This window comes from Emys orbicularis, chromosome 1 (assembly GCF_028017835.1).
Source record: "Emys orbicularis isolate rEmyOrb1 chromosome 1, rEmyOrb1.hap1, whole genome shotgun sequence".
Lineage (NCBI taxonomy): Eukaryota > Metazoa > Chordata > Testudines > Emydidae > Emys > Emys orbicularis.
The window spans coordinates 68,388,533-68,532,711 of NC_088683.1; the positions used below are offsets into that span (position 1 = coordinate 68,388,533).

At 42.8% G+C, this 144,179-nt stretch overlaps 3 protein-coding genes across 3 annotated transcripts; all 3 read right to left on the reverse strand.

Annotated features, from left to right (window-relative positions):
- Window positions 1-22,485: 22,485 nt before the first annotated feature.
- Window positions 22,486-29,297, reverse strand: IL26 (interleukin 26). Its single transcript, XM_065401776.1, has 5 exons — window positions 29,127-29,297; window positions 28,607-28,663; window positions 27,413-27,544; window positions 22,658-22,723; window positions 22,486-22,572 (listed from the first exon to the last, which is right to left on the reverse strand). Exons 1-5 carry the CDS (start codon window positions 29,295-29,297, stop codon window positions 22,486-22,488), a joined length of 513 nt encoding a protein of 170 aa, XP_065257848.1.
- Window positions 29,298-48,456: 19,159 nt separating this feature from the next.
- IL22 (interleukin 22) lies at window positions 48,457-51,247 on the reverse strand. The gene is made up of 5 exons (XM_065402511.1): window positions 51,047-51,247; window positions 50,412-50,477; window positions 50,171-50,314; window positions 49,805-49,870; window positions 48,457-48,585 (listed from the first exon to the last, which is right to left on the reverse strand). The coding sequence occupies exons 1-5, from the start codon at window positions 51,245-51,247 to the stop codon at window positions 48,457-48,459; spliced, it is 606 nt and encodes a 201-aa protein (XP_065258583.1).
- A 19,606-nt stretch (window positions 51,248-70,853) lies between these two features.
- Window positions 70,854-102,428, reverse strand: MDM1 (Mdm1 nuclear protein). The gene is made up of 15 exons (XM_065420079.1): window positions 102,411-102,428; window positions 101,088-101,202; window positions 98,182-98,555; window positions 97,589-97,723; window positions 95,980-96,159; window positions 92,805-92,944; window positions 90,880-90,979; window positions 81,975-82,013; window positions 81,413-81,588; window positions 79,254-79,538; window positions 77,682-77,830; window positions 77,463-77,587; window positions 74,759-75,008; window positions 72,769-72,837; window positions 70,854-70,963 (listed from the first exon to the last, which is right to left on the reverse strand). The coding sequence occupies exons 1-15, from the start codon at window positions 102,426-102,428 to the stop codon at window positions 70,854-70,856; spliced, it is 2,265 nt and encodes a 754-aa protein (XP_065276151.1).
- Window positions 102,429-144,179: the final 41,751 nt, after the last annotated feature.

Consider the following 144,179-nt stretch of genomic DNA (forward strand, 5'->3'; position numbering starts at 1 on the left):
TTAAAATACATACTTTAGAAAGAAGTGAACTGCTATATGTCTGTAAAGACATACTGGAGCTTTATCACAATGAAAGTGGATTCATAGTTTTGGAGGCCAAAAGGGATCATTATGATTATATACTTTGATGTCCTGCGTAACACAGGCCATAGAATTTCACCCAGTAATTCCAGCACTGAGCCCAATAACTTGTTGTCAACTTAAGACATATAGAAAGAGATCTGGTCTTAAATTACAGGCTCCAAGTGACAGTGAATTTACCACTTTGCCTGTTGAGCTTTTCTAATGGTTACTCTCACTTAAAAATTTACATTTGATTTCCAGTTGACCTTTGCACCATTGGATCTTGTGCTTTCTTCTGCTTGAGTGAAGAACCCTATAGCATCTTCTCCCTGTGCAGGTAATTATAAAACCATGATTAAATTGCCTCTTCTTAACCCTCTTTTTGAAAGGGCTAAATAGATTGAGTTCCTTTAGTGCAGGGGTGGGCAAACTTTTTGGCCCGAGGGCCACATTGGGATTGCAAAACTGGATGGAGGGCCGGGTAGGGAAGGCTGTGCCTCCCCAAACAGCCTGGCCCCTGCCCCCTATCCGCCCCCTCCCACTTCCCGCCCCCTGACTGCCCCCCTCAGAACCCCTGACCCATCCAACCGCCCCCGCTCCTTGTCCCCTAACTGCCCCCTCCCGGGACCCCCCACCCCTAACCGCCCCCTGGAACCCCATCCCCTATCCAACCCCCCCTGCTCCCAGTCCCCTGACTGCCCCGACCCCATCCACACCCCCGCCCCCTGACAGGCCCCCTGGGACCCCACGCATATCCAACCCCCCTGTTCCCCATCCCCGGACTGTCCCCCCCCCGAACCTCCGCCCCATTCAACCGCCCCCTGCTCCCTGTCCCCTGACTGCCCCCCCGGGGGCCCCCGACCCTTATACAACCCCCCGGCCCCAGCCCTGGCCCACTTACCATGCCGAGCAGAGCATGCAGAGCAGCATGTCTGGCTGCCGTGCCTGCTAGAGCAAGACACGCTGCCGCTCTGCTCGGCAGGAGTGCGCAGCTCCGCCCCCCAGAGTGCTGCCCGCGCAGCGGCATGGCTCTGCAGGGAGGTGGGGACAGCGGGGGACGAGCCAGGGGCTTGCCTCCCCGGCCGGGAGCTCAGGGACAGGACAGGACAGTCCCACGGGCCAGATGTGGCCTGCGGGCCGTAGTTTGCCCACCTCTGCTTTAATGTCTCATTGCAAGGCATGTTTTCCAGACCCCCTCAATTACGCTTATAGCTCATCTCCAAACCCTCTCCAATTTTTTAATATTGTTTTAAAAATGTGAACACCAGCCTACTACTGGAGAATTCATCAGTGCCATATGCTGAGATCATATCAGCTACTTCCTCCTGCTCAGTATTCCCATTTATGCACACAGGAATCATGTTCATCAGGATTTGTGCTTCTTTTACCACAGTATCATACTGGCTTTCAACAGGGATTCCCTAAGACCTTCCCAGAGTCACTCTTTCTACAATGCAGTCCGCCATTCATAAGTGTGGCCTACATTTTTTGGGTGAAATCCTAGCCCCATTGAATTCAATGGCAAAATTCCCATTCACTTCAATGAGGCCATGATGTTGCTTTTTACTCCTTGATATCTGACCTTGCATTTGGCTGTATTAAAACACATATTGTTTGATTGTGCCCAGTTTACCAAGCAATTCAGATCACTCTGTGTTAGCAACTTTCTTCCTCATTATTTACCACCCCACCAGTCAGCTGCAAACTTTATCAGCAAGAATTTTTTTATTTTCTTCCAGATCACTGATGATAATAATGAATAGTGTATAACTGGGAACCAGCCCCTGCAGGCCCCCACTTGTTGACAATTTCCCATTATTAACATAAGAATGGCCCTACTGGGTCAGACCAAAGGTCCATCTAGCCCAGTATCCTGTCTTCCGACAGTGGCCAGTGCCAGGTGCCCCAGAGGGAATGAACAGAACAGGTAATCATCAAGTGATCCATCCCCTGTTGCTTATTCCCAGCTTCTGGCAAACAGAGACTAGGGTCACCATCCCTGCCCATCCTGGCTAATAGCCATTGATGGACCTATCCTCCATGAATTTATCTAGTTCTTTTTTGAAACCTGTTATGGTCTTGGCCTTCACAACATCCTCTGGCAAGGAGTTCCACGGGTTGACTGTGCGTTGTATGAAGAAATACTTCCTTTTATTTGTTTTAAACTTGCTGCCTATTAATTTCATTTGGTGGCCCCTAGTTCTTGTGTTATGAGAAGTAGTAAACAACACTTCCTTATCTACTTTCTCTACACCAGTCATGATTTTATAGGCCTCAATCATATCTCCTCTTAGCCCTCTCATTTCCAAGCTGAAAAGTACCAGTCTTATTAATCTCTCCTCATACGGAAGCCGTTCCATACCCCTAATGATTTTTGTTGCCCTTTTCTGAACCTTTTCCAATTCCAATATAACTTTTTTGATACTGTGTTCAGATGTGGTCGCCCCATGGATTTATATAGAGGCAACATGATATTTTCTGTCCTATTATCTATCCCTTTCTTAATTATTCCCAGCATTCTGTTCGCTTTTTTGACTGCCGCTGCACATTGAGTGGGCTATCCACAATGACTCCAAGATCTCTTTCATGAGTGATGGTAACAGCTAATTTAGACCCCATCATTTTATATGTATAGTTGGGATTATGCTTTCCAGTGTGCATTACTTTGCATTTATCAACATTAAATTTCATCTGCCATTTTGTTGCCTGGTCACCCAGTTTTGAGAGATTCTTTTGTAGCTCTTCGCAATCTGCCTGGGTCTGAACTATCTCTAGTTATTTTGTATCATCTGCAAATTTTGCCATCTCACTGTTTGCCCCTTTTTCCAGATCATTTATGAATATGTTGAATAGGACTGGTCCCAGAACAGACCCTTCGGGGACACCACTATTTACCTCTCTCCATTCTGAAAACTGACCATTTATGCCTACCCTTTGTTTCCTATCTTTTAACCAGTTACCAATCCATGAGAGCACCTTCCCTCTTATCCCATGACTGCTTATTTTGTGTAAGAGCCTTTGGTGAGGGACCTTGTCAAAGGCTTTCTGAAAATCTAAGTACACTATATCCACTGGATCCCCTTGGTCCACATGCTTGTTGACCCCCTCAAAGAATTCTAGTAGATTGTTGAGGCATGATTTCCCTTTACTAAAACCATGTTGACTCTTCCTCAACAAATTATGTTCATCTATATGTCTGACAATGTTGTTCTTTATTATAGTTTCAACCAGTTTGCCTGGTAGTGAAGTCAGGCTTACAGGCCTGTAATTGCCGGGATCACCTCTGGAGCCCTTTTTAAAAATTGGCGTCACACTAGCTATCCTCCAGTTATCTGGTACAGAAGCTGATTTAAATGATAAGTTACAGACTACAGTTAATAGTTCTGCAATTTCACATTTGAGTTCCTTCAGAACTCTTGGGTGAATACCATCTGGTCCTGGTGACTTATTGCTGTTTAATTTATCAGTTTGTTCCAAAACTTCCTCTAATGATACCTCAATCTGGGACAGTTCCTCAGATCTGTCACCTAAAAAGAATGGCTCAGGTTTGGGAATCTCCCTCACATCCTCAGCCGTGAAGACTGATGCAAAAAATTCATTTAGTTTCTCCGCAATGGCCTTATCTTCCTTGAGTGCTCCTTTAGCACCTCAATCATCCAGTGGCCCCACTGGTTGTTTAGCAGGCTTCCTGCTTCTGATGTACTTAAAAAAAAAATTGCTATTATTTTTTTGAGTCTTTGGCTAACTGTTCCTCAAATTCTTTTTTGGCCTTCCTAATTATATTTTTACACTTCCTTTGCCAGAGTTTATGCTCCTTTCTATTTTCCTCACTAGGATTTAACTTCCACTTTTTAAAGGATTTAAACTTCCACTTTTTAAAGGATTTAACTTTCCACTTTTTGCCTCTTACTGCTTCTTCTACTTTGTTGTTTAGCCACGGTGGCTCTTTTTTGGTTCTCATACTATGTTTTTTAATTTGGGGTATACATTTAAGATGAGCCTTTACTATGGTGTCTTTAAAAAGTTTCCACGCAGCTTGTAGAGATTTCTCTTTTGGCACTGTACCCTTTAATTTCTGTTTAACTAACCTCCTCATTTTTGTGTAGTTCCCCTTTCTGAAATTCAATGCTACAGTGTTGGGCTGCTGTGGTGTTTTTCCTGCCACTGGGATATTAAATTTAATTATATTATGGTCACTATTACCAAGAGGTCCAGCTATATTCACCTCTTGAACCAGATCCTGTGCTCCACTTAGGATTAAATCAAGAATTGCCTCTCCTCCGGTGGGTTCCAGGACCAGCTGCTCCAAGAAGCAGTCATTTAAGGTGTCAAGAAACTTTATCTCTGCATCCCATCCTGAGGTGACATGTACCCAGTCAATATGGGGATAATTGAAATCCCCCATTATTATTATTGAGTTTTTTTTATTTTAATAGCCGCTCTAATCTCCCTGAGCATTTCACAGTCACTATCACCATCCTGGTCAGATGGTCGGTAATATATCCCTACCGCTATATTCTTATTATTAAAGCATGGAATTTCTATCCTTAGAGATTCTATGGTACGGTATGATTCATTTATGATTTTTACTTCATTTGATTCTATGCTTTCTTTCACATATAATGCCACTCCCCCACCAGCACGACCTGTTCTGTCCTTCCAATATATTATTAAAGTATTATGGTCAGTCAGTAGTTTAAATATACAGGAGTAGAAAATATATTGCAAATGGTACTACAGATGGGTCAGTAATGTAGAAAAAATAGCATGCAATTGAGAAGCCATATTATGGCCCCGATCATCCTCCATGTTAGAGTTCCACTTGAGGTAGGAGGTAGAACAAAGGTGGCTTTGTAAATGCGGGGGATAAACTTTGTATGTGCACTAAGGTATTTCTTAATTTAAAACTCACGTAGGCTGCTCTTCTCCAGTCATCGTTTTGATCATCCGCTGGTTTGGAATTCACATCTACAATAATTGATTATAGAGAATTTTACGTAAAACAATCTTTCCTCTCATGCAAGGAGAAAAACAAACTGCCTTTTCCACTGACACAGCACACTGTGGTTTCTCATTCACAAATGGTTTTCCTCATATGTAAAGGGTTACACTGCAAATATTATCAAGTGAGTAATTTACCAAGCCTGTGGTTTATCTCTGTAATCTCTTTATCATCTGGAAAGTGCCGCTGGTTATTCCTTAGGTACAGGAACAGAGAAACCCATTAACATTTGACATGATAAAATTTGTCTAGGAAATGTAACTTGGTTCTTCACTCGTGGTTAGGGACCAAGAGCTGTGGTGGTGCGCGCATACCATTGGTTTTTTCAGGGGTGTTGTAAAGAAGGAAATAACGAGCAATGGTATATTAATACTAAATTTGTGCTATTATACATCGTCTTCAACAAAACGCTGACCCTGAATTGTATAACTAAGATTATGTCGTTGATCGGTGGTGACTGAATCACCCAATCATAGTAGTTAGCAACAGAAATGACTTACTACACCCTTATCTGCTGCAACTGAGGTTATTTCCCACTCCCCCCTCCCCCGCCCTGCCCAGTAGAGAACATATCAGACACACTTCTTCCGTAAGTACCAACAAACCTTAAAAGAAAAATGTGGGGGACTCTTAACTATATCAATCAGTTAACATTATTATTAATAATAATAATTAATAATTAATAATAAATGTTGCATTCCTCTAAAAACATGTCTAAAGGCCACTGGAGACCTAACTAAATAGCTAAAAATATGACAATCAACTATAAGGCAGTTTAAAAAAAAATGAAGTTCAGAGGAACACTAACTTTTGGATACCTTGATGAAGTTCTAAATGAAACCTCCAGACCTATTGGTATTCACCCATCATCAGCATATTTTATGGCTACAGTGTTTGTATAATTCAGTTTGTGTGATCTAGAATCTGGCAAAAGTGGTAAACCAAGCAAGTTGGTTCCCAGATTGGTCCCAAGAAATGAGTTAGTATTCTTGGAATTTGAAGTTCCTACAATACACACCTTTAGATACAAAGATCCGGTAATGCTGTTGTGGAAATTCCCATTTAAATTTTTTAATCAGTCTCTGCCAGTTACAGTTGGCAGCTAGATTTTGGAACAATACAATGGGACTGCTAGTCCACTGATTCTACTGATCCTGCAGTAGAAGCTATCAGTTAGAAACCAATAGACACCAACTGAAGATCCAATGGAGTCTACTGGAATTTCCATTAATGCCCCACCACCAGTCTATGGGTATAATCCAACCCACCTTGAAGTCAATGGAAAGACCCCCATTGACATCAGTGAAGTTAAATAAGGCCCTAAGTATCATATGTCTTAGATGCCTAATCCTGCTACCATTGAAATCAATGACACAACTCCCTTTGTCTTCACTAGGAATGGATTAGGATCTTGGGCCCAAGACTACAAAAGGACTTAGACATCTAACTCCCACTTTAGGTGCATAAATCCAAAATTTAAGAGCTACTGAGAACCTCAAACTTCTGCTAAGCTGCAACCATAATTTCCACTATTAGGCATGCCCAAGGCACCTAAGTTTCCATCTCTGGGCATGCGCACTGCTACCTCAGTTCTGATGGACAATGCCTATCTCATGCCCAAGGCCCATTGGGATTCTCAAACCAGGTGTTGCCCCATGAATCTGACCCCTGGGGTCCAATCTGGTAGAAATTTTCAAAGTATTCCTAACACCATACAAAATGGGAGAGACATCCTTGGTTAGAACATTTAGCTCAGTGACTAGAGCACTCACCCAGGAAGTGGGAGACCTAATTTAATTCCTCCCTCTGCCTGATAAGGAAAAGGGATTTGAACATGAGTCTTTTATGAGATATTCTGATCTGGATCTCTGTCAATCTCTCCTGTTGAAGCCATTCCCTAAATAATAAAATAATTAAAAAGGTATTGGGCCAGAGAGAGAGAGTGAGAATGACTCTATGGTCCAGTGGTAGGGCACTCACCTGAGAGGTGGGAAACCTAAGTGCAAATCCTTTCTCCTTTTCAGGTGGGGGGAATTACCATTGAGCTAGAGGGTAAAAGAGGAGAGCCCTGCTCCTCCTCCAGCTGTTTGGTGCGGTGTTAGATGAAAAAATAGTGGGGCATTTGGCACTCCATGTGAGTGGGAGGGAGCAAGAAATTGTGTCTGGTCCTTATACAGGCCACACCAAGGAGGTAGAAAGCTCCTTATGCTCCCCTCCCCACCCACTGTGCACCCATGTAAAGGCTAGGCACACTGTAGCCTCTCGTGTTTATTAAGGAAAATAGGAATAGAAACTGTGCAATTTGGCCCAGTTAATGCTGTAGTTAGAGCTGGTTGAAAGTTCCTGAAATTTCAGTGGAAAAATGTTCCTCATTTTTGATCCATTCTAGTTGTGGTAGAAATGTGAATGTTTGGAATTTCCTGGCTTTTCACTGTTTGGTTTCTCAACCTTAAAAAATAAAAAAAATAAATTAATGGAGATATCCTATCTCCTAGAACTGGAAAGGACCTTGAAAGGTCATTGAGTCCAGCCCCTGCCTTCGCTAGCAGGACCAAGTACTGATTTTGCCCTAGATCCCTAAGTGGCCCCCTCAAGGATTGAACTCACAATCCTGGGTTTAACAGGCCAATGCTCAAACCACTGAGCTATCCCTCCCCCCCTCAACCTTGCTGTCAAATGGATTCTAGTCTTTGAATATAATATCCCTGATGTGTGTGTGTGTGTATTTTAAGTGATAAACAAAAGCCCCAACATCAATGGCTAACAGGCAACAGTCTTCTTCATAAGTGACTTACTAAAATAAAAACAGCTATACTTTTTCATAGTGAAAGATGCCTCTTTTCACTGTCTCATGATGCATTGAATGTTTTAGTTCTCATATGAGTCTATTCTCCACTTAATGTACCACACATAATTCCTAGTTAGCATTGTGCAACCTTTCCATGGCACCAATGGCACTTTCCATGGCACCAATTCAGGAAGCGGAGGTGGATGAGGCATTTCTAGAGCAAATAACAGAAATATCCAAAACACAAGACCCCATAGTAATTAGGGACTTTAATTACTCAGACATCTGTAGGAAAAAATAATATGAGCAAAACGCAAAACTTCCAATAAGTTCTTGGACTATATTTGGACAACTTTTTGCTTCAGGAAGTGGAGGAAGTAACCAGGGGGACAGCCATTGTAGTCTTGATTCTGAGCAACAGTGAGGAATTGGTTGCTAATCTGAAGGTGGAAAACAATTTGAGTGAAAGTGATCATGCAGTGATAGATATGATTCTAAGGAAAGTGAGAGCAGCAGAATAAGGATAATGGATTTCAAAAAACAGACTTTAACAAACTCGGAGAATTGGTAGATTAGGTCCCATGGGAAGAAAATCTAAGGGATAAAGGAGAGTTCAGGAGAGCTGGCAGTTTCTCAAGGAGACAATATTAAAGGCACAACTGAAAACTATCCCAATGTGAAGGACAGATAGGAAGAATAGCAAGAGGCCAATATGATTCCATCAGAAGCTCTTTAATGACTTGCAAATCAAAAAGGAATCCTACAAAAAGTGGAAACATGGACAAATTGCTGAGGAGTACAAACAAAAGCACAAGCGTGTAGGGCCAAAAACAGAAAGGCTAAGGCCCAAAATGAGTTACACCTAGCAAGGGACATCAAAAGAAATAAGAAGAGGTTTTTAAAATACATTAGGAACATGAGAAAGACAAAGGAAAGTGTAGCTCCTCTACTTAGTGGCAAAAGAGAGCTAATAAATGAGGACATAAAGAAGGCTGAGGTGTTCAATACCTATTTTGCTTCAGTCTTCACTGGTGATCAAATAGTCATTGTAATTAATACTAGCAACAAGGAGGAAGGAATGTAAGACAAAATAGGGAAAGAACAGGTTAAAGAATGTTCAGATAAATTACATGTCTTCAAGTTAGCAGGACCTGATCAAATTCATCCGAGGGTACTTAAGGAACTAGCTGAAGTAAGCTCAGAATCATTAGCAATTGTCTTGAAGAATTCATGGAGGATGGGTGAGGTCCCAGAGGACTGGAAAAGGGCAAACATAGTATCTATCTTTTAAAGGGGGAACAAAGAGGACCCAGGTAATTATAGACCAGTCAGCCTAACTTTGATACCAGAAATGATACTGGAACAAATTTTTAAATAATCAGTTTGTAAGCACCTAGAGGATAACAGGGTTAAAAGGAATAACCAGCATAGATTTGTCAAGAACAAATCATGCCACACCAACCTAATTTTCTTTTTTGACAGGGTTACTGGCCTAATGGTGGGGGGAAGCAATGTATATGATATATCTTGATTTTAGTAAGGCTTTTGACACAGTCCCACATGACATTCTCATAAGCAAACTAGGGCAATGTGGTCTAGATGGAATTACTATAAGGTGGGTGCACAGCTAGTTGAAAGACCATATTCAAAGAGTAAAAATAACAGGAGTACTTGTGGCACCTTAGAGACTAACAAATTTATTAGAGCATAAGCTTTCGTGGGCTACAACCCACTTCTTCGGATGCATATAGAGTGAAACATATATTGAGGAGATATATATACACACATACAGAGAGCATGAACAGGTGGGAGTTGTCTTACCAAGTCTGAGAGGCCAATTAAGTAAGAGAAAAAAAACTTTTGAAGTGATAATCAAGATAGCCCAGTACAGACAGTTTGATAAGAAGCAAGTGTGAGAATACTTACAAGGGGAGATAGATTCAATGTTTGTAATGGCTCAGCCATTCCCAATCCCTATTTAGCCCTGAGTTGATTGTGTCTAGTTTGCATATCAATTCCAGCTCAGCAGTCTCTCGTTGGAGTCTGTTTTTGAAGTTTTTCTGTTTTAAGATAGCCACCCGCAGGTCTGTCAAAGAATGGCCAGACAGGTTAAAGTGTTCTCCCACTGGTTTTTGAGTATTATGATTCCTGATGTCAGATTTGTGTCCATTAATTCTTTTGCGTAGAGACTGTCCGGTTTGGCCAATGTACATGGCAGAGGGGCATTGCTGGCACATGATGGCATATATCACATTGGTAGATGTGCAGGTGAACGAGCCCCTGATGGTATGGCTGATGTGATTAGGCCCTATGATGGTGTCACTTGAATAGATATGTGGACAGAGTTGGCATCGGGCTTTGTTACAAGGATAGGTTCCTAGGTCAGTGTTTTTGTTCAGTGATGTGTGGTTGCTGGTGAGTATTTGCTTTAGGTTGGGGGGTTGTCTGTAAGCGAGGACAGGTCTGTCTCCCAAGATCTGTGAGAGTAAAGGATCATCTTTCAGGATAGGTTGTAGATCTCTGATGATACGCTGGAGAGGTTTTAGTTGGGGGCTGAAGGTGACAGCTAGTGGTGTTCTGTTATTTTCTTTGTTGGCCCTGTCTTGTAGGAGGTGACTTCTGGGTACTCGTCTGGCTCTGTCAATCTGTTTTTTCACTTCAGCAGGTGGGTATTGTAGTTTTAAGAATGCTTGATAGAGATCTTGTAGGTGCTTGTCTCTATCTGAGGGATTGGAGCAAATGCGGTTATATCTTAGAGCTTGGCTGTAGACAATGGATCGTGTGGTGTGTCCTGGATGGAAGCTGGAGGCATGTAGGTAAGTGTAGCGGTCAGTAGGTTTCCGGTACAGGGTGGTATTTATGTGACCATCGCTTATTAGCACAGTAGTGTCCAGGAAATGGACCGCTTGTGTGGATTGATCTAGGCTGAGGTTGATGGTGGGATGGAAATTATTGAAATCATGGTGGAATTCCTCAAGGGCTTCTTTTCCATGGGTCCAGATGATGAAGATGTCATCAATGTAGCGCAAGTAGAGTAGGGGCGTTAGGGGACGAGAGCTAAGGAAGCGTTGTTCTAAGTCAGCCATAAAAATGTTGGCATACTGTGGGGCCATGCGGGTACCCATAGCAGTGCCGCTGACTTGAAGGTATATATTGTCCCCAAATGTGAAATAGTTGTGGGTGAGGACAAAGTCACAGAGTTCAGCCACCAGGTTAGCTGTGACATTATCGGGGTATCAAAGAGTAGTTATCAACAGTTTGCTGTCAAACTATGATAACGTATCTGATGGGGTCCCACAGGGTTCAGTCCTGGTTATGGTACTATGCAATATTTTCATTAATGACTTGGAGTGGAGAGTATGCTTATAAAATGTGTAGATGATACTATGCTGGGAGAGGTTGCAAGCACATGGAAGACAGGATTAGAATTGAAAATGACCTTGTTAAATTTAGGAATTGGTCTGAAATCAACAAGATGAAAGTCAGTAAAGATAAGTACAAAGTACTACACTTAGGAAGGAAAAATCAAATGCACAGTTACAAAATAGGGAAAGGATCTGGGGGTTATAGTGGATCACAAATTGAATTTGAGTCAACAATGCGATGCAGCTGTGAAAAAGGCTAATATCATTCTGCGGTGTATTAACAGGAGTATCATATATAAGACCTGGGAGGTAATTGTCCTGTTCTACTTGACACTGGTGAGACCTCAGCTGGAGTACTGTGTCCAGTTCTGGGCACCCCACTTTAGGAAAGATGTGAACAAATTGGAGCCAGTCCAGAAGAGAGCAACAAAAATGATAAAAGGTTTAGAAAACCTGATCTCTGAGGAAAGGTTCAAAAAACTGGGCATGTTTAGTCTTGAGAAAAGACTGAGGTAGGAACCTGATAACAGGCTTTAAATATGTTATCATATTTAAAGAGAGAAAGGTGATAAAGTGTTCTCCACGTCCACTGAAGGCAGGACAAGAGGTAATGGATATTAGGAAAAACTTTCTAACTGTAAGGATAGTTGAGCACTGGAATAGGCTTCCAAGGGAAGTTGCAGTATCCCCATCATTAGGGTTTTTAAAGACAGGTTAAACAAACATCTGTCAGGGATGGTCTAGATTTACTTGGTCCTGTCTCAGTGCAGGAGGCTGGACTTGAAGATTTCTCAAGTTCCATTCCAGCTCTACATTTCTATGATTTTATACAGTGAATTAAAAAGTTCCATAGCTTGGCCTTTTCAACAGCATGTTTTCACTGTTCATTATTAATGCCTTTCAGAGTCACTCTAATACTGCTAACTATGACAAGCTTTTTTGATGTTCCTGGGGTTGAAATAATGGTATTCATAGAATTCCTCTGTAATTTAGCATTACTGTCAACTCACTGTAAAATGTCACCAAGTTTTTTATTACCATGACAGTCTCCAGACTTCAATCTATATTAGAATATTCATTGTCTTTCTTTCCCTTCAAATAATGCTTCTCATGGACCTAGTGTGACTCTCCAAGTTTCCAACTCTCTCTATAATCTTAGAAGGAAACATAGGAAACAGTAAGCCAGGCATTAACTTCAAAGCTAAACACTTAGTTAAAGTAAATAAGTTCCTCACCAGTTATTTGTTAGTGGCTTATGGTCCTCTATCCTCTACACCTATTGTTGCTCTTTATTAGCAGGTGCTACCACAGCAGCTTTACTTTAAAAAGTATCTGGGCTGAAACTGGGGAGATGCACCAGAAAAACAGACTCCTACCTGAGGCCAGGGAGTGACTGCAGAGCCATTCCACAGCTACAGTAGCACCCACTCTCTGAATAGATACGGTGCTACACATATCCTATCTCATACTTCCCATCATGAAATAGGGACTGTGGGATAGGATACGTGTAGCACCTTGTGGTGCCCTGCCCATCCCTGGATGCTGGCCATAATGGAGCTGATCTCTATGCTGCACAATGGTGGGGGCGCGATCCATGTCCCCCACACCCTGCACCATGGAACTGCACAGGTTCTGTTAGCAGGAGACCCCACGGGGCGAATGGAGCTGGATTTTCCCTCTAGTTTAGTTAACTCAAACCTAAAACAAGAAATAAATTAGAAGTCTTAGAAGGAGAGTGGGTCACTTTCAAACACATGGGAAATAAGGAGATGCTGATAAACAGAAGGTGGCCTGAGAGCTCTGAGATAATAAGGGGGGCTTTTTTATTTGTTGTTTTGAAAGGTCACCCTGTGATGGCTGTAGGAGGCAGGACTGGGGAGGCCTCTTGCTAGACCTTAGGACAAGGCATAGTCGTTTCCAATTTGTTCACACATTCTCTTCTGTGATGAAGTGCCAGTTGTTACTTTCTCCGGAGGTTAGTGTGCAGCTGTAACAAATGAAAAACAGTGACCAAATAGCCAACCAAAACCCAGGTTATAATAATCAGTGTCCAAAACTTCATTCCTAGGCACCAGGCAAATGATTTTTCCCTGTAACATATTCTCAGGAAAATTATCATTATTGTTATGTATGATATGCATTATGGTAGTGCCTAGAGTCCCCAGCTGAGATAAGGGTCCCATAGTGCTAGACACTGTATAAAACACATAGTAGGAGACACTCTATGCACTGACAATGAGGAGTACTTGTTGCACCTTAGAGACTAACAAATTTATTTGGGCATAAGCTTTCGTGGGCTAGAACCCACTTCATCAGATGTACATGGCAGAGGGGCATTGCTGGCACATGATGGCATATATCACATTGGTAGATGTGCAGGTGAACGAGCTTCTGATGGTGTGGCTGATGTGGTTAGGTCCTATGATGGTGTCCCTTGAATAGATATGTGGACAGAGATGGCAACGGGGTTTGTTGCAGGGATAGGTTCCTGGGTTAGTGTTTTTGTTATGTGGTGTGTAGTTGCTGGTGAGTATTTGCATCAGGTTGGGGGGCAGTCTGTAAGCAAGGACTGGCGTGTCTCCCAAGGTCTGTGAGAGTGAGGGATCGTCCTTCAGGATAGGTTGTAGATCCTTGATGATGCTCTGGAGAGGTTTTAGTTGGGGGCTGAAGGTGACAGCTAGTGGTGTTCTGTTACTTTCTTTGTTGGGCCTGTCCTGTAGTAGGCGACTTCTGGGTACTCTTCTGACTCTATCAATGTTTCTTCACTTCAGCAGGTGGGTACTGTAGTTTTAAGAATGCTTGATAGAGATCCTGTAGGTGTTTGTCTCTGTCTGAGGGATTGGAGCAAATGCATTGTATCTTAGAGCTTGGCTGTAGACAATAGATTGTATGATGTGGTCTGGATGAAAGCTGGAGTCATGTAGGTAAGTATAGCGGTCAGTAGGTTTCCGGTATAGGCTGGTGTTTATGTGACCATCACTTATTTGCACTGTAGTGTCCAGGAAGTGGATCTGTTGTGTGGACTGATACAGGCTGAGGTTGATGGTTGAATTGTTGAAATCCTGGTGGAATTCTTCAAGAGCCTCTTTCCCATTGGTCCAGATGAAGATGTCATCAATGTAGCACAAGTAGAGTAGGGACATTAGGGGACGAGAGCTGAGGAAGCGTTATTCTAAGTCAGCCATAAAAATGTTGGCATACTGTGGGGCCATGCGGATACCCATAGCAGTGCCGCTGAAGCCATGTACATTGGCGAAACCGGACAGTCTCTATGCAAAAGAATAAATGGACACAAATCAGACGTCAAGAATTATAACATTCAAAAACCAGTCGGAGAACACTTCAACTTCCCTGGACACTCAATAACAGACCTAAAAGTGGCAATTCTTCAACAAAAAAACTTCAAAAACAGAATCCAACGAGAAACTGCAGAACTGGAATTAATTTGCAAACTGGACACCATCAAATTAGGCCTGAACAAAGACTGGGAGTGGATGGGTCATTACAAGAACTAAAAACTAATTTCCCCATGCTAATTTTCCCCTACTGTTACTCACACCTTCTTGTCAACTATTTGAAATGGGCTACCCTGATTACCACTACAAAAGTGATTCTTCCTCCTGTTGATAATATCCCACTTTAATTGAATTGTCTTGTTAGAATTGGTAAGGCAACCCTCATCTTTTCATGTACTATGTATATATATATCTTCCTACTGTATTTTCCACTCCATGCATCTGATGAAGTGGGTTCTAGCCCACGAAAGCTTATGCCCAAATAAATTTGTTAGTCTCTAAGGTGCCACAAGTACTCCTCGTTGTTTTTGCTGATACAGACTAACACGGTTACCCCTCTGAAACCTGTGGCTATGCCCTGAAGAATAACTTACTTTATTTAGAGTGTAATAATTTACACTCTAAATAGACAAGACAAACAAAGAGTGGGGGGAAAGTCAGAAATGCTTCATGCTGGCACATTTACTTCAGAGGAATTTCTCTTAGTATTATTATTATTGTTGTTGTTGTTTTATGTGACTAGTGCCAGAAGTGTATGCAGTGCTGTCATTTTGCACCAGTGCAATATTTCTCAGCTGGTCAGTCATGAGTCCCAGGGAGGTCATGAGGCACTGAAAATTTTATTACAACTTGAAGCAAAGAAAATCTCTTTCCCCATGCACAGCACACCTTTACCCTTCCAGATCTAATATTCTCTGAGAACCTCTCCAAAAACGCACTCACACACACACAACTATATTATATAGGCTTCTTGTTATCACTGATACATTTTTACTCTTACTTTTATAATAAAGGTAAGTCACAAAAAAATTGACTTTGAATAAGGGGTTGCCAATCTGAAAAGATTAAGAAACACTGCAGTAAGGTGAACTGTGCTATGCAAATAAGACCATAGCATGTATATATATGCTAACGGTACTACAACACTTGTATATTGACTTCCATCTGAGGATTTCTGCACACATTGAAAACGGGAATTAATTTCTCCTAATGATAGATACTTAAGCATTATTATTCCCATTTTACAAATGACAAAAGTGAGGTAGAGAAAGAGTCTGTGATGGATCCAGGAATTAATGTCTAGTCCTGGTCCTTCACTATACACCCGTTTTTCCTCCCTTGCAACTTAAATTTCAATTCTCAGCCAGCTTGTGGCAGTTATATAAGAAAGTTTTAAATGCATCACTGGACTCTTCCACCTCAGTGTTACGTTAACAGGAATTACCTGTGAGACAAAGACTAACACTTTCTCCGCTAACACAGGAAGCAAAAGAAAATTGGCACCGGTCTGAGTCTTGTTTTCCAAGAGTGACATCTAGAGTTTTAGCTGAAATATAAAATGGCTTTTTTTTACTTGTATGATGCAAAAATGTAGTGAATTCTTGGCCACGTGTAATATTTTGTAATATCCTTTAATAATTATTTTGCTATGTGTTTTAAAGAATTTTTTATAGAAAATACGCTATTGTTAAGTGACTTGTATATGGCTTGTTTTTGCTGCAATACTCCACTATTAAACAATAATTTCTTTTTTGCAGTTCTGTAATGATATCCTTTTGTTTTACACATGTTGATTCATCAATGAATGAAGCCTTGCACCATGCCCGGCGGTATTATTTCACTCATTTGACAGCTGAGGAGACTGAGAAGCAGTTTGTCACCGAAGTCATGCAGCAAAGCAGTGGACGAGCCAGGAATAGAACCACAGACTTGTGTCTCCTATTGCTGTGCAGTAACTGCTAGAAGCTACCCCCTCCTTCTAGCAGGTAGATTTTAGCAAACACTGTATATGAAAACTATTTTCACTGACAATCTGATTTGCATGTCGCTTTGAAGGAGAGATGGGCCTAAACCAAACCTGGCATCAGAAAACCTCTCAGATCTGGAGAATTTTGGCTCTGGATCCTAGATTTGCCTCTAGGGCTGCATTTACACTAGAGAACAAAATTAGTGGGACAGCGCCAATCTAAATACTAATGGCACAGCCTGCCTACATTAGCCATGCTGTTTTGGCTGCACAGAGTAAATCGTTGTTGAAGATGTGAAAACTGCTAAGTAACTTTGGGCTAGATCCACAAAGGGACTTAGGCCGGGGCGCCAGAACAGGGGAGCCAGGGGGCCAGGGCCCTCTCATTTTTTACTGGCTGTAAGGGCAAGCAATGGGGAGAGGGGCGGAGAGAAATGAGCAGGGGCAGGGCCTCAGGGGAAGAGGTGGTTCAGGGGCAGGGTCTTGGGGGAAGGGGTGGTACAAGGGCAGGGGCTCGGGGAGAAAGGGCGGGGCCTTGGGGAGAATGGGCGGCACAAGGGTGGGGCCTCAGGGAGAAGGGGTGGTGTGGGGACGGGGCCTCAGGGGATGGCGCTGGGGAGAAGGGCAATGGTTCGGGCCCCTGTAGCCCCCCACTTTTAGGGCGCTTCTGCCGCTCCAGACATAGGCATTGCAATGCTCAATGTTCCTACTCCCAACTTTTAGGTGCCTTGCCACCCAGTGGCATCCACAGCCCCCAGTTAGACTCCCTATACAATTATGGGGAGAGATAGGTACCTAAGAATACCTAAGGTACCTAAGCCCCACCTCTCAATAGGATTTAGGCACAGAGGTTTGGCCCAGAGGGTCTCTTCTTGGGATTCTCAGCTGAGCTCTCTTGGAGTTAGGTGCCTAAGTGGTTAGGGCACCTACCTGGGAGGTGGGAGACCCAGATTCCAGCCCCTCTACTCCCATGACTATTGAATGACTTGTACAGAATGGAACAGCTTCAACAGGAAAGACAGAGACCCCCACCACACAGCCAAGTGGCACTGAGTGAGGGGCCTTGCAGCCTATTGTCATGAGTTTTAACAAGTGAGCAAGCAAATGCCTTCTTTAGCAATTACACCGTTCCTAATCCTCAGCAGATACGGTCACACGATTGCTTAGTGTCAACATCCAATTGAAAGATTTATAAAAATATACTAGGGGCCCAATCCTGCCCTGAGGTGGCTTCTCCCATCCTATAACACCCAGATGCCAGGCACCAGCGAAGGAAGCAGGTGCCTGGGGCGGCAATCCGTCCATTGCTGGGGCGGCACGTCCGGGTCTGCGGCAGCAATTCAGCGGGGGGTCCTTCAGTCCCTCTGTTCCTCTTCGGCGGCACGTCAGCGGCAGCTCAAGCGGGTTTGTCTTTTTTTCTTTTCTTTTTTTTTGCCACTTGGGGTGGCAAAAAAGCTGGAGCCGGCCCTGCCCAGATGGCAGCAGGTCAGAATTTCCACAGAGCACTCTGATAGGCAGGAGGCCAGGCTAGCTCCACTGCTTCAGGGGGAGTGGGCCATGGGTTGGTCTGTTCTGTTCAGGTTCTTACACTGCCCTGATCACCGTGGCATCTGAGCATTAATAGCCTGCAGACACGTTCAGGCCAGTGATCTGCCTGGGCACGTAATGTGATTGGCACAACTCTCTAGAATAGGCAGAACTCCTGCCCCTTTCTAAAGCAGTAGTAATTTGTGTCCCCTGTGCATTTCCGCTGCACAGGGGACACAAACAGTGGTTTCATTAGTTCTCTGTTTGCACCTGATTGCCATTCCTTTTCCCGGAAAGGCTCTGTTAGCTGCAATCTATTTATGCAGAATTACGTATTCAAATACAAGAGAGAGAGTTAGGACTATATTTCCCTATTACTAGGGTATATTAGTGAAAGGTATGCAGGAGAGGACCCAATGTGCGTAGGAAGAGGAGATCATTCCAAAAGAGGAAAGATGGAAATCCATTATAAAATAAAGTATAAATCATTTGGAGGAAACATTTGGTTTCGGGGCCCTGAATGCTTTGTCCATAGTTTTCTTTGAAATTATTTTGTACTTAAATATAATTATCAGCTAAAGACACTGATCTTTCTGATAGCACAACCACCTGTGACACCTAAACACAATGGATGAAATCCAACCTGGCCCCATTGAAGTCAATGGCAAAACTCCCATTGACTTCAGTGGGACCAGGATTTAACCCAAAATATTTGGATGAACTACATTATGTGCCTCAAATCATAAATAGAAAGTCCATGTTATTGGGCCACGTGTTTCTTGCTTAATATAGTGCTGTGGCCGCCATAAATATGCTCTGGTTTACCAGGTGCCTGCAAAAGTTACAATCACAATATACAATGCTATTACAGGGTTGCCCCCTAGTGGAATAAGAAGGTATGTGTAAGTCTAACATTTGGTATATTTACTACCCTTGCTGAGCAAGAACTTTTGAGTTTGTGGTGCCAAAATATTGTAAACTGATGTCACTTTTGGTAGGTGATATAATCTCTGTTGATTTTATCAGGAATGATTTTCAGGTATTTCTAATCCACGCTAAACTGAAGTGCTTCCAGCTAAATCAGACAGCTAATTTTATCAAGTTTTTAACAGACATTATGTGACAATTTAAACTCTCAGACGCTAGTAACTTCAGTCTTCTCCTCTTCACCATCCAGCATTTAGCTCCTCCTTTTTTCTCCTATCCTTTTAACCTAGATAATGCATCCTGTCATTGGGTACTTAAAATAATAAGATTTCTCCAGCAGTGTAAGGAAAGAATGAAGTGAAAAGGTTGATATGGATTGAAAAGTAAAGACTGAGCTTTGGGAGGTTTTCAATCATCCATTGACCAATCACAAGAGATACCAAAGGTTTTTTTCCAAAGCTGTTATTTTGTCATGTGAATGCATCTGATTTCCTATCTTTAAAGATATAGAGCAGTTTAAAAAAAGTGTAATTTACCTGCAAATTGTCCATGGTCGTGAAACTGATGCAATTTTTCCTTTACTTATACCTCTCCAGATTCTCTTATTTTCACCAAACCTATGGAATATGTATATAATGTATTATTCTGGATGATGTGGGGGATTGATAAGTGCAAGTCTAGTAAGTATAGATGTCACTGTACATAGCTACAAGACTAACACAACTTTGCTATTTGTCCTGACACGTCTAGTTCAGTTCTTCAGACACTGTGTACCAAATTCCCTGATAGTGCAAATTAACATAGTTCCACTGAAGTCAACAGAGCTGCATCAGTTTATACCAGCAAAGAATTTGAGCCAGTATCGCTGCACTCAGTATAGCTGAACACTGAAATACATTCTGCCACTGAAATTTATTCTGTTATTTCTGTCAAAACACACTATTCAATCAATGCTATTTGTTCAAGAGCAGCAGTCCTTGTAATTTAACAGGGGGGAAAATCCCATATTTCAGTCTGTGGTAAATACTACTGCTGAAAGTTAATTGCCAGAATGCAAAGCTGACGAGCTGATGTTATGACAGTTCATTGCGTGTGCTGAAAGGCTCCTTTCTTCATCTCATCATTCTTCATGTTATACATAAATATAAAGGGATTGTTTTCTGTTCTCCTATGTGAGTGACAGAGTCTGCGATCAGTCATTATAATTAACCCATGGATTGAAAATAATAGCTTGTCATCCGTAAATGCTGCTATGATTTCTGACAGGTTTCCAGAAATCTATCAAAATGTTGGTATCCATTTTTAAAATGAAGTAATTGATGCTAAAGAAAATTAGAGTGCATTGCAAATTGCCACTGCATATTGGTTGGCTTCACATGTCACGGTACATAGATATTTTGTTGATACTGTGTATACGATGAGCAAAATCCTGCTTTTATAATATATAGTAGGGCTGTTTGAGGAGGCAGAGTAGAGCCAGCCATGCAGTGGGTCCCTGAGCCATCCTGACTGTGAAAGACAAAGAAGGTTTTGTGTGGGAGGCAGTATGGACCACATTTGAATGGTCTGCAGTAAAGGGTGAATTGGAACCCTCTGATCCAGCCTCAATAAGGGGTAGCATGCAAGGGCTCCAGGACCTTTGTAGAAGTGGGGGGGAGCCAAAGAGTTAAAATACTGCTTAAATATCTCGGAGAGTACAACTGTAATACACATAACCAGAGTACAAAATGTAGCCACATTATAATATTTAAGGTATGAACAAAAAAATTAAGACAACTTTAGTTCTAAACATCACTGGAGTGGGTGGGGGGAGGGAAGTGATTTCCAGCCTGTTCTCGCCCCGAACTCACAGGTTCTGCAGCAGCCCTCCTTCTGGGCAGGGGTTTAGCAACATCTTCATCCCATCTCACCCCACCCCACCACCAAACTTGGCCCCGATACTGTCCCCAGGGAGCGTGGAGCTGCTCCATCCCCTGGGCTCTGTTCCCAAGGCAGCAGCTATGTGCGGCGCCCTCCCCTGCAGAGCCTCCGCCAGCCAGGTTCCACAGCCACTGAAGCCCCTGCAGTCAGGTTCCCTGGGGCTCCAGTGCACAATGCCCTAAGGCTTAAACCCCTCCCCCCCCCCCCCCCGCCGGAGCCAGAGCCAGAGCCAGGAGCGGGGCCGCAGCTCTGGGAAGGGGGGATGTGGACAGGGATAAGGGGGCTGAGACTGAGGCTGGGGCTACAGCTGGGGGCGAGGGTGGGGCCAGGAGTGGAGCCAAGGCCGGGGGCCAAGGCCGGCAGCCAGGATCCCAGGCACAGGGCCAGGAGCGGAGCCCTGGGCACAGGACCAGCAGCCGGGGCCGGGACCAGGAGTGGAGCTGGATGGCGCTCCCTCCTCCCGCCTCCCCACCCCCATGGGCTTGGCTGCACCCCATCCCTGCATGTTCCTCTGTGCCCCCCTGGGGGGCGCACCCCACACTTTGGGGATCTTTGCCCTTAGAGAAAAAAACACACTGTTGGGTTATGGAGTGTTACTGCACAAGGCAAGTTGTGGCCCTATGTGTCATTGGGTCAGTAAAAGTGATGTGTGAACATTAGTTACTGTGCAGCTTGGTGCTGCAAACTTATACCACCATGTATTTTCAAACACCAACATATATACTCTATACTATGGATTAAAATAATTTTGAATTCCTGATTAGTCTGCAGTGGGAATTTTTTAAAATATGTATAGTCAGTTCTATTTCAGACTAGAGCTCTTTCTTAATTATACAGTATATGAAAGATTCATTGTAAATCCTTAGCCTCATTTTAATAATACTTACACTTAGGCTAAATTTACCTTGCACACCCAATCTCCCAGATCAGTAATTGTATTAATTTATTTATCATCTCTGCATTCCATGCTGTGATATGCTTTCTGCATTGCATCATTTCAGTGATAGTTAGCAGCATCTCAAAGAACACGCATGAGGAATAGGTAGATATTTTGTCATTAACAATGGTATATGTTTTTAGACATCATGAAGTACCTTAAATTAACAGTAATGACAAACACTTAACATGTCTCATTTACATATATAACATTACACACCAGCAGTGTCTACATCTGTAACAAAGCACAAAAGTAAGCCTTAAAGACAAATGCCAGTGAGGTAATTAGAACCACTTGTGCTGAAACTAAAATCACTAGATATAGCGCTTTATCCCAAAGTACAAAGCAATGAGTGAAGTTCTAGCAAGGGCTATGTCATCTGCCAGTGGTACTCTACCAATTTGTTGGTACTGCTACTGGAATGTAAGGTCTTTGGGTGGGACTTTCAAAAGTGCTCCAGGTAGGCCTGAATTTGCTCCCACCATTGACTTCAGTGGGAACAGTTAGACCAACTCTGAGCACTCTTGGAAACCCCAGCCTTGACGACGTTATGGACCAAAACCACTTTTTCAGTGTGATACAATTACTGCCAGGCTGATTGCATAATCCTCTTTCTGATGATTTGCAGTGCTTTTTTGTTTTGATTAGCGTGCACAGTATGGTGGCATTTTCCTTGTGTCACTTTCCTTGACTTCTATTTGATGGTTTCTATGTAAGTCTGAATCCAGGGAAGGAGAATATCAAGTTCACTGATGGCTTTGTAGATGCCCTTTTCTCCAAGCTGTCAGTAAGAGAAAGGTGTTAGAAGCAGAAGTCAGCCATGTTTTCAAACAGTGCAACTTTGAAATCAACTATCAGGGCTTTACCTTATCAAACGTTTTCTTTATTTTTTTGACAGCCGTAGTTACTCTAGTGGTTGGAGCACATGGTAGCTGAAGGGACAAGAAGAAAATCAGAAGAACTTGTGGAGTCTGGTGTAAGCAATTGATAATAAGTAAGAACAGAGCCCGTCATATGGCCTCCTGATACAGATGTGTAAAGGTAGCAACATTTGGGCCATACTTGCTGTTGTAAATGGGTGAGTTTATATAAGCTTTTGGAAGATATGTGAGCACACTTGGGAAAGCTGTAGAACATAAGACAGTGAAACTTGTACAATGGACCACTCACATTGGGAACCTCCTTCTTTTAAGAGACCTCTGCAAAGTAGTGAGTGTAATTCTGTTCCCTTACATGGTTACTTAAAATGGGTTTAAAACTATTTACAAAGTTAATTTACGTTTCCATGTGGAATTTTTAATGATTGTTCTTCCCATTTTTAATGCTAATTAAGGGCCCAATTCTGCAATCTTTAACTGCAAACTTTCAATTCCCATTGAAGTCATTGGGAGTTTTGTCGGAATAAAACCTGACAACCATTTTCTCCTGTAACTAAATCTTGCAAGGAAGCCATAGATGTAAGTGTCAAGTAGTGGTATCCAATCAGCCACATGCGGATATCTGAAACATAGATTTATGTAATCACTAAAGGATCAAAATGAAGCTGGGTGTGGAGGGAAAGGGTTTATTTAGTCTAACCCATACTGTAAAAACTAAAGATTGGAATTCAGTAAGATACTGGTCCAGTACATTGCTTTTATCATTCTGAATGTTTTTTATTTCCCTTCAGCAGCCTACGGTGCCTCCTGCAGTGACCTTCATGGCATCAATCAGCAGATGGGGCCCTAGAGCGCTGGCAGCAACATTAGAGAAAGAAAGCAAACGTAAAGACTTGCTACCTTTGACTCTTCAGGAAAAACTGTCAAAACTGCTCATCTGCTTGAGTTAAAAAGTGGGCCTGCTCCAGGAGTAAGTTACTGCTCAACGTAAGGAGGGCAAAATCAGGAGCTTTATTTAGAAGGACGAAGGGCTGAGCAGCTGATGTCTGAACCTATGGTTCCAGGGAGCCTGTGTGATGCTTAGATCACTGAGCTATCCCTATTGAATTGGCTGTGATTCTTTGATTGAATTGGCATTTAGGGTCAGGGAGTATCCTTTATGCTGTGTCTGCACATCAGCTGGCACAGTGGAACTCCAAACCTCACTGGCACCTCCGAGTGCTACCACAATACAAATAATAAGAAAGTGGACTGATTAAATTGATGGCAAAGTAGGGAGTCCAGGTTTGGAATTTGTGTAGCAGAATAGAAGAGAAACTTAGGGGAGACTCACTCTCCCAAAGAGCGCACACACACAAAAAAGACCCCCGCACAAACATCACAGAGCTGCCAAAGCCAGGAACATGAAGCCATTGACAATGTCTTTTACTAGCAACGTTCATTTTAAAAGAAGTTTTCCAAGTGATTCGAAAATGATTTTAAAAATTGGGACATTCTGACTAAAGATCCCTACTACTCTCAACTCAGGTTAAAATCTTTTGTGATGTCATAGTCCCACTAATTCTCATTCTTTCTAGGAGTTCTCCTGCAAAAGAGAAAGTCAAGATCTGATATTTCTTATTAACAAATCAAGCAAAAAACTACTGAGATCTAGATTGACTTTAATCTTTATCAGAGGTGCCTTGGAAAGTGAAAATGTAAACAAAAGCTACTTTAATGGATAATGCTATAACTTCTCTATACAAAATATTTAAACATTTCTTTTTAGACTTTTTTAGGCAAATTAGTCATGATTCTTTATACTTTTAAACAGTGATACAGTATGCCACTGATCCAATGCATCCAAAAGAGACGACACTAAATTTATTTATTTAAATGACTGTTCATAGATTCATAGATTCCAAGGCCGGAAGGGATCATTGTGATCATCTAATGTGACCCTCTGTGAAATACAGGCCACAGAACTGCCCAAAATAATTTCTAGAGAATAATTCTGCCCCAAGTGTTCATACATATTATACACACTGTTCTTCCCACCTAATGGGAAAGTGAGCTCTCTGTATATTTAGGTGGATTATGTTTGGGCTGCGGTGTAAGATCTGCTAGTGAGTCTGAAATTAAATTGCAACAATTCAAATCATGCAATGAATTTGTTGGACTTGGGTGCACTGTTCAAATGTAGGGTAAAATTTTCAAAAGCTTTTAGTGACATAGGAGCCTAAATCCATTTCCAAAAGAGATTTAGGCACTGGAGAACACGTCTCATTGAAATAAATGGGAATAAGGGTCCTCAGTACCTAAGTCACTTTTCAAAGTGAGATTTGGTCTCTTAAATCACGTAGAGGCTTGTGAAAAATTTTCCCATAGGCTACTGGACAATGACTTGAGCTGATGGTGTAAGAATCAGAATGATAATATAGCGCACATTATTTGGCAATGCCTTTACATCAGAAATATTTGGTAAAAAAATAGAAGTTTTTATATATAGTAAGGAATCCTATGTTAGTGACTGAGTCATAACTATCTTAGCTATATGACTCTTCTGGAGTACATGGGACTATACAAGATGCTTGTTTGATAATGAATTACTATTGCCTTAGTTGTCCAAAGAACTTGATTCCCAGAAGGTGGTACCATCGTTGTGTGCCATCCTCCATAACCGGTATGTTGACATGGAAGAAATTCCTTCTTATGAGCATCTTATACATAAGACATTCTTCCTTTTTATGTTTTATATCTTATCTAAAGGAGACAACAGATGTGCAAATAAGAGGATCATGAGATTGCTAAGCCATTTGGGGATGAAGCGCTATAGCAATCCAGGACTTTGTGTAAAGTATTCATTGGTTTTGTTCTTTGTCCACATTTTATGTTATTCTTATGTATGGTTTTGTATCATTGATTTAAAATCAGTATAGCGTTTATTTTTTAAAGTGCTATCAAAATGACAAAAATGAGAAATCTTGCCCTATAGTAAATTCTGAAAGCTAATATTAAATTTTTTCTCAAATACCTGTTTTTTTCTAGTAAAAGAGAGGGGGGTTTCTCCCTCCTATTAATATTTTTTCAGTACAGTTCCTGTCAATATCCAGAAATCTACACTCTAACATATTTAGATTTTTATCTAGTAAGCACTGGCTCTAAATGTGCAATACAACACAAAACCCAGTGTATCTTGTCTACATAGTTATACAGTACAGGATCCAAGTTATTTGTAGGTTAGAGTGTGAAACAGGTTGCAAAGAGTGCAATTATTTAGTAGTAATTGATATTCATAATTCAGTCATTGCTGGTAGTTTGAGTTTCTTGGAATGTGTTGGTGCCTTTAATGGCATAATTGATTTTCAGAAAAAACAGTGGAATTTCTTTACATTTTAAATACAATATGGCAAACTGCACCTGTGAAAGACATCAAATTATGGCACACTACATAATGGGTGTGCATGCATGTATGTATGAATGTAGTGTATATATATATATATATATAAATGCTATAACATACAAAAACCTAGGGTTTCCTTAACTATAGAGTCTGAGTATTGGTGGAGTTTTTCCCATTGATATTTTAATGTTTTCACATGGTACAAACATGTAGAATGTGTTTTAGTTGAGCTGTAATGCTGCAAAGGCTTCTCTATACCTGATTATTTCGTACTGCAAATATTTGTATGGAACTAACATCTACTTCTTATACATTTATTAATGGATATAATTAGATACATTTTGATTCTATAACTTGTGTCATACATTTCTCCCCTCTTTCATTCCTTATCTGTATATAAACAGCTAGTCATTTCCAGGGGTGCTGGAACAATTTGTACAGTGGGGGGTGCTGAGAGCCATTGAACCAAACTGTAAACCCTGTATATGATGGAAACCATGTCAAGCCTGGGGGTGCAGCAGCACCCCCTGCACACCTAGTTCCAGCACCTATGGTCACTTATAATCAGAATCCTCTATTTGTGACACCTGACTGGCAATCTTGGAAGAGTTTATGACATGGCAAGGGATTGTGATTTCAAATGAGAGAAATGCAAGTGGAGGGGATGAATTTCTAAGGACCAACAGTCCTGTTTTCATACAAATAAAACTCAGGAAAGTAAATAACAGAAGTTTCATGATACAGTCAAAATTGTTTCAAAATACTTTGGGATTCTTGTCTTATTTTTCATGAAACACGTGCAGCTGTTTCAAATGGAAATATTATTTTTTTTTGCTGCATTAAAGAAGTGGGGGTAAGAATTAGGCACTCATTAAAGGTACTTTGCTGAAGTAGGAACACATAGAAGGTATTATGCTGTGTGAGCATCTCTAGTTATTATGAAGGTCAGTGGAGTTAGGAGTCTTCTGTGAGGGGAAAAAACCCTGTCTTCAGGCTTCCCTCACACAGAGTGTTTTCTGTGTCGGCACAAGAAAACCTCCAGCTAATCTCCAGGAGATTGTGCCCTGCTGTGCTGGGGCATTGGCTAGAGTTCAGAGTCCCCCTCTTCCAGCCCTACCCTGTCCAACTGCAGCCTCAGTACTCAGGTTGTAGCTGCACCCTGGAAGCAGTAGATGGAGAGTGAGCAGCGCTAGCTTTAGGCATATGCTAAATGAGTGTAGTAAAATTTTCCCCCGCACAACTGGGAAGCCCCGGGAACGCACTCTGTGACTCTGAATCACCCCGCCTGCTAGAAGGATGATCTAGCTCTTTTCTGGTGCTCGGGATAGCCTGGCTCACTTCGCTTCAAAGAAGATACTCACACAGTTGCTTAGGTTCTCCTGCAGGGTCTGAAAGGCACTAACTATGTACACCTTGTCACTTCCAATACCAAGGCCTCCAAAAACATTTTTCACGTAGAATGAGAGAAGCTGATCTCGAACGCTGCAATTTTTCTGAAAACAAAATAAATCAGACATTAATTTAGTGTGAAACTGTCACGTCAAATTTGGCCTAAAATTTAAGTTTTATCAAATTCAGCATTTATAAAACGCACAGGCAATAGGAATCCTTTCGTCAATTTCTTTATCATCCCAATGGACAGCCATTTGCTTTTATTTTTGTGAACAAATAAACATTACCCCAGGGGGGTTTGCAACCCAGACAGTGCAATATCGTGCTAACCCGAAAGCAAAATACACCAGAGACTGATCATTAACAAAAGTACAATCAATGAATCTATTATTTTCTGTCCTAAAATGCAAAACATAGACATGTAGCAAATATAGTGAACCCTGTATTACATTATTTGGGCCAAATTATAGGTGTCCTTATGTGGATTCTCTGGGAGGCAGGAGTCCAATTCTCCTTTCCAGTGCAATAAGGGGGGTGGGGCGGGATAAGGAATTCAACGCAGCTGTTCGGGATTCCTGAGTGCTATGTGGGGCCACTAGCCTTCCTGTCATAATACACACCCGTAACAGGCTGTATGTGGGCAGGTTGGGGGCATAACTGTGGTCTTGGCCCTCAGGTGAACTAGCTATCCCCTGGAAAGTACAACTGGGGAAGAGCACCTGCTATACTGTTTTCACTGGTGTAGCAAGTGCCTCTTTGAGCATGTGCTTCCCCCCGGCCCAAGCACCACTACTGGTCTTCCCAATTATCCTCCCAAATCCTATTCCAGCCTCTACCTTACACAGGGACAAAGTGCCTCCAACTGCTCCCACCTGGCACTTCAGTCACTCAGCCCTTCCCTTTCCCATTCCCTCCCCCTACACCCCAGTGCTCTGTGGCCTGTAAGAGAATCTTTTTCAGTGTTAATAGGCCAATGTGTTATTCGTACCCTCAGAAGGGAGTTTTTCAATCTATAGTTCTCAGTCTAATATTGTCCCTCGGAATTAAACACAATCACCAAATTCTCTATCAGAAACCATTCCTTTTGATCAGCCACTCCCACCTCATTCAGAATGAAATATGATCAAAGTAAAGAAGTGGAAAACAAAGAATCCAGATCTTACCATAAACAACTTTTTGGTTGTCTTTTTTAACAATCTTCTGTTCTTGATGAGATCTTTCTATAAAGAATAATGAATTAATATTAATTTAGATTAATATACATCTAACCTTCTCCTCCAGACCAGAAGGAGGAAAGATGGACTTTTTATTCAGTGTTTTTATAGCACCTAACACAATGGGGTCCTGGGCCATGGCTGGGGCTCCTAGGTGCTATGGTAATACAAATAAATTATTATAATAATAATTAATACGTAGGACTAGAAGTCAGGAGATCTGAGTTCTGTTCCCAACTCTGCCACACACACTTCCTCCTGGACCTTAGGAAAGTCACTTAACCCGTCTGTGCCCCCTCGTTTTACCCATCTTTAAAACTGGGATAACAATACTGTCCGATCTCATGGCAGTGTAGTGAGGATTAATTTATTAAAATTGCCAGGTGCTCAGATACTCTGATGCCACAGAAACATCTGTAAATAAGTAAAAATGAACATATAATCTTTCCAACCAATGGGATTAACTTACTGGAATAGATGCTTTGAAAGTAGTTGCCTTGACATATAGGTTCTCTGTCACTTTGGAGATCATTCCTTTTCGACAGCTGTTCTTGCCTGAGGATGCCTTTTTGCCTTCAGCAATGAAAAGACACAGTAGAACTAAAAGAAGACCAGACCTGAAAAGAGAATACAGTCTCATTCTCACCACTCCTTCCTGCCTCTGGTATAGTCACAGCAGCCTGTGGGATATAGCAAGACTGGTTAGATGACAAAGGTTAACCTAATTCTGTTAACCCTCAAAGCAGCTTCTGTCTGAGATGTTCATATAGATAATTTATTGCTGATGTGTTGGTAGATCACTTTTGTTGCTCTATTTTTATACATCTTGCTCCACTTTCAGCTAGTTTGACCACACCATCTGTGACGTTTGTAAAAGACATCTCCATATTTACTGGCAATAAGAGCTAGGTTTCCAAGAAAGAAGAGCTTCGCTCTCACATTGAAAGGCTTCTTTCTTTTTCTTCAGTGGCCTACTGAAGAGAAAATGGTTAAATTGGTTAGCTTCATTTTGTGACAAAAGCTAGTGGGTTTCTGAATATTTTCTCAAGTGTAAAGGATTTCTGCAAAGCGTGATGGTAGCTTTTTCCAAAACACATGCCATAGTTTTAAACTATTCTAAAAGCATTAGAAATCTAGTTATTCCCAAGGAAATGGACTAAGCTGGCATCACCCCTGTGATCTTGTATTTTAAGGATTCTGTTTGAGCTAATGAATTCTTGCTGTAAGTACATTATGAAATAACCTATGTCATAATAGAGAAAACACCATTTATTTTAATTTTGAAGGTGTCGCTTTTTTGAAAATATGAAGGAGTGACAATGAACCACCATGAAAGATGTTGTTGTGGTGGGAGTCACATCATGGTGCTGTTCTGTGTAGTTTTCCCAGTTCTTTTTCTTAGCATGTGAGCACTGGTCAGTCGTTAAAAAAAAGTTTGTATTTTTTTGGGGAGCTGTGGTAGGTAGCATGGGAGTTTGTGCTCTGCCTTAATCTCTCTAATTAGAGTCACTTATCAAAAGCAGAATTGCTCCCTGGGAACCAAGCACTGGTGTTTGGATTGAGGTCCCAAAAAGATGGGATTGCCGATGTACTGTTTGTGACCACCTCGGTTCAAGGACTGGTGCTTGTAGAGTGAAGTAAAAAAGTTGCATTAAGAATATACCCAGAGGCTGTTGAACGAGAAATCTATTTGTAAGGTCTCAGAATCTGCTATAACTTGGCAGAGGGGTGACAGAATTGAAAGCATGATGGGTAAGATAGTTACTTCTACACAAAGAGCCAAATGGAGCGATGCCGATTTACACTAGCTTTGGATCTGGCCCAGAAACTTTAGGGTTTAGAACTGTCAGGTTCTGAGATGAAATTGGAACAATGGACCAAACTCATCTCTAGTGTAACTCCATTAACTTTAATAAAGTTATAACAAGGATAAATTTAGCACTGCATTAAAGTAAATAGAGTTAAACCAAAGATGAGAAGTTGTTATGCCTGGGCTGAATTTGCCCCAGTAGTCCAGCTCCCCGATCTGGCTGAGCTGTGCTCAGTGTAAGGTCATGTGCCAGGAGAAAGTAACTTTCAGCCACTTTTATAGACGCTTGGGCCAGTTCAGTCCCTACTGGAAGTTAGAATAGTCTCTACAACTACCCAACTGGGAGATCTTATCATTTTCTATCCCCATTTATGCTACTGGAGTGCCCCAAAGGGGTCTAAGCAGGCCAGAGAAAATGACTTAAAGTATATATGAGACCACTAAGGGCTTGTGTATGCTTAAAATGCTACAATGGCATAGCTGTACCACTGCAGGGCTTCAGTGTAGACACTACCTATGCTGATGGGAGGGAGTTTCCTGTTGGCTTAGGTAATCCATCTCCCTGAGAGGCGGTGTCTAGGTCAATGGAAGAATTCTTCCGTCAACCTAGCCCTGTCTACATGGGGACTTAGGTCACCTTAACTACACTGCTTGAGGTGTGAATTTTTCACACCCCTGACTGACATAATTAAACTGACCTAATTTTCTAGCATAGACCAAGTCTTAGAGAGGCCACAGATTCCAGTATCCTCTGTAAATCTGAATGTCATCAGTGTACTTTTTTGTTCTCAACTTTACATTCTGATGTAGCTATCACCAGAATGTCCCAGGGTCTGGAAGAAATAAACCGAGGGATGACAAGTTGCTTCAAGTTTAACACACACAGAGCAGACATGCTGCTGGTAGGAAGAAGTAAACAGTGAAAGGAGCTGGCAAATAGACTCACCGGAATCTACACTGAGGGAATCTGACTACCCAATTAATAAGGTAACGCGCAGCCTCTGAGTCAAGATGGACTCATCTCTGCTTCTCGTCACCCCAGCTGTAACAGTGATGAGGAATGTATTCAGGGAGAGTAATTCCATGCTCTAATAATAAGAATATAGGAGTAAGGATATATTACCAACCAACTGACCAGGATGGCGATAGTGACTGTGAAATGCTCAGGGAGATTAGAGAGACTATTAAAATAAAAAACTCAATAATAATAATGGGGGATTTCAACTATCCCTATATAGACTGGATACATGTCAACTCAGGATGGAATGCAGAGATAAAGTTTCTTGACACCTTAAATGACTGCTTCTTGGAGCAGCTAGTCCTGGAACCCACAAGAGGAGAGGCAATTCTTGATTTAGTCCTAAGTGGAGCACAGGATCTGGTCCAAGAGGTGAATATAGTTGGACCTCTTGGTAATAGTGACCACAATATAAGTGACCATAATATAATTAAATTTATCATCACCGTGGTGGGGAAAACACCACAGCAGCCCAACACTGTAGCATTTAATTTCACAAAGGGAAACTACACAAAAATGAGGAGGTTAGTTAAACAGAAATTAAAAGGTACAGCGCCAAAAGTGAAATCCCTGCAAGCTGTATGGAAACATTTTAAAGACACATAAAGGCTCAACTTAAATGTATACCCCAAATTAAAAAACATAGTAAGAGAACTAAAACAGTGCCACCGTGGCTAAACAACAAAGTAAAAGAAGCAGTGAGAGGCAAAAAGGCATCCTTTAAAAAGTGGAAGTTAAATTCTAGTGAGGAAAATAGAAAGGAGCATAAACTCTGGCAAATGAAGTGTAAAAATATAATTAGGAAGGCCAAAAAAGAATTTGAAGAACAGCTAGCCAAAGACTCAAAAAGTAATAGCAAAAAAAAATTTAAGTACATCAGAAGCAGGAAGCCTGCTAAACAACCAGTGGGGCCACTGGACGATCGAGATGCTAAAGGAGCACTCAAGAACGATAAGGCCATTGCGGAGAAACTAAATTAATTCTTTGCATCGATCTTCATGGCTGAGAATGTGAGGGAGATTCCCAAACCTGACCCATTCTTTTTTAGATGACAAATCTGAGGGATTGTCCTAGACTGAGGTGTCATTAGAGGAGGTTTTGGAACAAATTGATAAATTAAACAGTAATAAGTCACCAGGACCAGATGGTATTCACCCAATAGTTCGGAAGGAACTCAAATGTGAAATTGCAGAACTACTAACTGTAGTCTGTAACCTGTCATTTAAATCAGCTTCTGTACCAAATGACTGGAGGATAGCTAATGTGAGGCCAATTTTTTAAAAGGGCTCCAGAGGTGATCTCGGCAATTACAGGCCAATAAGCCTGACTTCACTACCAGGCAAACTGGTTGAAACTATAGTGAAGAACAAAATTTTCGGACACATAGATGAACATAATTTGTTGGGGAAAAGTCAACATGGTTTTTGTAAAGGGAAATCATGCCGCACCAATCTACTAGAATTCTTTGAGGGGGTCAATAAGCATGTGCACAAGGGGGAACCAGTGAATATAGTGTTATTAGATGTTCAGAAAGCCTTTGACAAGGTCCCTCCCCAAAGGCTCTTAAGCAAAGTAAGCTGTCATGGAATAAGAGGAAAGATCCTCTCATGGATTGGTAACTGGTTAAAAGATAGGAAACAAAGGATAGGAATAAATGGTCACTTTTAAGAATGGAAAGAGGTAAATAGTGGTATCCCCCAGGGGTCTGTACTGGGACCAGTCCTATTCAACATATTCATAAATGATCTGGAAAAAGGGGTAAACAGTGAGGTGGCAAAATTTAATGTTGATAAATGCAAAGTAATGCATATTGGAAAACCTAATCACAGTGATAACTCAGTGGTTTGAGCATTGACCTGCTAAACTCAGGGTTGTGAGTTCAATCCTTGAGGGGGCCATTTAGGGATCTGGGGCAAAAATCTGTGAGGGATGGTACTTGGTCCTGCTATGAAGGCAGGGGACTGAACTCAATGATGTTTCAAGGTCCCTTCCAGTTCTATGAGATAGGTATATCTCCATATTATCTTATCTTTAACTATACATGTAAAATGATGGGGTCTAAATTAGCTGTTACCACCACTCAAGAAAAAAGATCTTGCAGACATTGTAGATAGTTCTCTGAAAACATCCGCTCAATGTGCTGCGGCAGTCAAAAAGGTGAACAGCATGTTGGGAATCATTAAGAAAGGGATAGATAATAAGGCAGAAAATATCATATTGCCTCTATGTAAATCCATGGGACACCCAGATCTTGAATACTGTATGCAGATGTCATTGCCCCGTCTCAAAAAAGGTATAGTAGAATTGGAAAAAGTTCAGAAAAGGGCAACAAAAATTATTAGGGGTGTGGAACGGCTTCCGTATGAGAAGAGATTAATAAGACTGGTACTTTTCAGCTTGGAAAAGAGATGACTAAGGGGGGATATGATTGAATATAAAATCATGACTGGTTCGGAGAAAGTAAATAAGGAAGTGTTATTTACTCCTTCTCATAACACAAGAACTAGGGGCCACCAAATGAAATTAATAGGCAGTAGGTTTAAAACAAACAAAAGGAAGTATTTCTTCACCAACACATAATCAATCTGTGGAACTCCTTGCCAGAGGATGTTGTGAAGGCCAAGACTATAACAGGGTTCAAAAAAGAACTAGATAAGTTCATGGAGGATAGGTCCATCAATGGCTATTAGCCAGGATGGGCAGGGATGGTGTCCCTAGCCTCTGTTTGCCAGAAGCTGGTAATGAGTGACATGGAATGAATCACTTGATGATTTACCTGTTCATTCCCTCTGGGGCACCTGGCATTGGCCACTGTTGAAAGACAGGATACTGGGCTAGATGGACCTTTGGTCTGACCCAGTATGGTCGTTCTTATGTTCTTATGTTCTTCAATGGGATTACTCATGTGCTTAAAGTTACACACATGCTGAAGCACTTTATGGGATCAGGGCCTAGGAGAGTTTTTTAAAAAGGAGAGAGACAAAGAGGAGGTAGTAATGGGGATCACTTAACATTTTGGGCTTATGGAAGGGGAGTAGAGCTAAGGGCCCTTGGGTGTGTTTAGTGCTACCTTAAGCTTTGAGTTCTGTGTTTACTGTTTGAATACCATAAAACATGACAGATCAGATGTAGTGAACTTTGCGACAATACTGTAGTTTAAAATAGCTTTAAGCATTATAGCAGCTGTCTCCTTGTTTGTGCCTGGAAGTGGATTTCAGGGTGCATGTAGCAGGGTTGACACCTGCTCCTCCTGGAAGGGCCTGAGATAGCCCAGGGAGCAGGCAGAGTGAAGGCTGAGTTGATTGGGGGAAGTGGCTGCAGCTGGGGCCACGCCCCAATCAGGCCTCAGCAGGCCCTATAAAGGCAGGGAGCCAGGAACTCAGGACAGAGAGAGACTCTCTGTCTTCAGAGAGAGAGAGAGAAGGGCCTGGCTGCAGGGAGCTAGACAAAGAGTACCTGAGTGGAGCAGGGCTGGGGAAAGGCTGAGGAGCTGGGGAGCTCTAGCCTGGAAAGCCCCAGGCTGCGGCCGAGCGGAAGGCCAAGGGGTACTGGGGGTTGCAGAGGGCAGCCCAGGGCTAGGCCAAGGCAGCAGGTCCAACCCCCCCTTGCCAGTGATGAGTGGCCTATACTGCAGTCTGCCCCAGGGGCTAGTTGGTGACTGGCAGTGGCCTAGTGCTGAGGCAAGGTGGGGATAGTGGGTGGGGGTTCCCCAGGGAGGGGAGACCCAGATCTGTGGGGTACTGCCAGGGGGCAGCATCCCAGTAATAGGGGCACTGGGTCCTGGGAGGGACACGGGCGCCAAAAGAGGACAGGCGGATCACCAGCCTGCAGAGGGCGATCCAGAGGCTGGTGAGCTGATTCCCTGGAGTAACCAGCAGGAGGCGCCGCAGGGGTGAGTCCGGACCTTTACAGTGCAGGAGTAATATATTCAACATGCCATACTCTGCTGCAAGTTTCATGGCTGCATCGTCTCCCCGACCTGCAGTTTCAGGAGAGTTCCAGTTATAAATGGGCCACGTAGCCCAGCAGTGATGGGCTTTCACAAGAAGTCTGATGATTGTCTGCACCACTGAAACTTCAGACTTGGTTGAAAAGCTCTTCGGTCCAGAAGTTTCATTTTCCACTTTCTGCATGCTCCTGCCACAGAATGAGATGGCACTAGTGACTTCAGTCTACTGGGCTTCTCCACCTCTGCAGAGCTCCCCACATGACTCAGCAAGCCAGAAAGCAGTCTTTTTGTGGCCATGGAACTAGCATTTGAATCCAGTTCAGACCTAGATTAGCTGGTGCAGAAGGTTGGCATGCCAATAATAAAAAGAACTAAAGAAAATGGGGCTCCCTCGTATAAAAGCTTTATAGTTCAATATAATGAAGATTTTAGGGCTTAATTCTAATCGTAGATGGGTACCATCTTATAGCACACCTTGGAACATCAGCTGCAGTGCTAACATCCTATTGAAATGCTGACTAAGCTACTGGCCCATTTAAAGTCGAGCTAAAAGTTGGCGTACTTGCTTAGTTTGTAAACTGTTTGGAGCAAAGACTATCTTCGTAATAAGGGTTGATACAGTCAGGGCCATAGCAACAAAGAACGTGGCCCCCTCCGAACATATGTCTGGGCGGGGCCCCTTACAATGCAGAAACTGTAATGCAGTATTTATTTTGCCACTTTTAGGGGCCCCCTTCCTTGCGGGACCCCCTCCGGTAGGAGGGTACGGAGGGAGCTCGCTACGCCTCTGGATACAGTGCCCAGTACTATGGTAGCTCAGTGCTTGATTGGGGCTCTTAGACAATCCCATAACACAAATAATAAATATTTATAGTACTCTTGGTACTGAATACTGAAGCTATTCAGTACTTTAAATGTTTGTGGTTCAACTGAGAAAAAATTCAGTTCACCAACTTTTTAGCATAATGCCTGCACTTCTAACAGTCCGTGCTAAGGAGAGCTACAAAGATTCATATAGACATCAGTGCTCAAATCTCCAGAGCCAGTTTGAAGACACTTGCAAGACCCAAAATGACACAGTGCTGCAATCTTAGGTCTCAGCAAGATTATCTGAAGTGATGGATTCTTGTGGGATTTTGTAGATGGCAGCACCCCTGTTGGCTTTGGGACTGAAAGAAGCGAGGGGCCCTAGTGACTACCCTTCTTGAAGAGAAGTTTGGAAAGGAATAGCTCCCAGCGTCCAAAGCTGGCTCTACAAGCTTCTTAACATAGTTAGGGGAAGTGTTTCAGTTCAATACATAAGTAGAGTGGTATAGATACATTAAATAGGTGCTATATACTATTATATTTATATACTGCTCCCTTTATCCTTCAGCTACCATCTGACGTTTATGAACTATTACTAGCCATTTGAGTTAATGTTTTTATAATTTTTATAATTACTAAACATTATGAGCCAAGTTTTCAGACATGGATGCCTAAATTATGCATACGCACTTTGCACCTGGGCATGTGATGATTCAGTGCAAGGACCTTTATATAATATACATAAATGAAGTGTTTTAGTTGACCACTAGGTGTTCACAATTATACATATGCAGTTATGAGTGTAAAAATGCACATTACTAAATCTGGGATTACATAAATACCACATCCAGAATATTTTAGGTGGTTGTCAGAAGAGAAACTTCAGAACACTCCAAAGGCATTAGATAAAGTAGAATTAAAACTTAAACTTGGGGAAAGAAAACAAAATATTGTTACTTTTATGCTGGAGATTCATCTCTGTTTGTAGTATGTAAATAACACCATGTCAGTGGTATAGAATGTGAATTGTTTTAAAACATTCTGGTTATCTTCTCTCCTCCTTTGGAAGCCTGTAATGATTCAGTTGGTCAGAGAGTCTAATCTTTTTAACCTTAATCAACTGATCTGTTTTCATTTGCCTTTTAGTAAAACAGCTGATTGTCAACAGATTTCTTTCAAATTACTGTAAATTTTACCTCAATCATCTGATCAGAATATCTCTGATCAATAAGACTTCTTAGAGTCAGTCTACATGTTATATTCAGATTCCAGTTTGAAATCTCCAATGCACAAACATTAAAACTTTCCTATTGTGCATCTGTTAGTCTCCTTCCCTTTCACAATCATACAAAGATAAAAACTTAAATTTTCAAAAGTGACTAGTAATTTTTAGTGTCCAATTCTGGATGCCTGAGAAGGGTCTACATTTCAGAAGCTGGAGCTCAGCGCTTTTTGAAAATCGGGCCCCTTTAAAATATTTAAAGTTGCACATCGAAAAACTGAGGCATCCAAAATCACTAGTCACTTTTGAAAATTAAGTTCCTTGATACAGGCTAAGAACTACACCCACTTATACTGATTTTACTGTCCATACTCTTGACAGCTGCTGAATAAATGTTTATTTAGGTAAATCAATTAGGGCACAGGAAATATAGTATTCAAGTGTTGGCATGCTAGTCTCCTCATCAACTCAATTAATTGCAATGATTCTAAACTCCTCATGGAGCATTATTATTTTTCTGCCACCAAATTCTTATTTACAAAAGCCCAAAGCAGAGTTACTCTGTGTGAATACCCTGCAACCGAAGACATCAATATTGAACTTCCACCAATAGACATAATACTATTCCTAGCTCTTATTTTCTTACTAAATGAATGGATGTTCATCACTAGCTCCAATCTGTGAAGCTTTTTTCTCTTGTAATCTCAGGAGGGTTTTCAAAAAGTTTATTACAGTTAATAAAGAGCTAAATGGAAGTCTGGGTATGTATCAGTGATAGAAGAATCCCTACAGTAGCTAGAAGTAAGATGATAAACACTACCTATTTTTTATTAGAAATGTTCTCTTTCTGCCTCCCCCTCTTTGCCCCATTTTTCACAATGTTTATCTGAATTTGTTTTCCACTCTGCCCACTCTCTGCTCTATTTTTTTCATCCATTTCTTAATCTGACTTTTTTTTTCCACTTCGCTCCCTCGTCCAAGGTTGCACCAGGAAACCTTCCAAGCTCCAGCAGGGGATCCATAGGAGGGGTACTGGCTGAGGTGAACCGAGAGATGAGCTAAAAAACTGACCTTCCAGTGACTAAAGCCTCAATCCTGCAAAGACTTCAGGGGATGGAGAAAACAACATTACAGTGGTGAGTAGGATAGACTTAATTTTTAGAAAAGACAGTATCATTCTTAATACAAACTTTATCAAGGAAGAAATTTTGCAATATAATTTCTGAAACAATAAATCTAATTTCTGGAAAATCTCCTGAAACTACAGTGATACTTTATTATATATATAGGGAAACTTGAGAGACATAGCCAGATAGTAGAGAGAGTGCTGGAACTGATATACTGGGCAGGTGAAAAACAGATCTCAGAAACTGCCCTGAGAAAAATCATTACAGTTGGTAGACTTTTTTGTTTGGTTGAAATGTTTTTTCAACGCAGAATGGCTTTTTTCAATCAAACAGAAATTGCTATGGGAAATGTTCATTTTCATTAAAAAAAATCAACAATCTGAAGCCAACCAAAAATCGCTTTCTGGTTGCTGACAACCAAAACAACTTTTGGTTAGTTTTGTATTTTGGATTGAAATGTGTCTGGTTTTGGTTGCTGAAAACAAACATTTTTAGTGTGCTTCCAGCACCTACACGTCTGCTTGGTGAAGGTTCAAAGCATTACAAACATCCCACAACCTATTCTAGAATCTTCTCTCTATTTTGTGGTTAACCATTCTTTACGATTATCTCCTCTGTCTTCTCCATTTCTCACTGGGGGTATTCCTTTCTTTTCTTCGTTAGCTGCAAGTCTTAGGGAATCTCATTCATTGGGAAATGACTTGCTTTCTCTGATCTTACATATTTTTGCCGGGTAGAGTTCATTTATTTTAATTAACCTTTAATTACATGTCCTTGTTCTTTCAAAAGACAAAATACAGGAATTGAATGATGAGTCACACAAAAGATACTGATTTTTAAAAAGTATATAAAATTCAACAAGACCAGTGCACAAAAATGAGCACCATAGAAACAGTTAAGTGTAGTGGAAAAACTGGGCTTTTTTTAGCTATCATTTATACATAAGAGAGTGAACTAAAAAATAAAGCCTAAAAGTTTATAGAAAAATAAAGCATCACAAGGCATTATTGATATTTAGATAGCAAGACTGCATCAGATCTTTCAACAGCTGTATTACTGTTCCCTCTAAGCTGTGCGCGTGTGCGCACGCACACAAATCCTAAACACCCCACACACGGCAAAACACTGAGCACAAAAATTTGCACAGAAGCACAAAAATTTGCACAGAAGAAACTTTTTGCGCACATGGCCTGTCAAAAATTAGAGGGAACATCGAGCTGTATCCAGTTCATCACCTGTAAGAAGTACTATTATTTATTAAACTAATACAATTAGAGACTTCGCATAATAATAGAAAAAAATATATCACTTATTTTGAATTAAATATAGCTTATGATAATAACACTAATGTCTAAAACCCCAGAGAATATAATTCAGATGATAAAGATAATATTTGTTGCATTAATTGAGTGTTATTTTAGCAATATCAGGAAAAAAGTGAAATATTATTTTCATTTAACTGCAGATGGCTTATGCATTTCCAGGCCTAATTATCTGATCTTTGTGATATGCTGTTGTGAAAATGAGTATAATATTTCTAGTTACAGCAGAAGTATTTTACAAAATAGAGGATGTTTTAAAACATATATAACACACTTTTAGTATGTTTAAAAGAGGGTCAATTGCAATCAATTAAATTTTAAGTTGAAACTTTCACTCAGAGCTCTTAGCAACACTAAATTCAGAAATGCTCCCAAATCTAAATATTTGTAGAGGTAACAAAGTTTTTAGTGAATTCTAATCTACAGCAAACAAGCAAGTTATCTTTGATACGTGTTCCAATTAGAGCTTTAGGCACCAATTCAGCAAACATAGATGCATGCACTTAACCTTACTCACATGACCAAAGTTAATGATAAGAACATAAGAACAGCCATACTGGGTCAGACCAAAGGTCCATCTAGCCCAGTATCCTGTCTTCCAACAGTGACCAATGCCAGGTGCCCCGGAGGGAATGAACGGAACAGGTAATCATCAAGTGATCCATCCCCTGTCACCCATTCCCAGCTTCTGGCAAACAGAGGCTAGGGATACCATGACTGCCCATCATGGCTAATAGCCATTGATGGACCTATCCTCCATGACTTTATCTAGTTCTTTTTTGAACCCTGTTATAGTCTTGGCCTTCACAACATCCTCTGGCAAAGAGTTCCACAGGTTGACTGTGCGTTGTGTGAAAAAATACTTCCTTTTTTTTTTTTTTTTTTTAAACCTGCTGCCTATTAATTTCATTTGGTGGTCCCTAGTTCTTGTGTTATGAGAAGAAGTAAATAACACTTCCTTATTTACTTTCTCCACACCAGTCATGATTTTATATTCAATCATATCCCCCCTTAGTCATCTCTTTTCCAAGCTGAAAAGTCCCAGTCTTATTAATCTCTTCTCATATGGAAGCCGTTCCACACCCCTAATCATCTTTGTTGCCCTTTCCTGAACATTTTCCAATTCTACTGTATCTTTTTTGAGACGGGGCAATGACATCTGCACACAGTATTCAAGATCTGGGTGTCCCATGGATTTACATAGAGGCAATATATTTTCTGCCTTATTATCTATCCCTTTCTTAATGATTCCCAACATTCTGTTCGTTTTTTTGACTGCCGCAGCACATTGAGTGGATGTTTTCAGAGAACTATCCACAATGACTCCAAGTTCTCTTTCTTGCATGGTAACAGCTGATTTAGACCTCAGCATTTTATATGTATACGTGGGATTATGTTTTCCAGTGTGTATGACTTTGCATTTATCAACATTGAATTTCATCTGCCATTCTGTTGCCCAGTCACCCAGTTTTGTGAGATCCTTTTGTAACTCTCCACAATACCTCAAGGAAGGTGTTTCTTCCCCTGCATCTCCCTTGATCCAAATTTGGAAGTTCTGAAAATCTCACAAGAAAGACGTCCTCACAAGATTTCGAGCCTGTTTTTTTTCAACCAAACAATTTCAATACGTTCAATGAGTTCCCGATAAGCATCTGGCTTTTAGATGTTTATCCAAAATTTTGAACCTAGTAAGGTTTATTCTTGCTAATCTGTCACCACTGCATGATAACATCGCATTTATATCATATTCCTGTAACCACACAGCAAAGACAGGGAGATCATTTATAAATCTGCAACTTCTCCCTTATCTTGGTTTAGATAATGAGGTTACCTAACAGTCACAGGCAAAAATTCAGATTGCTTCTCTGCTTTTCAAAAATATGGAAGGGGTGAGTTGCTACAAATACCCTACTTTAAAAGACTCTTCACTGGCTTTTCTCACATAAAATGCAAATTTTAATATTGATATGCATTTTCAATGTTAGTGGGTCACCAGCATGAGAGGATGTTTGCAGGGGATGTTCTGTTACTAATTTTAAAATAGCAATGGAAAACGTAAGAAATATCTACAGGGGAAATATGAATTCAGTGTTGCTGCTAAGATGTTCTTAAAGTAAAAATCAATAACAATATGTAAAGCTTTTCATCTGCCAACACTTATACAAGTAAGCAGTCCCATTGGAGTCAGTGGAACTATACATGTCAGTAAAGTTAAGCATGTGTGCACATGTCTGCAGGATCAAGGCCAAAGTAACTGATTTTATTTAGGCTATGTCTACACTAGAGGGCTTACAGCAGCACAGGTGTACCGATGCAGCTGCGCTGCTGTACGATCTCTCGTGTAGCCACCCTATGCTGAAGAGAAAGAGCTCTCCATCGATATAATTAATCCACCCTCAAACCGCAGCAGTAGCTATGTCACTGGGAGCACTGTGCACACTAGCGCTTATGCCAACGTAACTTATGTCGCTCAGGGGGATGGAATATTCATCCCCCTGAGCAACATACGTTTTGCCAACATAAGCTGTAGTGTAGACATAGCCTCAGATTCATAGTTGAAGAGTCCAAAAGTCATTACCATATGACCAACGCATCACTGCGAGATACAAAATGAGTTGACCATCTCAGACTGCTTCCTTCTAGGCAGGTCTCCATGTAGCAGAAACTCCCTCACGCCCTTAGCTGCCCCACCAGGGAGATGTGCCAGTAAGCTTTGTGCATCACCCCGGATTTCAAGTGCACCAGTTAGACGCACGTGAACCCTTATCACAGCATCATGGAGTTGCACAACTGTTTTTTTACCACCACCATAGCACTACCAGAAATAGTAGAATCTTGCACTCCACTTGTGTGGATGTTAAAGGTGAACATCTATATATGTATTTATTATATTGTTTGTAAATGTTGCACTTAGTAAAGCAACTATTCTTCACTGGGAAAGAGCCACATGCAATGTGGGAATCCTCCGAGTTCAGCCATTTTTGAGTTATCAGTGTGCAAAATGAGGCTGTGAAAGTGCAATTACCTAACTCAGGGATTCTCAGCCTGGGGTTTAGAACCACTATCCTTGAGTTTGGGCACAGAGTGAGGGGCAGGCTGCATTTTTTTTCTCTCATATCGTGCAAGGGTTCACAATATAGTAAGGTTTGAAAAACCACTGACCTCACTCCAAAATGACAGGTGAGGTTTTACTCAAACCTGTGAGAAAAGTTTACCAAAGATGAAGGATGGAGAGTTTGGAAAGTTAGGAACAAATGACAATCAGGTATTATAACGGAAATCTGTATATAATCTTAACATTAGTGAATTCTATAATAACTCTAGTTCCCCAGGGAATCGTCAATAATGGCAGTTTTTGGAGCACAGCTCCCATAAGACAGCATTGATTCTTCACTTCCACTTTAACAAATGTATTAAAATGTTGCTAATATTGCAGTATAATTCAGTCAGTATAAACACAGATTAAGAACCTGAGCTTGAAATCAGTGGGAATTTTGTCACTAATGTCAGTGGGATCAGGAATGGGCTCTTGAGGAACTAAGTAGTTTGATACAACTCATATATATCAATGAGTAATGAAAACCAAATCCAGAAACTTCAAGAATAGACTAGTCACAAAAAACCTGACTAGCTTTCATAATTTATCACAAATAAATGAGCGGGCTCCCTGCACATTTTCAAGACTGAATGAGCCATGTGCACTTGCAGGTAGGAAACTGCTCCTTGTTGGAGAGCTAACTAAGCTAAAACGGTAGGTTTTTTATTAATGCAACTTTGCAATTCTCAGGAAACAACATCATCTCGCATTCAGTCATTCTGAAACTGGGGCTCAGATTTCCATCCTAGAGTCTCACAAGTTCTCTTAGACAAGGATACCCTAAAGTTTTAAGTGGGGCAACACTCAAATATAATTTTGCACTCAATTTCTTTACAGTATTTCAGTCTGACTTGGTTTCAGTAAAACAGGGAGTGATTTTTGGTTTCGAAACACTTGCCACGTGTCCATACCTCAATTTCTACAAAGAAAACAGGCCTGATTCTGCCAGTATTTAATCCTGCCCCTTAAATGGTGGTGATATGTTTAAGCAATGGTTCTCAACCTATTTACCATTGTGGGCCACATATGCAGCTCTCTGCGTTATGTGGGCCACATCCACACAATATATATACTACCTGTAGAGCCGTGCAGATGTCACATGGGCCGCAGCTGTGTGCTGATCGGGCCACAAGCAGCCCGTGGGCCGCAGGTTGAGAGCCATTAGTTTAAAGACTACTTTTGTTTATTTATTTGGGTAGGCTGTTGGGTTATTTTTGCTGAAGGTAAGTGGATGGTTGTTTTCAAGATATTTTTTATTTTCTCCCTGGAGGTGGAAAGGGATAGGAATACTTTTCTTTTTAAAAACATTCATCAATATATTCCTGTTAACAGTAAGGAAACCAAAATCTGTGCATTTCCCCTGAGGATTGGTACCTAGTGTTAAAAGTAGACAGATTCCTCTGATTTACAAAACTTCTACAGTGCTTAATACTTTTGTTAGTGATGAACATGCCTCATTGGCCAAAGCCACTCTCATTTGACTATCTCTGAAGTTACATGTTAACAAACAATCCACACACAGGGAGAAATATATTACAAATGTGTAAATTGATAGCTATGTATTACAGACACAGAACTATTACCACCCCTACCATAGTTTCAATTGCACCATTTACCTATCCTGCACATGTGGCTTATTAGCTACATTATTCGATTTTCTTGAGTTATGGTCAGGAATCTTAGGGATGCTATGTTATTTTCAAACTTATATTTGCATATGTGGCATGTTGTTGGATAGATGTCCTTTAAACTGTACAACCCCTCAGGGTTGTATTCCAGGCTTTATTCTTTTGCATATTTATAATCTTTCTCATGACAGCATCATTCATAGACCTGGGATTGATTGTAACCTCTGTGCCAATATTAGCTCACTCTAGGGGCCTGATTCTCCTCTCAGTTAAACCAGTTTTATACAGGTTATAAATCTACTGACGCCTAAGTTACACTGAAGTGAGTAAGAGAAATATCAGGTCCTAGGTATCTATTGCTAGGGAACCCCACGGGGAAGATTTATGCTTTTTCAGCTCACCCTCTGGCTTATTCAGATCTGGGCTTGGGCGACTACTTGTATCTCAAAGCCACAAGCTGATATGATAGAACCGTTTTTGGGCAGCCCCTATGGATATTTTCACCTTTCTATTGTCCAGATTTTGCATCCAGCAACAGCAGATACTAGACATGTCAGTGCTCTCATTGATTCTGGGTCACTTGTGAAGCATGGAAATGTCACCATTGAGAAACCCTGTGATTACTGTGACTAAGCGATAGGCTGTCACCAATACTTACTCAGCAGGATGTGGAAACTGCTCTCCAAGCTTTGGCTTCACTGTCTCTGCTATGTGAAGTCCAGAAGTTCACCTGCTTTGTAATTATTTATGAGCAAAAAAGCAGGTCTGTTTGCTCTGTATTCTGAGGTGCCTCTTCTCCCCCCCTCCCCCCTTTCTCTCCCAGGTCACCCTAGTTTATGGACGATCTGTGACAAATGAAGCAAGAGGGAAGATATCTGGAGTGACAAGAGTAGACGTCTCACGCCATGGCTGATTGGTTCCAACATGCAGATTTTTTAGGAACTCTGTTGCTGTGACTCTGGGTAGAGGGCAAAAAAAAGGTCTTTTCCTCCACCATAGCATCTACAAGATCTCAGTCAGCAAGTTCATTGTAGGTGGTAGATAGTTCAGATTTACCTGGCTATCTCAGCTCAGTAGCTAGTCTGAGATCTTCCCATTGAGAGGACATTGTTTACTATTTTGCTAACAAGACTGATCACATTAGGGATAGGTTTTCTTCTTCAGTGGTCACAGTGCAAACTCTTGAGGGGACAAAAGACTTGTCTTCTCTGCTAGAGTTTCGGCCAACGATGCTCCTCAGTTGTTGGGAGAACGTCATCCCACAACCTGTGCTTTGGATCCAGGGAATCCATGTCTTTTCTGGCTGATGAAAGGCAGTGGCGAAGTACTGGGTTCCTTACATGTGAAGATTGTCAAGGCCTCTTTTAGAGAGGGCAGACTGCCTATTGCTCACCCAGTCCAAAAGAGCTCAAGTGTGGTGACTTTGCGGGCATGCTGCAAAAGACAGCTGTTTGAGAGGCCGTCTGGAGAGACCTGAGGAAATGCATCCCACAGTGATGCAGAGGACCGGTGACTGGCTGGCTGGCCAACCGAGTTCCTATGGAACGACTTTCAGTTTGACTGAGGTTTAAAAATAATTGTTTATTCCATGATTAATTATGGTACAGTGCCTAGAACCTGGGATAGGCATTGTGACAAATGAAGGGGGGGAGGGGTAAGCTCCTTTTTATGGACAGCCAGCCAGCCAGTTAGCTATAAAGTCCCTCTTGCTGGCTGTTCTCTGCTTGCTTTACCTGTAAAGGGTTAAAAAGTCTCCCTGGCTGGGTAAAAGAAAGGGAGTGGGCACCTGACCAAAAGAGCCAATGGGAGGGCTAGAACTTTTTAAAATTGGGGAAAAAAACTTCCCTTTGTCTGTTCTTCTTTGGAAAGAGGGGACAGAGCAGGACAGGGCTGGAGCTATGCTGTAAAAAGCTTTAAAACCAGGTATGAAAAAGCATCAAATCATACCTCAACCCTACTTATCTGAAACCCCAAATATGTAAGTAATCAGGGAATGTCTAGGAAGATGCAATTAGGTTATTTTTTTTATTCCTTATTGGCCTGTGGACTCCTCTGTGCTAACCCCAGATGCTTTTGTTTTGCTTGTAACCTTTAAGCAGAACCTCAAGAGAGCTATCTTGATGCTTAATTTTTGTAATTGTTTCTTTTAAGATCTAGCAAAAAGTTTAAGTTCCAAATGTATTTCCTTACTTTTTGGGTTTAATAAAATTTACCTTTTTTAAGAATAGGATTGGATTTTTGTGTCCCTAAGAGGCATATGTTGTTTAATTAGCTGGTGGCAACAGCTGATTTCCTTTGGTTTTTTCTCAGCTCTTCCCAGGAAGGTGGGTGAAAGGGCTTGAGGGTACCCCACAGGAAGGAATTCCCAAGTGTTCCTTCCTGGGTTCTCAAAAGGTGGGGGGAAGGAGTTTGCACTTGGGTGTTGGCAGCATCTACCCATCCAAGGTCAGAGAGAAGCTGTGACCTTGGGAGTTTAATACCAGCCTGGAGTGGCCAATATTAATTTTTTTAATCCTCGCAGGCCCCCACCTTCGGAGTGCCAGAGTGGGGAATCAGCCTTGACAGGCATCTTTATTATTTTAAAGCTATATAAATAAATATTAGAATTAATTAAAAAAAAAAATTAGGGCCAGACAAAGAATGGGCTATACCTGGGTCACCCACAAAGGCTCACCAGCAGGCAACACAAAATATTCCCTTTATGTCCTCCAGGGGACCCTGCCAGCTCAGGCAGTGAGTGACCAACCTCAGGAACCTGAGTTACTTCTCACTTCGACTAGTGTAAACCAGGAATAACTTCACTGACATTAATGTCCCTTCCCCAGTGTGAATCTATTACAAAAGGGCAGGTGGGAATTCATCACTGGGCTATAACCAGTGGAGCTGATAAGGTGGCAGGGAGGGATGAATTGCACTTGGCACAAGGAAGGTGCAGAGTTAGCTACACCCGTTTCATGCCCGAATCCTGTGCACAGGACTCCTGAGCATAGGGCATTCCTTTACTCTGTCTATTACTCACTGCTGCAGTGACCATCCGGGGCTGATCTGGTTCCACCTGCCTGACCCCGCATAGGGAAAATGCAAAGTTGCCCCTCTGAGGCCCTGCACTGTTCCTTTGAATTCTCACTACAGAAGGAGAAGCATGTCCCAAACCTTGACCTTGCATCCCCCATGATAGTGCACTGTGAGGCCAGTAGACTGTCAGCCATACAGCATCTTCCTGCATGTGCAAGTGTTTGAGTTAGAAAGGAAAGCCTCATGAAACTGCAATATTTGGAAAATCAAAGTATTTATTATAATAAATAACAATGAAAGAGATATCAAATAAGCAGCTCTTTCAAATGTATCATTCTATAAATATTATAGTAACAGCTGTTAAGTTATATCATATTTCATGTAAAAGCCTCTGGTACATTTTTATAAATAAATTCACACTATTAATTTATATAAATAAATGCACTGTATAATTATTGCCGTTCAATAAATTAGCATTAAATATTAAAAGATTGTCAATACTTTTTTGTTAAAAGAGCCTGAAATATTTGTTTTCTAGAGAAGGATCAATTTAACAAAAAGACGGCAAAATTTCCTAGAAAGATTTTCAAGTTAAAGATATTGGGACAGATGCAGGCATGCATCACTGCTTAGCTTTCAAAATATCCGCTTGTGCTTGTGCACATAGGCCCCAATCAACAAAATACTTAAGCACTTGGTTAAAGTTGAAATGTTTGGCACTGTTAAATAACTACCACTCCTATAGGTGCTTCTTCGTAATAGGTAAATGGTTTGAATCATAGCAGTGGTTTCCTGGAGGTTCTTTCAGTTTTTCTTCTTGTTTCCTCCCTTACTAGTAACAATTCTCTTCGGTGCTTCAGTGCATGCATTTTCCATGTAATCAAAGAGCAAATCCAGCTCCCCAATTGCTTTGTTCTTTCCACTAACTCCCAACTATATATAGAGAGAGGGGGGGGGAAAGAAAATTCTTTAATATCTCATTATGTCATCAAAGATTTAGATCGGAATATAGTATTTTCATAGAAATAGGGCTAAATCCTGTTCACTTTACTCTAACAAATAATTCTGTTAATGTCAGTAGACCTCAAAATGGAAACGACCTAATCCAAACCATGCCAAAACTGGATTGTTCCCTATAGTCTAATTTCCATGACCTTGCCCAATTCCATTTTAAATTACTCCAGAGATGTATCAAGTGAACACAGAAATCATACAATGTACAATAGCATCATAACAGTGCTGAGGTTTGGCTTATGATGCTTTTAATATGACATCTAAGGAAGTTGTCCCTAACTGATTGGCTGAACAGTCCGGCCTACAGTCTCTTTCCAATAAGAGATCAGATTGTGCACTAGATTCCTCTACAATTCCGCCATAGTTGGTGGAGGAAGTTTTTAAGTTCTAAAAATATATTTATTTTCTTTTCAGGTTAAAAATTGCAATGACTTGTCTGTAATATTTAATCAATTAATTAAGTGCACATGGTGCTCTGTCTATTACAGTTTGCATATCATTACAATCTCAGTTTTGGCAATAAAGAACATAAGGTCCAGGTTACTATTTCAGGGACATACTTGCATAGCACTATTAACAAACACAGGCCCCAATCCTGCCAGTGCTTACACACGGGAGTAATTTTGTGCAAGTGAGTAATCTCTTAACTTCAGTGAAAATATTCACTTGCAGGATCCGGGCTGTAGATAAGACATGATCTCTATGCCAAAAATCTTACAATCTAAATAAACAAGACAAAGGAGCAGTAAAAATGCCCCTAGCCCCCCTATCACCACTGCAGCCCTCACCCCTTAAATAATCTCTGCTCACTTTAGAAGCTTCACAACTAGGTTTTTTTCTGCATTAAACTGTTTATAGTTTTGGATTACACAAGAGCCAACATAAATGGGTTTTTTTTCATCATTAGTCACTGCTGATAATGGGTCTGATCCAAAGTTCATTGGAGTCAACAGAAAGACCCCAACTGACTTCAGTGGACTTTGGATCAAGCTCAACAGGGACATTGGAACAATAATGAAAAATAATGACCTTGCAAATCACAGCCAATTCATTAATCTGTTGGTCTTAAAATCAGCAAATAAGTTATTTGTAATAGCTACTTGGGGGCCTGGCACTGGTCTTGTTAAAACAAACATACCTGTTTCATTTTGTCTTTCATTTCTTCCAGGTTCTTTTCGACATGTTCTCTGTGTCCTGAGAATTTCTGAAAAACAAAAGCCAGGGTTTGGTTGGTGACTATGTGACAGTGCGGTTTTTCTGTTTCACACCTTTCTATTAATCTACTTGATTTCACAAACCTAAATTTGGGTATCTTGATCTGAGGTTTCCTTTGATTTCACCACCCAGTGGGTGGTCACCTTGCCATTACAGCACACTGCAAAGGCTACACTTGAAATTCAAAAGCCACCTGAGAGCAGAACAAAGGATGGGAACGAGAGAAGAGAAGGTGCAGGAGAGGTAGGATGGGAAACAGCCAGGGTCTATACAAGTGTGCCATACTTACGCAGCCACTTAGCTCTTTGCTCAGAGCTGCTAAGAACTGTGCCACCTCCTGGATGTGTGGATAATGGTTCCTGGGTGCAGAGAGAAGTACTTCATTCACTATGATCTCTATTACCCTCTTCATCACATAGCAGCGATTAGTCTCCTGCAAAACACAAAGTAGGAGGGTCACACTATATAATAACAAACCAATAAATGCAGCTTAGGCAGAGCTGGCTGTGTGCAGCATATGTAAAGCTCACCTGGACATTAATGTACAGCTGCTGTCCAATGAGCCTGTTGTCTGTGTCCTGGTCCGAGAGCCTAGCCTGAGAGGTAGAAAGGAAGTCAGCATTCTACAACAATAGTGCCGGACACTACAAGGGACACCCTGCTTTGAGTGACGGCTGCCGGATTCGGGGATTATACCTCAGAGGGGACCCCGGTGAGATGGAGAAGGCTGAGCCTACTGGGGAGGAGGGAGAGTCAGAAGCGTGTAGAAGGTTACACTCTTAGAGTCATGTCCATGCCCAGCTTTGAATGGGGCGAGGGAGAGAGAGAAATGAAAACTCTTGTTTCAAAATTTGCCAGCCCCAGGTAAAGCAGAATAAATTTAGCTGAGTGCACAGCAGTTCATTAGAAATGAGCTGTGCTTCACCAGTGGGTTATCCCTCCACAGATCGCTGGGTGAGTTACAGTGGGTTGTGGTTTCACAAAGCTATGTACTTAGCAAGTAGTATACTATACTTGCCTCTAAAAGCATCACTGCAGCATAAGTACATGTCCATGTAGAGGTGGGAGGCAGGGGTAGAAAGAAAGTGGAATATGGGAGGGGAGACCCATGGAGAGGAGAGAGGGCACTCAAGTACTACCATAATAGATAGATAGTTTACTATACCAGTTTGGCCAACGTGTAGGTGCGATTCCTGATGTAGGATTCCTGGAAGCTGATCTTTCTGAGTCTGCAGGAGTGACTGGCAGGAGCAACTCCTGCTCCTTTTGGAGGCATGGGGAGGGCCAGGAGAAGGAGAGGAAGACAGCAGAAGCAGAAAAAGATCCATGCCGGGGAGCACCTCATCCAGTTCTGTATGGACACCATGGCTCAAAATCCAAAGTAGTGGTTTCAGCTGGGTCACAGCTACAGTACTCTGCACCGATGAAAAAGAGAGACGGCCATCATCAGAGAGAGAGACTGGGTAAGACAAAGCAAGAAAGCCAGGTAGACTTCAAATCTTACCTTTGCTGGGATTCTTGTTGTGCTATGCAGGAGTCTAGGTGCATCTTATATAGACCCAGCAGCATCTTTTTCCTGGGTGTCTGGTGATGAATTAAAAATGACATCAGCAAGTCTCTTACTTTCCAGCATCCTCTTCTGAGAATAACCACCACCAAAACCCACACAGAACACAACCGCAAGGGCTTTGCACTCTTCTGTTTCTTATAAGAAGTAACCCCATTTTTAATGTTGGGGTAGACAGGGGCTTTTCCTGACGTATTGGTGAAGTTACACGGATGTGAACCTGGGATGTTCTTTTGAAAAAAATTATTTATTGTAAAGTTGACAGGTTTTGTGACCTCTGTTTTGATCATTACACATCAGCTCCCTCAGCAGTTTGATTTTAGTCTTGATTCAATTTTGCAAAATACGTTCTACATTTATACGTATTTATTATTTTTATTATTGTAGCGCCAAGAGGCATTAGTGGAGACTGGGGCCCTATTGTGCTAGGTGCTGTACAAATACACAGTCAGACGCTGTCCCTGCCCCCAAGAGCTGGGGTCCATGCACCTGCCCAGAACCCTACTGACATTGATGGAGTTCTGCCTATGTCCACACAGCTCTCTTTGAAAGATAAGGGTCTAAATATAATCAATAAAGTAAGACCTTATTTATTGGACCCCACTTTGCTCCCAAATCCTCATTTTCCAAAACTGAAAGATGTCTCACAGTGAGCATCATTTGCACTGAACTGCCTCACATTTGTACAACTGTTTAGCTAAATGAATTCCGTGTTCTTCATTCTATTCAGATAAACCAGAGTCTTCAGAGCACAAATACTACACTTTGTGCTTAAAATAATGAGGGGTGCGGGGGAAGGGCAGCAAGCTAAGGGGGAATTTAACTTTTTGTAAATATTACCCAAAATCAAATGGTAAGAAAGATGTATTATTATCATTATTTACTAGGCACCGACAATGTGCACAAGTAACAAATATTGAGATAGTCCATGTCCTGCCGCACTTGCAAATTAAGACCCCATCCTGCAGCTAACTGTGCAGGGGGCTATCCCTGTAATTGGATCCAGGGCAGATGCAGGGCTGTTCCCATGTACAGTCACTGGGGAACTGAGGCATAGAAGACAGAAACAGGTAAGAGAAGATGAGCTGGGAGAGCCAAAGGAGAGTTAACTAAGATTATGTTTTATAATTAATATATTGTTTGATGGGACGGGCACTTATTATGGGTCAATTATAGTCCAAGGCTGGGAAAAGGATGGAGGGGATTAGAAGATGGGAGGGCTTGAGGATTTGGCTACCCAATGACTAAACCCAGAAGCCAACGCAGTGGCAGAGCTCATGAACAATATTGTCCTAGAACAGTGGTTCTCAAACTTTTGTACTGGTGACCCCTTTCACATAGCAAGCCTCTGAGTGTGATCCCTCTTATAAATTAAAAACACTTTTAATATATTTAACACCATTATAAATGCTGGAGGCAAAGCGGGGTTCTGGGTGGAGGCTGACAGCTCGCGACCCCCCCCCCCATGTAATAACCTCACAATCCCCTGAGGGGTCCCAACCCCTAGTTTGAGAACACCTGTCCTAGAACAATAACGGCACATTCTCCCTATGTTGGTACAAACCTGGGTTTGATGATTTTGCCCTACATCCACTGTGGAGGCAGTCAAGACAACTAACTGGTTCTTGGAGGTCAAGTTAGCAAGGAGTGGGAAGGCTGGTCTACCTGTTGGCTGGCCACATTTAGAACGGAGGTGAGAGATGATAACCTACCAACCTAGCAAGTGTCACAGTATTGGTCCACCTCGAGCAACTGAAAGTTTCCACCCCATCACAAGCTCCCCACCAGGAACAGGGGCCCCAAGATCCCAGACTTTCAAGAGACTACTATCGCCCTCCCGCAGAGGGCCAGTGGTATGTTATAACTGTGGGCAACCTGGGCACATTCAATGGGAATGCCCTATGATGGAATGCGACTAGATAGGATGCCTGTTCAGTCAAGTAGGTGAGAATCCAAACCAATCAATAGAACTGACCCCAAGGTACTTCGTGGTCCTGATAAAAATAGGGCCAAACATGAAGGAAGAATTGATAGACTTGGGCTGTGGACAAAATCTTCTTCAACTGGACTTAGTCTTACCCAAAGCCCTGGATCCAGAGCAATACGTCCAGTATTCCTGCATCCATGGAGAAATCAATACGCACCCAACGGCTTCTGTCATTTTGTAGGAAGCAGACCAGGTAGGGCGCCTCTGGGCAGGAGTGGCAGATTGCCTACCCTGGCCAGTGATCATGGAATGCAACTGGGAACATCTTTGGACCCTCCTGGGAAGAGAAACTGTTCCCTCCATCCCAGACCCCCTTCAGATGCAAGAAAAGACACCCCTCGCCCCTGAGGATGCCTAGGACATATTTCCCCATCACTCAATCTGATCTTTTTGAAGTCTCAAGAAGGTCCCAGGGCTCAGAAAAACAGAAAAAGAAGTCTTGGATGGAGGTCAAGCCTGGGCCTGTGCTGCAGGCAACTCCATGGAGCCTAGAGAAGAACCTTCCCAAAGGGTAGACCCTGGGGAGGGAACATCCCAACTGTTTGTAGGTTATCCCCCATCCACGGACACTGCAGAGCCCCTTCACAACCTAGACTACAGCATCCTGAGTGACACGCTTGATGTTATGGCAACTCAACACGACAACCAGACACTCTGGGAATGTTTCAGCCAACTACCCACAGTCAACAGGGTGATTACCACTCAACATGAATCTCATCAGTTTCCCTGCTTTGAATTATGGGATGAGATTTTTTTGTACGAAGTAGAGAATCTAAAGAACACAGATATCAACTCCTAGTCCCCAAGCCCATCTGTCAGGAGCTCCTATGACTACCCCATACCCTTCCCATCGGACACCTGGGTAAGGTGAAAACCCAAGAAAGATTGTTGGCCTGATTCTTTTGGCCAGGGATATATAAAGAGGTAGCCAATTTCTGTTTATCATACCTCGGTTGCCAAAAAGTAGCCCCAAAGGATCAGGACTGGGCACCCAACATCCCCCTCCCCTCATTGCAATTCCCTTTGAGGGGGTGGGGATTGATATAAGAGACCCTCAGGAGAAGAGCACCTAAGGTCACAAGTTTATTTTGGTACTTGTGGTCTATATTACCTAATATCTAGAGGCAATTCCTTTATGAAACACCTTTTCCTCCACCCTAGTGTGAGAGCTACTCCAAATGTTTTCCTGGGTTGGCCTTCCATCAGAAGTCATCACTGATCAAGGGATGAATTTCATATCCCAGGTGTTCCAACAAGTTTGGGCACTGTTGAAAGTATGACCGCTCTGGACCTCAATCTACTTTCCATAAACAGATGGTCTGGCAAATATGTTAAATAAGTTTCTGGGACCAGAGACAGCTGCTCCCCTATCATTTCTTTGCAGTGCAAGAGGTACCACAGTCCTCCACTGGCTTCTCCCCTTTTGAGCTTTTTAATGGGCGACAGCCTTGAGGAAGATTAGACTTGGTTAGGAAGTTTTGGGAAGCTCACCTCCACCCACTCTACCACTGTCTTCCAATATGTCGTTCAAATGAGGGAAAGGTTAGAAAGCTTGGGCCACTTGGCCCAAACTAACTTCTCTCTCTCAGGCCCAGTAGACCCAAATGCGACAATATAATTTCTGGGAGACTGAGTATTCCTACTCCCTCCCCACTCATACAGCAAGCTCCAGCCAAATGGCAGGACCTGTATGAAGTGTTCCATGGGGTGGGACCAATAGATTATAAAATTTATTGCCCAGACCAGCAAAAACAAAAGCAGATTTATCATGTAAATGCATTAAAAGCCTGGCGGGGGAGGGGTAAAGGAGAGCCTTCATCCACCTGGAGGAGGAGAAGAGGATCTGGGGCCTCAGCTCCCTAAGAGGGCCAAAACTGGGATAGAGGTCGTGTCACTTGGGGAGGAGCTGTCTAATGGGCAGAAAAGACAAATAAACAAGCTCCTGGGAGCTTACAAGGAGGTGTTCTTCCCACTACAGGGACAAACCTTGCTGGTGACTTGCCACATCCACAGAGGGCTGGGGCCAAGCCCATTCGGAAGTCATATCAAATACCAGAAGGTTTATTTGTTCAGGAAGTCCAGGAAATGTAAAGATTAGGAGTAACTGAGGAGTTTCATAGTCCCTGGTGTAGTCTGATGGTTTTGGTACCAAAGCCAGATGGAACTGTCCAGTTTTGTGTTTCAGTCAGATAAACGCCATTTTTGATGTTGATGCATATCCAGTGCCCCAAGTCAATGATCTGCTGGATCACCTCAGTCAAGCCCACTTTATCACATTAGAACTAACTAAGGACTATTGGTAAATTCCCCTTACTCCCAACTGCTGAAAAAAAACATCTTTTCTACCCCAGTGGGCCTATTCCAAATTGTTACCATTCCTTTTAGGTTGCCTGGGGTTCTGGCCACCTTTCAAAGGCTGATGTACCAAGTGTTATGGCCCCACCATCACTATGCCGTGGCCTAACTACATAATGTGGTTGTCCGGACTGGCCCACACACCTCCAGAACCTAGCAGCCATACTTCAAGCCCTACAGGAGGCCCAGCTAACAATAAACCCAAAGAAGTGCAAGGTGGGAAAATGGGAAAAGAAATATTTGGGGTATCTAGTAAGGAACAGTAATGTCCAAGCCCTAGTGGACAAAGTTGAGGCCTTAGCAAACACCCCATACAAAAAACTAAAAAGCACATCTAGGCCTTCCTAGGCCTAGCAGGGTACTAGAGCAAATTTGTGCCCAGCTTTGCCTTATTAGCCGTATATCTTACCGACCTTGTTAAAAAATCAGCCCCTCGACAAGTTACATGGTCCCCATGTGTGATCAAGCATTTCAAAAAATTAAACAGATTCTCTGCAGCACATCCCTGATTTCTCTCAAGAATTTAGTTTACAAAGAAACACCTGAGGTGTGGTGCTATCCAAAACTTTCCATGGGCAAGAGCACCCTCACCTTTACAAAAGTAGAAAACCCTTAGACTGGGAAACCCAGTACTCTGACCTCAAGAAGGAATGCCTGGCTGTAAAGGCACTGAGATACTTCCTGGTTGGAACATCCTTTGTCTTAGTCACTGACCATGTGGCACTAAGGACTCGAACGGCCTCGAAGGACTCAAATGCCTGTATGAGACAAGTTGGTACTTACTTAGCTTTACAGCCTTTTTGATTTCAAAGAGAGCACTGGCCCGGGAAGGCAGATTTCCTTTCAAGAACCAAAGAAGGCAGAGGGCTGTGTGGTGAGTGCTCCTACAGGGCCACTCAAATGGAGGTGGCAGGGAGGTATGTCAAGGTATACGGGATACCATTCCTCTGGGGTCAAGGGCCTGCAGCTGGCTAGCTTACTGATTAGCCCTTCCTGCTGCACCTGAGAAAAGAGCTGGAAATTAATTAGCTGGTCGTTATAAAAGAGGGCAGCAGGAAATGGAGGGGGGAGACTGCAACTCTGTCCAGAAAGCTGAGAGCCAGGGTGCCATGCTCTCAACAGACTGCTACTGGAGCTACTGCTGAGATGAATTGCTCCAGAAGCCTAATGGACAGAAGGGGGACACTGTGATGTCCTTTGTTGCTGAGGCTCTGAGGTAAGAGCCAGGAAATTTTGGGTTGCTGAAGTTACTGGTGTAAGGGACAGACTTGGGGAAGGGACTACTCGGCCTGCAACAGGCTTTTGAGGGAAGAGTCTGTGAGGTTTCGATTTGTTTTGTTAAGAAGGCTTAAAATAAAACAACTAACCCCACTGGAAACTGCTTCCCTGGATTCCTTGAGTGAGCTCCCGCAGATCTGCCCCAGGGAGTGAGCTGGCTCAGCAAGAGCAAAACCTGGCCCAGTGGAAGGAAGGCGCTATAAGACAGGCAGCATGTGAATAGGTGGGAAGGAGAGTGGGAGGAAAGCTACAAAGAGAGAGGTTGGGTATGAGGCTCAAGTTTCTTTCAAGTTTCCTTCTTGAACCACTCCCCAGTTACTAATTGCTGTCCTGTAGCCAACTCCCTTTTGCCTTAGTAAGGCTCTGGTGGTCTTCTCTCACCTTTCCATCCACCACTGCAAGAGAACCGCCAGGATCGACCATTGTCAATGAGGATTCAGACATCCTCCTTCATAGTAATTAACTACTGACCCCTGGGCTTGGCATCTGTCTCCTCTGATCTGACCTAACCCCACCCTGGGTGTCTGTTAGTTCTGTCAGTCACCCTCTCCATGAGCATGCTAAACAAGACCCAGTTTTGCCTGCACTCTTCTCTCTGGGTTTGAGTCCTCTGGGCCAGATTCATCAGCTGTGTAAGTGACTACATTGACTTTAGTGGAACTGTATCCACCTACACCTGTGGTCCAATCCCAGCCAGTCCTTTTCCTTTCTGCTGAAGGCTTTGAAGGCCCAGTTCCTCACTGCTTTTGGCCTTGTTTCATCATTTATACCTATGAAACATGGGCGTAAAATGCTACTATTCAGCTGTGGTAGCATTTTACATGTGCCCTCCCCTGACATGGCACAGGTGTAAATGATGACATGAGGGGCAAGGCAGTGAAGAATTGGGTCCTGAATCTTTCCTTCATCCCTGCTTTTATGTAGTGATTGAAGGCTTAACCTTCATCCTTTTCTCCATCTGGCTTCCCCTGTATTGCTAATTGCAAATTTGGACATATGTTTTTTTTCCAGACAACACAAGTAATGCTTCGTGAGCCTCTCTCTTCCATCTGTATAGTAAATGACTGTCTCAATCATATCATATCCCCTGCCTACTTCATAATGTCTTATTGCTAAGTCCTCCAAAGAGTGAACCTCCTCCTGGTAAAAGCTTTTTTACACCACATGTCTGATTCCATAGTCACCCTCCTTTGCTCTTACGATCAGAAATCTTGAGTCATAGTTGGCCATGAATTTTCTCTTTCCTTCCATGTTGCCCTTCACTGCATCTGCCTAGTTCCACAGCTGTAGTTCAGCTTTAATTTGGCTATACTGACAGTCTCACCCATGTATTAATTACTTCCTATTGTACAGTACCCACTTTTATGAATTTCCTAAATCTCTTTAACCTTGGGGAGTCCCGGATTCTGGAATATATCAACCCATCCTTCTAGCCCTTCCAGTTGCAGAGGAAAGCTTGAAAGTGCAAACTCTAAAAGTCTCAGAAAACAGAAGGCAAATGAAAAGATCACAACTTTTTTTTTTTTTAAGTCTTATGACTTTTTTGCAGGGTCTGACTCATAATTTTAAATGACAGGTTTCAGAGTAGCAGCCGTGTTAGTCTGTATCCGCAAAAAGAACAGGAGTACTTGTGGCACCTTAGAGACTAACAAATTTATTTGAGCATAAGCTTTCATGGGCTCCAGCCCACTTCATCGGATGCATAGAATGGAACACACAGAAAGAAGATATTTATACATAGAGAGAATATGAAAAGGTGGGAGTAGCCATACCAACTGTAAGAGGTCAATCTATTGAGATGAGCTATCATCAGCAGGAGAGAGAACAATTTTAAATGTGTGGGGGTGGCCATCCTGTTTAGCAAAGGTGTCTGCCAGAGGATAGCTGGCCTTCTGAAACGGTCAGGGGTGCAGCATACCTCTGATAGGCTCCACAAGGGAAATGAGGCAACTCAGATTCATATGGGACTAATTAACTTACTGAGAAACTGGAAGGCAGTTAATTAGGCAGGGAAGTCCCTGGGCTTGATGTAAGGAAAGGAACAGCCCCCTGTATGAGAGTGTTCCCAAGAGGAGGGCTTCTTAGGAGGAACCATGTGAGGGGGGGCTCACCAGGAAAGGAAACTAAGGAAGAATGCTCCTAGGTGGGAAAGGTTCTGAATGGGATGAGCTACGAAGGCCTAGTCTGACCAGAATGTGCCCCCCATAGAAGGACTTCACTAGGTAGCACCAGAGTCCCCAGATCAAAGGGAGTATATGCTGTTCTGAGGAAGGGTTGTCGCAGTTTCCCCTCTGTGGGCACCTAGACCCAAGAGGAGATACACTTCTCCAGCTGATAACAAGAGGCCCTGGCTCCAGAAAAGGGTTCCAGGTCAAGAAGGCTTCACTGTTAAAGGGACTTGGACATAAGTGGGGTTGCTGGACTAAGGGTAACTCAGTCCCCTCCTCCTCCTGCTTGAGATGCTGGGGTGAGGCCTATTTGTATAAAGCTTCATCTTTGAGTTAAAGAAAGTAGACCCATGAACGGGCACTGCACATAGACATAAGCCTTTGTGTGCTTATTGAAAGACCATTAGGGGAAACTGAGGCAGGGATGTAATGGTGATGCTGCACTGGGCTGCCAGGGGGGTGCACCCATAAGTGTCTAAATCAAATAAGTGGATCCATGGGGGAGGGATAGCTCAGTGGTTTGAGCATTGGCCTGCTAAACCCAGGGTTGTGAGTTCAATCCTTGAGGGGGCCACTTGGGGATCTGGGGCAAAATCAGTACTTGGTCCTGCTAGTGAAGGCAGGGGGCTGGACTCGATGACCTTTCAAGGTCCCTTCCAGTTCTAGGAGATGGGATATCTCCATTAATTTCTTATTTCTTTTATTTATTTCATGGTAACTCCGTTTAAACTGCAAAAAAAAAAACCTTTGATCCTCAGAAAAATGTTCTTCGTAACATTTTTTGAAAAATCAGCCCAACTAACTGTATTAAAACTGCACACGATGAGCTTCCATATCTTTAACCTCATTTTTTCCAGTGACGTCTCAGAAATTAGCAGTGTCCCCCATGACTGACCCCCAATGATAACCCTTTAGGTGTAATTACGTATGGAGTTTCCTTAATTCACCGGGAAACTATTGTGGTTTTACATTCTCGACAATGACTTACTAACCCATATATCGTTTTTGGGGAGGACTGGAAGTTTACATCACTTCTGCCCCTAAAGCCACAAAAGCTTCCTCCTTGCTTTTCAATCAACTCATAGGTAAACAACCAACACTACTTTGATGTACATCCATTATGCACCCCATCAGGACGGTCATTCAGGAATTGTCTTGTAGTTGACTAGGTATAGGGTTAGGGAGATTCAGTCCTCCCCAATTCATAGGCTTTGTGCCAAGGACCAGCCCATGTACTCCAGCATTGCATGAGGGATGTGAGTTTCACCCATTTCCCGTGGTTATAACACTTCTAGTTTCTCTTGTACTACTGGGGTTCTTCTACAAGTTGAGTTGCCTCTGACTTTAAATTGGTGCAGTTATGGGACATTAAATAAGAGATGCTACTTAAATATTATAATCTAAAGGTTTTGTTCTTGAAAGGCTCATACTGTGATGCTTTTTTAATAATAAAGAAACTGACGAGAGAAGGAACTATTAGCTAATTGTGGCCTAAACTTTAAATAACTTTGTGCGGCTGGTTTTTTAAATATTCTTATTCTTCTACCAAAAGCACTGAGATGAATGTGGTCTCAATCAAACCCCCTACTGAGCCAGCTTTACGTATCAATATATGGGTGCTACATGTATTATTCTGCTAGATGTGATTATAACTTCCGTTGTAGTGACATGAAGATTCAACACAATTTGCAAACAAAATTGGACTCAGTTTGTTTATTTCAACAGCGCTACAATAGGCAGGAGGCTAGCCCATTGTCTGGTGATAGTAATCATCCATAGATGTATTGTTGTACAACAGTAATGCATAAATAAGCGTTATTAATCAAATCTGCTGTGGTAGGCGCCATCCCTCTGAAGAAGTAGAAGTTTACAAACAGAAAGCAGAATCTCATTTTACCTGTTCACAATTTTATGGTAAATAAGTTCTAAACCATTATCGGCTATTCCACCATATGTATGATTCCTTTGATTTTTAGAAATGAAAACCAAGCTATATCATGCTAATTATGAGATACCGCTGATCTACTTAGTGACCTACATATATACAACTCTTGAGAAGTTAGGTCAGGTGTACTGAAATTTCTGTATTTCCTGTTGTGTGGTGGTGGTTGCTCTGACTGCAAGGCAGTGACTCAGTGACTTGGCAAAGTGGAATTACTGTCATATGCAAAAACCCCACTGCTAATGGGAGTAGAATTTTTCAAAGCTGTGTTAAAATCTGAAGTTCAATGCTGCCTTAATATTACCCCCATTGAATTTATCCAGTAGACTAGGTCTTATTACATAATCACCGAAGGTATCTGCAGCAATAGTAATTTAAAAAAAACAAAAAAAAAACACACACGCTGCACATACATCTGACCTTAGAGGAAAAGGTGCAATTGAAACATACTCAACAAACATGGTTATTTAGTCATTGAGAGGGCATGTTAGTCATCTTCAGAGAAATAGAATGGAATACAACAGATGTAAACAGCTTAAAATAAAGAGTAAAGTTAAGACCCAAACTCCCAGTGGATGTGTGTGATTAAAAAATGAGCCAAAAGGTAAATTGAAAAACAAAAAATACCTCGTCAATTACTTCCATTTAATGTAAATAAACTTAAAATAGAAATATTTAGGGTATTAGGTCCTTCACACACACTGCTGGAGGATTTATCAATCTCTGGAGGATCTGAATAGTGATGTGATACAAGACCACTTCAGATGTTGTCTTTTCTCCCATCTGAGGCCATGTCTCCATTAGAAGGGGCTTCCCAGTATAGCTATATTGGTATATAGCTACACAAGCAAACTCTCCTATTGGAGAGACAGTTTATGCCAACTGAAGAATCCTTTTGCCAGTGTAGCTGATATCAGTTCCCCCAAACAAAATAAGCTCTACTGGCAAAAGGACTGCATTAGGGCTTTTTGCTGGCATAGCTATGCCCATTAAAGGAGTTGAGTCAAATTTAATTAACTCTTCTTTTTTTTTTTAACAAGCGTCATCAGCATGGGAGCATGTCCTCTGGCATAGTGGCCGAAGCATGAAGGGGTATACGAATGTTTAGCATAACTGGCACGTAAATACCTGGCAGTGCCGGCTACAAAAGTGCCATGCAAACACCTGTTCTCACTTTTAGGTGACATTGTAAATAAGAAGCGGGCAGCATTATGTCCCTTAAATGTAAACTAACTTGTTTGTCTTAGCGATTGGCTGAACAAGAAGTAGGACTGAGTGGACTTGTAGGCTCTAAAGTTTTAAATTTTGTTTTTTGAGTGCAGTAGTATAACAAAAATCTACATTTGCAAGTTGTACTTTCATGATAAAGAGATTGCACTTCAGTACTTGTATGAGGTGAATAGTATTTTTCAATTTCTTTGTTTATCATTTTTTCAGTGCAAATATTTGTAATAAAAATAATATAGAGTGAGCACTGTACACTTTGTATTCTGTGTTGTAATTGAAATCAATATATCTGAAAATGTAGAAAATAATCCAAAAATATTTAATAAATTTAAATTAGTATTCTATTGTTTAACAGTGCGATTAGAAGTGCGACTCATGGCGATTAATTTTTTTAATTGCGATTAATTTTTTGAGTTAATTGTGTAAGTTAACTGTGATTAATTGACAACCCTAATTTGAAATAGTGCTTTCCTCATTAGATATGTTGAAGAGCAAAGCATTAGCATGTAGGAGATTGTACTGTGTTACAAAATGTTAGGCTTCTGCATAGTCCTCATCTTCTGGTCCTGAGACTCATTTCTGTAAAGATTAGAATAATTGCATGGAGTCAGGATGCTAATTTAGGTCACTTCTATTGAAACACTTTGTGACGTTACACCACATAATGCTTTATAGAAATATGCTTATGAGTGTAAATATGACATAACTGGAATATGTTTTATGCTAGATATGCCATGTAACATATCTTTGCAAAGGTTATGTTCTACTGAATGTATTCATACTATTCGTAAGCATGTATCATTTTTATATCTGAAGTTATGAGCGTTGGCTCTACGCTTGTATTTAAAGTGTTTTCTGTAGGAAGCACATAAGGCAGATTTGGTCAACATAGTGTGAAGGGGTTATTCAAGTAATTGAGAGTACTTAGCTAACAATGGGAGACGCCAATCCACATCTAAGCTTTCCTGGGAACGTTCAAACTAACATGTAAACAATGGTGTCGGCCTGCAAAAAGCTGAATCGTTCATAGACATGTGACTTGCCCAGGAGGCTAGAGACCCCATCTTGTGGCTGTGATGTGGCACAAGAGAAAGTTTATATAAGGCCCTGGAAGCCCCTCCATTTTGTCTTCAGCTGGCTCAAAAGATAGCCTCTCCACATGGGCAGCAAGTTCTATGGGCCCATGGTGCCTGGGCACCAGGAATATTCCTGGTCCCCAGGCACCACGGGCCCGGCTCCAGTACTGTCTGAGGCTGGGTCTCTCCCTCGGCCCCGCCTTCCACCCCAGGCGCCCCCGCCCCGCGCATCCCCCGAGCCATTTAAAACAGCCCGGGGCCCCCACTCACCGCCGGCAGTGTAGCGTACCTGAGCAGCTTCCTGCCTGCTCACTCCACGTGGCTGCCGGCCCCTCCCTGCAGCCCCTGGGCGGGATGGGTCTGTGTCCCGCCCCAAGTGCCCCTGCAGCCAATGGGAAGCTGCAGGGGCAGTGCCTGGGGGTAGCAGCACATGGAGACTCCCGGCCCACCCTGCCTAGGAGCCCCAGGTAAGCACCGCACCCTCCCATCCCCTTCCAGAGCCCGCACCCCCTCTTCAGCCCCCAAACTCCCTCCCAGAGCCCACATCCCCTCCCTCCACACCCTGTCCCGTCCCCAAACTCCCTCCCAGAGCCTGCACCCCCACCCTCTTCCCACACACCCCCTCCTGCCCCCAAACTCCCTCCCAGAGCCTGCACCCAAACTCCCTCCCAGAGCCTGCACCCAAACTCCCTCCCAGAGCCTGCATCCCTCACCCCCTCCTACACTTCCATCCCTTGCCCCAGCCCAGAGCCTACACCCAAACTCCCTCCCAGAGCCTGCACCCCCAGCCCAGAGCCAGCACCCAAACTCTGTCCCAGAGCCTGAACCCCTCACCCCCTCCTGTACCACCCACCCCCTGTCCTAGCCCAGAGCCTGCACCCCAGACCCCTCCCCCACCCAAACTCCCTCCCAGAGCCCAACCTCTCACCCCTTCTGCACCCAAACTCCCTTCCAGAGCCTGCACCCCAATCCCCTGCCCCAGCCCAGGGCCTGCACCCCAGACCTCCTCCCCCCACCCAAACTCCCTCCCAGAGCCTGCATCCCAGCCCTCCGCACTCCATCCTAGAGCCTGCACCCCTCGCCCCCTCCTGCACCCCCACCCCTTCCCCAAGCCCAGAGCCTACACCCAAACTCCATCCCAGAGCCTGTACCCCCACCCCTTCTGCACCCCCACCCCCTGCCGCAGCCCAGAGCCTGCACCCAGCACCCAAACTCCATCCCAGAGCCTGCACCCCAGACCCCCTCCCCCACCCAAAATCCCTCCCAGAGCCCAACCTCTCACCTGTCCTGCACCCCAATACACTGCCTCAGCCCAGGGCCTGCACCCCAGACCTCCTCCCCCACCCAAACTCCCTCCCAGAGCCTTAGGCAGGTGGGGGGCAGAGTTGGGGGGGCAGGTTCTGGGCACCACCAAAATTTCTACAAACCTACCGCCCCTGCCTCTCCACCCCAAAGAGATGCCTGAAAGAAACTGGAACAAAGGACAGTAACTACCGGGGTGTGAGTGATAGCTGGACCCAAACTAGGAGGAAGTCTAGTCTGTAAAAGAAGCTTATTGGAACCTCTCTGAGGGTGAGATTTACCTGCATTTAGTTTCTTACTGTATTAGGCTTAGACTTGCATGTTTTATTTTATTTTGCTTGGTAACTTACTTTGTTCTGTCTGTTATTACTTGGAACCACTTAAATCCTACTTTTTATATTTAATAAAATCACTTTTTATTTATTAATTAACCCAGAGCAAGTATTAATACCTGGGGGAACAAACAGTTGTGCATCTCTATCAGTGTTATAGAGGGCGAACAATTTGAGTTTACTCTGCATAAAGCTTGTACAGGGTAAACAGATTTATTTGGGGTTTGGATCCCATTGGGAACTGGGTATCTGGGTGTTGGAGACAGGAGCACTTTTAAAGCTGTTTTCAGTTAAGCCTGCAGCTTTTGGGGGACGTGGTTCAGACCTGGGTCTGTTTGCACCAGGCTAGCATGTCTGGCACAACCAGGCAGGGTACTGAAGTCTGAAGCTGCCAGGGAAAACGGGCTTAGAGGTAGTCTCAGCGCATCAGGTGGCACTCCCAAGGGGGTTTCTGTGACCCAACCCAGTCACACGCTTCTTGCAAGAAAAATTAGTCTGTTTGAATCAATAAAAAATGTCAGAACAATTTAAATCCCAATTAAGACTTTCCTTTATCAGTCATTTGTATCTGAGCAGTGGAATTATTTTGTTCCAATCTAACTCTGCTAAAACTTGGCTAACAAACTTAACAGCAAAGCTTCCGTTTACTTCAGTGGATGAAGGCGTGGACTCTTTGCCTATAGTTTCACACTCTGCAAACAGCTGAGATACTAGAATGTCAAGCATGAAGCAGAAATCTGAGGACTTATGTAACTCAAACAATTTGACATCAAGCAACCAAGTTCACTGTGCCTATTTTCAAAGGAGGCTATGTTACCAAAACACTTTTCAAGTAGCTTAGTTTCCTGGATAGCATGGATAGCATTACAGAATTACAGCTCCAACTGAAGGGGTGGATGGAACCAGTTAACACTTTTCCTACCCAGGATGCCTACCTATCTGCCAGGAAGCGGTAACTTCAAAGCCATGCTTAGAAGATAATGTGGGAGGGAGATCTGTTAATAACTGAGTAATCCAGTGACTGGCAAGTAGTTTGGTTTTCTCAATCATCCACCTTCTTCCAACTATAATACAAACATAGTGGCTAGGCAGCAGCAACTTAATTATAGGCAGAGTACTGGGTAGTCTATGGCTATGAACTTTACCCCAGAATTTACTTGCTGCTTCAGAACTATGCTTTAGAATCCTAATTTTCATGTTTTCAAAAATTTCTAGCTCAGATGGTTATGATACTCTTTAAGCTTGGAAAAGTTAACTAATGCAGTGTGACAGCCTGAATTAACAGTTCCACTGCAATTACCCTATTCATCTCACTGAGGCATTAAATCTGAAAATGACAAAATGTCAACACTAAGGGCTGATCTACAGTAGAAAGTTAGGCTGACCCAGCTACATGGCCCAGGGGTGTGAAAACTGAGAGCTGTAGTAAGCCAAATTAAGCTCTGTGTATAAGAATTCTTCCATCGACCTAGCTACCACCTCTCAGGGAGGTGGATTTACTACAGTGACAGAAGTCTGTCATGTAGTGTCTACAGTGAAGCACTACAGCACACACTGAGAACCTAGGTGCAGATTAATAAACCGAATAATATAAAAATAACAATAAGCTGCTGATTATTTTGAGTAAACTCCTAGGAGCAGGGAGCATGCCTTCTCTTGGGGCTGCTACTGGCAACAAAATTTTTTAATCTTTAATTCAGTAAAAATAAGTTTGTTTTCCTTTCAAACTTGCCTCAATATCCAGCCTGCTTCAAAACGGGAGGGGCCTTGCTTAACAATGACTTTGGGAGTTAACTGAAGGAAAAAACCTGCATTGCTAATGTGGTATCTGAACAGTACTACTGAATGAAAATGTGCACTGAGCTTTCTGTGGCTGCCTTGAAAAGCATAAGAAAATTATCTCCCAAAAGTTTCAAAGTTGGCCAAAAAAACAACTTGTGGAAAATTCTGACAAATTCATTTTGTCTAAATTTTCCATGGAAATCTGATGTTTATTTTCCCAGTGGCAATTTAACAATTGAAAAATTTTGGCCAAAAGTATAAACATTTTGATTTGGAGATGCTGCCACAGTACCTCACAAGAGTTCTAGCCTCTTCCATAGGCTGGGCCTGACTCCATCTCCCATGAAACACCACGATCTCCCCTTTTGGAGAGAGGAGGCAGTGCATCATGGGAGTCCTTGGCCATGGTGCATCCATCATGGGCCACTATAGTCCAGATAGGAAACTCAGGCCAAAGATTAACATAAATGAGGCCACCGAACTACAACTCCCATAAGTAGGGCACTACCAAATTCACGGCTGTGAAAAACACGTCACGGACTGTAAAATCTGGTCTCCTCCATGAAATCTGGTCTTGTGTGCCATACAGATTTCACAGGGGGAGACCAGCGTTTCTCAAACTGGGGGTCCTGATCCAAAAAAGGGTTGCAGGGGGGTCACGGTATTGCCACCCTTACTTCTGTGCTGCCTTCAGAGCTGGGTGGCCAGAGAGCAGCAGCTGCTGGCCAGGTGCCCACTCTGAAGGCAGCAGCACAGAACTAAGGGTGGCAATACCAAACCATGCCACCCTTACTGCTGCACTGTTGCTGGTGACGGCGCTGCCTTCAGAGCTGGGCGGTTGGACAGCAGCGGCTGCTGACTGGGAGCCCAGCTCTGAAAGCAGTGCCGCTGCCAGCAACAGCGCAGAAGTAAGGGTGGCAATACTGCAACCTCCCTACAATAACCTTGCGACCCCCACCCTATGATGTTATTTGATAAAATATGACCAGGTAGATCATTGTTGCTACCACTGTTATATAATTGCAACAAATCTTTTACAGAGGTTGTCAAGTAAGGTGTCGATGGAAAGGTTATGATTTGCTGAATAGGATTATGCTATCTATACACATGTATCATTTTTGTATCTGATGTTATGAATATTAACTATGTACCTGTATTTCAAATTATTGCTCCTGCGGTAACCCGCACGTGGTATTTAGCCTGCACATCTTGGATAGACTATTCAAGTTAAATGGCTCATCAAGGAACACTTAACTCACAATGGACCATGGAAGATGCCTATCTACACTTAGTGGACTTTCCTGTGATGGCCTCTGCTATGACAAAGCAAAATCATGCATGGACATGTGACTTGCCCATGTGACTCCAAACACCATCTTGTTACCTGTAATTTTCCACAGTGAGAACAATGGGATTCCCTTCACTTGACAGAAGCTATAAAAGGCCCAGCTCCATTTTGCCTCTTTCCTGCCCAAACCTCTGGACTATGAACTTATACGATTGGGGGCATTCTAACCAAGGGACTGAGGGCCTTCCAATGATTTGGAAGCAACCAGAGACTTAACAAGCCAGCAGTTTATTCCATCACTGCTACAAGCCTGAACCAAGAACTTTGTAATTATTGTGTATTTGATTCCTTTAACCAATTTTAACTCGCACCTTTCTTTCTTTTTATAAATAAACCTCTAAATTTTAGATACTATAGGATTGGCTACGGCGTGATTATTGGGTAAGATCTGAGTTATATATTGACCTGGGTGCATGGCTGGTCCTTTAGGATCAAAGAACCTTTTGTTTGATGAAATTGGTTTTAAATAACCACTCATCATGAAGTCTTGTGTCTAGGTGTTGAATCCAGGACTGGAATACCTAAGGAGGCTGCATTTCTGACTTTTTGCTAGGCAGTGTGGTGAGACAGAAGTTTACTTTTGTTGCTGGTTTGGTACGTCTCATGGAAGAATAACCACCAGTAGTGGGGTGTGTCTGCCCTTTTCCCCAGCAGCTTGTCCTAAGTTGTGACCCACAGAAGCATGGTGACACACCCCACAACCCCATTTTGGGTCAGGACCCCTACAGTTACAACACCGTGAAATTTCAGATTTAAATATCTGAAATAATGAAATGTATGATTTTTTAAATCCTGTGACTGTGAAATTAACCAAAATGGACTGAGAATTTAGTAGGGCCCTATCCATAAGGTATCGCAGCACTATTTCCAAATAAGCATTTCTGATTCCAGCCATTCCATTTTGGCAGAAAATGGAAAGATTGGGTGGAAAACTTTTTTTTTTTTTTTTTTTTTTACAAAAAATTGCTTCATCAAAACCCCAGTTTTCTATCAAAAACACTCTTAAATTTTCAACCAACCCTATTTTAAATGGCATCTGAGTCCTCTTGAAATGGGCATGAAGAGCTTGATAGGAAAGGGTAAACATTTCTAAAGGAACTCTTTCAGCTGAGGAAATTTTTTTTTTTTTTTTTTTTTTAAAGACAACCTCCGCTTCTGGGGTTAACAGTTGTATAAAAGTTTCTTACATCTTGTTTATAGTGGTAGGAGCTCATTCCTGATACCAATATAGAGCAGCAAGCTGGTTTGTAAGGGCCCAGTTCAGAGAGAGCCTCGGTCTTTCAACTTGGACTATGGTCTTTGGTTCTGGATCAAGTTAATCAGGATTCCAAATGCCAACTTGTCTATAGTGCATGAGTAACTGAGTTTTTATAAAGAGCAGTTCTGGATTCTTCCAGGGCAGCAGGTTGTCTTCCAGAAGGCCACAGAGATTGTCTGAACAGCTGCCTCTGTCTGTTGGAAGAGACAGGTCCACTGAGACTGACTCTTAATGGCCTTCTGGAAGGCAAGCTACTGTCCATGTTGGGCATAATAAGCTGAATGGAAACAAGGCAAACTTGATTTTTTTTATTATTTTTAAATGTATACAAAATTCAAATTCTTCATTGTACAAATATATTTAAAAACAGCAAACATTAACTTCATTTTTTTTAAATGGCTAAGCAATTATTTTCACCTACTTCATGTAACTTCATTTTGTCAATTAAAAAGAAAAAAATAGGCCATCAGCACAAATCACAATCAATTTTAGCTGTGACCATCATTACAGTAGTTCACTCACCCAGAAACAGACAACTAGAAGAGGAGTATGAGAGGGTAATTAAATACCTGTGTTTGAAATGAAGGTTTACCCCCTAGTATCTAAAACCAACATTAGAAGCTGGTCTTGAGAACAGTACAGCCATCCATATGGATACTCCAGACATGCCAAACAGTGATCCCATACAGTAAGCTGTCAAAGTCTTCTAGGCAAGAAACAAGTGTGTGGGGTTTTTTTAATTGTTTATTTTTAACTAGAATAATCCTGGAATCCTAACCAAAACCTCAACACTTGTTGCATATATCACATCACATTTGTTGAAATATTAAATGTGGGTTTTGGGGTAGTAAGGTCAGATACTGCTAAATGACTTCGTGACAACACAGTCCTGTACATATTCAGAATTCATACAGGATTATGAACAAACACCTAACATAGTTACTATGTTATGAGTCTCCTAACTCAGCCATGCTTGAAATCAAATGTCTGAGGTACAGTATTAGGTGAATGATGGTATCATCCCAGAATACTGTTCTTGGTGTACTATATTCTTGTAGTAAAACATCTTTAGAAATTATATACATGTTGTATAAAAATAATTACTGTCAATTTCAAGAGATGCCATAACTGAAAGATTAAAAGCAGGCTATTGTAAAATAGTAGATACTGTCTACCCACGGCTCCCATCTCTTTCAACAGAAGTGTCAAATGCTTGACATCACACAGGGTCAAGCCATCTTACGAGTATATGAAAGGGCAAAAATACAAAATTTCCCAAAAATCAAAAGTACACAACTGTGCAATAAAAATACATCATTGTACAAAACAGTGACTCCCTGGTGGAACACGCTACGACTTGCCCCAAAAATTCTCTTTCCTCTTCTGAGCTCGTTCCAGAATCTGAGATGCTAGTGAGCTAGAGGCTGCAGAGCGAGCAGAGATCTGGGACAATCTGTCATCTGTGAGTGCATGCAACAAGAAAAACAAATCTATAACTAACTCCACAGATCAGACATAAATTTTAAACAATTAAGACAGCTGTGGCTGACTTCTCAAATGCAAAAGATTGTATACCACTTATGACAATGGATGCTACAAAATCAAATACAAACAAACTTCTAAATTATTGTTAGCTTTGTTGTTGCAGGGGAAGCTAATTAGAAAGCTACAAGGATGCTGACTGGGATTTTTAAATTAGGTGCTCAATTCTCAATGAAATGCAGTGGGAGTCGGGCAGTGAGGTCTCCTTTGAAAACTGGTGCCATTGTACCCAATCTTTACAGCATAAAATGATCCTCCAGTAGTACAGAATTGGCATAGTAACTCCTTTGCTTTTTCCCCTTCCCCAGCATATTTGGTGTGGTTTTGGTTCGTGTGTTCTAGTAATCCCTGGGTGCTGTATTGGCAGCTAGTGTAAATTAGAGCTGTCCTCAAGCTGCTCTCAGTTACTCCAGGGGACCAGCTGCTGCACAGCTAGTCTAGAACTGGGAGCACAAGCGGAGCTTAAAGCTCCATTGTACCCCTCCTACCCTGGCCTTGAGATGCATTGTGTGCTCCTTGGTTGTAGCTGAGGATCAGGGCAATTCTTTTTATTTTAGTCACCACAGCTGGCTGGAAGTGTGTGGGTAGCGATTATTGCACAGCAAAGCATCTATATGTCTACATAAAGCATGTGAAATTCAACGGTACTCTGCAGCATCCCACAACCTCACCACACATTTTAGATAACAGCGCTGTACCAGACTGCATCTTTGTTACTAAAAACGAGTGACAAAGCATGAGCTGTCATAAATAGACTCGACTGTGCCCAAATACAGGTATTTTAAGTGTATAAATTTGTTACGCACACAAATGGATTGAAAGCCCAACCATATACTTATATACACAGCTACAATTAGCAGTTTGCTCATAAAGGGGATTTTTTTGTATGTGCAACTTAGGAATCTATTTAAGAATGTTTGGACCAAAGGCTTTCAAAGATTTAAGGCAAGTTTCAGAGATGGTACTAAATGTTAAACAATCTGATTTAAACTCACAGAAAACACAGCACATTGTAGGGTATAATGTCAAGTTCTGTTTGATTTCTGAAAAGTCACAGTACTATTTATTCTCCTTGTCTGGAAAATTGACAAGACTGTTACTGATAGTGACCATCTTGTTAGAGCAGTGACAAAATCTGTAATGATACTATGGATGTACAGCAGTGCATCAGGTCAGAGAGGCAGTCTCCTGGCACAGACACTCAATTTTGAAAGCTCCCTTGGAGAATACATAGAGCCTGTATTCAAATTCTCATGAGAACAGGATATTCAATAAGATTACAAATACTTCTATATCCTATCTAGTTGGATTAAAAATACCAGAGCACCCTCAGGCATAGTACTTTTGCACTTTGCTTGCAGTCGAGGCTTAAAGCAGAAAGGCTTGTGAAAATGTGGGGGGTGGAGAGGGTAGTTAAATCTGAGTTTGGAACAAATACTTATATTAGCCATACTGAACCACAGCTATGATCTGTTTCATTTTTAATGACATTTCACGGTTTATTTATAGGGTTTGTACTTAGCTTTTCAGATTACTGGGCAGAGAAAAATATTTGGATTTCTTTTGATGATATGATGGTCTGGGTATGCATAAAGGTTTTACTGGCCTACGTATGGGATGGCTGCATTATGTCCTATATACATCCATCTCCCATTGGGGTGCAGACAAAGTCTGAATTCATCCATATGATACATACTATTTAATACTTCAGAATGAAAAATACCTTCATCATTATAGTTTCTTTCTTGCAGCGGTAACTGGAAATGGCTTAACTTTGGACTCGCAATGTTCCCTATAAGAAAAGGCCACAGGTGTTATTTTTATACCATTAAAAAGAGCTGTTTTTGCATCAGAAGTCTATATGGGTTGACACTTCATGTCAAAAACTACTTAGAACATTACTTCTAAAAATGTAACTAGCAATTAGGATACTGCATACTTACTAATTACAGGACTGAGACGCCCTTACTTATCCCCATTATAACAACTCCCATTGTAATATGTTTCTTATAACAGTAGCCTGAAAATGGTGCTGAGATGAGGATGGAATAAGTGTATTGCACTGTATTCTTTTCAAGGCAGCATCTTTGGAGGCTGTTACTGTAGTTACACAGTGAAGTAAGCTCTAATGGTTTGCACTCAGGACTTGGAGGTAGGATATGACCCTAGTTCTAATCCCAGCTTTAACAGTGACTTTTCTCTGGATTTAGGCAACTCACTGAACCTGTTTACCACTTGCTCCATTGTAAAGTGGAACTATTACCTTACTTTATCCATCTCTAAAGATGCAAGGACTTGTGTGCTTTCAAGAGCAGGATCTTAAACATGTGGTTAAAGTTTTGTGGAACTGGGACGTAAGCATATAAATTTCACTTTGACAGCTAAGCGATTGAGAGGTTTTGTTATTTATCACATAGATGCCACCACAGTATGGTTACTATTGTCGTTTAAAACTACTCTGAGCCACTCTGGCCCAAATTGCTCCTCTAATGAAGAGTTCACAGAGTATGTGTACACTGCATTGTAAACCTGGGTCTCTGGGACCCAGGCTTATGGACTCGGTGTTTACAATCCTGTGCTTGAGTGACCACACTGTATTGTAAGCCTGGACCCAGGTCTCTCAGCTGTCCTAACACATCCATACTGCGGTATGCAGACCTTCCGACTCTGGTCTTTGGCTTCAACTGCATCCACACTGCAACATGACAAGAATTGGACCCAAGTCACAGCAGGCACTGGGGTTCTGACCCACCCTACTAGCAGGGCCTTAGGACCTGGGTCCTGAGTACTTGCTGACCTAACTCAGACACATTTGTGTGAGGATGGAAGGGTGGCTTGGGCTCAAACGTGAGTTAGAGCAGGGACTTACTGTGCAGTGTAGACACAGCCGCAGGGACCAGGAAATGGTGCTGAGATTCCAACAGACCTTTTAAAGAGAGAAAAGGCTGGATTGTCCCCTTCTCTCCCACTCCACACACAAGGGTCCTCAAAAACCTACAGTTCTCTCAAAATCCACATAGATGTCTGGTGATCCTGTAGAGGCCAGGGCCATCCTCACAGATGGGACTCTGATGACAGATTTTCGTCTGCCAGCAACTCTCTCCTGAACATCCCAGCCCTACAAAGGTGGGTGCTCCACAGCACATAAAAGGGCATGTAAACATCACAGCCTCAGCTTTTCAGCTGATTCCCCCTGGAAAGCTATAGTGAAAGGGGGAAATAAGTGTTCTACCACACCTAGCCTACTGTCCTTGCTCTTCTCCCTACACAGGGTGCACTGTAGAGTGGTATGATGTTGTTGTGGAGGTATCCAATTACTCATCTGTGTGAGTAACCCTACAGGGAAATGTACTAGGTTTTCCCCCTGCTGCCTACAGAAGAGAACAAAACTGTTCACACAGAACCAATTATTTGAGGTATCTAGTAATTCCTTACTAAAATCAAGAAAGCTCTATTAGACAGACAAATACTGGAACCTAAGCATAGAACAAAGGCCAGATCTCCCCATAGCAGTGTAACTCAAAGTATCTCATTTAGGTGGAGAATAGTACAGTTGTTCTAGCAAGATGAAACATGCTGGTAGAAAAGAGTTTCTCTGCAATAGGCAGTCATTCTTTGTTGAAGTCACAAAATTTTGGGCCCTGCATATTTGCAAGATAGCAATTACCACACAAACTCAGTGGATGGAAAAATCCTATTTAAAAAAAAACAACCATTATGCTGGAACTCTGGATCCCTGAGAGTCCCTTGAATGCGACAGCATGGACTCCAGTAGGGGGTAGTAGCACTTTTGACTGATTTCTGCACAGGAGCTGTAGTTGGATGTGCTGAAGTGGGAGAAGCTCTTTCATCAGAAGCATTGATAGTGGGCCACGAATCCTTCCTCAGAGGCAAAGGATCTAAAGTTTTCAATCCAGCAGCTGGGGAGGCAAGTAGTGATACAGCTTCTGCTTCCCCTTCAAACTGAAATACCATAGAAAAGACTACTATTAGTTTATACACAAAATTGCAAATTTGTTTGAGTTATATCAAACATCAAGTACATAGGCATATGCAGCTGGTACGTGTTGGCTGTGTCTTGCTGGAGCTTCCAGGCCAGGCAAGTGACTTAAGGCATTGGGACAGTGTTAAGCAAAGCTCGCACTATGAGGGATAATCTAAACATGACCAAAAAAAGGCTTTACACATGTGTAAAAGCATTAGACTGCTTTCTCAATATAATCTGGCCCTGCACTATTAGGCCATGTGTGCATTCACATAGAATACCAGGTCAGATTCTTTCCTTTGGAAAATAAATCACTTCCAAGCTTCCATGACCATCTCTAGGAGCAGAGAAAACATGGAGACAGTATAAACTAATGGACTGAGCAAAAGACTGGTAGTTGGATTCCTGAATTTCTAATCCTACCTCTAACAACAACTTTGTGGTCAGAACCTCTGTGTTTTGATTCCACATCTGCAAAATGGGACTATGAGATTAATATGGGGATTAATACTCAGTTACCTCAGAGGAGCTTTGTGAAGGTTAATGTTTATGAATTGCTCAGTATTATTAACACTGAAGACCTATGTAGGACTTTGAAAAGTGGGCTACTCTTTTATAACAATAAAACAACATTAACTTAGTCACAAAACCCCTAAAGGATTTAAAACTCTACTAAAAGATGTTTAGAATACTTGGGAAGCGAGGAACATTGCTGCAGTGACAGGATCCTAGGGAGACAGGATGCAATAATATTTGTGGCACTGTTAAAATACCAACTATTAGATACTGAGGAAAATCTTGAATAAAGGGAACAACCAATATTTTATTTCCATGAGGGGAAACAGTGAAGGATATAAAGATAGAAGGAATTATGATTATGAATAAATTTTAGTGGGTAGCCAAATAGGAAAGCGGAAGACATAGGATAGTTACAGCTGACTTGTCATTTCAGACCTGAGGCTTATTACCCAGGGCAAAAGTTGAACTCTGAATTAAAAAAAAAAAAAAAAAATCAATTAGTGTTCTTGCTTCTACTATATATTTTACCACATTGGGAGAAATCTGCAGTGAAATCCTATACATATTTAGAAATTGAGACCACACACCTGCTTGTGAAGTGATGCAACTAAGGACTGTGAAGATTTTTGGAACACAAGGAGCTCAATCTATTTAGCTTAAGGAGAAAGCTAAGGGTGAATTTATCAGAATTTATAAATACTTAAATGGGGAACAAAAATATAATGGGCTCTAGAACACAGAAGTATAACAAAATCCAATTGTCAGAAATTGAAGCTAGATTAACTCAGATTGGAAATAAATTGTATATTTTTAACAGTGAGGATAATTAGCCTTTGGAAAAATTTGCCAACTGTTGTAGTGGATTCTCCATCACTGGCAGTTTTTAAATCAAGACTGGATGTTTCTCTAAAAGATATGCTCTAGTTCAAATGGGAATTAATTCAGGAAAACTCTGTAGCCTATTACGCAAGAGGCCAGACCAGATGATCACAGTGGTCCTTTCTGGCCTTAGAATCCATAAGCCATGAAGACCCGTGAAACTAAATACCGTCTTAGTATCTTTTTGACCCCTATGCTAGGATGTACAGAGAAATCAAATCTGAAGTAAAATGAAGCAGAAAATTCCAAAAACAATGGAAAGGGAGAATGACCCCAATGTGGTATACTTCCCTACCCAACCCATGGAGTTTGGAGCTCTGCATGACTTCAGGAATGAGCTGGGATATGGGTAGCAGGGAAGTCAGCTGCTCTTGGCAGCAGGCTTTCCTCTGGACTCCGCACACTTCAGAGCAGAAATATATATGGGAGATAATGCAGCATTCCCTCCCATAGTCCTTCAGTTTCCATTGCTTAACAAAAATATATAACTATCAGCATAGGCGCCGACTCCGTGGGTGCTCTGGGGCTGGAGCACCCACGGGGGGAAATTAGTGGGTGCACTGGCAGCCCCCCCATCCCACCTCCTCCTCCTCCCCCGAGTGCACTGCATCCCCACTCCTCCTACCTCCCAGCACTTCCCACCCGGCCGCTAAACAGCTGTTTGGCAGCGTTAGGACGCTCCGGGAGGGAGAGGGAGAGGGAGGAGCAGAAACGTAGTGCGCTCAGGGGAGGAGGCGGGGAAGAGGCAGGGCTGGGGCGGGGATTTGGGGAAGGAGTTGGAATAGGGGCAGGAACTTTGGGGAAGAGGTTAGAATGGGGGTGGGGCGGGGGGGGGGGGTCAAGCACCCACGGGGAAGAGGGGAGGTAGGTGTCTTTGGCTATCAGCCTCTCCATCACAGATAACATTGAAAATTTTAGACTGGAACATCCCAATCCTTAAACAAACTAAAAACAATTATTCAAATTGACATAAAAAGAATATCCTATCTATATTTTTCTACACTGCATATTGACAATTGCTTGCTTTGTCTCACCCCTCTGGATTTTCTTTCTCCTGAGGCTTGTTTGGATGAAGAATAGTGTGTTTCTAAAGACTTTTTCTTTCTCTGCTGTGGGGATGAAGACTTCATTTTAGATGGTGACACTAAAACTGCACCTCCTAGAGTAACAGAAGATAAAATATTTTGTTACATTAAAAACTTTTAATAAATTAATTCCCTCAAAATGTTGCTTTTCATTTTAAATATTTTTACCGACAGCTGGCGTGGTAAGATCATGATGAGTTCTTTGGGCTCCACCAAGTGTTTTCAACTTTGGAGTAGAAAGCCTGCCACGTTTTCCTGATGATACTGAAGAAGAATCTGACCTATCTGCTGAAGGTTTCAGTAGTGAGGTGTTTTCTCTGAAAAAATGAGGAAGGATGGTCTAGTGGTTAGGGCTCTGGCCTCGGTCCCTGTTCTACCACAGACTTCCTGTGTGACCTTGGGCATGTCACTTAGTCTCTCTTTCCCCAGTCTGTAGAATGAGATAACAGCACCTCTTTACCTCACATGGGTGTTGTGAGGATAAGTATGTTAAAGACACAGATGCTCAGATACTACATTGATGGAGGGTCATAAAAGTATTTTCTAAGATAGAAAATATGACTGAACATCATGTGTTACCAACAGAGTTTGTAAAACATGCATGGTAAAAGACCTAGAACTCAATTGTAATTAGAGGAAACATGGGCAAGCCAACTGCCAAACACTGTACTCAGAAATAAATCCTCGATATTTCTAAATATCTTCCTACTTTTTTTCCTACACCCAGGCATTGTCAGAAGTCCCAGGTTGCCAATACATTCCCTCCCTCTCTCCTGTATCAGGAAACCACACCCAGGGAGATCTGGACACAGCTTCCTGCAAAGCCCATCAACACTGTTCAAATTTGCTGAAAAAGTCGAAGGGTATGTCTACACAGCAGCTAGGAGGGTGCTTCCCAGTGCACGTAGATAGACACACTAACTCTGCTCAAGCTAGCAAGCTAAAAACAGCAGTGTGGATGCAGCGGCATGGGCAGTGGACTGGGTTAGCCACCTGAGTACAGTCCTGCCTGATCCTCTGGGTACATACTCTGGCTGCCAGCCCATGCTGCCACCAGTGCTGCCACGCCACCCTGCTATTCTTAGTGCGCTAGCTCAGGCAGAGCTAGTGCATGTCTGTCTTCCCACACTGGGAGGCACTCTTCCATCTGCAGTGTAGACATACTCTTAAGCACTATATTATGCAGTCCGTTCAACAGTGACAGATCAGACTATCCTTTCAGTCCCACCAATCCTTCAAAATTGAGTCTGAAGCAGAAGCCTAATTTTAATTTTCCACATGGCTACATGTTGTGCTATCACTTGCCTAGTCTGAGTGGCCTTCTATACAACTTTTAACATTTTAAATGTTATGCATTAGATTTACTCATATTAATCTAAATAGTATTTTGTGTTTAATTTCTACAAATTGCACTTTTTAAAAAAAAGTTTTGCATTACTAAAATCTAATTTTCTTTGACGGAAATCATTCGCTGAGCCAAATCTGTGAAGCAGCTCAGGGTCTATTTCTTCCTCCATTTTGCCCTTCACCTCTGAAGGGAATTGGTGTAAGAAACAAATCCTCTCTTCTTCTGAAATTTAAGACACTTGTTGCTAATTATTAGCATACAGGCTCTTGCCAAACTAGTGCCCTAGCTAATTACCTGTTAAGTGCACTAGCGTGTAAAGTTTAGTTTATTTTTAAATCACCCCATAAAGCATGGAAAAGGAAGAAGACAGACAATGAAATTTTAAAATGTACCCTTTTATTCTGTTGTCCACAGTAGGATTCTTATCATTTTCTTCCAATTTCTGAGCCTTTGCTGACTCCTGTTTATTTTCTTTTTCTTCATCTTCCTCTAATCCTGGTGGCTGATTTTCCACTTGTTCAGTACTGTCTTGTTCACCCCAAGCTAGACGTCTTCTGACTGGTACAGTGGAGGCATCTGACATGCCTAACTTCTCTGTATTGTTCTGTTGGGACTGTTCTATTGAGTCAGGTTGCTGCAGTATGTTTTGGCTTGCAGACATCTGTTTCTCAGGAGCTCTATAAAACAAAGCAAACAATGTTTCACTCACCAAATATTCACTTGTTTTTTTCCAATTTACTATATATGTATGCGTTTCCATAAACTGCATACATCCAATTCAAGAACCTGTCAGAAATTAAGAGTTTAGTTATTAAAATGAATACAGATTAATCAGTCATTTTCAAAAAAGGAGCTTACAGTAGACTTCTAAGTTTAGCACCTACTTGATTTTCAGACGTGCTGAGCACCTAGCAGACTTTCAGTCAATGGGAATTGTTTGATGCTGAACACTTCTGAAAATTAGGCTGGTGTTAAACAGACTTTAGAGCCTATCTTACAGCTCCATCTTTTGAAAATCTTGGTCTTTAAATTGTTCAAAGAAGTCAGGCATTTGTGCATGCAAATGAGACTAGTGTACAAGAATCCATTTTGCACAAAAACAAACCAGCCAGTTTTGAAAATCTGGCCTGGTATTTGACATCAGACATTATGGTGTAATAGTATCAGAGGGGTAGCCGTGTTAGTCTGAATCTATAAAAAGCAACAGAGGGTCCTGTGGCACCTTTAAGACTAACAGAAGTACTGGGAGCATAAGCTTTCGTGGGTAAGAACCTCACTTCTTCAGATGCAAGTCTTATGCTCCCAATACTTCTGTTAGTCTTAAAGGTGCCACAGGACCCTCTGTTGCTTTTTATGGTGTAATAAACACTCTTAAGTTTCATCTTGCTTTTATTATAGTTACAATTACACAAATAGATCAATTATTCTCCCTCCCCCCTAACCCCATGCCTCCAAGACACTGCCTGGGAGAAAAAGGGTTGTATATATAGTATCCCATACAATGTTTTGAACAATCAGATTTAAGGTGAAGTGACCAAACTGCTTTTTTGGTTTAGGAATAATTAGCTATACAACATTATTAATAAAAAGCTCTAAAACTTATTAGCAAAAATGACAAATTTAGTATCTGCTCCATCCATCTTTATGGCCTCCAAAGGGCAGAAGAAAAAAAACGTGAATACATAATTGCTTTTTCTTGATTTTAGAAACAGAAGTGCAGTGGGACTAGATCTGCTAATCACAAGCCTATTGATTTGTTTCTACAAAAACAGCAATACAAATGTATGTAGGCATGACAAAATTTACATAATGTTTGGTTGTGATGGAGTGGGAGTAGCCTAAGGCTAACTCACCACTCTGTAAACTTCCCTGCATGTGCTAAATTAGGAGATAATTAATTAAGGGCTGGGTGATTAATCAGTTAACAAGAGAATTCAGTTCATCAGATTGGAATGGTTAAAAGGGAGTCAGGAAAAGAGAGGGAAAAGGAAGGGCAAAGCAGCCCAGGATCTCAGAGAGAAATCTCTCCCTCCACCCCCAGCTTGTACCTAGAGAGAAGGGTGAAGCTTGGGGCAAGTCTTAAGCTGCAGAGACACAACTGTACATGACAAAAATAGATGCTGGAAGTAGGGATGCTGCCGCACGCCCTGGCTTGAAGTGGTTTCCATTATATACAGGGTTTACAGTTTGGTTCAATGGCTCTCAGCGTCCCCACTATACAAATTGTTCCAGCACCCCTGATGACAAATACAACACTGGTGAACCTACACAGGAGTGTGTGAGGACTGCTTGCCAAGTGAGAAACAGGCTGCGGGGGAGCGTATCCTATCTTGTTCCTTCAGTAAGGAACCTTATTTGGGTTCTCAACACATTACAATAAAATTTTAGTAGAAAAGTATTTGACTTTCCATCTGCTTTAAAAACATTTCTGCAAAGTCTAGTAAACATTAGGGATCTTAAAGTTGTGTTAAATCTCAATTTAATTTTTAAAAATTTTAGTTTTTAAAGCTACAATTTTACATTCCCTTCACATCCAGAATAAGCACCTTACCCAGCTAGATCTAGAGCTCTGATGGTGTTGCTAATGGTTTCTTCGGAACTGGAATTTGAGGACACATCCCAAAGTCTGTTGTTATCTGAAAGAATCTGATTCAGATGATACCGAGAGAAGTGGGTTCCCTGTACTCGTTGCCTGTATGCCTCCGCTTTCTCTCGAAGTTCTTTCACCTGCATATACACATGTCACAGGTACATTTGTTTGATATTTTAAAATTCAGTTAAGTTATTGTGAAGTATTATTTGCGCTAGCTAATGCTAATTACAGTAGAAAGGCATGTTACACACAGTACAGGACAAGTCACAGCAAAAATACTGCAAGGTGCAATAAAAGCAACAAAACAAAAAGTTACGCCAAAATAGTAAATGTATTTATTTAGAAAGCATGTGTTTGAGCAGTCAAGCTAATGCATAGTTGCCGATCACTTATTCAATAAGCATGAAAAAATTATGCAGCATCTATGAACAAGTTTAGTGCTGGATTCTATTTCTTCGTCAATGTTCAGAAATCATGTAATTGTTCCAAGCATTAAAACAAGAACTTAGGTGCAACCAACCTCCATATACCACATGTAATTTAGGATGTTTTGAGAATCCTAGGGGGAGGAATACAGAAACAGTCTTAGTATTTCTTTTCTACGACATCACGTTAACATAACTACTGCATGAACCATTGTAAAACTCACTGTAGCGCTATGCTGCCTCCTAGAGATTAGGTACAAAAATATTGTAATCTGTTATATTTTAGCAATATTTTGCATTTCTTGCAGTGATGCATTTAAGCATCTGAGCCTAACAGATCACTTTTAAATCTGTACCTTCTGAATACTTCAAGGTGGATGTTTAAGTCAATGGACCTTCTCATATGTATAAAGTTAAGCACGTGCAAATGTGTTTGCAGGATGAAGATCTTGGACTGTGAGTTCTGTGACACTGCAATAGTCGCTTGCTATACGTTTGTACAGAGCCTAGCAGAATGGGGAACTGATTTTGCATGGGGCCTCTAGATCAGGGGTCTCAAACACGCGGCTCGTGGGCCGGAGCTCTTCCCTGCGGCCCGCCAAGCTCCCCGCGCGCCCCCCCTCCCCCGCCCCGAGTTATTTTATATGGCAGCTAAGCTTGCTTGCTGCTTGCTGCTCCCCAATGTTTGGGGCCGGGTCTCTCCCCCGGCCCTGCCTGCCACCCCACGCGTCTCCCCAGAGTGTCCCCCAGGCTCACTTGCTGCCCTTCACTGCCCCGGAGCCTACAGTTCATGCTGACTCCGCTCCGCTCTGCCGGCTTCTGGCATCACCTGCTGCCGCAGGCTCCTAGTGCCCCACTCCACTATGGCCAGGGCAGGCTGCCCTTCCCCTTCCCTTCTGCCCTAGTTCTGAGCCTCTCCAATGCCCCGAGCCTCTCCAATGCCCCAAACCCCTCATCCCCAGCCCCACAGCCCTCACCCTTGCACCCCCTCCTATCCCCAAACTCCATCCCAGAGCCTGCATCCCCTACCCCCTGCCCCAGCCCAGAGCCTGCACCCAGCACCCAAACTCCATCACAGAACCTGCACCCCAGACCCCCTCCCCCACCCAAACTCCTTCCCAGAGCCTTAGGCAGGTGGGAGTGGAGTTTGAGGGAGGGCAGGTTCTGGGCACCACCAAAATTCCTACAAACCTGCCACCCCTGGAAGCGGCAGAGCAGGGGTGGAGTGGTGGTGCAGCCCAGTGCAGTGGGGGGGCTTTAACAGAAGTAAATCTAACTAAGTGCGTGTTTTGTCCTTTGAGTGAGGTGCATTACTGTTGGTGGAGCTTGGCACTTTCCAGGAGGGAGGGGGGAGGAGCAGGGAGCCGCGCGCTCAGGGGAGGAGGTGGAGAAGAGACGGGGTAGGGGAAGGGCCTCATGGAAGGGGTGGAGTGGGGGTGGGGGCAGCGAGGGGTGGGGTGTCAGTGATGCGGCCCTTGGGCCAATGCACTAGTCTTCATGTGGCCCTCGTGGTCATTTGTGTTTGAGATCCCTGCTCTAGATGCTACTATAATATCAATATTAATAGCTACAGCATCCATGCTAAGACACCAGTCACTGTAACATCTAGGCATGAGATGGAAAACATACATTTTAAGAACAGTAAGAAATTACTTTTGGTCTTAAAATATAAACATTTTAAACCCCTTAGTTTTAGTCATTATAATGCCATAATTTTATTGCTAAAAATATTTTCACAAAATTAAGAAATTAGATTGTGAGAGCTCCCGCATCACACATACACATCCCCATCTTGCCCTCCACCCAAATGTTATTTGCTAATAAAAAAATCTTGCTCATATTTTTATATTCTTAAGAATTAAACAAGGTCCCTCAGCAGCAATATTATTGCTATACTGATACTGGCTCATGAAAAAGGTTAATGGAAATGCAGCAGGATAATATAATGGCTGAGAGCAGGCATGCTTTTGTATTAAATCTCAACTAGTTTCTTTTATTTACCCTTCATTCATATATTAGATTTCTCTGTTTATCTGCTGGAAGAATTATACTAAGGAGCCAAATTCTGCCTTCTGTTGTACCCATGTAATCACAGTGAAGTCAACTGCATAGAGGAGTGAAAATTCACTGGGGTTGCATTGATGTAACTGCAGACTTTGGCTCACTGGGCCTCTCAGTTTAAAAAAACCCAAACTATTCTTTGAGAATTTGTCACTTAAGACTACAGCATGCTTGATAATACAATGAAATTTGTAAGATTATTCAGTTTAAACACAGGGATGAAAATTAATGATAGTTGATAGGCTGAACTATAACAGGCGGAATATAAATTCAGAGCAATAGGACTCTGCAGGGGGAGGAAAGGCATACTGAGAATGCTCTGCCTCCAGTGAATTGTGAAGTACAAAGAACAACCAAGCTCTTTCAATGACCCAGGAGGTAGCATTATCCCAGCAGGACACAGACCCTAGACAGTCCTACTGTGATTATGAATTACCTCACATTAATTTTTTAAAGGGATAATTCAAAGTGATTTCTATTCTACTGCTGAAAAATAACCCTTACTAATACATATTAGAGCAGTTTCCTGGAAGCAATTATTATAGCTAAAGCTATACTGAGATTTTCATTATAACCCTTGTTTTTGCATGCTTTAGAACCTCTCTTTTGGAGTTGAAATTGTTTGTGTGGTCTCAACTCATAGGGGAATGCTTTTGCAAAATTAGAGAACAGCTTCAGGTGTTTAAGTTACTAAAGAGTGAAAAAACAGTTTTGCCTATGGGGGTGAAGGGTGTGATGATGTGTGACCCCCAACTGACATGTGTGTGCTGGCAAGGACCCCCTAATATAGATACAGTTACAGTAACTCCTCGCTTAATGTTGTAGTTATGTTCCTGAAAAATGCGACTTTAAGCGAAACGATGTTAAGCGAATCCAATTTCCCCATAAGAATTAATGTAAATGGGGGGGGGTTAGGTTCCAGGGGGAAAATTTTCACCAGACAAAAGACTATATTATATATTTACACACACACACACACACACACACACAGTATAAGTTTTAAACAAACAATTTACTACTGTACACAGCAATGATGATTGTGAAGCTTGGTTGAGGTGGTGAAGTCAGAGGGTGGGATATTTCCCAGGGAATGCCTTACTGCTAAATGATTAACTAGAACTCGGCTGAGCCCTCAAGGGTTAACACATTGTTGTTAATGTAGCCTCACACTCTACAAGGCAGCACAAATGGAAGGAGGGGAGACAGCATGGCAGACAGAGACAGGGACATACACCCTGTGTGAGAGAGAGATGCACATTGTCCCTTTAAGTACACTGACCCCACTCTAAGTAGATTGCCTTTTTAAGTAGATCAGCAAGTTGAGACAGCAGCTCCTGCCAGCACACTTCCTCCGTCCTGAGCCCTATCCTGTCCCCCCCCATTGTATGGAAATGGGGTGGGCAGGAGCAGGGGGGAGGGGGACACCCTGATATTAGCCACCCTCTTCCCCCACACAGCAAGCAGGAGGCTCCCGGGAGCAGCTCCAAGGCAGAGGGCAGGAGCAGCACATGGCAGTGGGGGGAGGAACAGCTGAACTGCCAGCAATTGATATCCTGCTGGCCGGCTGCCGCATAGGGAACTTAGGGGAACTGGGAGCTAATAGAGGGGCTACCAGTCCACTCTGGTTCCAAGCCCCCACCAGCTAGCTCCAACGGGCTGCTCTTCCTGCAAGCTGTGGACAAAGCAGGTGGCTGCCAAACGACGTTATAAGGGAGCATTGCACAACTTTAAACGAGCATGTTCCCTAATTGATCAGCATTGTAACAACGAAACAACGTTAACCGGGACGACTTTAAGTGAGGAGTTACTGTACACCAGCAAAACTGCTCTTTTGCTCAGGAGATGCTTGAATAAGCTATGTGTCCGACTGACAATATCCTGAATAAATCTTATGGAATTAAGAAACTTTTTTGAATTAGGTTAAACCTTATTGAATTAGGGTTAGTACCTTTGGGGTATACTGTATTAAATATGCAATTGTGTATGTGTTATTGTGGCACCATATGTTCCTTCACTAGTTGGAAGGGGGATGCTAATGTACTTCCTCCATTATCAGCCCTTTGAGGCAACCCCTCTGGTAAGATGTACATATGCTAATTCAAACTGGATTCTCCAGAACAACAAAGAACGGGTTTTTGGATAAACACCCTGGTTTTAAACTGGCTCCTGTCCTTCTTCCTGATCTAGCAAATGGAGAGGACTCTTGGTCCATGGAGGGCCCTTATCCTTTGGGAAGAGTTGGAAAGACTGGATCTACTGAGGCCTCATAAATCTGAGGGCTTGTTCTGAGCTGAAGCTGTGATGAACTTGTAGCCACAAGCAATCCCCTTGGGTAAGGGGTTAAAGGACTGCTCCTGCCAGAATCCATGTTAGGGTATGTCTACACTTGCAGAGTTTTTGCACTGTAAATTTCACTGTTGATAGGGAACCGGTGAAAGTAAAGCGCTGGTTTGTGTACTCACTTAATTCCTCAAGCGTCAGAGAGCGTTTACATTAGCACAGGGGTGGGCAAACTTTTTGGGCCGAGGGCCACATCTGGGTGGGGAAATAGTATGCAGGGCCGGGGCAGGGGTGCGGGAGGGAGTATGGAGTGTGGGAGGGGTGTGTGGTGTGCAGGAAGGGGCTCAGGGCAAGGGATTGGGGCATTGGAGAGGTGTGAGGTGTATGAGGGGGCTTAGGGAAGGGGGTTGGGGTGCATGAGGGGTGTGGAGTGTAGGAGGGGGCTCAGAGCAGGGGGTTGGGGTGCAGGAGGGGTGCAGGGTGCGGCAGGGAGCTCAGGGCAGGGAGTTGGGGTGCAGGAGGGGTATGAGGTGCAGGCAGGGGGCTTAGGGCAGGGAGATGGGGGCGGGGTACAGGAGGGGTTCGGGCTCCGGCCCCGCTTACCTCAAGTGGCTCCGGGGTGGCAGTGGCGCGCACCGGGGCCAGGGCAGGCTCCCTGCACACCTGCCCTCTCCCCAGCCCCACACCGCTCCAGGAAGCGCTGCGGCCCCTGGGGCAGAGGGCTCTGCGTGCACTGCCCTTGCTGCGCCTCCAGGTACCTCCCCCGAAGCTCCCATTGGCCGGGGTTCCCCATTCCCAGCCAGTGGGAGCTGCGGGGGGCAGTGCCTGGAGGCAAGGGCAACGCATGGAGCCCTCTACCCCCCTGCTGCCCAGGGACTGCAGGGACGTGGTGCCAGCAGCGCCGCAGCCGTAGTTTGCCCACCCCTGCATTAGCAGCACTTCTATCCCCGATTTGAGTAGCGCTCTAGGGCTGCTATCCCACAGTGTAGTTCTCTCCAGTTTGACAATGGGTCTTGTGGGAAGGGGGAGGGGTGTGATCGGGGGGGGGGGGGGCATCCTGGGTCCCTGCACAGCCTCCTCTCCCCAAACACTGATAAACACCAGTAGCTCAGCCTTGCTCCAAGCAGAGGATCATTTGCTCTGTGGAGCAGGCATTGTCACCTGGCAAGATAAGTAAGCACTTGCCAAGAAAACAGGAAGGGTAGTTTCAAAGTTCCAGGGACTTTACTTGGGGAGGGGTGGATGTCTGTTTACCTGGCATCAGAGCAGCAGAGCTGCTGGTCAGAATGGTCACCTAGGCACTGTGGGATATCCTCCGGAGGCTAAAAGCTGTCTAAACAGGAAGAATGTGTCTTCATTTGCACATCACCGCAAAAGCATCATAGGTTAAGAGCTATACATCTCTCGTGGAGGTGGCTTTCTTTTTGCGGTGAAACTTCTGAGCTCCCATGGTTTTTGTGCAAAAATGGGACTTTTTCCGCTTTAAATGGCAAGTGTAGACATGCCCTCAGGGTGAACTTGGTAAACTTATTAGCATGCATGTAGGTTCTTTTATTTTTAATATATTTTCTCTGTAATGTTTTTTACCTTAAGAATAAAGTAGGCTTGCATAGGAAGTGCTGTGTGGTACCTTATAACTGTATTAACCATCTCTGAAGAGAAAGCAACCATGTGTCCTTGAGCAACTGTCTGTGCTGGGAATAATACAGTGAAGGCAGAGAACTGTGTACGCTGGAAATACCCCTGTCAGGAGGGAGAGAGATGCAGGTCTCCACCCAGAAAGGCAATAACTGGGGACCTGGAAGCCTGAGTGGGTGCCCTTGCTGCGGAAATACAGGTGCAGTTGCCATGACTATACCAGTAAAAATGCAGTTTTGTCACTATATTCTGCATCCGCTCTAGGAGCACATTGCCAGAACAGAATACTGATATAGCTATATTGGTAAAACCTTCAGAATGTAGATCTGACCAAAGGACTTGGAATGGGGATAGAACACTCAAGGAAATAAATACAGGCGTGACTGGCACAGTTGTGTTACACTTTTTAAATTGGAGGTAGAGGTAAAGAGGAATGGCAGGAATCACTAAGAATAAAAAGATTGGAAAATGAAGGAAGGGGAATTGGGACAGTCACAACTCATCACCTATCTAGCTACGATCATCAGCAAGCAATGTTTTGTAGATGTCAGAGCAGAGGCCAGTCTTAAGGAGAGATTTGATAGTGTTAAGACAGTAGTTATGTAGATCTTTTCATGGAACTTTTCCCCATGCATCCGGGATGGCATGGAGAAGGCAGGATGGTGGTTGAGGGGAGAAGCTGATGGGGTGGGCATTAAAAGATAGCAGTGTTGGCAAAGTGACGGTGGTGGATGACAGTGTGATAAGTTACAAGATCAGCGAGGCAGAAGAGGGCTAAGTTGTGAAGGGCCAAAGCACATTTGTGTCACTGTTTTTTAGTGGCTTTTTTGGGGAAAGGGGGGGGCGATTGTTTTGTTTTATTTATTTAACTGATCATAGCTTCACTTTTTCTTCCAGTTAAGGATTTATATTTGTCTCACTGTTTTGCAGAAACCTATTTCTCGAATGGTGGAATGCTTTTAAATTGAAAATGTATCTGAAATATTTTATTCAGTTCTATTTATTATTTGTCACATAGGGCCCGATCTTGCAGGCCTTAACTCAAGAAAAACTAGTGGAGAAGCAAGGTTCAGGTCCATAAGAGTTTTTAACTAGCTCCTCTAGGAGTTAATTTAGCCCTTCTTGTACCTTTTCTCCTGGAGCGTGGTAAATTCCTAGCTTTAACTTACTTTTCAGCCTTTACTACTTCAATTAAAAGGTATAGTTAAAATGACTGCAAGCCTCCCAAGTGAAACTATTTCAGAGACAGGGTTATATTGTATTCGCATTTCATTGTGTGGGGATATTGGTCAGACACAGTAGCAGTAATAAGTGCCATATGGTTAAACCCCTCAAAGCAAGATGAGAACACCCCTCCAGGACAGCGGTGTTGGAACACTTTTTCTAGTGGGGGTGCTGAAAGCCATTGAACCAAACTGTAAACCGTGTATATGATGGAAACCACTTCAAGCCAGGGGGTGCTGCTGCACCCCTGCTCTAAAAGCTATATACTGGTCTATGTCTACATGCAGAGCTAGTCTGATATGCTCACAGGTGAAGTGTAAATCAGAATCTGAATGGCAGAGCCAGTCAAGGAAGATGAAAGGGAAAGTTAAACAACTTTTGAAGTATACATTATAAAAATATATTGTCATAAATAAAAGAGAATCTGGTGGAGAGAAGAGTGTGCGCGTGTGTGTGTATATAAACATGAGATTAGTAAAATACAGACATTCCATTTTAGTTAATAGTATTTTAGTATTAAAAGGTCCTAGTTTTTTCAGCCATCCAACCCAAATCCTTTAGTTAGTATGCTCGTAGGGAAAAAATCCCACCAGTTTTGTTTTGAATACTTCATCATGGAACCTCTTCATTCCCATGCGACTTCCAACTAGCTTTCTCTGTGACTCCCCATAAACAAAAAATCTTCCTGGGAATGCCAGTCTCAACTGGAAACACGGATCTATTGTCCTAGAGTGTGGAAATTTGCTCATTTCTCTTACTCTCTAATGAAAGGCCACACACGTTTACCTCCTACAACTCTCCACCTGACCCCAATAAGGATCACTATTGCCTGATAAGGCACAAAGTAGTTAGTTCTCCATTAACAGCATCTTCATCCGTGACTTTGATATGTACTGCATGACTAGACTAAAAAGTAGTAGGAAAAAATATTCTAGCAGATAAACATTTTATTTTCTTGTCCTCACCCACCCCATACCAGTTTGGGTTACCTCGCAGCCACACGCTGTCTCAAACTCCCTCCTTGGAGTTTTGAGTGTTACCTCCACAATATCTCAAATCCTAGAGGCATGGGAAGTCGTCATCTGACAAAATGGTATTTCACTTTAAAAGCAAAGGGTTTCCATAACACTTGCAATCAGAGTGTGCTCAATAACTTAGAAATTCCTAAAATTTTAATTGTACTAAGCTGAGGTTTAATGCATACCAAAAGTAAAAAATACTGTTTGTTTTTAGTCCTCTTAGGTCCTCATGAGTTTGGTTTCACAGTAATTATTATAAGGTTCAGTTGTTCTAAAATTTTACAATGACACATCTCAACAAACTACAAAATTAGTTCCCTATACAATACTATATACACATTTAGGCAAAATGTATCTTTATCTCAACAAAGCAAAGTAAACTTGCTTGGTATAGCAAGTGAAGCAAGGAGTGGGAATACAATTCCTTTTCACTCCCTCTGCATTAGTTTCTCTGGACAATGAATCTGCAAAAACTCAGAACGAGAGGCCTTTCCCACAGACCATGTCAATTACATTTCCATTCTGGTTTGGTCATAGCTAGTTGGAACCTACCTTCTCAGCATGTCCTAGACAGAAAGGTCCCACTGTGGAGTCACAATGTCTGCCCCATGGACCATACAAGGATATTGCAAGGATTTGATAGAATGGAATACCTTGGGGTTGGTCCCTCTACAAAGGGAGTGAATCCTGAATTCCCTCAATGGGAGATGAGGACCCTCAGCACCTTGCTCACTGGGGCCCTAAAAGAATGCTTAGAAAATTTTATATGGATACTCACTTGATCTGGTATGTTTCTCCTGATACGCGACCAAGCTCCATCTTTGTATAAATATTGAGCTGGGGACAAAAATTTTGATCTATATTCAGTGTTCACCTTCCTAGAACATTAAGAGGAGGGGGGGAAAAACAGTAAAAGTTTATTTTTTTTTTATCATCTATGAGACTGTTTCAAAACAAATTTCATAATTACATAAATATAATTATAAGTGCTCTTGCATGGTAAAAGCTGCATGACAATTAAAGATGAATTCCAAAGCCAAAACTTTGAAAAATGTATGCCTCAAGTTAGGCTCAATCATATTTAGGCACCTAAAAAAGTAATGGGATTTTCAAAAGTGCTCAGCACTTACTAAAATTAATTAGTTTTCACACACTTCCCCTCTTGCGAAATATACATACATATAAGCACATACAGAAATTAGCTCGGTCTACTTAAAAAAGTGCTGAGCACTTCAATCATCCTCTTTTAATCTTGGCCCAAAATACAACTAACTTCATTTTCAGCACAAACTTGAAATAACCCTTTTGTCCAACACCTCTTCAGGAATACAGACTATAAAAGGCAAAAGTTTAAAAGTAAAATTAACCCAGTATATATTAATATGGAGGAAAAAATCATAGTTGACATCTCTCCTAACTTTTGGCCAAATTGAGTCCTGTTTTCTCTTCCCTGAAACTGACACAACTTGCTCCCTTATGTTCTACTTATGATGGTGTGATTGAACCAGTTCATGAGGCAACACTGCAGTGCACCTACACTAGTCATTCCGTTTCAGGAGTATATATTGCAAAGCATCGACACATATCAGATGCAGATTCTTTCTGTGAGTGTTTGCATCTGTTCACAATTTCGGTTTGCTCTAGTAACTGCTTTGAATGCTTCTGTCCTGTACAAATAGCCACCGTAGGATAACAGCAGATACCATGACAGAGGATCACCAGCCTTCCCTCAAAAGCCACTGACAAAGTGACTCTGAGCCTGAAGGCCAAAACACTGATGACCACAGAATTAAGGAGCTTAATCTCATTTTATTTTCATTTATTTTTCCATTAATAAATGCATCTGTTGCCTTTGTGTTTTTTCTTGGTTTGTAGCAAAACAAACTTATCTTCCAAGGTCCAGAGACAGGAGTGGTCCAGGCCTGGACCCCCATCCCAGTAAAACCTTAAAAAAGACAAGTGGGTGAAGGAGCACATTGGGGAGGCACATGGATTTACTAGAGAATGAAGGTGGTAGGGGTGGATTGTACATTTTTGATTAATGTCCATTTTCTGTGGTTTTCTTTCTCCTTTTCAGATCTCAGAAGCATAGGACCTGCTGCTTAAAAAAAAACAAAAAAAGGGTATGGACTGCCAAGGCAATCCTGGCAATGTAAGTAATGCTGAGAGGCAGAAGATGTATGCAATACTCATAGCATCATCTAACACTCAGTTTTCTCCATGTTTTTCAGGTGACTCTGGCTCAGGAAAGTTTTCATGTTAAGCTTGTGTGCCTTCCTATGCTGAGGCGTGGCGGGGACTGGGCAGAGCAGAGAACAACCTCAGGGCCAGCATGCAAACAGTAAGTGAGCAGCTAGACAGGTGACTGAGTTAGCAGTCTACATTTTTAAAGCAGTCACTGAAAGATAAGCAGCAGCAATAGGGGACTGGACTGGGAGAACTAACCGAACTCCTGCGTTTGTTTCCAGCACTGCAGTGGTCCAGAGTGAGCTGGTGGAGGATGCTGCAGTGTTTTGGTTTATCCACAGCAAGCACAATCACAATGCTGGTATGAAGTTGGAAAAAAAAGGTATGTGGATATGAGGTGTTATAGATATGCTAAGGTAATGCACTTGATTTCAAGGTCAAAATGATGAATGCCCACCACCCCTCACAATATTAGGGTGCTGAATACCTAAGTTCGGTATTCCTATATATACATACCCAAGACTTGTATGTAAAGAGAGGGGCTTTTGAGTAATATGTTGCTTATTTTTTTGTTTGGGTGGTTTCTGTTCTGTTTCTGATTTCCCTTGTTTTGGTGAATCTCGCGCTGGCTTTAGGAATGTTTCTTTCCTTTCATTCTAAGGCAAAGACAATTTTAGAAATACCATATTAGCTAACAAACTAAACAAACTCTACAAACGTAAATTCTATGTGACACTAGCCTTTTACTTTAACATTTTAAAAACACAGAATCATAGAAATATAGGGCTGGAAGGGACCTCAAGAAGTCATCAAGTCCTGCCCTCTGTGCTGAGGCAGGAGCAAGTAACCCTAGGACATCCCTGACAGGTGTTTGTCCAACCTGTTTTTAAAAACCTCCAATGATGCAAATTCCACAGCTTCCCTTGGAAGCCTATTCCAGAACTACCCTTATAGTTAGAAAGTTTTTTCTAATATCTAACCTAAATATCCCTTGCTGCAAATTAAGCCCATTACATCGTGTCCTACCTTCAGTGGACATGGAGAACAATTGATCACAGTCCTTTTTATAACACTCCTTAATATATTTGATGACTGTTCTCAGGTCCCCGCTCAGCCTCCTTTTCTCAAGACTAAACATGTCCAGTTTTTTTAACCTTTCTTCACAAATCAGGTTTTCTAAACCTTTTCTCATTTTTATTGCTCTCCTCTGGACCATCTCCAATTTGTCCACACCTTTCTTAAAGTGTGGCGCTCAAAACTGGACACAGTCTCCAGTTGAGACCTCACCAATGCTCAGTAAAGTGGAACAATTACGTCCTGTTTTTTACATATGACACACCTGTTAATACGTCCCAGAATTATATTAGCCTTTTTTGAAACTGCATCACGTTGTTGGCTTATATTCATCTTAATATCCACTATAACCCCCAATCCTTTTCTGCAGTACTACTGGCTAGCCAGCTATTCAGTGCACACTAGGGAACTTTTAGTGTACGCCAGCAGGGTCCACAGGGCCAGTTAGTGCACACCAGCATGTTGCGCACTAACGCACATGTAGACAAGCTCTCATACATATATTTAATGCAAACTCACAAGAAAGCAACGTTAAGCTTGTTTATTTTGAAAAAATCTCAAAGCCTGGAAATACCAATATTCAGGTTCCTACTGCAACATTCACTCAGCCACATCATACAGCCTATATACTTTATGGAATACATTTAACATAAAACTACACATTTAATAAAAAACCACAGGAATAAAATAGCACTACACCTATGCAAGGTGGCTAAGTTAATACTGCTATATAAATCTTAACTTTGCATTTCTGACATTTAAATAAAAAAAAAAAAAAAAGTTGTTGACGTTGCATTAAAGTGGGGGGAATTTTTGCATTTCTTTTATTATTTTGTGAGAAAGCCCCTGAAAGTGACCTGAGAAGAATTTTAGAATTTTTTAGAAAACTGGGCTTGTGCCCTTTTTTGCTGCATTGTGATTTACAAAAAGGTTTGAGGGTTTTTCCCCTGTTCAAATTTTTCATTTTTCCTGCTTGTTTTTTACCTGAAATCTCAGCTTTGTCACATGTGGTTGTCTGGTTTTGCTGGAGGCCCTCAGATGTATATTGCAAGAGCAAACTGTAATTGAAGGGGCGGGTGTGATGAATCTTTAGAAACACACTGTTCTCCCAAATATATATTCATCATTCAAGATAAATATGTATAAAAAATGTTTCAGACAGTGTAACTAAAAATTCCTTACTCCTTCATTTGCTCATCTGTCTCTTCTCTTGTAATGTTATAATTTTACTTAATTCTCCAGTTCCCTTCCAGGGTACACAATGACCTGTATTTCCAATGCTTAAAAATAAACAGAAAACTTAAACAAACCAAACCCCAAACTTTTCAGACTTTCTTCATACTTGCTAGAGAAGCAAAAGAGAAGGCTCAAGCTGGTTTATCAAGAAACAAATATGATGGACTGAACAGAGTCCCATCCATACCTCATTGCTGAAGAATGCATAGCCTACTCTGTATGGCTTTAAAATGGGGTAAAACAGTGAGCAGCATACTAGAAAAATCTTGTTTATCCTACCACTGTGCAAAGTAGGTTAGATTTTATGTATTCTGGAACTGAGGTCACTATCCTCTGATACTTCAAGGTTCTTCAGCTGAACAGAATACCACTGTTCCAGTGGATCTGAATTTAATAAAAAGACTATCATTATGTTCCCTGAAAGCTGTGTCTACACAGATTTTTTTTCTAAACATTTTCCACTACTGGTATAATTGGTTCAGCTCTGCTACCGGGGAAAAAAGCCCCTGTCACCACCGGTGTTTTTACCATAGTGTATTCTAAACCAACTCAATCAAGATGAATTGGTGCCAAACCTGGCATCAACAACCCACACCTTCTCTAAACTTCAAGTGCACTGGTGGTAGTGCAGCTGAACTGGCAATAGCAATGGTAAGAAATCTTTGGCAAAATAACTTAGTGTACGTAAGACCTAAAAGGTAGCTGACTGCTGTCTGGGCTTTACAAAAGACATCCTAATGTTTGAACTAGACACTGGAATCTATCTATACTACATGGTGTGCTATCAATTTAAAAAGTGAGTTGAATAAAAATTAAAAAAAAAAAAAAAAAAAGGGGTGCAGGGATTGTAAAGTGTAAATATAGTCTGAAAATTGACTGTAAAATTGGTACCTTTACACACACTGGATTTATTCCTTGTACATGCTCAAATGCATAGCTTTGGACTTTTGTGATTACAAAAAAATTATTGCTTTTTACTCCTGTTAGACTTAGACAACCAACACACTCAATAGAAAGTTAACTGAATTCTACTCCTTCTTGGGCATCAAGAGACTGCACAGGTGCCAAGTAGAGCATAAGTTGGCTGGCAGAATCCTTATTGCTGGCAGCAGTACACAGAAAGGAAAGAATCTCAGAGCCAAGCTAAGGATTTGGGTTGGCAGTTAGCAAAAAGAAAAATCTTTTCACTTGTAAACTGAACGTACTTGACACAGAAATCACAGAGACACAACCATGGAGCCCCACAATGTTATTTTTAGAGTCTCTTTTTAGAGCAGAACCATTCCCAATGGACTGCAATGTCAAATGTAATAATTATAAAACTTAACAGAAAAAAACGCTAAAAACATACTACTGAAATACCATTCAAAGATGTATATACCTTTCTTTCAGGGGAGATATTTACTGGTGCACATACAGGAAATTCTCTCTCTTCCAAATCACACCTCAGTTTTGGTCCCATCGCTGGAGGAGAAACTTTGAAACTTCTCTCATATTCAGTTTCAGGGATAATTGCGGAAGACTTAAATGGGGGAATGGATTTACTTGTATTGTGAATAACCTTTGAATTTAAAAAACAAAGAAGTTAATTTGCTAATCTTAAGGTCAAATTTTCAAAATTAGTTACCTTAGTGACTCCTCCAATATGCACACAGAAAGGAAAGGGTGAACAAATACTGCATGTGGAAAAGTTACCTATTAGATTTATAGGATAAATGGGGAAATGACTTAATTTCAGAAATTATTTTTAAGTTTATTTCTTAGCATGGATATAATTCAGAGACATCTCTAAGTCTAGACCCAACTACTTTTCCTTATTTGTGACTTTATTTTTTTTTAAAAAGAGCATATTTTCTTTGGTTGGGGATGAAGGTGGTTGACAAATCTTTGCAATTCACCTTTAGATTTATATTCAAGATCACAAATTTTTGAAACAATACACGATAAAACGTACATTACAGCTTGTCAGCAAGTACTGATGGACTTTTTCATGGTTTAAAATAAGGCTCTTATTGCACAGTAATTTGATCCATTCCCTTTTCTGCAATTAATTCTGTGTTATAAACTAAGATGTAGAATTTGCTTGACTATTACAACTGATCAGACCTGATCTTCTCACAGACTATTGAGATTTAAAGGACACGCCATATACCATAGAGATAAATTTTCCTCAGCTTTGCTATATGAGCTTGGATTAGACCAATTATCTCGAGGTCAAGATAATTTGGGTATTCTTAATACACCTGTTCAAGGATCAGGTATCTCTACTACTGTAATATTCAGATGTACTTTTCATTAGGTTGTTTATAGATTAGGTGAGAAAGTCAAGATACAATACTCTCTTAATAACACTAGAATCTCATGATAAAAATTCAATCTTAAACCCTGATACTCCTAACACTTTACATGTGTATAACTTTACTATTCTGAGTAGTCCCATTGATCTCAAATTTGTAGTAAACAGTAGTAAATTTAAGCACACTTGTAAGCATTTGCAGGTTCAGAGCCCTTACGCTGTATGTTTTTGGAGTAAACTGTGCACACAAAAAAAAAAAAATTACTGCTTCAGACTTCCTGTTCTTTGCTATGGAACAGCAGTTTTAATGAGCACCAATTAAAACAGCATCATACAGATTAGTAATAGAATCTCAATGAAAAGGAGCTCTCTGCGAAGTCTTTCATAATTTAAACAATGTGATATTACAACACCTACCAATTATTGAACTGATCCTGCAGACTCTACACAAGCAAAATTCCCACTGAAGTACATGAAATTGCAATGAGAGTTTTGCTTGCACAGGGGGATGCAGGATCAGATCCTTTTATAAGGGATCATATGTGAATTAATGTGCTTTTATATATTAGAAAACAAAAGTGGCACTGTAAATAACATACCAGTCTACCACAACAAAATATAAGGAAATTATGGTAATTAAATGACTTTCTTGACTGATAAACTAAATTATATATTTCAGATTCTTTAAAATTACCTGGTCAGCTGCAAGCATTGGAGAGTTTTTTGGGGGGGTTTTCCATAAAAACTGCCTTTGATATTCAGAATTTCTGGGGAAACTATTTGAAGGTGAAATATTCATGCCTGATTTCTTTTGCAGGACTCTGTGAAACTGTCAACATAAAACAATGAATCAGAAAAATCTTCATTTATTGTTCTCCTCTACTTTCTGTTGCTGCAATTTTCTTTTAACTAAGCTGTTATAATTCACATCCTTAGGTCAGGCCAAGTAACTCAATGAAAGATATGCTATCTCATTCTCAACAACATCTTTGAAGACTACAAATTATGGACTAAATTCTAGTTCACTTGAAATAAATGGTAAAACTCCCATGGACTTAAGTGGAATCAGAATCTGGTCCTAACAAACAGTTCTTCCAACATAATGGGGTCTTAACATAGATTAACATCAAAATACAGAGTTGCATAGAGACAAAGTTATAACAAAAATAAGAAATAGTTTTAAGCATGAAAGCTTGCTTAACTGTATTTAATTTACTGTAAGAGTCACATTATTAACTTCAACCATAGACTATAAGAAAGGGGAAAAGGTTTTCTAATGATCCCTACCCTATTATCCATTTTTTCTAAGTGCTTTTTTGGAGGTACAAATACTGCTTTTTGGTTCACTGGAGTTGGGGGTGACAACTTCTTCCTACTGTTTTCTGCAAGGGTGATGGCTGATTCAATTCTAGAATCTGCAGAGTGGGACCGAATTTTTTTAGGAAGCCTGGGTGCATCAGGTGTTTCAATGTTTTCCAGATTTCTATCGTTACTGTGGTTATCTGTGTGTGACTCTGCAGGCCCAATGCCTTCAACTTCTGGTGCGTCATCCAAATATCCCTCCAAATCGCTGTCCCCTCTCCATTCAAAGGACTTTGAAATCTGTGGGTTGAAGTAAGGCACCCTTCTCTTGGAAATGAAGTTTGGCTCTCTTGTGATTCCTACAAAACATGCATTAAACTTGAGCACAATAAAATACGTCTATTAGGATTTAAAGACACTGGAACACAAGATCAGAATGTTAACATACTGGGATGAGAATCTGAATATATAACACTAGACTGATTTTTAATAAATTTTGTATATCTTTGAGCAAAGACAGTTTACTATGAGCCTGTGAAATGTTGAGCTCTTACATACATGCTGAGTGCCTTTAATTCCCAGCCGAGTCAGTGCGAGATGTGTGTGCTTAGCCTGTCACACGATCAAGCCAAATTCTACCTCTTTTGCAACTTCCAGTGTAGTCAATGGGAGTCAGTGAGCATAGCTGAGGGCAGAAATTTAACCCGCAGCCACTAAGAAGATTAATTTGACTAAAATTATCAAATCATCAACCTGCACTGGCCAAGCGTGGTATGGAACTTCCTAAACTACTTATGCATGTTGAATAGGTGCATTGCTGAATAGGTGTTCACCTTACAGTCACTGGAGAGCAGTGACCTGTTACCATATGCGTAATAACATTCTGCACAGACACCTGCACAGATTCCTTCTTTTAAAAAACAAAATCTTCTAGAGTAGCTTTTAAAATATCTTAACATCTTTAATACATTACACAATATTTTTAAAGCTTAGGAAACATCTTTTCATATTTACAAAAAAAAGAGACACTGATTATCTGAGATGGTTTTAAACAATAAAAAATAGCTGACTTATGTAAGATAATAAGAACAAAATTACTGTGTCATTTTAAGAGGAAAATGGGTGGTTAAACATATAGTAGTTAAATAAAGTGTGACAACAGAATCCTGCTGGAGAGTGTTAAACAACTAACAAAGGACTCTATTTGGCTGAGATAAATAGTTGCAGAGTATATAAACTAATCTATGGGGAACTAGGGTGCAGCTGGAAAGAGAATAAACTGTTTTTCAGGCAGAAGGTAGCATATAAAATGTCAGATGCATAGAATGTTTGGGCTACAAAGAATATAAATTCCATTAGTAGTAATGTAACCTTTGAAGGAACACTGGAACTATGGCAGAAAGAAATGTTCAGCACTCAAGCAGACCTATCTGTTTGTTTGGGTAACTGTTATGAGTAATTCCTAAATTGCCACAATCTGTTAAGAGAAACTATTAAGTATGCATTTCAACAGAAAGAGCCAAAAGTGAGCCAAATACTAGAAGTCTGTGGAGACACCAATCTGTGTCTGTGAGTAGTGTTCCAGGGATGTGTGTGATTAAATGTGACCAGAAAAAGAGGTGGGCGCATAAAATGGAAGCAAAGGCCTGGGAGGCATAACCTTAGCACAACAAAAGCTATGAAAACAAAAGGCTTTTTTGCCAACCCACATGATTTTGAGTCTTGTGATATTTGATGTTTAGCTTAAATCCCTAGGTCCCAGAGGCATGTGATTAGATGAGAATCTTAGTTTAAAGTTTCTAGCCCTCACGGTTATGGAAAAAAGCTTGAAAATGTGACAAGTTTACGAAGGCTCAAATCAGAAGGAAATAAAAATTATCCAATTTTTTTAATTGACATGTGAGCCAATTCTGTGACTTTGGGGCTAAGACCTGATTTTTGAATGTTTGGTGTTAGCAATACTGGATTCAAATCAAAGGGAATGCTCATAGCTTTCTTGGAATTGCTTTGAGAGTTTTGCTGTCACTGACCACTTGAAGACCATGTTGGTTTGAGAGACCAGAGAGAACCAGCAGAGATTACATAGTTCCGACCTCTTATTCTGTGTCCTGGGACACACACACAGAGAGAAAACTCTGATGGCCAGGTGATTTCTAAATGCTACCTGCAAAACTCCATCTGAGGACTTTCCAAAGGAGGTGGGGGGAGCTGTTTAACTTAAAAATCAACACTGCTAAATTCATTCAAAGCTCCCCCGTCGACTCCGCCTGCGCCTCTCGTGGTGGAGTACAGGAGTCAACAGGAGAGCACTCTAGACTAGACTAGACGCGATAAATCGACCCCCGCTGGATCGATCGCTGCCCACCGATCCGACGGGTAGTGTAGACATACCCTGAGAGCAGAAGGTGATGAGGTGGAAGGTAGCTTTGGCAAGACAAGTATTGCCTGCTGCTTACATTGATGACCAATTTTACTACCAGTAGGTGGCTCTTATAAATGCTTAAATGTTGAGCTCAAACAAGGCAACCAATCTTACTCTAATATGTACACTCTGCAGACTATTTCATATCTATACCCCTTCATTAATCTCTTATGCCTATATACTAGTTCAAACTTTTCCTACTCATCTCTTCCCATTCCTGCCTCTGTCTTCTTTCATGCAAAGAGCAATACTGCCTAATTATTTCACTATAACTAATTTGCTTTACTACCTCCACCCTGTACCCCTGCAATACAACCTATCTTGTGCTAACTGACATACACCATTAAATGACATGTACATTTCTGGCTTTAGATAAATAATGTGAACTAGAAGTTCACCCCCCTTTGCAAAACCTGGGCTCTGTGCAAAGATGATGTATGAGTTATGGCAGTTATTTCTAATAGCTTACCTAGTTGATCAGATCGAAGTCCAGCCCTTGAGGATTTTTGCTCTCGTGAAGGGTTACAAAACTCTGACAGATCTGACTTTTTCCATTTGAAGTTCCTCGTATATTCACTCAATCCCTACAGCAAATGGACATACACAGTGAGTAGTGCCATTTTTTCACCTAGCTCCCAACAGCAACAGATCTCCCAGCATTTTTAAATATCCACAGGCACATTGAAAAGCATAATTTTTCAGATAAGCAGGTAGGTAACTCTGCTTCTAAAACAATCTTGATCAAAGTAAGCAAAAAGTTTTTGTTCTGTTTTCTGACAGTAACGTCAGAAACAGTGCAAATACAGAACCATTTCACATGTCAAGGATACCACCTAGAATCTGCATACTATTTTAAGTTTTAACTACGTTTTTAAAAATAAATACCATGGTTCCAGTTCATCTCAAACTTGTTCCTTGGATCATATTTGTCTGAATCAATCTTCTTTGGAGCAAGAACCTTATTTTTCTACATATTCTGCCGAACACCTCGTACACCTCTTGCACTACATAAATAAGAGCGGGGTGCTACATCCCCTTAGTTCGTCTCAGTTAAGAGACCCGCTACTGGATGAGCATCCACAAGTCACCCCCATCTTGTGCTAGCCTGGTGCCACAAAGGTCCTGTACCAGGACACAACCCCCATCCTGTACTCTAGCTCAGTGCCCACACAAACAATCCTATGACAGTCCAGTGCCCACACAGGTCCTGCACCATCCCCCAATCCCATGCCGGACCAGTGCCCACACAGGTCCTGCACCATCCCCCCATCCTGTGCCAGTCCAGTGCCCACACAGGTCCTGCACCATCCCCCCATCCTGTGCCAGTCCAGTGCCCACACAGGTCCTGTACCATCCCCCCATCCTGTACCAGCCCAGTGTCCACACAGGTCCTGCACCATCCCCCAATCCCATGCCGGCCCAGTGCCCACACAGGTCCTGCACCATCCCCCATCCTGTACCAGCCCAGTGCCCGCACAGATCCTGCACCAGCCCCCCATTCCGTGCCGGCCCAGTGCCCGCACAGATCCTGCACCATCCCCCATCCTGTACCAGCCCAGTGCCCGCACAGATCCTGCACCAGCCCCCCATTCCGTGCCGGCCCAGTGCCCACACAGGTCCTGTACCGACCCTGACCCCACTCCACGCAGCTCATCACCCGCCCTGTGCCCGCTTGGTTCGCACAGCGCCGGTGCCCAGCCCGCAAGGCGGGACGGGGAGACCAGGCCCGAGACTAAGGCAAGTCAAGTCCGAAGGCAGCCCCCAGGGGAGCCGGGCTGGCGGCCGCCCTCACCTTGAAGCGCACGGGCATGGCGGCGGCGGCGGAGACCTGGCCGTTGCGGGGCCGCTCCGGGCAGGCGGCCGTAAACACTCCCGTTTCCCGGGCGAAGCCCCCGGCCTGGCTTCCCTCCCCCGGCGCCTGCGCGGGGAGCCACCCAATCAGGCGCGGCAGCTGGCTCCCCCCTGCTGCGGGGGGCAGAGGCGCCGCTGGGGGCTGCGGCCAGGGAGCCGCTTCCCCACGCCTCGGCTGCCAGGCAGCCTGCCAGGGCCCTGCCCATCCGCGCCCGGGCTGAGCCTGCTGGGGGCCGCCCCGAGCCATCGCCCGGAGCCTCCCCGCCAGTGATTTCTCTACACCCCCCTGAATGTTCCCAACCACCCCCCCCCCCTCCCCCGCAGTTTTGTGAACTAGTTATATGCCAATTTAGTGACTGTTTGGAAATTTGAATTGAAATTGAAACATTAATACACACTTTAAAAGCATATACAGTGTATGATAAAATACATGCATCAGAGGGGTAGCCGTGTTAGTCTGAATCTGTAAAAGCAACAGAGGGTCCTGTGGCACCTTTAAGACTAACAGAAGTATTGGGAGCATAAGCTTTCGTGGGCAAGAACCTCACTTCTTCAGATGCAAGTAATGGAAATTTCCAGAGGCAGGTATAAATAAAATCCTAATTTTGATATGTAATATACCCATAGGATATTTTAGTCACTTGAAATTATGAGGTTCGCTAAGTCAAACAACTTGATTTGCTGCTGTTATGGTTCTTTGTATTGTTAGAGAAGCTCCACCTCGATACACTTTCTTAAAGAGCCAATTAAGTGGCTAAAACCCATTAACCGCTCTGTGAGTTATGTATGGCCTCCTATTGGTCAACAGATTCCTTGTTCAAAATGCAGACCTCCAAGTGAGAGCTGATGTCTGTTTCCTCAAATATACTGAAACTGGATTGAAACATCACTTGCATTATATCTGTCAAGACTATTCCCAGTTAACCAAGTTATAGACACAAGCCCACTGACTGCTGATAGACTCTTAGGGTAAGTCTACACTATGAAATTGGGTTGATTTTATAGAAGTCGATCTTTAGAAAGAGATTTTATACAGTCGATCGCGCGTGTCCCCACTAAGTGCATTAGGTCGGCGGAGTGCATCCTCAATACCGTGGCTAGCATCAACTCACGGAGTGGTGCACTGTGGGTAGCTATCCCACAGTCCCCGCTGCCCATTGGAATTCTGGGTTAAGCTCCCAATGCCTGATAGGGCAAAAACATTATCGCAGGTGGTTTTGGGTACATGTCAGTCTCCCCTCCCTCCCTTCTCCCTCCTTGAAAGCAACAGCAAACAATCATTTCATGCCTTTTTTCATGGGTTACCCATGCAGACGCCATAGCACAGCAAGCATGGAGCCCGCTCAGCTCGCTGCTGCTGTTGTGAGCATTGTAAACATCTTGCGCATTATCCTGCAGTATGTGCAGAACCTGGCTAGGAGACGCCAGCACGAGGACAATTGTGAGGAGGACATGGACACAGATGTTCCCGAAAGCATGGGATGTGGCAATTGGGACATCGTGGCGGCAGTGGGGCAGGTTGATACAGTGGAACGCCGATTCTGGGCCCGGCAAACAAGCACAGACTGGAGGGACTGCATAGTGTTGTAGGTATGGGATGATTCCCAGTGGCTGCGAAGCTTTCGCATGCGTAAGGCCACTTTCATTGAACTGTGTGAATTGCTTTCCCCCGCCCTGAAGCACAGGAATACCAAGATGCAGAGGTGAAAGTAAGCCGGTACGGGCTGGTATGGAGGACCGGCAAGAAAATGGAGCATTCTCTCCCTCTCTGACTCCTCCTCCTGGCTCCAGCAATATTGAGAGTCAGGGGCCTGGCTCCACGAATGTTTGGGGCCGGGTCTCCCCCTTGGCCCCACCTGCTGCCCCCCCCCCCCCCGTGCCTCCCCTAAGTGTGGGCTGGCCCCCTTTGCTGCCCCCCCCCCCCCCCGGTGCATCTCCCTTCCCTGTCTCTCCCCTGAAGCTCCATGCTGCCTGCCTGCATTAACTGCCGCCGCAGGGTCCTAGTGCCCCCCACACACAACTGCCAGGGCAGGCTGCCCTTCCCCCTCAGACCCTTTCATTTTCTGGTGGGACCCTCCACCAGTACAGCTGCCCCCCCCCCCGCCCGCAGTCACTGCTCTTGCCCCACGCTGGGCAAGGGGCAGCCCCATCCCCCACCGCCAGTGAGGCTACAGTGAGGGGCAGCAGCAGGGGAGGAGGTGCACATGTGATGGCAGCCCCCCCGGCACCCACCAGAGGGATGGGGAGGTGAGGGGGATTCCTGGACCTGAGAGGGGCCCTAGGAGCATGTTCAGTGACAGTGTGGGGGGGGTGAGTGTGCTGCCGGCGGGGAGAAGGGGGTCCCTACCCCAGAGCTTGCTGCTGCTGTCAGGGAGAGGGCTGGGGGGAGTCCACCTCTCTGGCTGCAGTCCCAGGGCAGCCTGCCTGCACCCCAAACTCATCCCCAGCCCTGCCCCATCCCAGAGCCCACACCCCCAGCCAGAGCCCTCATCCCCCTGCACCCCAAGCCTCTGTCCTAGCCCTGAGCCTCTCCAACACCCCAAACCCCTCATCTCCAGCCCCAGCCAGAGCCCTCATCCCCATGCACTCTAACCCTCTGCCTCAGCCCTGAGTCCCCTCCCACATCCCCAAACCCTCATCCTGAGCCACACCCCAAATCCACCCCAGCCTCACCCCACAGCCCTCACCCCTGCACCCCTCCCTCCGCACCCCCTTTTATCCCCAAACTCCCAGAACCTGCACCCCTTCCCTCTGCACTCCCTCCCATGCTCAAACTCCCTCCCAGAGCCTGCACCCTGCACCCCTCCTGCACACCAGTCCCCTGCCCCAGCCCAGGGCCTGCACCCCAGACCTCCTCCCCCACCCAAACTCCCTCCCAGAACCTTGGGCAGGTGGGGGGTGGAGTTGGGGGGGCAGAATTTGGCCAGGGGCAGGTTCTGGGCACCACCAAAATTTCTACAAACCTACCACCCCTGCCGGCAAGAGCTGGTGTACCATACCGGGGTGGACCAGCTTCCTGAGGCAGCAATTTAAAGGGCTGGAGCCCAGGGCCCTTTAAATTGCCGCCAGAGCCCTGGGGTAGCGGCGGCGGGGCTCAAGTGGCGATTTAAAGGGCCCAGGGCTCCTGCCGCCGCTACCGCCCCGGGCCCTTTAAATCGCCGCTACCCCAGGGCTCCGGGGACCATTTAAAAGGCCCGGGCCCTTTAAATAGCCCCCGGAGCCTGCCAGAGCCCTGGGGTAGTGGCGGCAGGGCTCTGGTGGCTATTGAAAGGGTTCGTGGCTCCCGCTGCCCCTTGTGACGTTGTGTAGTCTATATGGTTTTATAAAAACTTGATAATAAGTCAATATAATGTAACTGGGATAGTTTTAGAGAAAATATGGTAATAAGTGAATGTAACGTAACTGGGATATGCTTCATGCAAAAGGTCTCTTGTAAGGTATCATTACAAAGCTTATAATCTACTGAGTATGATCGTCTGATTTGTATAAATGTACCACTCTTGTATCTAAAACTAGAAATATAAAATGTAACTCTGAGGGCCTATTGTAATTATGTAAAGTGTGGGCCATTAATGATGGTTTGGAATCTTGATGACTCCCATTGTCTGCAGATGGCTGTTTACCTGTTAGTCTTCCTGTATATGTGTGTGCTGGCAAGTGAGTAATGAAGTCTTGCAGTGACATGTGATCATGTCACCTGAACTGGAATCCACCTGGTGCTTTTCCAGTGAGGGGGGGTGGAAACCCAGAGGGACAAAAGGTTCCCGCCTTATGCAAAAGATATATAAAGGGGTGGAAGAGAAGAGAGAGGAGAGAGGAGCCATCATGAAGAATCCCCTAGCTATCACCTGAGCTGGAACAAGAGCTGTACCAGGGGAAAGAATTGTGCCCAGGCCTGGAAGGTGTCCAGTCTGAGAAAAACTTACTGAAGCATCTCTGAGGGTGAGATTATCTGTATTTAGTTTGATTAGACATGGATTTGCGCATTTTATTTTATTTTGCTTGGTGACTTACTTTGTTCTGTCTGTTACTACTTGGAACCACTTAAATCCTATTTTCTGTATTTAATAAAATCACTTTTTATTTAGTAATTTACTCAGAGTATGTATTAATACCTGGGGGAGCAAACAACTGTGCATATCTCTCTATCAGTGTTATAGAGGGCGAACAATTTATGAGTTTACTCTGCATAAGCTTTATGCAGGGTAAAACGGACTTATTTGGGTTTAGACCCCATTGGGAGTTGGGCATCTGAGTACTAAAGACAAGCACACTTCTGTGAGCTGTTTTCGGGTAAACTTGCAGCTTTGGGACAAGTGATTCAGACCCTGGGTCTTCGTTGGAGCAGACGGGAGTGTCTGGCTCAGCAAGACAGGGTGCTGGAGTCCTGAGCTGGCAGGGAAAACAGGAGCAGAGGTAGTCTTGGCACATTGGGTGGCAGCTCCCAAGGGGGTTTCTGTGATCCAACCCGTCACACCCCTACCATCCCGGCCCCTTTAAATAGCCACCGGAGACCTGCCGCCTCTACCCCAGGGCTCCAGCAGCAGGGCTCCGGAGACGATTTAAAGGGCCCTGGAGGGTAGCGGCAGCCGGAGTCCCGGGCCCTGCTGCTGGAGCCCCGGGGCTCCGTCAGCAATTTAAAGGGCCTGGGGCTCTGCTGCGGTAGCAGCAGCTAGAGCCCCGGGCCCTTTAAATCGCTCCCTTTAAATTGCCCCCGAACCCCAGGGCTCCCAGACACCTCTGCAGCTGGGAACTCAGGGGGTGATTTTAAAGGGCTTGGGGCTCCCAGCTGCTGCTACCACAGCCCTAACCCCGGGCCCTTTAAATCCTGATTTAAAGGGCCTGGGGATTTAAAGGCCCAGCCTGTTCCGGTGGAGGCCACGCCCCTCCTCCGGACTCCGGAGTACCGGCAAGTCCTTTAAGTTACTTTCACCCCTGCCAAGATGAGACCTGCCCTGACTGTTGAGAGACGAGTGGCAATAGCCCTGTGGAAGCTTGCAAAGCCTGACTGCTACCGGTCAGTCTGGAATCAATTTGGAGTGGACAAATCTACTGTGGGGGCTGCTGTGATCCAAGTAGCCAAGGCAATCAGTAACCTTCTGCTAGCAAGGATAGTGACTCTGGGAAATGAGCAGGTCATACCGGATGGCTTTGCTGCAATGGGGTTCCCTAATTGTGGTGGGGCAATAGACGGAACGCATATCCCTATCTTGGCACCGGACCACCTTGCCAACCAGTACATAAACCGCAAGGGATACTTCTCAATGGTGCTGCAAGTGCTGGTGGATCACAAGGGACGTTTCACCAACATCAACGTGGGATGGTCAGGAAAGGTGCATGACGCTTGCATCTTTAGGAACTCCGGGCTGTTCAAACAGCTGCAAGAAGGGACTTACTTCCCAGACCAGAAAATTACTTTTGGGGATGTTGAAATGCCAATAGTTATCCTTGGGGGACCCAGCCTACCCATAGCTCATGAAGTCATACACAGGCAGCCTGGACAGTAGTAAGGAGCAGTTCAACTATAGGCTGAGCAAGTGCAGAATGGTGCTAGAATGTGCCTTTGGACGTTTAAAAGCTCGCTGGCACTGTTTGCTGACTAGGTTAGACCTCAGTGCAACCAATACTTCCATTGTTATTGCTGATTGCTGTGTGCTCCATAATATCTGTGAGAGTAAGGGTGAGACGTTTATGGCACGGTGGGAGGTTGAGGCAAATCGCCTGGCGGCCAATTTTGAACAGCCAGACACCAGGGTGATTAGAAGAGCACAGCAAGGCATGCTGCGCATCAGAGAGGCTTTGAAAACCAGTTTCATGACGGGCCAGGCTACGGTGTGACAGTTCTGTGTGTTTCTCCTTGATGCAAACCTGCCCCCTTCGTTGAATTTACTTCCCTGTAAGCCAATCTCCCTCCCCCCTTTGACCACAGCTGGCAAAGGAAATAAAGTCCTTATTTTTTTGAATCCATGCATTCTTTATTTATTAAAAAAAAAGAGTGAGATCACTGACAAGGTAGCCCGGCTGGTGTGGGGGAGGAGGGAAGGACAAGGCCACATTGCTTATTGTAGCCACACTACAAATCAAAACTGTTTGAATGACAACCTTCTGTTGCTTGGGCCATCCTCTGGAGGGGAGTGGCTTGGTGTCTGGAGCCTGCCCCCCCGTGTTCTTGGGCGTCTGGGTGAGGAGGATATGGAACTTGGGGAGGAGGGCAGGTGGTTATACAATGGATGCAGCGGTGGTCTGTACTCTTGTAGCTTTTCCTGCAGCTCCACCAGACACCTGATCATGTTCGTTTGCTCCCCCATTAGCCTCAGCATCTCCTCCTGCGTGTTCTGATCACGCTCACTCAATGCTTTCCTGGCCTTTGCCACCAAATGCCTCCATGCATTCAGCTGTGTCCTATCATTGCGGGAGGACTGCATGAGCTCGGAAAACATGTCATCGCGAGTGCGTTTTTTCCGCCTTCTAATCTGCAATAACCTCAGGGACGGAGATGATACAGAGAGCATAGAAACATTTGCACCTGCAGGGGGGATAAAAAGGGAGAGTAATATTTAAGAAGGTACATTTCTGAGAACAAAAGGGAGACTGTTTCACAGTGAATCAAGCAATTCACAGCAGATAGCACATGTGCTTTAGGTACAAGGACGCATTTTGCCTTTTATATTGAGCGCCTGCCGGTATGGTGACACATCACACACGGCTGGGCAACAGAATTCGGTTTCCAGGCAGCCATGGTAAGCCAAAGGGTACGCGGGGTTGGCTTCTTCCGCCTTCATAACATGTGGGAATGGTTTCAAACTGCAGCACCCTCCTTTCCCATAGCAAGCAATTCCAGTTGGGTTTGCCATTTAAAAGGAGGGGGCTGCGGTTTTGGGTTGGATGTGCAGCACACCCCTCCCCGCACTGCGTGACTATTTTCCGGGATGATCCCTTTTAGCCAAGCGCAAGCAGCCCAGCATGAACGGGGTCCTTTTACTGTTCCCCTACAAAAATTGCCCTATTTCAGCCAGGGTGACCATGAATTATATCACTCTCCTGAGGCTAACACAGAAAGATAAAGACCGAATGTTGCATGAATGCGACCAAAACCCAGGACAATTCGCTGCCATGCTTTGTGCTGCAATGATTCCAGACCACTTGCTACTGGTTTGGCGTGGTAAAGTGTCCTACCGTGGAGGACGAAATAAGGCAGCCCTCCCCAGAAACCTTCTGCATAGATTTCAGAGTACCTCCAGGAGAGCTTCATGGAGATGTCCCTGGAGGATTCCCGCTCTATCCCCAGACACATTAACAGACTTTTCCATTAGCTGTACTGGCCGTGAATGCATCCCAATTGTTCAGGGCAAATCAAACATTAGACACAATTTCTTTTAACCCCCGTAGTGTCATTACAAATATGCACTCACCAGAGGTGCCTTCTCCGCCTTCAGGGTCTGGTAACAATAGGCCCTGGGAGGGTATTGACTCCAGGGTGAGGAAAAGGTCCTGGTTGCCGGGGAGAATGGATTCTCTGCCTGCCTGCTGCACATTCTCCTCCTCCTCTTCCTCATCCACAAAATCCTCCTCCATGTTGCATGAGACTCCCGCCTTGCAGGTGTCCACGGACAGTGGTGGGGTACTGGTAGGGTCCCCCCCTAGAATGGCATGCAGCTGATCATAGAAGCGGCATGTATGGGGCTCTGACCCGGAGCAACCGTTTGCCTCCATTGTCTTATGGTAAGCTTGCCTGAGCTCCTTAACTTTCACGCGGCACTGCTGTGTGTCCCTGGTGTAGCCTCTCTCCACCATGCCCTGTGCGATTTTGGCATATATATTAGGATTTCTTCTTTTTGAACAGAGTTCTGCCTGCACAGATTCTTCTCCCCATACAGCGATCAGATCCAGTGTCTCCCGTTCACTCCATGCTGGAGCTCGTTTGCGATTCTGGGACTGCATGGTCACCTATGCTGCTGAGCTCGCCACGCTGACCAAACAGGAAATGAAATTCAAAAATTCCCGGGGCTTTTCCTGTGTACCTGGCTAGTGCATCAGAGTTGAAAGTGCTGTCCAGAGTGGTCACATTGGAGCACTCTGGGATAGCTCCCGGAAGCCAATACCATCTAATTGCACAACGCTGAGTCTGCACTACCCCAAATTCGACCCAAGAAGGTAGATGTAAGCGCTACTCCCCTTGCCGGGGAGGAGTACAGCAGTCGATTTTAAGAGCCCTTTTGGTCGACGGAACGGGGTTGGTTGTGTAGCCGCATTGCTTATAAAATCGACCTAACGCGGCTAAATTTGACCTACCCTCGTAGTGTAGACCAGGGCTTAGGGACTCAAAGGGATGGTGGGTTTTGATCCTTTGCCTGGAGAAGCAGTTATAATATGGCATCACCTCCCTTGGTTATCTTCACCACCATCCAAAAATACATTACAGCATATTTCTTTACTATGGATTTCCCCTGTTGAAGAAGATAAGGCACAATAAGTTATCCTGCAGGAGTGAAAAACATATTCCTGTGCAGACATTGGTCACATTTGAATCATGGGAAAACAACCTATTCCTTTACAGCTGTGTGTGAGGAACGGCTAATGAGGAAGAAGTCCTGCAGCAATAAGTCCAACACTGAACCTCCAGAGTCCTCATAATTGTTTCTGTAATGTTATTAACTAGGCAACTGTGTTAGTTTGCATCATCAAGCCTATCTGCCTCTGAATAACCCATAAACATTAGTGAGTAATAAAACAGTTATACAAGGTAACATAATGCAATAGTGTGGAAGCACTCGGACTACTCAGATATTTATGTGCATGCTATAAATGTACAAATGGTTTGTGGTCTTACTGGATCCAAATGTTCAGAACAGTAATATACACATCCCAAAACTTATGGAAATATGGTACTGAAAACGTGGAATACATTATGCCTATAATATTAAATGGATCAATGTGTTTGTTGCATAAAAATAGTCTGACACTTAGGGGACTATATATGATATAAACAAATGGTTTGTTTGTATGATTATTCCCTGGCTATCTTATTACAAGACAAAATTAGGTAGTTTTGGACTTGTAGATCTGCTAATATAAGACACTTCTGCCTTCCAAACATTCATGAAATCTGAACAACGCTTCCTTTTATTTCCTATGATATACACATAAGCATTTTATTTTGTTTGGACAATATTTATTACAGATTCTGATGGATTCTTTTCCTCCCACTGAATCAACAAATTCAGCTTCTGTGATTGAGTCACACATAAAGCTCTATTTTTATTTGTTTTGGTGTGTGTGCATTTGTGTGTGTGTGTCTCTCTCTCTTTCTCTAACCCTGATGATGGATATTTTTCTGGTCCAAATTCTTTTCCCCCGACACTCACCCATCTGTTTGCCTCTTGGCATCAGTGGTTCCTGCTGCATATCCTGACCCTTGCCTTGGTTCTGTGCTGACCTATCTTCTGACCTTGACTCTGCCTCCAGGGTTCTGATTTCAATAAGCTTTGCAAGTGCTCAAAGCCTCCCAGCATTTGATCCATTAATAACTCTGGCAAGATTTGTGATTAAGTGGGCTGAGCTGAGCTGCCTTTCACTTGCTTGTTAGACTTTTGATAGCAAAAAGCTTATCGTCTTTATTAGGAACACAGAGATCCCTTCATAACTCTATTACCCATATTGCTTATAAGTTACAAATAACCTTCTTTAAAGAGAAATTCACAGATCAGTTCCACAGAATTATTTTTTTACATGGTGGTCCCTCTTGCCATCACTCAAAGGCTTCATGTCTCTGCAATCCTCCCTCTAGCTAAAGAGGGCTAGACACAGCTTGCTCTGGTGCCTGTCAGTTCCACTCCATGTGTCAGCCTCAGGGGGTCAAATGAGACATGTTCTCTTCCTCCAGAGTCTATAGCTTCCAGCGCTTGCTGTTATAGGAGCAAAGGAGGAGCGATAACCCAGCTGGGCTGTCCTAAGTCCCATAGTTTAACACTTTAAATAGCCAATGTTTCTGAGACAAGCTTGTCAATTTATTTCACGTGTCATTTAATAACTACAACTTACTATGTCATAATTCTGTTTAAGTTGTGGAGCTGCTTCACTGGTCATCAGAAGAGTGGGTTTTGTTGCCATGCGGGACTGTGGATTCAAAAATAGCCTCCCAAGTCTATAATCCTGGCATGATGTCTCAATATTGTTCTATGTCTTCAGGGGAGAGTGTCTGACTCCTAAAACACCCTCTTCCAACTGACAGATGGTTTGACTCAGAGTTTTGGGGAGCCCATTACCCCATCTTTCTAGTTGCAGAAGTGGACTTAAAGTAAGGATACCCTGGTTCTATTGTCAACTCATCCACTAACTTTTGTGTCATGTGAGCAAGTCAATTGGGCCACGTTTTTTGAAAGTAACTATTGATTTGGGGTGCCTCTATTTTTTGGGTAGCCAACTGGAGACACCTTGGGTCTGGTCTTCTGGAGTGCTGAACGCCCATAACGCCACTGACAGTTAGTGAGAGAAGTGTTCAGCACCTCTGAAGAGATGCACTGGGTGATAATGCTTATGTATTCTTGTAACATACTTTGATATCTGTGGCTCATCCATTTTTATTTCTAAAGTATGTCACAACAAGAAGAGCAGAACTGGTGTTAACAGTGGAGTCAGTGCAAGTCTGGAATAAGGAGGAGGTGGGGGATGATCTGGCACCTTAAAGGTAGTGGTGCCTAGGAGTTAGTCCACCCCGCACGTGGCATTCTCCCTTTAAGATTTTGGGATGTCTAATATACAGGGACCTAGGAGACACTGTCAGAGAGAAAATGGTCCAGAGAATAAGCAGTGTTTGGGAAAAAATCCCATTACTGTTCCTCTGAAGGCCTGGAACCAGGAGCCTGGAAGAGTGAGTAGGGTAAGACTTCCCTCTCTCCCAGCTGACCGGGATGAGCTTTAGGAAGGGGACCAGCATATATGCTGCCTCTTCCCTCATAGGAGGAGAGGGCTGCCTTGCTGAACCCAACCCTCTGAGCTTGGGGTCTAGTTAGGGGGGAAAGGAACCAGCTGAAGGAGAAGCTGGCTAAGGTCCTACAGCTGACCTAAATTGCAACTTCACCTCTGAGGAGGAGAGCAGGGGGACTCCTGCATTAAAGGAGGAGGGACTGGCTGTCTGAAGTGCAATCCTAGCAGGAAAGCTGAGCTGTTTGAGGGAGGAAGTTATTATCTGCCTGACCCACAACCCCAGTTTTAGGATAAGTGCTGGGAGGACTCCTGTCTTGCAGAGGGAAACCAGAGGGACTGTGTGAAATTCAGCCCAGTGGCTGCCAGAGAGGTGAGGTGCAGTGAGCTCCTCAGCAGCCAGCTGTGAGGAGCCACAAACTCATGGTGGGAACAGCAGAGTCTGCAGACCAGTGGAAGATGCTGACAAGCAGGGAGATGTAAGAGTGGCTCAGGGAAGTGGTGAGGAATTGAAGAAAGAGTCCTTAACCACTTAAAACAGGATCTATGGGCTGGAACCCAGAGGAGAGGCTGGGCCTGAGTTCCCCTGCCTCTGACCCAGACCAAGTGAGTACATACAGCCTTCAAGAGCAAAAGAGGTCAAGAATGATGAATTCAGATGGGGTCTGCGGGTTTGCCATACAGTCCACTAGATTCTAGGTTTTCCTGAAATTTTTTTGACTCTATTAACTTGCAGAACCAGGTGGACAGACAAGGGTGTATTAGACTGGCAGAACCCTGCAATTCAGAGTCCTGGCACAAGAGGCTGCTCTGGCAATGAGTATGCCCCATGACATAGGACGAAGTTAAAATGTGTATGGTGTACCATGCTACAAAGAAGTTAGGGGCTGGCTGCATTTCTGAGTACTAGAAGAATGAGGGAAGTAAAACAGCTAGTGGTGATATGTCATTTATTGTGCTAATGTTTGCCTTGGGAGTGCAGCAAAACAGCAGCTGCTCATACTCCATCAAATGAGCACATACACAGCTTGTAGCTATGAACTCATGATCACTGCTTCTGTGGGAAGCACTGAGCATTACTATGTAATATTCACACAGCAGTGTATTCTCTCATTACCCTTCACATGAGTCCAATCCAATGTAGCAATCTTTTTTTGGTTTTTAAATGTAGCACATACACATTGCCAACATGAGTTACTGGAATGTGTATGTAATTCCTGGGTGGCCTGAAGGATTGGTAATACCACTGTGACAATAGAAACAAGAGACCAAGCCTGGCCTCTGGTATCTCGTTACTTGGTTTGGCAGGCTTAGCTGTATTGGCCAGGTAACTTAGGTGGACTTCAGAGGGAGACAGAAGTGGATGACAGTCATTGACTGCATGAGGGCTAGATGAGTCAAAGTATTTATACACAACCCATATACAATCCTTCATAAAAAGGTTCTCTAAGTACAAAGGCACATGCTAAACTGCCACTTTTAGTGCTGCTTTTGTCACTTCACATTTCCCTCTCTCTATAAAAATCTAGTTATGGACAGTGCATGAAGTGCTAGCACCCTGTTGGTACTGTACAAATAAACTAATAATTCACAATTCTGTGGCCCTGACTTTAAGACTGCATAGCCATTTAGAGAAAAGAGGACTCATGGAGTGACTGGAAATCAGGCAAACAATAGAAAGGAAATTGCACTTCACCTTTTGGCATTCAAATATGATTCTCCTAGTTCCTGATCCTAGTCAGTTCCATGTTATTGTAAACAGGGAATCACCATCGAATGGCTATGTTTCTAGTGGAGTGCTGCAGAGATTTGTTCTTGTCCCTATGCTATTTAACATTTTTAGCAATGAACTGAGAAAAAACATAAAGCCGTCACTGGTCAAATTTGCAGATGACCACTGTGGGAATACTGTGTCCAGTTCTGGTGCCCTGTGATGGGGGTACAAACCCCGCACTGGAGAGCAAGGGGTTAACAAACAGCTCAGGGCCCAGGAGGCCCTGCCCAGCCACATCTGCAAAGCCTATACAAGCTGGAGGCAGGGCTTTACAAAGGGGAACAGAGCAGCTCAGAAGGAGGCAGCTGACAGGAGCAGAAGGCTGCTCTGAGCTCTGAAGGGAAAATACTACCCAGGATCTCATTGCCTGAGACCTGGCAACCCACAAATGAGAGGCAGGCAACTGAGATTGCAGTCCAAAGACTTGATTAGAGTGAGTTACGATGGGAAGCAAAAGGGGACTGGGGTAGGGAGTAGTCCAGGGGAGGACAGTGGCTTAGCACCCCAAGGTGTCAAGTGTAGCTGCCCACCGTTGGGCCCTGGACTGGAACCTGGTAGAGATTGCAGGCCCGGGCTCTCCTACCCACTCTGAGAGGGCATTACCACACCAGGAGTCTTCACCTAGGTGACAGACCTGCTGGAAAAGACCTGACTATTCAAGAGCCTAGCCCCAACAAAGTCTCTATGCTAAAGAGGAGGATTGGTAAGCCTAGGGGCAGAGGCAATGAAGGACCAGACAGTGCTTTAAACTAGGGTTACCATATTTTAAGTGTCCAAAAAGAGGACACTCCACGGGGCCCCGTCCCCGTCCCAACTCCGCCCCTGACCCAGCCCTGCCCCTTCCCAGCCCCGCCCCAACTCCACCCCCTGCCCCTCCCCTGCTTCCCGCGAACATTTGATTCGCGGGAAGCCTGAAGCAGGCAGGCAGCAGGTAAACTGGGGCTGGGGCGGGGGGGCGCGAGGAGGCGCGGCCCAGTCCGGCCCCCCCGGCCGAGCGGCTCCCTCCGGTGGCCGACCGGCCCAGGCCAAGAGGCTCTGGCCCCGGCATCTCCCGCCCGGCTCGGCTCGGCCCCTGGGGCGCCGGCCCCCCGAGCACCGCCGGCCCCCGGCCCCGCACCGCCGGCCCCAGCGGCTCCGGCTCCCGGCCGAGCACCGCCGGCCACTCCCTCCCTATTTTCCCGGACATGTCCGGCTTTTTAGGATTTCCTCCCAGACGGGGATTTGAGGCCCAAAAAGCCGGACATGTCCGGGAAAATCCGGACGTATGGTAACCCTATTTAAACAGGGAGGTGCCCTGCCAAAACTCAGCCTAACCATTAGGTGACACTGTTGATTGTTGTGCCTTCTACATGCCCACAATTCAAGAAGACTGTTGATAAATTAGAGAGGGTTCAAAAAAGCGCATGAGAATGATTAAAGAGTTAGAAAACGTGCCTTATAGTGACAGACTAAAAGCTCAATATATTTAGCTTAACAAAGAGAAGGTTAAAGGGGTGACGATTAGTCTGTATGTCTCTCTGTGGGGAACATATATTTGATAATGGGCTGTTCAGTCTAACAGAGAAAGGTCTAACACACTTCAGCTTCCAGCCATTTGAGCTAGACAAATTCAAATAGAAATAAGGTGTAAATTTTTAACAATGAGGGTAATTAACCATTGAAATTTTACCAAGGGTCATAGTGGAGTCTCATCACTAGAAACTTTTAAATCAAGATTGGGTGTTTTTCTAAAAGATCTGCTCTAGGAACTATTTTGGGGAAGTTCTGTGGCCTGTGTTATACAGGAGGCCAGACAAGATGATCACAATGGTCCCTTCTGACCTTGGAATCTGTTAATCTGATGGCACTCTTAGGTGAGTGGCAAGGCAGAAGTCTGCCTGATTGCCTTGTAGGATAGTTAACAGTGTATAGAAACAGTGCAGTCTTTCTATGCATGAATTGGCATATGTGCAAAATTTTTCATTTGACCGCATGTTCCCACTATCCCAAATGTCTGTCACAATGCTGACCACCACTCATTAAACAATATTTTTATTGCTTCTGCATAAAGACTTATAAAGCACAATGCAAAGAAAAGAGTCCCTGTCCCAAATAGCTAATGGTCTGAGAACCAAATTGCAGCATTTAGCCACTGGCCCACAGATGGGGAAATGCAGAGCTATTCTACCCTCGAAGGAGCTCAAGGAAGCACAGTCTATCCTCAAGACACCTGGTGTGCAGGGATACTGCACATTCTGTAGTATCCTAAAGGATGGTGCAGACTATTCCCCTAATGCACCTGGCTGGCTCCACAGGCTACCTTCATCTGCTTCTTTCTGCCCCCTCTAAGGCAGCATACAGGAATGGAGGTTGTTCGTAAGTCTGAACAAAACATTATGGTGGTTCTTCCAGAAGTTTACAACTGAACATTGAGTTAATACAGCTTTGAAACTTTACTATGCAGAAGAAAAATGCTGCTTTTAACCATCTTAATTTAAATTAAACAAGCACCAAAACAGTTTCCTTACCCTGTCAAATCTTTTTTTTAAACTTTTCCTTTATTTTTTTTAGTAGTTTACGTTTAATACTATACTGTACAGCATTTGCGTTTTGGTGTGGGGGTTGTCCCTGCTGCTGCGCTGCCAATTACGTACTTCTGGTTCCAAATGAGGTGCCTGGTTGTGGTAACTCTGGTGTTCATATCTCAGAGGTTCTACAGTATACCCCAGGTATGTTCATGTGATCTAGTGTAGGGATTACCTAGGAATTACCACATAGGTTAACTTCTGTACCACCCATGGTCCAGCTAGTTCAATATCTTGTCTGACGGTGGCCAGTACAAGATGCTTCAGAGGAATGTGCAGGAACCCTCAGTGGACTTGTTCATAAGGAAACATCTTCCTAATCACCATCAGTTAATAGCTGGTTTATTCCTCAGGATGTTGAACTTAATTATATTGTTGTCACTGCTTTTAGGAGCTCACTATAGCTGCTGCTTGCACCAACTCCTGTGTGTTTTAGGACTAAATTGCGACTAGCCTCTTCTCTGGAGAATGCAATTGTGAGAGGCCTTTGCATGTGGTATGCAATGTGGGGCACGCTCCTCAGATATGTTTCCTCCATGCTTCGCTCTTGTGCAGCTATGGAAGAACCGGTCCCAATCTGGCCCTATATGAAGAGAAACAGCAGGTGACAAACACAGAGGAGCTGGGCAGGTGGGATGAGGCAAGGCTGAAGACAGTAAGATCATATAGTTGCTCAGAAGAGTAGTGCATTCCTCTTTGGGCTTGCAGGGCTTTTTGTTATATAACAAAGTATATGTAATGCTCATGGTGCTGTAGGGCTGACAGCAATTATTCTTTCCTAATGAAGTCTCTCTTTCACTAATTTGCTAGAAGTGATTTCCAGCGAAGATGCACAATAGGCTAGCTAGGCTTAGAATGTGCAAGAAGCACACTTTTTGAGAGAAAAGTAGGCTCAGTTTTCCCTAGGATGGGAGTATGTTAGTGTAACCATGGTTATTAATCATTTCACATACCCTGTCTGCACATACATGTGAATACAAAGAAATCTAATATTAAACAGCAGGACTGTTTCCTAGCACCTTCCCATTCTGCAGCCTCCCGGAACACTTCTCTAATATAGTACTGTATAAACAGGATTTGGGCCAAATCATGCACTCCTTAGTAAGGCAAAACCATCATCACTGTAACACAAATATCAAACTTCCAGATAAAACCTCAGGAGAAATTCAATAGATGGGGGCTAGATAGTTCCCTGGGGGTCTGATGCAACTTCCATTGAAATTATTCTGAATCTTTCAGTCCGCTTCAGTTGGACTGAGAGTGAGAATTAGCCCTGCACAGTTATGCAGTGAGCCTTCCTCTTATCCCTAGTGGACCTGTGCAGACGTCAGGCACAGCCACTGTGGCCCGGAAGGCCAGGAAACTAGGTACCCCACTGCTTCTAGGGCCTCTTAAGAGCAGTGTATGTGTGCTACTATCATCTTGTCCCCGCCCCCTTCCACTTCCACACATGCTAGCAGAGCTAGGCCAATAGAGGAGGTGTACATGCGGAGAGGGGGTTATTTTACAGTCTATTGGAGGATGCACCAGCAGCCACTGTTGTGTACTCTTTCCCAACACTCACAGAGGTATTCTGTTTGTCTTGGGCACAGTCCCTCAGAACTGCTGCTGGTGTACAATCCCTTCTCCCCCTGAATGTGCACGGTAGCTTCAACTAGCACTCTAGGCCTCTGTCCTCCGTTGGGGGTTTTCCTGAGGAAAAGTACAACAGGACTTGTTCCTTTTATAGTGTGGCACATATGACCTCAGTTGAAAGAGTAAAGTGGGTGGGGATTAGATCTTGCCAAGCTTGTATATTCTCTCTCTCTCTCTCTCTCTCTCTGTAGATGCAGTAGCGTAGCTGGGGGGGCAGCGCCTGCTCCCCCGAGCCCAGAATTCCCCAAGTGGCGCCTTTTCCAGCGCCGCTCCATCTTTCGGCGGCCCTGCACATGCGCCGCTCTGTCTTTCGGCGGCATTTCAGCGCATGCGCAGGGCTACCGAAATGCCGCCGAAAGACGGAGCGGCGCATGCACAGGGCCGCTGAAATAAGAATAATTTCGGCGGCCCTGCACATGCGCCGCTCTGTCTTTCGGCGGCATTTCGGTGCATGCGCAGGGCTGCCGAAATGCCACCGAAGGACATGCGCCTTTTTTCTCCGCCGCTCCTCCTCGGCAGCAACCCTGGCTACACTACTGGCAGTAGCGTAGCTAGGGGGGAGCAGGGGGAGCGCCTGCTCCCGCAAGCCCAGAATTCCCCAAGTGGCGCCTTTTCCAGCGCTGCTCCGTCTTTTGGCGGCCCTGCACATGCGCCACTCCATCTTTTGGTGGCATTTCAGCGCATGCGCAGGGCTGCCGAAATGCCGCCAAAGGACATGCGCCTTTTTTCTCCGCCGCTCCTCCTCGGCAGCAACCCTGGCTATGCCACTGTGTAGATGTGATCTTTTCTGCTGTCTTTTTTAAATATTTGTAGCAAAATTTAAGCAAAATCTAGTTCCCACCTATTTTGGGAAATAAAAGTGCTACCCGGCCAGCAGTCTGGTCCATGTCACAGCTGTTTGGTCTCTCAAAGTCCAAAAATCAAATTTCAATTAGTTTTTATCTTGGATGCATTTTTAATTTCAATTAAACTAGCTCTTAACACCATTTCACTGATTTGAGAAAATATGTGCAATTAAATCTGATGATTTGGAGTCATTTAATAATTAACTTCTATTTAGTCAGCAGTTGAATGTTGCCTTAGCTAATTTTATTAGGAAGCCTCAGATCTTTATGTATGTAACAATAATGGGCCAATTCTTTCAAATTTACTCCTATAAGGAGTCCCCATTGAAATCGGTGGGACTGATCACATGGCTAAGGTTTATAAGATTTCCGTTTCTGCTAGAACATAAGAAAGGCCGTACCGGGTCAGACCAAAGGTCCATCTAGCCCAGTATCCTGTCTAGCGACAGTGGCCAATGCCAGGTGCCCCAGAGGGAGTGAACCTAACAGGCAATGATCAAGTGATCTCTCTCCTGCCATCCATCTCCACCCTCTGACAGACAGAGGCTAGGGACACCATTCCTTACCCGTCCAGGCTAATAGCCATTAATGGACTTAACCACCATGAATTTATCCAGTTCTCTTTTAAACTCTGTTATAGTCCTAGCCTTCACATCCTCCTCAGGTAAGGAGTTCCACAAGTTGACTGTGCGCTGCGTGAAGAAGAACTTCCTTTTATTTGTTTTAAACCTGCTGCCTATTAATTTCATTTGATGACCCCTAGTTCTTGTATTATGGGAATAAGAAAATAACTTTTCCTTATCCACTTTCTCCACATCACTCATGATTTTATATACCTCTATCATATCCCCCCCTTAGTCTCCTCTTTTCCAAGCTGAAGAGTCCTAGCCTCTTTAATCTCTCCTCATATGGGACCCGTTCCAAACCCTTAATCATTTTAGTTGCCCTTTTCTGAACCTTTTCTAGTGCCAGTATATCTTTTTTGAGATGAGGAGACCACATCTGTATGCAGTATTCGAGATGAGGGCGTACCATCGATTTATATAAGGGCAATAATATATTCTCAGTCTTATTCTCTATCCCCTTTTTAATGATTCCTAACATCCTGTTTGCTTTTTTGACCGCTTCTGCACACTGCGTGGACATTTTCAGAGAACTATCCACGATGACTCCAAGATCTTTTTCCTGACTTGTTGTAGCTAAATTAGAGACAAATTACTGATGCCACTTTACTGAGTTACAGGATCCGACCCTTTGTAATGTTTTAGTTGTGATGCACTGTGGCAATTCAGCCAAAAAGGATACCACGGTGCATCATGGGGGGATGCTGCTCAGTTCACAGAGGAAAATGGGGGCATTAGGCATCTGAACTATAACTCCATTTGGGATTGTGGCAGCTCAGGCAGACAGAGGTCAACGTCAGACGGACCTGAAGCTAAATATTTCACAGACTTCCCCCTTCCCCCCCTCCCCCCGATGGAGAATCAAAAAATTCTTGAAAAAAAAATCTATTTTTTCCCACATAAATTCTTGGGGGTTTTGGGGGGGGGGGGGAGGTTGGAGTAGGGTTTTTTTGGTTTGTTTCCCCAGAAACTGTGTTTTTCTTTCAAACATCTAGGCAGAAAACTTCTGATCAGCTCTAATGCTCTGTCTCCAAATGATCCTCCTTTTTTTGGTTCTGTCCACACCCCAGATTACCCTACTTATAGGGCAACAACTCCTTTAAAGTATCATAGCTAAACCACTTTGGGGTGGGGGGGGGTGCGCACGCGCGCATGGGCGAAAAAGTTCCCAGACAGCTAATGTATTGGCTGAAACAGAAAATATAGTTTTGGGTTGAACAAAAGTATTAATGAATTAGTCACTAATTTGCCAAATACTATTGCCCAAGAAGTTTTTGGCCTAGATTCACAAGAGGACTTAGGTATCATGCTACCACCAATGGTTTTGTGGTATTGTGATCACCCCGGTTCAAACACTCACTTGGGATTACAACACAAAACAAAGTGTACAGTGTTCATTTAATTTTTATTACAAATATTTGCATTGTAAAAAAGATAAACAAAAGAAATGGTATTTTTCAATTCACCTCATACAAGTCCACTCAGTCCTACTTCTTGTTCAGCCAATCACTAAGACAAACAAGTTTGTTTACATTTATGGGAGATAATGCTGCCCACTTCTTATTTACAATGTCACCTGAAAGTGAGAACAGGGATTCGCATGGCACTGTTGTAGCTGGTGTTGCAAGGTATTTACATGCCAGATATGCTAAACATTCGTATGCCCCTTCATGCGTCAACTTGTAAGCTCTAAAGCAGGGATCTCAAGTTCAAATCACGACGAGGGCCACATGAGGACTAGTACATTGGCCCGAGGGCTGCATCACTGAAACCTTTTCATACAATGATACAAAAGTATAGTCAAAAATGAAAAAAAATGAAGAGTAATATAGTATGCTATTAAAAGTCAATATATTAACTTTTTAAAAACTGTAATGCGAAGAGGGGTTAATAAAATATAAACACCTGTAACTATTCCTTATGTGGTCAGTAACACTGATGATGATCTACACTAACAGTCTATCAACATAGCTGTAATGGCAGGAACTTTTTTAAAGTAACTATTAATAAAAAATACGTTGCCACTTTTAACAAACATTCTTCCCAACTACTCACAGCAAAGAATCATACATGCTGAACTTCATACCTCAGACTACTCGTCTAGTCCATGAGGCCCCGCCCCTGCCCCGCCTCTTCCCACTCCTTTCCTGCCCCCATTCCAACGCCTTCCACAAGTGCCCGCCCAGGCCCTGCCTCTTCTCTGCCTCCTCCCCTGAGCGTGCCTCCTCCCCGCTCCCTCCTGGAAAGTCCTAAGCACCGCCAAAAGCTGTTTGGCGGCGGAAAGCACTGGGAGGTAGGTGGAGGAGCAGGGACGCAGCACACTTTGGGGGAGTGGGGGCGGAGAAGGGAGCTTGGCTGCTGGTGGAGTCAGTGCCTATGGCGGGCTGCAGGAAATAACTCCGCGGGCCGCATGCGGCCCGCAGGCCATGTGTTTGAGACCCCTGCTCTAAAGGTTTACATTGTTTTGTTTTTGAGTGCAATTACTTAAAAATATTTATAATAATTCTACATTTGTAAGTTGCACTGTCACGATAAAGAGATTGCACTACAGTACTTGTATGAGGTGAATTGAAAAATGCTATTTCTTTTGTGTTCTCTTTTTTACAGTGCAAATATTTGCTTCAAAAGAACACTTGGAGTATTGAGGGTTACATTACAGCTTGGGCAAGTGTGGAATGCTGGAGATGTGGGCAACAGGAATGAGAATTGCATGATTAGAGTGCTGATTTTCCCCCCCCCCTCCTCTTTCTCTCTCTTTCCTTGGTTGCTGATGGCTTCAGCAGCCCAAGATGGGAGTAAAGGTCAGGCTGTAGCGGGCAGGTCTGTTTACAAATGTTTGTACTTAGGGTGACCAGATGTCCCGATTTTATAGTGACAGTCCTGGTTTTGGGGTCTTTTTCTTATATAGGCTCTTATTACCCTGTGACAGGTTGGATCACAGAAACCCCCTTGGGAGCTGCCACCTAATGTACCAAGACTACTTCTGTTCCTGTTTTCCCTGCCAGCTCAGGACTCCAGCACCCTGTCTTGCTGAGCCAGACTCTCCCGTCTGCTCCAACACAGATCCAGGGTCTGAATCACTTGCCCCAAAGATGCAAGTTTACCTGAAAACAGCTCACGGAAGTGTGCTTGTCTTTAGCACTCAGATGCCCAACTCCCAATGGGGTCTAAACCCAGATAAATCCATTTTACCCTGCATAAAGCTTATGCAGGGCAAACTCAAATTGTTTGCCCTCTATAACACTGATAAAGAGATATGCACAGTTGTTTGCTCCCCCAGGTATTAATACATACTCTGAGTAAATTACTAAATAAAAAGTGATTTTATTAAATACAGAAAATAGGATTTAAGTGGTTCCAAGTAGTAACAGACAGAACAAAGTAAGTCACCAAGCAAAATAAAAAAATGCGCAAATCTATGTCTAATCAAACTGAATACAGATAATCTCACCCTCAGAGATGCTTCAGTAAGCTTTTTCTCAGACTGGACACCTTCCAGGCCTGGGCACAATTCTTTCCCCTGGTACAGCTCTTGTTCCAGCTCAGGTGGTAGCTAGGGGATTCTTCATGATGGCTCCTCTCCCCCTCTGTTCTCTTCCACCCCTTTATATATCTTTTGCATAAGGCGGGAACCCTTTGTCCCTCTGGGTTTTCACTCCTCCCTCACTGGAAAAGCACCCAGGTTAAAGATGGATTCCAGGTCAGGTGACATGATCACATATCACTGCAAGACTTCATTACCCACTTGCCAGCACACATATACAGGAAGGCTAACAGGTAAACACAGCCATCTGCGGACAATGGTCCTGGTTAATGGGAGTCATCAAGATTCCAAACCATCATTAATGGCCCACACTTTACATAATTACAATAGGCCCTCAGAGTTATATTTTATATTTCTAGTTTTAGATACAAGCATGGTACATTTATTCAAATCAGATGATCACACTCAGTAGATTATAAACTTTGTAATGATACCTTACAAGAGACCTTTTGCATGAATCCTATCCCAGTTACGTTATGTTCACTTATTATCATGTTTTTGTAAAACCATATAGACTGCTCAACGTCACATACCCCCCACTCCCTGTCTCGATTTTTCACATTTGCTGTCTGGTCATCCTATTTGTACTTGCCTTTAGTTCTTTTTACAGAGGGCCACTATACTAGTCCTCAGTATTCTAAGGATTAATATGGTGTCTGAGGGTGAAAGACAAAATTTTCATGTGCAGGCTAGGCATGGACTAATAACATAATAAGTATTCCTCTGTTGTTCAAAGATATACTTTTTTATATATACAAAGGAAGAGATTTAGGATAAACCAAATACAGTGTAGAACCTTAGAGTTACAAATGGACTAGTCAAACGTACACCTCATTTGGAACCCGAAGTATGAAATCATCATCAGCAGAGACACACAAAATCAGATACAGTATAGTACTATGTTAAACGTAAACTACTAAAAAAAAGGAAAAGTTTTTAAAAAGATTTGACAAGGTAAAGAAACTTTCTGTTCTTGTTTAGTTTAAATTAAGATGGTTAAAAGTAGCATTTTTCTTCAGCATAGCAAAGTTTCAAAGCTGTATTAAGTCAATGTTCAGTTGTAAAGTTTTGAAAGAACAACCACAATGTATATTCAGAGTTATGAACATTTCAGAGTTACAAACAACCTCCATTCCAGAGGTGTTCGTAACTCTGAGGTTCTACTGTATGTACTATCACCACTAGGTGGCATGGCTCTGATATAGTATGGAATGCTTCATGTATAAATGTTTCAACTAGGGTGACCAGATGGATTGTCCCTATAAAATCGGGACAATCCCAATTTTTGGGTCTTTTTCTTATATAGGCTCCTATTACTCCCCACCCCCTGTCCCGATTTTTCACACTTGCTCTCTGGTCACCCTAGTTTCAACACTTAAGGCACCACTGAACAGCTGATATCCAGTAAATCAAAAAAGATCACACACAAAGTCTTCAAGCTAGACTCATTTAGGGATTCCACTCTATTTGGGGGGAGGGGGGAAATCCCTACTAGACAAATAGAAAAAGAGGAATTTGTTCTGAACTAAAGTATGACTTCCTCCCTCCAAATAAAAAAAAACCCATTGCTACAATCAAGCTTCTACTCTATTCCTCTGTAGCTAAATCATTAAAACAAGTAAATTCTTCTGTCTCCTGCTCCAATGATGTGGACATCTGGGGCTGCGCCATAAAAATTCCGATTTTTGGCCCCTCTAGCTCTATTCTATCCCCTCTGGTCATGTCAGTATGCCTCATTTGGTACAATCTTCCTTTAGGCAACAAGGGTTGTAAATTTAAGTCCCACATCAGAACTTGGAATCCAAGCCGGTACTGATACTGCACTGCAGTTCTGGGAAGTGCTAATCTCACAGAGGTAGTGTTCTTTGAATGTGATGTTAAGCTGGAAGGTAACTGTGCAGGTAGATGTTCAAGACCCCAGGGCACTTTTCAAAAAGAGCAAGGATAGTTTTACACCCTGGTTAATATTTCCTTTCCTCAGGGAAGTGTCTGAAGTTTGGTGCAATTTATGGCTAACTGTGTAAGGCAGTCTCTGCATGAACAGTATCTTTAACTTGTCATTTTAGAAATCAGTTTGTGACTATGGGGTTGGACACTTCATAGCTTCTGTTGGCCAAGCTCATTGCACTCCTTTAAAAACACATTAAAGGGGACCTACCTGGCTACTGTAGAGCATTTTTTTTAAGTTACAGAAATATATTCTAGTTCATGAATACAATTTCTGTTCAAGGTTTTGTAACAAATTATTATTATTCATACAGCTGTGTGGATGTGGAAGGCACTTTAAAAATACAGAAAATGACAGGTCCTTGTTCCAAAGAACCTACAACTTAAATGAGATTTAACAGGACAAGCGGACAATAAAGAAATGGCTAGGTTGAAAGGATTGCAATAGTGAACAGTCAGACTTAATGATATTGGCCATATCATGTTTCCTCTTCAGATTTTTTTAATGCATTAAATTGTGTGGAATAAGGTTTCTGGACAGCATCCACAATGAAGGCCAGGGTGGAGATTAGCAACACAAAGCTGACTGTAAAAAGTGAGTCATGTGGAGGGATTTTAAAGAGGAGTCTGAGGTTGCAGGGTGCATAAGATCAGAAAGGAACTTTTGTAATACTTGGAACAAAACTCCCAGTTTTGATGCATGCTTTATTGCCTTTGTAAATTACTCTTATGCAAGATCCTGAGTCATTTGTGTCAAATGTGAATTTGGTTTGGTTTCCTGGAAGTGATGCTATGTTCTAGATGTTGTAGTGATGAAGGCTATGTAAGTTAGACATGGAAATGGAACAGTGGGGAGGTTGTTTCTCAGTGAAAACTGAGTTTTTGCCAAAGAACCAAAAACTTTCCTGTTTTTTGGCCCAGACGTGACATTTTTGGGTGGGTATTGGTTCTTGGTTTTGATTCGTTGGGTTTTTTTGTTTGTTTTTTTGTTTTTGTTTTTTGTCACAGAAAGCCTATAATGTCCATGAGAATTTTCATTTAATCAAAACCCCAGTTTTCCGTCCAAAAAAGCTTTAATGGAAAGTTTTGAAAACCCCTGATATAAGTACTTAGACAGAAAGTAAACATCTCATTCAACTGCAGTTTTGATTTCGATGCCTATTAATTAGTACTGATTTATTGTGCGTATCACTTCTGAGCACATGTGATGCTCACACAATCAATACCCGTACCTTGATGATTGTAGAAAACATTGCTTAGTGAATTTTGCAACAGCTAGACATTGTGAAAGGACTTTGCCACTAAATCAGCAGTTTCTCCCAATCTGTGGTTAGATATGCTGGCTTTGTAATACATGCAACTGCAGCTAAACCTAGAATCGAGATCCAGTTCACCCACAGGAAGCAGCTTTTCCAGATGAGCTAAGAATTGTGCCTTGCAGAAATTAATAATAGTAGGGGGTGGATCTTGCGCCACACCTTCATGAAGCAACATATTTTAAGCTAATGTTGGAAAATCATCCCAGCCATTTTTTAATTGGTAACTACAAATACATATGTTGGAAATCTGGCTCACTGTTAATCAGCCAGCCAATCGGGAAAGAGAAACATACCATGTGACATGACCTTTTTGCCTAATCAAATCAGCTTGAATTTAAAATATCCAATACTCACGTTGTACCTTTTTAATGGAGGTTGGAGTTCATGTTCCTGCATGCACCTCTCCTAGAGCCCCAGGAGAAATTCTGGCTGAGGGGTTCCTAGTGCTGCAGCTAGGGCCTTAAAACCACAATCCTTGCCCTTCTTGAAAAATCAGCTTATGCTTGTGCCAGTTCCACTCCCTTTCATACACACCTCATCTCCACCAAAACCTCAGCTGTTCCAAAAATCAGCAGCACAGTGAATGTATCCCATATTTCTTTTTGCAGCCTTCCTGATCTATTAGACAAAATGGCTGATCTATTATTGATGGGGTTTTGTTTTGACACACGTTTACGATTAATTTTAATCAAATCTTTGTGTAAGAACTGCCCTGTTTAGTGGATACTATTGTATTTCAGGCTTTTTCTTCTAAAAATACATGCAGATAGGCAATTGGAAAGCTGTTGCCTTAGTAGCAGGCGTTTGTTTTTATTGGTATTATTTTCCTTAATGAAAATATTTTCTAATGTCAAAACATTTCATGATAAGGCTCTCCGAGGTGCTACATGACACAGCTGTACTTATTGTTTCCATTAACTGCTAAGATGCTGGAGCAGTATTCAAATGCTCATTTGTTTTGTACTGAGAAGATCTCCAAACACTGGGTGGGGTTAATGTGAACCAGGCATTTTTAAATAGACTAGCCAGCCCACCCAGGAACATAAGTGAATGTTACAAGGTCAAGTCCAATTAAAGCTCTCCTCCCTACTCAAGTATCTTTAATTTCTTAAGACTACTTGTGTGCATCGTATCATTTATGTAAGTCTGTTTTGTGATGACCTCCAATTAATTCCCTTCCCACATATTATTTTCTCCCTCACCCACCACAGTTACTAATGCATATGTAAAGATCAGACTAGCCCTAGCTTACTCCAGCTACTTTTCATCTGCTGCTATTCTGCAGAGCAGTGTTGTTCTAAAAATTTAAAACCTTGAAACAACAATGACAGAAAGAAAGAACTTCCCGAATTAGTTACTTAGCAGACCAACATGCTGCTACTTTATTAGATAAGTTTAGGGGCCTGGAAAAACATGACTTTGAAGACTTTATTTAATGGCAGAAATCAAACAAAATTCAAGTCTTTTAAAAATTAAATATGTACCTGAGTCAAAACTCCTGATAGAAACTGGAACCAGAATCAAATTCTACAGGCTAAATTGTGCTCTCAGTTACATGGGTGTATGACTCTGGAGTAGCTCCACTGACATCAGCAGAATTTGTCCAGACTTGCTATGATATTGCTATCAGGTCAGAATCTGAATCAAAGTTTGGGTCTTTGGGATTTGGTCCATTGTAGAGAGATGCTCACATTGTGAACTTAGACCCAACCCATGACTGACATTCAGAGCTGGAATCTGAGGGTTGGTTCAGGCCCTTCTTTATTCATAATTGTTGTTCCATAATTTTAAAAAGTTACAGCTACAAGGTACAATCTGGACACAGCTGGCAAAGGCCATTGTGTCAAACTAATTGGAAGGAAAATGTATTTGTTCTTCTAACCTTAACAAATATGATTATATTCTTTGTCCTCTTTCAAAAGGCTTTTTAAAAACTACGGGGCCAATTCCTCTCACTTAGACCAGTGTGAATATAGAGTAATTCTGTGGAACATGATAGTGCAGATTTTCTCCCCTGCTCTGTCATTCTAGTGGCACAAAGGAGGAGTCAACTGGCCTCTTCTCCCCTGATGGTAATTCCATGGTGTGTGGAATTACCTAGTGGAAGGAGAGCCCAGGGAGCTGACTTCTACTCAGACACACATAACCCAGTATAGAGGGTGAGAAGGGACTGGGAGGGATGTGGCCAAAGTGCATTGTGCTCCAGTCCTCAGCTGGTGGATGGTCCCTTGGGACAGATACCAGCTGATGGAATGTAGAGCAGCCTTCAGTCTGCAACTGACTTTTTGATGCCCCCTCCCAATTCACCATGCCGGAAAATCTGGCCCAATGGAACCTGTATGTGTGCGCGTGTGAATGCAGGCTCGTGTGCGCGTGTGAATGCAGGCTCACATGCAAAATCAGGTCCTCTTTAGTTTTGTTATAGCATTTTTATTCTAGCATATGACTAATTTGGAATTTACCTTTCATAGGATTATATTTATAACTAAGGTAAAACTCTCCCTCTTAGAATGCTGCCCCAAGTAATAATCTAGACACAAATGGCTTTTTAGTTTTTTTTAATGTATTTCTACCTGCTATTAAGAGCAGAATTGGTCTTTAAAGTTTGTAGTACTATAAAGATCCACAATACAGCAACTCACTGTAGCAATACTGAAATGTTTTTTAGGTGATTACTGTAGTATTGTGGTTTTGGTTTTTTAGGGGGTTGTTTAAATAAGGGATTTTTAAAATATTTTTAAAGGAAATATTTCTTCCATTCATATTACCATGCTCTCACCATAACACCAAGGTTTAATCTTTGTGGGCCACAGCTTGTCTGCATACGCACATATGTTTGTAGCACCAAAATCTTTCACTTGTGACAGTGCTGTGAAACAAAGAAAGTGGATGTTTAACTAGAAGTAGAAACCAAACATGTACACACCTATTGCCCATCTGAAAATTGAAATCTTTGTGTGTGTGTGTGTGTGTGTGTGTGTGTGTGTGTGTGTGTGTGTGTGTGTGTGTGTGTGTGTGTGTGTGTGTGTCTAATGTCGACGGAACCCTGCCTTATACTAAATAAAATTGTTTTATCAGGTCTGTTAGGAATTCAGTTGAGATTTAAACATTTTAAAGGGAGGAGCAGAAGTGTATAGAAGTTGGTATTGGGATAATTGGTGAATTTTGATCCTTTCATTCTAATTATTTGTTTCTGAAGTTTGAATTACATACATGATCTTCCAGTACATTTTAATCTTTCGGTGGTTGGGTAGTTTATCTTGGACAAAACACTTAAAACCAAACAATTAATTTCTTATTAAAGACCTGACTCTCAGATATTTTACCATGAAAGTAGTCCCGAGTGATTTCAATTGCATCATACAATCTAGGCTCAAGTTTTAACTCTGTGCTTACTGGTACAACTTGCAATGTGGTGAATGGGAATCTGCCTGAATAAAGACGAAGGATTTCATAACTTGGATAATATTTTGTTACAGGATCACTGCAAGCTAAAAAGAATTCCTTGAACATGCAAATATTTTGAGAACTCTTTAAGTATGATGAATGCATTGGGAAATATTTTATCTCCATTCTCTGGTGAGCTGCTTCCCACTGTATTTCAGTTTGAAAGATCTGGAGTCAAACTAGGAGGCAAGGGAATATAGCAATCATGCCAAATAACAAATCAGTATATTTATTACATACAGCTGCATCTGTGGTTTTATTTAAATTTTCAGAATAAAAGGAACACACACATACACACTAAACGGAAGGAATATACTGGACTTTCACCATTTTCTCATCAAGGTTCACTGCAATGAGCATGTAATTACAATTTCTTCTACAAAATCTCCAAGGACAGGTCTGAACTGTGGTGCAAAATTGCTTATTGTAGCATATTTTGAACAGATGCTATACATGGAAATTTGTCCTATTAATTATATTTTATCATAGGTAGTGTGTCTATTTACTATGTGCAGAAGCTGCATGCAGTCTAGAGAGTCTGGAATTATGCCTGATTTGACTAATTTAGACCTTTACAGCTGACTTTGTATTGATCACACTTTCAGGGCAACCATCACCACAGAGTGTGACCTACTTTAGGCAGCATATTTTGTTGCTACATGAAAAGAATGTTGATTTAGCCTTCTATTCCTGTATACCGCAAATAAAACATCTGTGTCCTGCTTCGCCACTGCCTTGCACCTTGGGTTGTCACTTACACCTGTGGCAGTGGCTGCAAAACGCTATCTAATCAGAATAGCAGCGTTATATACCCACTCCACACTCGCCTTGCACAGATAAGGGCATGATACTGCTCCCAATGAAGTCGATAGCAAAACACCTCTAAACTAGAGTAGTGCAGGATCAAACCCTGAATGACTAGACCAGGCAGTGGAGAAACAGGCCCGTAATACTTCTGTACTATCCAATTTCATACCGTGAGCCCTATCCTGGAGAGTAAACATTACATAAAAGTGCTTCACCCATGTGAAAACGTTTCAGAGTCCTACACTGAGCTTAGGTAGGTTTGTGCTTTTGGCAATTTGTGGGTAAGTTGTCCACTTAACTACCCCATCACCTTCCTACATGGTTATTTTATTTGTATTACCCAGAGGCCCAGGCCTCCGCGCTAAACCCTGCATAAACATAACAAATGTTCCCTGCCCAGAAGAACTTAGTCTCGGGCTACCCATCAGAAATGTGTCATCTGCTGTGTGGATTATCCTCTGCTTTCCCCTCCTGCAGCAGAAAGGCAGTGTTGCCATAGTGATAGGCCCTGACGCTGCCATGTAAGCAGCCTCCAGAACTGGCCCTATGCAAAAGCAAAATAAAACAAGATAATACTTCATCATAAAACTCCTTGTGAACTTGTTATGAGCTCTTTGGGGCTCTGTCCACAATTTAGTTTGTAACCACCATTTGGAACCATTTTCAAACCGTTACAGCCTTGCACAATCGCAACAGTCTGCATATGCACTCTCTACTGCTGTAAAGAAGAACAGTACTGTACTGTATATAGCATAACTTTTTAGCTATCGAGGTGGCTTTTAGAAAACAAAAAACCAGTCCACAGTGCACGGGGAGAAATGATGCAATCATGCTAGCAACTATCATAGGAGTCGGGGGGGAGCTAATACAGCAAGTTTTGCCTGGCCTTGACAACCATTTTCCAACATGATTGTTCCTAGCATGGTTTGTTGAAATATTGCTGAGACCTAAGATGAATAACAGTTTGGGGTGCCTCTTGCAAGCTAGAATCACAAGCATATGTATATCAGATCACCTTGTCTCATAAATTATTTGTTCTTCATCTACTTATGTTCTCGTAATGTTCTGTTTTGTCCAAGTTCCAGGCCCCTGCCTGGCTCAATTAATTGCTAGTTTGGCAAGGAGTTTGAGAAATGTTATACCCTTACTGTGATAAACAGTGTCCTATATAAAATATACAAGTGCTTTTTATTGAACAGTAGAACGTAATGAAGAGAAATGGTGATGCCAGCAGAGACCGGAAACACTTGTCTGACAAACAGACCACTTAGGCCCCAGGCAAATGCAAAGGAATACTATAATATCAGCACCAGCACGAATTTGTCATCATGACCTGGCACTTTTGCTTTCCACAGATATTCCAGCATGCATGCTTAAAACTTAGTTTCTTCAAATATTTGAGTACGTAAAACTCCATCCCTCAAGTGTTCTTGGGGAAACTAAACACAACAGAAGCATGAACATAGAGAATTCATGCTTAAATTAGAGTGAATTCTTGTGGAAAACGTTTTTGTTGCATTCACAAAGCTGTAGTAGTAATTATCTGACTGCTCAATGACTTTTGTGAAATAAACTGATGCCCAGAGGGAGAAAACACTGCAACTTCACAACACAGCACAGGATGTACTGTATTATATTCAGGTTCTTAGACCAGAGAATCTGAGCACCTGCATGATTTAGTAAGCAGAAACAAGTCCAAATTGTCTGCCCCGCTCATAATCTCAAAGATGTATAATGTGTACTCAAACTTTTATCCTGACTCCCAGAACTTCTGACACTCTTCCCTTTCTATAGATAGGACACAAGGTACTTGAATAAGAAATTTGATCTTGGTGACATGTAGAGTTTATTAAAGACTGGAGATAATACCACTAGAATCAGATGATGTATGACTGGACTGAGTCAACTGATGAAGGACAAAGACAGTCTTTACATTGAATTGATTGGTTATATTTTCTATTGCTGTGCGGAGTTTTACTAAATAGACATATAAAAGGTTTCTTAAAGTGCCTTTGGCAGAATGAAGCAAATATGAAGTGTATTGCAACATTAGGCTCGTGCAATGGGCCAAATCCCGTTTGCCATATTTAGACAAGTAAACCCATTGAAGACAATGGCATTTGCATGAGTAAAAGGAACAAGATTTAATCTGACGTCTGAAAGATCCTTTGGATCGGTTACGTACATCTGCTGCTACATTTGTTGTAGCTTAATATAAAAATGCTTTCTAAGGTCATTTAAATTGTGCCCAGTATATTATTTACAGGTGTTGAAAGAAGGATTGATGTCTGAGAGGAGCATATAGCAGAGTGAGGCAGTTAAGGAGTATGCATACTGAAATCTCTAGCTGACTCTACCACACATTACATAAAAATTCCAGTTTACCAGGTGTCCTCGTTGCATCCCCTTAGGCTCACAGAGAAGATATGTTTGTCAAATGTTAAATAAAAAACAAAACACTTTTGAAAACTGAGTTTGAGCTATCAACCCTTCACATACTGGCCTCTGTTAAAGTCAATTAGGTGAATTTAGCACTTGCTACAGGTGGTGGATAAACAGCACTGGAGACTGTTCTCTCTCCATGTAAGGTGTGCTAGGCATAGCATCAGTGCAAGCTTTTGCATGTGGTCCTGACCAAAAGTCCCACTTTTTTTTATATATATATGTGTGTGTGTATATATATATATATATATATATAAAGAAAATGGGCTTGATTCTCTATTCTCTTGTACCAGTTTATGCCAGTGTAACTCCACTGGCTTTGGTGCAGTCATACCAGCATAAAAGTGGTGTTTGAAAAAATCAGGCCCTTGCTTCTTTGTCTTCACTTGCAGTCCTATTTTGACGTGCTCAAAGTAAATCTTCAAGCTCAAGTAAATTGAAGTGTACAATTATTTGCCAAGAAAACAAGAATCCAGAAAATGCATAAAAATACAAAGGGCTGCATCTTCCATAGGAAACTGTAGAGATTTTCAGTGAAATAATTTCTCTATTATTCAGTGGCCAGAGCACTCTTTCCAAAGACCATGCCTTCCATAGCACATCCGCATTCATTATAGAAATGTAGCAAGCCACATTGTTCTCTGTACAAAACATTTCCTCTTGCCCTATAGTAGGGATTTTTCAATTACTGTAATAAGAGAAGGGGAGGTGGACACTTTCAGGGGATATTTCAATGATGTTTCACTCACACCTCCTCCATCCATGCAGCAGAACAAACACCGTTTAGCCATGTGTGCGCTCTACTTTTCATTACACTTCTTTGCTCTTCTTCCCTACCACTTGAGTATGAAGCACCCTCAGCATGTCAGCAGGCATTTTCTTTTCAAAACCCTACACTACACTTTTCCTCTTATCATAAGTATCTAAGTACCATTCAAAAACAAGAAAAGAGGCTACAAGATCGTCCTGACTGATTATGCTCTACTCTAGCTGCCCTTGACATCTTTACTGTTGCCAAACAAGATGGTAAATATTGCTGGGGGTGAAGTCATGGGCATATCACAGCAATTGAACTTATTTCAGAATCATTCAATCACACTTTGCTATTCCCAGATGTGACAGTCCACGCCCTCAAGGGTACGAGCGGCGTGGGCTATCTGCCACCGTCCGTAAAATAGCCCTTCAGTCCAGGGCAGTGTGGCCTAGTGGCCAGAGTCTATGACGTCCCTTTTACCGCAAGGAGACGGGGCCTGATGGCCGGAGTCTATAACACGGTCCTTGGCTACAGGGCAGTGGGGCCTACTGGCCAGAGTCCAGGAAGCAACCCTCGGGTGGAGGGTAGTGTGGCCTAGCGGCCAGAGTCTATGGCGTCCCCTTTACCTCAGGGAGACATGGCCTGACGGCAGGAGTCTATAACACGGCCCTTGGCTACAGGGCAGTGGGACCTACTGGCCAGAGTCCAGGAAGCAACCCTCAGGTGGAGGGTAGCGTGGCCTAATGGCCAGAGTCTTTATCATTGGGGTGCGACAGCCCCAGTAGGGGGGCCCCTACCTGGGGCCCTAACAGTAGCATAGTGGCTCGCCACCAACTCAGCGGGGGGTTCTGACCGAAACACGCTGAGTTTCCCCGGGGGGGGGGGGTGAGAGGGTACCACTCTGTCACCCTCCCGGGGTCACTTCCTACCAGCCTCTCTGTTGGGGTCTCCCAGGAGTCGTCGGGTCCTTGGTACTCTGCGGATCCGGTCGTCTCCCGGGTCTCCTCCAATCGCCGGGGCGCAGGCAGGCCGTGGACGGCGTCGCTTCCCGGTGCAGTCAGCGGCTGTGGCTGGTCCGCCGCAGGAGCTCCCCCAGCAGGTCCTTCTCCTACGGGCTCCAGCCGAGAATGAGCTGGTCTCCCTCCCTTTATACTCCTGTAGCACTTGGAGCATGCCCAGTCTGCCTGGGGAGGCGGGACTTCCGCTGCCAGTCCCTGGGGCTTAACTCCTTCCGGGTTAAGGCGGGGTAGTCTGACCCCGCCACACCAGAATATAACCGATTTACTGCAAGTAAATGCTCCGTGGAGCTTTTTAGAATTGGCTTAAATTTCAGTGCAAATTTTTTCAAAATGTTGGCAAAAAATGGCAGATTTTGGTGACATTTTTTAGCAGTGCTCCTATTTGCTTTTTAGTTTGTTTTTGACCAGCTCAAACAAGAGGTAGTCCTATGATGGTCTAATAAAGCAGTAGTTGCCTAAACACCTTGGGAACCATTAATATTTCATCTGTACCAGTTAAATGTTTTATTAGCTAGAGCGCATACGAAGAAGTTGGCAAGCTAGTTGCCAGTGCAGATTATGGCACACCCAAGAGAACTGCAGTTATGATACACCAGTGACTTTCTAAACACAGAGACACATCACTTAAGGATAAAGTAAGAAGAGGATCCTACAAACATTGAGGAAAAAATAGTATTCTCATATATGTGCTACTGCATGCTAAAAGGCTACGTATGATATGCTGTACAGGATCTTGGCAAGTGTTACTGTTTTTTCCATAGAGAGAACTGAGCCAAATACGAGTACATGGTACACCATTTTCTTACAGCATTTGAACATTATAATAGTCTTGAACAATAGATGTTTCAGGATAAATTCTGCTTTGTTGCAGTTGGACTACTCCATCTGAGTCAATGGGGCTGCCCTGTGCCAAGAAAAGATGTGTGCAATGTTGCTGGAGCTGTGTTGGTCCTAGGATATTAGAATGACAAGGTGGTTGAGGTAATATCTTGTATCAGACCAACTTCCATTGGTGAGAGAGACAAGCTTTTGAGCGACATACCCAGAACTCTTCTTCAGGTCTGGGAAACTTACTCTGAATGTCTCAGCTAAATACAAGGTGGAACAGATTGTTTAGCTTTATGCTTTACAATCTGTTCCACCTTGCCAAGATCCTCAGACATCTTGTCTCTCTAATATAAAAGATGTCTAGTGTTCTACTAGGGTCCTGGGTGACTGGACTAATGACTTCTGTTTCCTTTTCTCTCAGGAGCTGCTGCGTGGGCAAGTCACCTGACCAGTCAGTGCATCAATTTCCCTCATTTGCTTACACAAGTCGAGCACATGAAGTCCTTACACGTACACAAAGCTCTCATTGGCACTTGCTTCCCGTGAGCATTTATTATAACCTTCCCCCTCCCACCCACAGGTCGTCTACTTGCCTGAAGCGGCTTCCTTCCTTTTTTCTTTTGGTTTGAGATGCTGGACTAGAGAAAGGGTCACTTGTGACTAGCTTAGCCTATTGAATTTAGATAGTCTATCGGATTCAGCAGGTATTTGCAGACTGATAAAAACAACACCCTTCTCCACAGAACACTGCCCGCTGCACCTCACTTATAAAGTAAGTCTTTTTATTACAAATATGAGAATATATAGAGATCTATAGGATGAATGTTTAAAATATGGTTCTAGTTTTGTTAGTCACTGTTTGGAACTATTATTCCTACATCAGCATTAAGAAAAGCAAGTTGTTTGCTACTTACGATTATTGGTTTTTCATTTAATTAAAGGCTTAGATTTACGCTCCAGTGTCCACAGAGCCAGTTAATGCTTAATTGATATTGTGATATTCATTTCTTCATTGCCTTGTGTAGCTGCAAGGGGAGGGGTAGGAACTCTAGATCTGGGGGTGGGGAGGGCCGGGATGGGTTAAATAGTACTATGAATCCACAAAAAGATTTCTCAGTCATCCCCATCTGGTTGTCGAAAGGGGATTAGAGAGGACTAGAAATGTTGGTACCTTGGATCCTGAAAACATACCTGTGCATTATGTGTTTGTCAGCAGGGCTGGATTAAGGTAATCTGGTGCCCTACACAAACCAGGAAATGGATTTCCAACTCCCATGGCCCTGCTCTGCTGCCCCACCCTTACACTGTGACACCCACCCCCATTCAGAGTGACAATAGTAGGAAACCCTCTACCCTTCCAGACAGGCAGAGGCAATAAGGCCCCCCTCCCCCTCCCACTATCAATGGCAGTAGGTGCCCTCTTTCCCCACCAGAGGGTCTGGGGTCATCAGCTGGGGCCTAGTACTCACACCCTTGTTGTGGGGTATGTGCTTGGATGGGTGGGCCTGGCCAACTGCACTCTTCTCCTCACACACACAATCTTCATTTGAAATGGGGCTGTGTTAACACTGTACTGAGGTGACGAGGGTAGTTCACACCTCTCAGAGCTATTGTTTCCGATTGTCTGCAGACACTACTGCGTTGGTTACACATGAGTCACCTTTTCAAGCTTCTCTTTCCCAATAACAAGTGCTAGAAATGTACTTTTTTTTTAATGAGGTTCTGATGTAATCACATGACTCCAGAAGTGGGGCCCAAGGCATGGATCTCTAGTGCTTATGTGTTAATCTGGCCCTGTGTGAGAGTAATCACTGCTTTGAGAGAGAGAAATAATGTTATACTGAAACCAGTACTGGCTGGACATAGCAAACTGAAACTCTCTGCATCAGTAACTATATCTTCTTGGCATAGTGAAAGACAGGGAATAGAGGAAACTTATTATGTAAAGACAATTTGTGGTGTTATTCAACAGTCTCTACAGTATGACTATTACTGATGCAAGATTTCATATCTGCCGAACAGTAACCACCAGCTGTGTTAAAACTCATCATTGTCACCTCTGCTATAACTACAATTCAGATGCTATTTTCACCCTGTATGAATCAATACCAGGTCAATATAGTGTGTGTTTTAAACAGGTCTTGGGGACATTGTTCAGAGCTGTCTAAGTGAATTCAGTGGATTCTGAACAGCCTGGCCTGGGGAAATGGGGCTAAAGAAAAGATACAAATGTAAAAATCCAAATGTTAGATCAAGATATCCAAACCTATATCAAAGAATTAAGCACTGTCCTTAAAACATACATGCCTAGTGCATGCCAACCTCGGTTTATCCATCACTTTGACGCTTTGTCTTTTAAGATAAAAACAACAAGGGTAAGAGGTTTTTTACCTACGAAAGCTTATGCCCAAATAAATCTGTTAGTCTTTAAGGTGCCACTGGACTCCTGGTTGTTTTTGTGGATACAAACTAACACGGCTACCCCCTGATACTTGTCTTTTAAGATGTGATGCCAAACTCCAAATCACCTCTGTCAAATTTCAGTCCATTTTTCAAAATTGCTCTTAGCGTGGCTCGGCATCTGCATAACACGTGGGTGATATTGCTCCCAATCAAAGATAAAATCATTACATTTTTTTAATCAAGAAAAGTAAATGAATGTATCACTCTAACATGTTTGTGGAATTGCAGGCAGGGATAATATCTGGCTCTTTGTTCTATACTTACCAAATGTGTTTCCTGTGGCCTTCCAGGTAGCGTTTACCAAAATACTGTGAATGGTTAATGTGCAGATGAAATGTCAATAAAAATCAAAAGAGAGAGTGAAGACAATGATTCTTTTCAATATGTAAAGGCTAGTGCTGCTATATGGAAAACTACTGCAGCCAACAATCCCAAACTCTATTGCTATCAGCCTACATTCAAAATGGGAGCTTTCCATGAAGGGGGAGGCTTTGCTTCTCTCATGTTCTTGTTCAAGAGCTTAGTTCTGCCTATGCCCAGTGTTTAGTGCAGAGAGTTTGGAGAAATTACTCATCAATTAAAAATTCTATAAAAATAAGCTGACATTATCATAATCCTCCTTACTAGGAAATGTGGACGGTTAAGAGCTTTATCATCCTGGCCTCTGACAAAATCCTGCAAGACTAGTGGCTGTGGTATTAATTGATTGGTATCATTTATAGGTAATCTAACAACACTGAATAATTTATTTTCCAATGACACATGCTGAAAATAAATGGTTGCTCTGATAAATGCACAGCTTTGTACTACACAGGGCTTCAGGTAAAGATTAAGGTTCAAAGATCTTTTCAGAATCCTCTGTTATTTGCTTTAGTATACAAGGCTTTCACTACAATAGAGGTGCATAGAATTCAATATTTTCTTTCAAATCAGATTGTCTGTAATGAATTTTAAAAGTCTAGAACATGGATACCTGAGAAAAGGAAATGTACAATGTATAGCACAGCCTTGCAAATCACCATAAAAATGGACCCATCTAGACACAACATTTGTTTTCCGCGCTTTTATGTGGTGCAGATGAGGCAGGAAAAAAAAAGATTTAATCACTTGTCCAATAAAAATTATACACCTTAATTGACTGTGAAGTAGAATTTTGCAAGAATCACTTAGTAGGAAGTGGCTCTCCTTATTAATCTACACCATTTTCCAAGCCACATGGATAGCCCTAGTTCATCTGCTTACACTTCTCAAGATTTTAAACAGGAGCAGGAAAGACTGAGGTCATATAGAACATATAACCTATCTGTGCTATCCCTATGCTTTGTTTAAAAAAGAAAAGGCGAATATGATGGCCTACTATATAAAAGGCTATATGTGATGGCCTAATGTGATGGCCTCTGGAAGAAGGCACACAGCTAAAGCAAAATCTCTTTACTTACCAGGGGCGGTTCCAGGCACCAGCGCAGCAAGCGCGTGCCTGGGGCAGCAAGCCGCGGGGGGCGGCGTGCCGGTCGCCGTGAGGGCGGCAGTCAGGCTGCCTTTGGCGGCATGCCTGCGGGAGGTCCGCCGGTCCCACGGTTTCGGCGGCAATTCAGCAGCGGGTACGCCAAAGGCGCGGGACTGGCAGATCACCTGCAGAAACACCGCCGAAAGCAGCCTGACTGCCGTGCGTGGGGCAGCAAAAAACATAGAGCCACCCCTGTTACTTACAAACATATATATGTAGTGTTCACAGTAGAAGCTCATGCACTCATGTAAATGGGTGGAACCGTAGGCCCATTGACTTCAGTGGGGCGAGGATTTCATTCAATGTGAATTCCAATGTGAATTTCAGGAAGGGCTTACATCAGTGAGTCCAAAATATCCTAAACCTAGAATCTCTCTTTTTTTGGTACACTAAAATGCAGAATGACAGAATTCCTGTAAATTCAGTTTTATTGGTAAGATTAACTATATACATGTGTCTTATAATAAGAATGATCATGTGCATTGGAAGTGAAAAGCCTTATACAATTAAATAGGAATTAAGTCAACATAGAATGTAGGTCTCTTCCATAAGAGCAGCATTTCTAGAGCGGTACACATTTGAGTAGAATGCTGACTGCAGCCAGCAGGTCCAGCCTTGTGTCCAGAGAAGTCAGCGGCAAAACTCACATTGACTTCCATCAGTGCTAGATGGACTTCAAGGTTTTCATTACTCACGCCGTTAATATAAACATCACTTATATCTGACTGAAAAAATGTGACTTTGTTTTATTGGTAAATGCTTTAAAATAATAATCTTCTGAACAGACTAACTTCTGATTGCTCCGTTTTCCTACTGCTATGCACATTGGAGCATAAATGAGTTCAAGTTCAACTGATTTTGTAAGTGGTGTAATACATGGGCAACACATAGTTTGGAATGAATAAAACATTATACACAATTTGCAGGGCCCAGGATCTGATTGTCTTAACGTTAGTGCAGAGTAAAGCATGTAAAAGCACAGACTGAAATATGTGGCGAAAATTCTGTATTAGGCTGTAATAAGCATGTTAATTAGAAATTATTGTTCATTCTTATCCTAGATGCCAACATGGCTGTCAGAATAGCCTAATTAAACCAATAAAAGAACAACCATCTTCCCTAAACATTTTTCTCATTAACTCAGCTCACAAAGAAACAAATCCTGCTCCCCTTCCCATCCAGGGTCAGGGAAAGCCCTAAATGCAGTAGAACAGCCTTAGTTCTGCCATGCAGGGGCAGACTCTCAAGACATCAAGCCTGCATGGGGAGGAGTATACATCAATCCATCGGTTGCAGTAATGACTGTGCTGGTGCTCTGTGCTACATAAAGTTCAGTCCATCCTCCCACTGCACCCAAAGATCCCTTACACAAGGTGAGTTTACTCAGACTTTGAGCTCTAAAATTTGAATATTTGACTCTACAATAAGAGCCAAACAGCCATAACTCAGTCATGGGAACCTCTCCATCCTGCTTCCTGCTTATTTTTCTTCTAATTCTGCCCAGGGCAGGTACCAGCTCTCCCATTCCAGGAGCAAAGTAGGATTTTTTTTTTTTTTTCATTTCAGTTTTGGCAGAGAATAGCCAAGCCCTTTCCACTTGCCTGTCCATGAAGCTCTGTTTTACCTCCCTTAAGCCCTTCCTCTTCATCTTTATCATAGAGCTAAGGTTTAAGGAAATGGAAAATTTCCCCTTGGGTTTTTGTATTGGCCTGTCACCAGTACCTACCCTCAGGCCCAGATGTATGCAAAATCAAATCCTTTATAAAGCATGAATAAGCTTGTATTGAGATGGATATACCAAGTGTTCAACAGTTATGGCCTGTTTATAAACCTTTGTAAAGAAAGTGTAATTTGGGGACCTGGGGATGGATTACCTGGACTTGACTGAAATACACTTTTCATCCTTTCACTTTTTAAAATCTAAGTGTATTGTTTGGGTAAAGATAGCTAGATAATATAGGCAATATCCTCAGTGGGTGTAAATCAACATAGCTCTATTCTCCTGTATATACATACATTAGAGATGAGCCTAAGGTGCAAAGTGGATCTAGAGTCAAACTTTCCCAACACTTGAGAGTGTTCATATCTGTGGTTATGGATTTGAGGTGGTTATAGAAAACTTATGCCTGGCAGGTATTTGGGCCTTGTATTCCACTGTCACTCCCTTTCCAACTCACTATCAACAGAAATTGTGGTTTGCATATGTTTCAATAACATTTACACATACGTGCCATCAAGCCAAAAAATTGTAAAGTGTCCATTAACTTGGGGGTATACTGCATCTCAATTTTGTGTACCCAGTTTGAGACACATGGGCCCAATTTTTACAGGTATTGAACATCCACAGTTCCCAATGTCTTCAACTGAAGTTCTGAAAAAAGGTCCAGTGATTCAAATTGGAACACACCAAACCACTGATCACTTTTAAAAAATTGGCTTACGTCACCTCTAGCTGCATTGACCTTAAACTGAACACTTAGCTTTAGCTCAGAGTTATAGAACGCTCAGCTGGTATCAGATTCTATTTTACTACTGGCAACTTTGGTTCTTGGATATATGTAAATGGGAAATGTTTCTATCTTTTCCAAATGCATTTTCAAATTCCATTTTTGTTCAGAATATTAGTGAGTGCTACTCGTGGTGCCTCAGAAGTATTTTTGCTCACTTTTATTGTTATATACCATTTATTTAGGTTTTGTCTGTTTGGTGTAGTGTGATTAAGAAGGCCTAAAATCAGCAGAAAGACAAAAAAATGTGCTCCAAATGTATACGGTGGGACAAATCTTCTGCCCAGTGCCTAACCTGAGTACTTGGGTTGAGCACTGAGGTGACTAGCAGGTGCAGGGGATGAAGGAATCTTCCTTCTATGGCTGCTACTGTAGTTTCCCACCACAGCCTCCACTTGGGTAGTGGAAACAGCTGCTGGATCTCTGTAGTTATGGAGTCCGGACATCACTGGTTCAGCAGCCTGCCTCCAAATCCTTATACTTGGCACTGATGAAGAGTGCCCCCACACCTGGGCTTTACATGCCGTACGGGGTGTGCACACCTTGCATGGGCTGTCAGAATTCTGCCTCCCCAACGTGTTTGCCCAGCCTGTGGAGAAGAGAGCAGGATTTGTTCCTTAGCACAGAAAAAGTTTAAGGACTCAAACACAGTCTCCTGTCACAGCAAGACACTGAGATTATTCTGTTTCAGGTTGCAGGGCCATGTGACCCTGTTTCAACCAATAGCTATAATAGTTGCCATTATCAACTATTGACCATGTA

Bases quoted from the DNA above. Each gene is read 5' to 3' on its own strand.
- MDM1 (XM_065420079.1), bottom strand. The intron at 92,945-95,979 runs GTATATACATCT...TCTTTGCCTTAG, and splicing joins ATATCTCCCCTGAAAGAAAG to AATGAAAGGAAAGAAACATT. The intron at 72,838-74,758 runs GTTGTTTTTTTT...CTTTTCTTATAG, and splicing joins TCCAGAGTTCCAGCATAATG to GGAACATTGCGAGTCCAAAG.
- IL22 (XM_065402511.1), bottom strand. From the start codon at position 51,247: ATGGTGTCCATACAGAACTGGATGAGGTGCTCCCCGGCATGGATCTTT. The intron at 50,315-50,411 runs GTGAGCTTTACA...TGTGTTTTGCAG, and splicing joins AGCTGTACATTAATGTCCAG to GAGACTAATCGCTGCTATGT. The intron at 48,586-49,804 runs GTATGTTTGTTT...CTCTATATATAG, and splicing joins TGAAAGACAAAATGAAACAG to TTGGGAGTTAGTGGAAAGAA.
- IL26 (XM_065401776.1), bottom strand. From the start codon at position 29,297: ATGAGACTGTATTCTCTTTTCAGGTCTGGTCTTCTTTTAGTTCTACTG. The intron at 28,664-29,126 runs GTAAGTTAATCC...TATTCTTTATAG, and splicing joins CTTTCAAAGCATCTATTCCA to AAAGATCTCATCAAGAACAG. The intron at 22,724-27,412 runs GTGAGTATCTTC...TTGTCCCTTCAG, and splicing joins AGGAGAACCTAAGCAACTGT to CTACCATGTGCTCCAACCAC.